Source organism: Ictalurus punctatus, chromosome 18, assembly GCF_001660625.3.
Source record: "Ictalurus punctatus breed USDA103 chromosome 18, Coco_2.0, whole genome shotgun sequence".
Classification (NCBI taxonomy): domain Eukaryota; kingdom Metazoa; phylum Chordata; class Actinopteri; order Siluriformes; family Ictaluridae; genus Ictalurus; species Ictalurus punctatus.
Genome location: NC_030433.2, coordinates 4,832,386 through 4,955,000, shown reverse-complemented (window position 1 = coordinate 4,955,000; position 122,615 = coordinate 4,832,386). Strand labels below are relative to the sequence as shown.

Below are 122,615 nucleotides of genomic sequence, written 5' to 3'. Positions count from 1 at the left end.
TTACACCTTGCAATGTTTAGTCGACGATTTGTTTCTTCTAAGCAATCCAATTTGGTTGGAAAGTTATGAGGATTTCATTTCTATTAGTGAGATTTTATTTTATTTTTAAAAATGTACTCCATCTGTAATTAGACTTGATTTACAAGGCGTTTTTACTAGCACCTCCTATGTGCTTTTTTGTGGTCACTTTTAGTTGACTCATATTAGAGAAGGGCATAATGGGGTAGTTTCAAGAGCAGCCTTATTTCTGCATGAGAGCACATTCACATCCTCCTCACAGCGTTCTTCGACCCACTAAACTCTCCCACTCCACAGGAAGAAAAAGGCCATTATCACACAAACTGTGCATGGAATTATTCGCTGCTGGGTTGCAGGATATGAAATCCAGCACAACCAGAACATGAAACCTATAATAGGGTCTTTGACCCAGTAATACGGACTAACGTCCCTGGTCAATGACGAGGATAGAGAGAAAGAATTGAAACACTCATTTCCCACAATACTGTCAGCCAAGAACTGGAATCTGTTGAGTCAAAGGCTGGACAGCTGAGATGGTTTTCCAATCATCAAGTGTCCAGTTTCAGTGTGTCCATTGTAGTCCAGATTCCTGTTCTTTGCCAACACTAGTTCAAGAGTGCTGCTGTAAACCATCAGCCTCAATGTTTGCCGTGTTGTCAGGTCTGAGATGCTTTTCTACTCACCATGGTTGTAAAGTGTAGGTAGTTGAGTTACCATAGCCTTCCTGTCAACCCATACCAATCTATCCACACTTTTCCCCATTCTGATGTTTTTTGATGTGAACATTAACTGAAACTCTTGACCTGTCTCTGCATGATTTTATGCATTGCACTACCGCCGCACGATTGGATAATTGGATAACTGCACGAATAAGCATATGTACTGGTGAGTGTATGTGTATATTACTTAATATTAGTGCACTGTACATATTTACAAAATGAAATACTACCTGTAAAGCCAGTAAATCATTCTCTTTGCCCATTTTGGTCAAGTTATTGTATCTCAAAGCCACAAAGGTATTGTGTCCCGTCTCTAAAATACGGTCCCAATAGCATTGTATATTGTAGCTGAAAAATAATGCTACGGTGCAAGAGAGAATAACTTTGTGAAGGTGAACGATTAGTATTTTATGATAAAATATGTCACTCATGGAGCTCAGTCTGAACAGCAATCAGAATAAAACGGCAGTCCGTCCTTGCACTGCTCCTTCGGCTGATCAGAATATCAGTGTATCGGCTAATCAGTGTATCTTTGTACTGAACACCAAAAATTATTGAATAATTTAAGCTAGAACAGACTACGGTGGCATTACATACAATTACTTCAAGAAGACAGTTGTGTGGTTCAGAATGGCGATTGTGAATGAAGTGTTGTGTTTGCAAAGGAGATCAGAGTCATTACAGTAAACAATAAACCAGTAGGTATCTACTGGACTAGAACTGGTCTATTTTGCACTTACAAAAAGTCTGTCAGCTTTATATTTACCTCTCATGGCAAAGTGTTCTTATTCTTCCTAGGAGGACATCATTGTTATGATGCTTATTATGAGGAGATGTTGGCTTAGCATTTTCAGGAAGGAGTCTCCAGTGTCAACACTTTGTAACAATCAAAGGTAAAGCTCTAACTTAAACTTTTCCAACACGCGAAAGTGTTCTAGACAGAGGTCTTTGGTTTCTGGGTATGATGAGAAAGAAAAAAGAGAGGCTAGTTAAAGAATGACTGTTTATTTCAGAGATGTTCCACAACGTTAAATTAACCATAAACAGATTATATTATATATATAGAAATATAAATGTTAGCATTGACAAATTGGTGAGGTATAAGAGGAATAAAACACTTCGGGGCATGCTGAGCCAGGAAAATAATCCACTCCGGGGTGGTAACAGCTTTCCGCATGACACCATCTGGTCAGTGATTATTTTTCTATAACAGCACACCTTATCGTGTTTTATTCCTTATGTATTTAATGCTTAAACAGTCCTGGCAATCTTTAAAATGAAGAAATATCAGTAAGATAGCTAGCATTCAATATCCGTCCTCATGCATTCAGAAACTTTCGTCTCATCGGTCATTCCTGGCAATTAGCTTGTCGCTGATTTGTCCGTGTCTGAATCCTTTGCTTTCTTCAGCTCCGCTCTGCCCTTTTCAGTCTGATAATAGTCCGACTCGATCCACCCGGGTGTTTTGGACAGCGTCACGTAGATGTTCCCGTCCACCTCAGTCACCTTGTGTACTCGTTGCTTTATGCCTTTGGACAACCAGCAAGGCGGCTTGTCTTTGTCTTTTGGATTTGAGGCGTTGTAAATCCCCTCGCCCTCTGCCAGGCTGATCTTGTACTTGTGCTTTGGACACACAATGCAAAGCTTGTTGTCAATTTCCTGCGTTAAAAAAAAATAAAAAATAAAAATTGAGGAATTTCCATTTGAGAAAACCAACCATCCTGATTTGATTAGAGTCTGGCATTTGAAGATAACCGATGCTGATGAAAACTCACCTCAATATCTCCATTTAACAAAGATCCACCTGCATCTGTTAACAACAGAGATTTATTAATACATAAACTTTTTTAATACATACTCATATGTATTTTTGACGTCTAGAACTAACCTCATGTTGTCTACCTCCTTGAGAGAGTTCCAACATCTCAACATATCGTATCACATAATACAAACAGATGCCTTTATGTACATAAAAGTGCAAAATCCTGCCAGAACAACTTTGAACAACTTCCTTCCTGAAATCTGACTCTGAGCTCCACCGATAATCAGTGTGGCAAACATAAATAACTGACCACCCAAATGGCTGGACGAAATATTTCCTGACATTAGAAGTGAGCTGAAATACTGTAACCACATAGCAATCTAGAATTATAAGTATATTGCTATATTACTTTTACCATAGCGCTCTTGAATTCTTGATTCTGATTGGTCAGAAAGTGTTGATTAATTTTCTATACCAGCAGCTCTCCAAAGCAATCTACAGGACTATATTAATGCTTTATTTTTTTCTATAGTAACTCATTCACAGGAACTTGTATGGGGACACACCAAATAGTCTAAGGCTAATAATAAACATATTTTCAAAACACGTGTTGTTTTTTTAATATTCAATCATTGATATAGTGATTTCATAGGGTGCGTTAAACTTGTCTCGACCCAGGGTATCCAGGGATGCCAGGGACACACAGTTCAAAAATTATGACCGTAAATGTCCTTCCAAATTAGGCCCAGATTTGACCAGTCGGTGGGGCTAGAGCATGGACAGCACTTGGCCAAAATTTGGTCAGAATGTTTCTTAGACCCTCCCCAATCAGGGGGAATGAGATTTTGTTGGCCGAAATGCTGAATGGTTAAACGCACGTTTCCTTGGCTTCAATCTTGGGAATTTATTATTATACATTTTTTCAAAATTAAAATGTAAATTTTAAAACAAGGGCTAAATAACACTACGGTCATGGAATCACCCAAGGGTATTGTCATTTTTTTTTTGTACACAAATGTACTATGATATGATACTATGATAACTTCCTACTATGATATACAGAATTTCATAATATTAGCTTGTATTGTGGGAATCTTTCTTACCCACTCACCCCTAATTGACATTCTAATTTCATCAGATTCTTGCAGAAACACAGAATCCTTCAGGGAGCAACAAGGTTGCTGAAGCATAAGCAAACATGTACACAGTACAGCATGCTCTAAAGCATACAACCTTGGTCCAACTGAATTCCAAGAATAAGTGAGTAAATAAATAAATAAATAAAAAACATGATGCACATCAACAAGTGGAAAAATACAAATGCAAGAAGTTTCAGAACAAGAAGTACTCACGATAACAGTGCGCATCCATAGCATAGAAAACTCCCTGGTGATGAATGACGACTATGACCCGGTCCCCCACGGTGATGCTGGTGCGTTTGGCTTCGATGAGCTCCTTCTTGTTCGCCACTAAGAACGGTACAGTTTCCTCTTCGGACATGGTGGCAGAGCGTCTGTTGGGAATATCTCACATATTAGGAATGCTTGTTTTATAACCTTATATGCAGATATATATTGCTTTAAATACTCTTTAAACAAGCAATTTTACTAGATTTCATGGTTGCCTAATTTCTGGAACGCCCATATAATTGTTTCTATGAGGTTTATCCAGTTTTGGCTGGCAGCTAAAATAGTAAGCAACGAATGGGTTCAAGAATAACATGGCTGACACATCAGTTAGAGGTTAATTGCATTTAATTTGAATTCTAGTTACTGAAAAGGCGAGAGGTATTTTCTTTTGCAGTGGAATTAATCTCATTGGCTACTGCTACTAGGTGCAATAATCTGCAGAACACTGAATTTTAGTATACTACTTTCTCCTTTCCACAGAAATGCTTATTTGAGCTGCCAGCTCTGTCCCTTTTAAGCAGTGAAACTGATCAAAAGATTATAATATAACATAATTTTTTTTTAAAAGTATGGTATGTCAACCCTAGTTGTGTTATTGGTAACATAACAGCTACAGTATGTACCACAGTAAACTCAGTAGTACTGTGTGTATAACGTCTGAGTATAATGACTATAGTGCGTTATAACATACCATAGTAAACCATTAATACACTAAATAATGTGTTATAACATACCATAGTGCACCAGTAATACACCACAGAGTATTTTTATAAGACGTTCTCTCTTAAAAGTAGCTTATTTATAGTGTTAAGATGGAAATGGGATCAATATACAGAGTACAATATCACTATATTGTATTGAAGGGTAATCGTTTCATAAGTATTTTTGAGTTTCAAAGCAGGGGTGGAGAAATACTGAAAAATTATACTTTAGTAGAAGTAGAGATAATGTACAGCCAAAAATGTACTCAAGTGAAACTAGAGTATTAAAATAGTAAAAAAATAAAAAAATAAAAAGCAGAAAATGAATTGGCATTTTTCATTTTCTTTTTCTTCTTCTCCACTGATGAATTTAAATTAAAAATGCATGGGAACTCATTCTATTGATGCACAGCATCCAGTCATTGGCTAGATCAGAGACGAAGAAATATTTGAGATTTCGAGTATTTTGGAGGTCTAAACAAAACGTAAGGAGTGAAAAAGTAAGTATTTTTCTTGGAAATGTAAGTACGAGTACAAGTATATTCCTCAATTATATACCACCCCTGTATATATTCCACGCCCCAGTAGCTTGACAAACTATCAAAACTACAATCATTCATAGTATTATGCAGATTTCTTTTAATTCAATAATTAATAATAATAATATTTTAGTTGTTTTTACCTGTAATTGGTTCACAGCCTGCTGGATTAGTGGATGATGAATGTAAGTGGACCCTCGGCTGGTCTAATGCAGCTGTTATCAGAGCAGCCCGGTGAAGAGCAGTTAGCCCTATCAACCCTACAGATCACCCTCTCCGCCTGTCTGACATTATCTTGCTTCAACACAGAGGGTTTTCCTCCACGTACGCACATCCAGGGAAAATAAAATAAATGTCATAACCTTGTTATCTCTTGAATTAGCATAAAATAGACTATAGCAATCAATGTTTCTCATCATACACATTTTTTTGATCAATTATCCATGTATCCCTTGTTGTCCTGAACGTTAATTTCACTGTACTCACTGGCACTATGAGGTTTTTATACTCCACTAGTAGTGGCTTTGAGTAACTTATCTCTCCTCAGCCAATCAGAACTCAGTGTAATCAGATACTTGCTTAAGTAGTACATTATAGAGTTTATTATAATTTATCAAGTTGAAATTATAGTGTGACACTATATGTCAGAATTGCACTCTTACGAAATACGACTCATGTTTGGAATTACAGAATTACAAATGCCATCCCATGCCGAACCCCCCCCCCCCCCCAGAAAAAACCCAACAACAATAAAAATTCTATTGTTTCCATTACAAATACCATTACAAACATCAGCTCTTAACCATTAAAACCATTACCATTATTGTGCCTTCATGATATCCATTAGAACCTATAGAAGGCAACAAATTACCAGTAGAGACCCACAGGGACCATTACAGTTTCCATTAAAATTATTATTATTAGCATTATTATTTAGACTTAATGTTGGTTTTAATTACAAGTGATTTCATTACAACACTTACACTCACAATATCTAAAATTATTTATATGAAATTGATTAATCACATCTGCCACTACTACAGAAAGCTTCAACACATTCCCTCACAAGATCTGACACTCAAGTGCGCATATTCGAGCGAAGGAAATAACGCACTCGTGCGCATCAATACATCACAGCATCTGCGCAGTTGATGTTTTCTAACACGGAAGTACATTTCCTAAATGTGCGGTTAGTCCATGAATTAAGCAAACCGTGTTTCATCTACAGTACAGCGAAGCTACTTTAACGTAAGTACACTATTGTATTTGTAAAAACAATCCTATCTGACTACACCAAAACTCTTACAAAAAGGAATTAGCAAAACAGACTAGCTCATGCTAGTCTGCTAGCCGAGTGTTTATTGTTAAATGCATCAATAAGCAGGTTGTAAGCAGGTTGAAATCGTGTAAAACCTTTCCTCGTTGTATATTTAGGTCTCCAGGTGTTTTTGATGTACCAGATCACTCAGCAGCCTAGAAGCAGCTTTATTTGACAGTCGACAGTTTGCCTGACTTGTCATTAAGGAATGACTTTTGAGTGGCTCTCTGGGATTTACCTCTTCAAATGTGCATTTTTAGGAGCAAATTCAACTGTATTTTTTTTTATAGTGTTGCAAAAGTAACATCTAAGTGACAATGTGGTTTCATAAAGCAGCTTTACAGAAATCTGAATGTAGATTTAAATCCCTAATGAGCAAGCCAGAAACAGCTCCAACTCAATAGGGATCTCATCCTCTTCTGGGTGACAATGGATAGTTAGATTACAAATTATTACTCTTCTACATCTGTATACTGTAAAATGAAATAATAATAATAATAATAATAATAATAATAATAATGTGTTTGTGTGATTAGATTATGATTAGAGCAGCAGTATGCAGGTGAGAATATCCACTGAAGAAAGGTTAAATAGTGGTTTATGAAGACCCTTTCCATTGATGGACAGCTTAGGCAACCCTATACTGCATAGCCTTGAGTTCTTTCAGGACACGATTTTTTCTCGTAACTTGTTTTTAACGTCTTCCAAATTTACAAATGCTCTTAAAACCTCTATAGTTGAATTTGAAACCCTGCGCATTACAAAACAAAACAGATCCATTTCACCTGCTATAATGTGGGCTAAACTAAACGAGAGTATTTGGTGCCATTTAAAGTGTGATCACTTGTGATTTTTAAGTCAGAATAATATTTTTTTGTAATACAACCCCAATCTCCCCCCCCCCCCCCCCCCCCCCCCCAAAAAAAAGGGTTATGCTGTGTAAAATGTAATGCAGTGATTTGAAAATCTCATAAACCCATGTGTTATTCACAATAGAACATAGTTAACATATAAAGTGTTAAGTGTAAACTGAGGAAATGTATTGAATTTGATGGCCGCATCTCACATCTCAAAAACGTTGGGACGGGGTAACAAAAGGCTGGAAAAGAAAGTGTTAGTTACGAGAAATAGCTGGAGGTTAATTGGTGACAGGTCAGTAACATGATTGGGTATAAAAAAAGAGTATCTTAGAGAGTCTTTCAGAAGTAAAGATGGGCAGAGGTTCAGCCATCTGCGAAAAACTTGTGGCCATCAAACATTTCCTCATGTTAAACATTTGAGATGTTTTCTGTGTTCTATTGTGAATAACACATGGGTTTATGAGATTTGCAGGTCATTGCATTGTTATTTACAGTTTACACAGCGTCCCATCTTTTTTTGGAATTGGGGTTATATTTTGCACATTTTTTTTGTTTCGGAATCTGTCAATAAAATATAAATCCTGGAGAAATACTCAGGGTTTTTTTTTGTGGCATCCTGAGCTCTGTAAACAAAGATGAAACAAATGTGGCCAACCAATATCCGAGCAATCAGAACTGCTGTTTACTTACCTGTCAATCACGGTTCCCCTTTTTGCACTAGTGTTTATGGATTTGTGCCTTTGTTTTGGGGGTATTACTTTGGAGGAAAGATCAAACACAAGGGCAGTACGTACATAGATTTGTTTTATTACAAATGAACAACTTCCGCTCACTTCGGCCGACCTTTAACTGTTGATCGTGTGCGTACGTGTCCCCTTTGATAAAGCTCTACCCATTTTGAATTCTTTTCCTAAGATCATGACGCTCCGAGCTTGTGGCTTTATAATATTTCGCCGCCTGGCACATCCTCCTTCCCCAGACAACATCCAGTATCTTCTCCTGCAAACCTCATATGGACAACACCACTGGACTCCACCCAAAGGTGTGCCTATCGTGCTATCTAGTATGATTTCTGCTTCGTTCCAGGTCTTACAGTTTCTCTATGTCCTTTAGGTCATGTTGACCCTGGAGAGGATGACCTGACCACCGCATGGAGAGAGACTCAGGAGGAGGCGGGTTTGGGTCAAGAGCATCTGCGTGTGGTTGATGGCTTTTTGCAGAGATTGCATTATCAAGTGCGGGGTAAGGAAAAGGAGGTCCTCTATTGGCTGGCAGAGCTTCGTGACCCTGGCATAAAGGTCAAACTGTCGGATGAGCACCAAGACTACCGCTGGGTCAAGTTGGACGAGGCGTGCAGGCTTGCGAAGTACACGGATCTACAAGACACTCTTAAAAACGTGCAGCGGTTTTTGGAGAAGGCAGAAAAGAAACCGTGATGCTGACTCCACATCTCAGAAACTGTATATATTGAATACATAGTCAAGACTTATGTGAGGAATTTATGTGCTATAATGCCTAAGAGTGTCTTAATAATGGGGTTCTTATGTAGTTTTTATCAAAGCTCCAAATCAAATAAAAGTAATTCACTTCAGCAGAGATTTTGTGCTTTGTCCCATCAGGCAAAAATGAAGGTTTCATCTTATACCATAGTGCTACTGCATGCTCAAGTCTGATTGGTCAGAAAGTGTTGAATCCTTTTCTCTAACAGCTCATCATGAACAGGCCGTTTACAAGGTAACGACTTGCGCATGGACACTCCACGTAAACAAATTCTTTTACAAATGTGTGTAATAATCGTTCATATAGACGAGTGAGGAGATTGTTTATTTAGCATTTTTGGAAGGAGTTTCCTGATGTGCCTTTACGGTCTCCAGCATGAAAGTCTACATGTCCATTTTACCAAAAAAAAAAAAACCAACCCAGAAATGCTGGTGAGGGAACAGTTGATTTGAGCTGTTATAACATAACTTGTTTTGTGGGTGTCCCACAACATTAAACATAACGACAAACGGCTAAAACGTACATGTTCGTGTTTAAAATATTGTAAACGATGGCAGATTGCTGTTACTGGAGAATAATCAACTTTGGGGTTGTAATGTTTTTGTGTTTATGTTGGCAACGCAAACAAATCCTTCCCTCTGGGGAAAAAAGTATCATACAGGTTTAAATCCCTTTTACTTTATACGTGAAGAATTTATTAAAATCTTTACTGATGCTCAAATAATTGCCTTTAGACTTCTATGATGTGAGTTCCAAGTAAACAGGCTTCAAATTATTTTCTCAATACAGGAAAATGCAATCCCACTTATGTTATGTTCGATGTAATAGATGCTGTGAACAGGGTTTCCGTCGAAGAACGCTCTATTCCTCTAAATATAAGTACAAGCATCAGACAAATATTCCCAAATGTAGAATATAAATATCTAAGGAATGGCAATTAGAAAATAATCCATTTTAATGCATTGTTACTGTTACCAGCCCAAATGGTATTATTTTTCTACATCCCAAAGTGTTATTCCTCTTATACCACAGCAACCTGCCAAGGCTTAGATTAGTTTTATGTATTAACAAACTACATGTTGTACATTTTATAGACAAGTATCTTATTAACTTGAAGAAATAAATGATAACAGGAACTAATTTATTTCATGGCTATTCCACAACATTAAACCTAACCATAAACTGACGAGATGTATGACGTGTCGTTCTTTAATTAATACAAAATGTGTCAAGATGTGGTATAAGAGGAATAATGCACTTTAATAGGACTCGGGGGTGGTAGTAGTAGCACCACTCATTTGATTCATTGATTATTATCCTATAACAGCAAACCCCAGTTTGTGTTTCATTCCTTATGTACTAACGCTTCAGTTGTTGTTTTTTTTGACATTGCAATGCACACCTGTAGTAATAATAAAAGGTTTTTTTTTTTTTTTTCTTTCTTAAGTGAATAACTGTTTAATGTGGTTCGGTTTGTTACAACACTACAATAAGAGAAACAAAAGGAATTTAAAGCAAACCATGATGAAATCATTTAGCATCCTTAATAAGGCATGGTAAAAGATTGCGAGTTTGTGTCTGCGTTGTGTGACGAGAGATCCTTAACAGTGGTGAACATTTCCAAAACACACCCATGACACACAAATAATAATAGACGATCCATGGCTGAGCAAAGTCACGAGAGTGTTTCCAAGGTATAAGGAGTCATTTAGATGATTCATAGGAATTTAAATCATCCTCTTTAAAATTGCATTTTTTTTTTTTATGTACGGTCTGTACGCAGTGTCTCCAGTTGTCCCACTGTGAACGCAAACGTTTTTCAAGCCGCTTTATTCCAAGAACAATTAAGAGGCTGAAAGGTTGTCCATTAGCCCCAGCTCATTTTCAGAGTGCTGAGTATTGTCCCACCAGATTTGCATGTCTCCTCTTTAGAGTTCCTACGAACCGGAACATCGTCAGCGTCCTTGGCTAATTTGCTGGGATACAGCGAGGGTGTGCCGAAGACCCCGTGCGCATTAAAGTTCACATCCCAGCTTTAGTAAGGGCACAGTTTGTGCCTAAATTCAAAAAGACACATTATATAAAACACATTAAAACAAACACACATGCATGCTCATGGCGGGGAGAAAAAAAAAAGAAAGAAAGAAAAAAAAAAAAAGCTCTGACAAAGCAAAAATTTTAGGTCTGGACTGAACAGGGCTCTTCAAGACATCAGGATGAGCCAAGTGTCCTTGGCAGTCTGTAATCTCCAACCCCAGACCTGAACAGCTGGTAAAATCAAGTTCATAGTCAAAACTATTGGAACAAAGTCAGCTCGGATACAAAATCAAACGCAATAGAAAATAAAACAGCAATGGTTAGGTGCAACCAATCCACGGTGCAACTAAATGCATATACTTTGATTTTGTGCACAGTTAAATCATCACCAGCAACAATCATGTCTATTTCCTCTCTCTCTCTCTTTCTCTCTCTTTTTTTTTTAAAAAAAAAGGGCCAAAAGTTGGATGCGTTCACTTAACAGCATCTTCATCATAACAGAAGTCTGCCTACCAAGTTTCTAACTAAACTAACTAACTAACTGATCCATCTTTAGCTGAGATACTGAGGTCCATGCTGATGCTGCGATAATTTTGAGTTTATACTGCAGTAGCACCTTAAAACTAACTTCATCACCACCTTTGACACTTGAATTGAATGGCTCAAAAGACTCGAAAGAAGGTGTGACTCGCATGCAACGAAACCCTTTCTTACCATTTCCTCCTTCCGTCGCAAATACTTACCTGGAAAACTATATGAAAGCAGAGTAAATCAGTCATTATACACAGACAGTTTGAGTGGCACTCGAGCGTTCGGGGTTTGTTGGAATATGAAAACAGAGGAGGAAGTAAGAGTCACCTGCTACTGCTAAAGGATAATTCAGGAACATAATGGGGGGGGGGGGGGGGGGGGGGGGTGTTTGGGGAGAGGAAACAAAACAGACATTGGAGAGGATGCTAGGGAATTTCAATGGAGACCCAAGAAATGACTGGACTGGAAGGAGCGAGTATCCAAAAGCCCTGAGGTTTCGAGGCAGGCTGAGGAAGATGGATGCTGGGAAAGTGTGACTGGTCTGTGGTTATTAATGTGACTTATTTTTAAAGAAAGAATTCATCAAAATGAAATTTTTACCCAAAATGTGGTTGATCAGACAGGACCGTTTGGCGTCTGATGTTCAGCTAACAAGGAAACTCTCGATCCACGATCTAATCTGTGAATGCATATACAAATCTTTAGAAAGTTGCTTTAAATAAAATCATTAAGATACGTCCTCTCACCTTCAAATAAATTAAGATTTTTTAAAAAGCAGGTAATCAATAATAATAATAATAATAATAATAATAATAATAATAATAAACAGTTTAGTGGAACTATATTCGGTAAACCTGGTCAAGTACAATTCTGCTTTCACATTTTGGGAGGTGGTGCCTAAGAGGTAGAATGGTACAAAACCAAAGTACTAAGAAAAAGAAAAATTATGTTTTCCCCCCAATACGGACATTCGGCCACACTCAAATTTTGTTCATGTTTACAGATTAAAGAAAGTCATACTGTGTCCTAATCCACAATTACAAGTCTGTGTGCCATTACTTCTGGTACACGTTACGTACATTAGCCTAACAGCTCCGATACCAAAGCTAAAGAAGAACACCAAACGAACACCAAACTGATCAAGTACATTTGCGGTAAACGGAGAATTAGATTTTTATTACTGAACTACTCCTTTATTCTGTAAATCGGTAAACCCAGAGGACTACCTTTAAAACAATTTTCTTTAAACAGAGTAATGAAAGTGGTGTTAAGAGTGCTGTTCTTGCTCGAAAGGCTCTGCCAGGGCTCATTATTGGGGCTCTAAAACCCCAGTGCAGGGTTACACCTCACGCAGCAGGTGTGCAGAAGGGAGAAATGATGCTTCAGGCAAACTGTAAAAGATCAGCAGCTTGAACAGACACAGAGAGGGGTGGGGTGGAAAAGGGGGAAGGGTCAACATCACGGCATCAAGACTCCTCGTTCCCAGAGTCCTCTTCGTCGCCGTAGCAGTCTGCGCTCATGTCCCCAGCCGGCCCGCAGGCCTCTGCTTCGTCGTCGTCATCGTCCTCTTCCTCGATGTCGTCATCGTACAGGTCGTCGTAAAGCAAGTCAGAGCTGCTGTCGTGGGAAGGCACTTTGGTCTGGATGCAATATTCGGCCAGTGTAGTGGGCACCTTCACGCCGTCCCGATCAGCGTCTGCCTTCGTTGCCAGCACCTGCTTCCTACACACAAAGACACTTTCAGCCCCTTCTCTGATTATAACTACACCCAATTATAATCACGTGAGGCTTAGGGCTGTGATTGGACAAGGATTGCATTTCAGTGTGGCATGACCGTGCGCACTGATGAAACTGAAATACAACGCAACACAGAATTACATCCACTTCTCATTTAATCCCCTGCTGATTGTTTATTCCTCTCCACTCAATGTACTGAAGGTTTTGCTTTTTCAGCGTGTAATGTCATTAATCTTTATCGATTGTGAACCTATGTAAGCCTGTGCAGTCTGTCTGTTCGCATGTATATTTTATCAGCTTTGTACCTTATGATCTCAGCATACTCCTTGTCCTTTCCCTTGCTGTCTCTCCATTTGCGGAACATGACCGAAGCATCCACGTTAGCTGGGGAAAACGTGTTGGGCTCATTCAGCAGCGAGATCACGCTCAGCAATATAGTTCTAAAAAAAAAAAAAAAAAAAAAAAAAAAAAAGACAGAAAGATAACAATAGCAAGGCTGTTAGATACTTTGAAGTTATACTGAAACTTTTTTTTTTTATTATTTTTTTAAATGCACTAGTTTCAATGGAGAACGGTTCTACCTGACATTCTGTGTAGGGTTCCACCTCTCCGAGGGTAACTCTCCACTCTGAGGGTCATCCACGGGAGGATGCAAGATGGAAATACACACATCGCCATTCTCGGTGGAAAAAAAAAAGATCATTGTTATGTATGCAGTAGTTTCTTCTACGGCGTTTGAATATAAATTGAAACAAATGACGTACGATAGATAGGGCAGTAGTGGCTCAGCGGTTAAAGGCTCTGGGTTACTAATCAGAAGGTCAGGAGGTCAAGTCCCAGCACTGCCAAGCTACCACTGTTGGGCCCTTGAGCAAGGCCCTTAACCCTCAATTGCTCAGTTGTATAAATGAGATAAATGTAAGTCAGACTGGATAAGGGCGTCTGCCAGATGCCATAAATATAAATGTAAATAAATTGTGTTGCTTACCTCGTATATGTTTGGGTGCCACATCTTGGTTAGGAAGCGGAAGGTTGGTGGCGAGTACGGGTAGTCGATGGGGAACTTTATATGGGCCTAGAGAAAGCGAAGAAGCGGGATTATTTTTAATGTTAATAAACAAAAATGTGAAGTGCACAAAACGTACGGAAAGCTCTAAACAGAGCTCGGGACAGGGTTCAATGTTTATGCATACAGAATTCGAATTAAAACCAGTTATGGCTGCACTCGTTAGTGTTCGTCTCATGTGGGTGTCAAGATTTTCCTCTATGTGCACTTCTGTTCGTTTGGGAGCTGACTCTGCATCAGACAAGACGAAGAGGCCGGCAGTCTTTCAGCCCGATTTTTTTCAATACAAGTGGGTGTATGGTGTTTTCATGAAACAGGAACAGAACTATGTAAAGAATAAAACAGAACAGGGCATGCTCTTATAGGAAAATAATCAACGATGGGGTGGTGTGATGCAGGCAGAAAGAAAAAAGCAGAGACTCTGTAAACATCCTAAAGTTGCTTATTCTCGTAATAAGAACATCCCAAAGTGTTTTATTACTCTTATACCACAGCAATTTGCCAACAATGACTTTTTAAAATTTATTAATCAATGACACACTATAACTTTATAAAAAATTTAAAAAATAAAAACAAGAAAAACCGCTTTCGGTGTAACACATCGTTACATGGTGTTACATAGTTACATGTAATGTTGTGGAACATTCACAAAACAGATCTGTTCATGCTATCAATTAAATTAATTATAGCAGCTCTTAATTGTTCCCTCACCAGTCTCTCTGATTTCTTCTTCTTCAAGATAATATGCCAAAATAATTTTAAAAAAACAACAAAACAAAACAACATCTCAAGTTAACAAGAAACCATGAAGTCCTGAAGACTCTTTCCAATAGTGGAAAACTTACTGACCGTTGTGAAACACTGAGACTGGAGACTCCTTCCGTACATGTTAAACAAAGAGAATTCTTTTTACAGAAAACTTCACTATATGAACAATGTATTAACGTTTTGTCTTAGATTATGTAGCGCATGTGTCGTACAACTCCCTGTGAATGAGCTGCTACTATAGAAAAGGTAACGTACAGTATTAGAACATGTGCGTTAATATAAACTTAATATGACGCAGCCAGAACTACTGATCTTTCCTCTTTTATACCAGAATACAGAGTTTTCGTTTCTGATAAAAAGCTGAACACCGTGTATTTAGTCTGCTCTGGGAGGACCACAAGTCTGTTTCTGCACAGATACCGTTATCACTGTCCCTTTCCAAGCATTCACTAGCGCTTACGTCACCTAACCTTGCTTCCGTTCCCACACTCGAACATTGCTGAGAGCTTTCAGAGCATTACGGCGCTACTCGTGGCGCACGATACAACAATGACAGATACTATCGGATGAGGAGGATGTTGCTAAGCTTTGACAAAGAACGCAGCAGTGCAATGCTGATTATTTACTCCAGCTCTAATTCCAGCATTCATTTCACTTCTGCTCATTACAATACAGATCCCTTAAAGGCACATTACTTGTATTTCTCTTGATTATGTTTTATATAGTACTGTAAACCCGTTTTAATGACTGGACGCCTCACGAGTCTCTCTTTCAGCACACGGAGTCATAATTGGACGGCAGTCAAAGCGAATATTTTGGATGGCAAAATATACATTAAGCATAAAATTTGAAATCAAATTGAACGATTCAATATTAGGACGTATTAAACTATTATTGAGCCCTTTATACCGGTGAACAGTAAATCACTAAAGACCATGACATCATCATTCTGCAATGACTTCGTCCTTACAGCCTACAAATCATGTAAGGAATAAAACACAAGGTGATATAGGAAAGACCCACACCATGAAGGCAAGAGATCATTCAGGCTGCTTCTTAATTAAGCCTAGTGCCATTACCACCCCAGGGCTGATTATTTCCCTATAAATGCACATCTCCAAATGTTTTATTCCTCTTAAACTACTCTTACGTACGGAATATGGATACGTCCATGAAACAAGTTAGCTCTGTTCTCACTTTTGTTACAGCAGCTATAAACGGTCACAATCAACAGTCACAATTCTGCGGTGTAAGCTAAAATAAAACGTTCATCAGTTTTTTAAGTTTGTTTTTGATTTTTTTTTTTTGGGGGGGGTGTCCCAGCTGAGTGCTGACAGGGGAAACTTGAGCGAGACTAACTATGTCCTTCTCTATTCCAGCTCACCCACTGAGACCCCACTTATCTGCCAAAGCTATAAATAGCTGAATAAGGATCACATCACCTGGAACAGAGGAAGAAGAATGAATGATAAATGGGAGGGGAAAAGAGGATAAATGGGGTGGGGACTTAAGATAGATCACAAACATGACAGAACAGAAATATCACTCCCATTACAGTCAAGATCCTGACTCAATACAGGCGTGTGCACTATGACAGATGTGGCCCAGGTGAGTAGTAATGAGAAACTCGTGGCTGAGTGAATCACTTTTACACAAGAAACGTCAAACTCAGTGCGCTGATATGGCTGGGGGAAAGATGTGATGTTCATGCACCCCCTTGTGTTAATATAAAGTCCAGCAATCAGCTGATCTAAGCGTTAGATCTCTAGAGGCATGTGTCCACTTGCACGTTACCTCACGCCACCACACAAGCTCTCTCTGCTTACAGCTAGCGGTCATTTCTTTGCGCTTCAGCTGTATCCCAGTGTCACGCCCCTCACGTGCACCACTGCATAAACAATAAAGCCATAACAGCACTGAATAACGTCATTAAATTCATTCCTTAACATTCAGTACGTTTTTATCCTGTTCAGATTCACGGCAAATCCACAGTCTATCCCGGGAACGTGTAGGAATACACCCTGGATGGGACACCAGGATGAAGAAAACACACAAAAACTGATACATCTTATTCATAATAGTAGTCTGAAATAAGCTACTATTAATATTTTGCTTATATTGTGATTCCCTTAGGTAACTGGACACTAGTTATATTATAGTTCGACAGTTCTGAATTAGGGAAGAATCTCTGAGAGTGTAACACACTATCAAGGATTACAGCCATTAAACTTTAATGTCACTGGGATATGATCTACGGATAAAGATTGCTTCAAAGAAATGAAGAAACATTCTGACAGTAAGTAAAAAATGATTTCTAGGTTTTCTACCTAAGTGGTGTTCCTTTGTGACACAAGGACAAACGTGAAAGACTGAAAAGCGAGACCTTCGTTACATCACTTTATCTCGTCAGTTGAAAACAATCGACAGGGTTTTTTTTCTTTTCTTTAATTTATGAATTAAACGCTGCCTTCAGATCAGAACTGAACAGCCAGGCTGAAAACTGTAAATTTTCAGAATGTGTTACTATCTATACGAACAAATGTTCTAGATAGTATAAAATCTCCATATTAATGACGTACAATTGTGTTGCCTACATGAAATGTACATTGGTCAACCTAAGCAAAGTGAATACAGGCGTTTGCTTAATGCAGACCAGTCTATGACCTTTACTTTAATTTGGTTGTGGGGAGCTTATGATAAATGGTAAATGCAAGGCAGCGGCTGCCCTCACCTGTATAAACTGAACTCTCTATTCTCTAGCATGCAGCAGGGCGATATTGTATTGGACATGTAAATGCCATGGTGCATGATGTTCATCTTGGGGTTGCTTGTGTTTAAATAAATAAATAAATAGAAATAAATCACACAGCAAGCTGCATATCACTGTGTATATGACTCTTATTGTTATGGACAATTTTGGGAAACTGGACCAAATTCCTTGCCGTCACGGAACATATCACTTTTAATAGCATGCTCATTGTGTATAGTTATACAACAGTGCCGTTAAATGCTCGATTCTGATTGGTGTAATTTTTTATAAGAGTACATTTGACAGAAGTGCCAGTCAGAGTCGAACAGGAAGTCAGAGCGAGACATATCGAGTGGCTCCTCCCCCTTTTTAGAAAGCCAATAGCATTTAGCTTACCTCACAGCCTGGGCCATGCCATACTTGACCAAAAAATGTCAATTAAAAAATGGTTGATTTTGCTGCGGTTTTTGTTCTTCAAAATTTGCGATGCAATTTGTGGATCGTTTTTGTGTTTTTTCTGCACTAAATTGTTTTTCACTTTTTTTGAGGTGCTGTTTGTCGGTAAACAAGACCATTTAGCTGTACTTATATTCGACGCCCGTGAATTGAAGAGGGCTTTGGCTGAATGCGCATCATGATGACGTCACATAACGGCCCGAATCTGCAGAAAATCTGCGATTATTTTGAAAAATTGCAAGCTCCTCCGAAGATTGCCGAGTTTCCTTGATTTCGCTAAATCCTGGAGGGACTGCAAAGTTACCTTTATAAAACACTGATTCGCATTATCACTGTGGTAAAGTTTTTTCAGGCTTCTGTGATTTTTTTTTTTCGGGTCTGGAATGTACAGCTCTTTCTTTTTTCCTAAAAGGCAACTCATGAGGCAGGTGCAGCTTTTCAGTGAGGATATCTGGGAAAAGTGAAGCCTGGCTAGTATTCTGCAATTAGCATTCAGTAGTAAGAAGATAGTTCAAAATATAGTTGAAAATGACAAACTGCTCCTTTAAGTACTATTAGTCGTAACCTTTTACTGAAATGCTATCCCTGCCTGTTAATTGCACACAGTACACCCTTTTAAATATTGGTTTGAAAGATGTGCCATTTGAACACTTGAAGAAATCCCATTTCGATCTCTCTCATCCATCTGTTTTCGTATTAGTGCACGTAGTGTACTAGTGCTCGACTGATTGATAGGTTTTGCTGATTAATCGGCGAGTATAACTGATTCATGGGACTATCTGTAAAAATCCACACCATACACACAGTACATTTTCATACCAGACAGTGCGGTTTGTTTTTGTAATAAAGTTCAGCAATATTCTACTTTGAGTTTCGTGTTTTCGTTCAAAATCAAGTTTAGAAACGATCAGCCGATCGAGCGGTTATCGGTGTCGGAAAAATTCACTACCGGTCGATGTCTATAGCGTACCTTAAAGTATCCCCCCTCGTAAAGTGTGTTCGGGGGTCCAAATATGGCCACCTCCCAGTTGTACAGGTCTGATTCTGCCACCAGCGTTATGCGAAAGCCCTCGACAGGTTCCTCTTGCAGAGACTTGAGCTCCAGCATTAGTGCCTTCTGGGAGCTGGGCATCTGCTGATGGGCCATGACAGGCGTCCTTCTCCAACAGCTGGGAGAAAGAGAAGGGGCGTGAAAAGAAGTATTGAGTATTTAAAAAACAACAACAAATGTTTTCTTCCTCATTTATGTTTGGACAAGTCATACTGTCAACACATAAAATGTAACAGCCATCAAGAGAAAACAGAATGTAGGAGCTGTAAATAATAATAATAATAATAAAGCAATGACATTTAATATAAGTGCTGTTGCAGCATTACCTTTAAACTCTACACCCCAAGCAATATAAGACGTCCTTGTAGCTCAAACTCTCAAAATCTCTTCATGTACTTAGTTCATTCTATGACGTGATTGAGACGTGGACTGCTCTGCGTATTTCACAAACCGGTTTCTGTACTGCTTTCACTGTTATTCCATCTGAAACTCTATATAAGCTATAAATAGCACCAACTGCAGAAGTTGTCTTACGGTATCAGCCTAAGTGCTGCAGATAGCAAATGTAGAAGCGAAGGAAGGAAGGAAGGAAGGAAAGAAAGAAAGAAGGGAGGGAGGGATGGAGGGAGGTGTCCTCCTCAATATTACACGCAATCTCTTCTATCTCTCCTAAAGAACGATGGCAGCTCGAGCTTTTAATGCGAAACAGATGGAATAAATCATATCACTCGCTGTCATCAGTGCACCTCTCCGATTCGCCCTCTTTTCCCCTACAGGATCGCACAGCTGAACCTCTGCTTGTTTACATTCGATTAGCTTAGCTAGCTAGCGACCCTCCGAAAACACTCCGCTCGCGCTAAAGACAAAACCACGAGACACAATAAAAACGACTAAAAACACCCGGCCATGATGTAGCGGAGAATTATACAGTTATGCGGCCGTGCTGTGGACCGCTATTACAAGCTCAAAACGATTACAATAACTCCACTCCACATTTAAAACATCGCTGTCGCCGTTCCCAAACAACAATCGCCCTGTCTATGCTTCCGGTTAGCAGGACGCGTGACGCGCTACGTCTTGACGTTTGTGCGTCATGACGCTAACATGGTAACAAGGATCGAAATGGAAAATTTTGTACTCTGATGTGAGATTTTGGAAACGGGTGTGAGTTTCTTTCTTTCTTTCTTTCTTTCTTTCTTTCTTTTTATTTGTTACTCACATCCGGAGAAGACTTTTCATTTGTTCTGGCACTGTGACCACACTAGAAGGACAGTGACAAATCGGCTTTATTTTGGAGTCTTTCCCTGGCAAAACTGAACTATGTTTGGAAAATGTATTATCCCAAACTAACAATGATTAGTTCCCAGAACATTTGTTTTTGGTTCTTGAAAGGTTATGAGAAACCTGAAAGATCTAAACCCGAAATATCTAAATCTGTAAGATCTAAGCCAAAAGACCTCAACCTAAATTATCTAAACCTGAAACTTCTCAACCTGAAAGACCTAAACTTAAAAGAGCTAAACCTGAAAGATCTAAACGTAAAGACCTAAACTTATAAGATCTAAACCTGTGACATCTCAAACTGAAAAACCTAAACCTGAAAGATCTGAACCTGAAACATCTACACCTGAGTGATCTAAACTTAAAAGATCTGAACCTGAAATGTCTAAACTTAAAAGATCTCAACTTTAAAAAATCTAAACCTGTAAGATTTAACTTAAAAGACTTCAAAGCAACTTCCCACCTTAAGAAAACATTATTGGGAATGTTCCTGGAATGTTAGTTTGTAATTACAAAAATAATACTTAAAAATAAATGTTTCTTGTCAGATCCTTGTCATATAACCCAAGAGAAAGTTATTTTAAAGTTCCTGGAACATTTCGAGAAGTTTGTTAACCAAATTAGACTGTTACGAAATGGTTCTCAAAAATCATTAGGGGGAAAAACACTTGGGGCCATGTTGTTGTAGGAATATTATCAATAATGTGGTGATGTGATGTCTTCTGAAAGAGAGAGAGAGAGAGAGTCCTGTGAAAGAGAGGAAGAAAGAGAGAGAGTCCTGTGAAAGAGAGGAAGAGAGAGAGAGTCCTGTGAAAGAGAGGAAGAAAGAGAGAGAGTCCTGTGAAAGAGAGGAAGAGAGGGAGAGAGTCCTCTGAAAGAGAGGAAGAGAGAGAGAGAGAGAGTCCTGTGAAAGAGAGGAAGAAAGAGAAAGAGTCCTGTGAAAGAGAAGAAGAGAGAGAGAGTCCTGTGAAAGAGAGGAGGAGAGAGAGAGTCCTGTGAAAGAGAGGAAGAAAGAGAGAGTCCTCTGAAAGAGAGGAAGTCCTCTGAAAACTTTCCCTCTGTCTGAAAATGTACTGACTATTGCACAGCACTGATACTGGAGACTCCTTCCATAAATGTTATGGGAAAACTTCACCTTATCAACAATGATATGTTTTTTGCTTTGTTTTTCTTTTTAAGGCATTAATTATTAGCCTTAGATTATATGGAGTGTCTGCCATACAACTCCCTATGAACGGGCTGCTGCTGAACAATTGCACAAAACTACTATCAGAGCTGCTGTTATAGAAAGTGAATCCACAATTCTTGACTAATCGGAATCTAGAAATCAAAGATTATATGTTAGAATGTGATATATAATAGTGTTTATAAATTTGGTCAAAAATGGACAACTTAAGTAGTATATGAAATCCAGTTTACTGGTAAAGCATTAGATCTATAAGTGTAAGATACTGAAAATCATATCACTGTTTTGCGGAGTGTTATATGAAAGCATTACTCCCTGCAGCAAGAAGCATGTTAAAACATGAAGGTTATACTAGGCTTTGGTAAAATGCAGTTATTATTATTATTATTTTAATGATGTTATGTGTTTACATTCCTCTTGGTCTTTATAGAGTCTCCCCTGCCGTTGGCTTATAAATGTCACAGTGCCATAAATGTCTCTCTCTTTGTTTGTTGTACTTGTACTATCATTATTTAATAAAGCTAGATATATTAAACATATTAGGCACCTGCTTGGGGACTGTCATTACGTGATGTCATGGAAGAATTTAAGACTTGCAAGTCACTAATAACCTTTTGATGCAGTTTTTCCTCTGTTCCCCTGTATGACACAAGCATTTTGCTCAGTTTAGATATTATTATAATATGAGTAATATTAATATCAAATTAAGAAAAGCAGTATTGTATAATTCATCTAATTGTAATATCAGCTAAATTGAATCTTTATAAAGGGAAAAATGGAATATTGCCAATATTCGTTTAGGGTTGTTAAGCAGGTGATTGAATTGTAATCTACACTCTTAACAATTTGCAGAATACTTGTATAATGTAACCCCCTGGCTGTGGTTGTTCTATACAGTTATAGTATAAAAAGATATATAATGCATGTTTATTATAATATATAATTGAATATACAATACTATAATGCAATAAATATAACAAAAATTCCTACATTTATTTACATTTATGTTACAATTATGTTGTGTTATTAGGTTTACACTGTCAAATATAGTATGAAGAAATAATCACCCAACATGGATGTATTAAGATGCACACACAATTACAAACGAATAAATTACATTCTGGAGAATGACGTTAAATATGCAATAGTAATGACACTCCTCATGCAGTGACGCTAAATTCATTATATATTAAATATTAGGGATGCACCGAAATGAAAGTTCTTGGCCGAAGCCGAATATAATGAAAAACTTGGCCGAAAGCCGAAGGCCGAATACGTTTTTTTCATTTATTTTGCCTTTTTTTTCACCGTTACATAAATCCAATAGTCAAAATGTGATTTTTACTACTTTGTCTTGCTTTTCAAAGAAAAAATTCAATTACAAAAACTACCATTTCAAAATATTTATTTAACACTGAACATTTTTTTCCCATTCCAACAGGCATAGGCTACCAAGAAGGCACAATATAACTTTAAATAAATAAATGAGTAAAATAAAAATATTTTGATGTGGTCGTCTTTGAGCCCCCCTTGAATAGCCTATGTTAGGCCTATAAGTGACTGCTGAAAGAATGGAACACTCTGTAGCCTACAACAAAAAAGTGCATTAAAAAGTGAATTGACAAGAGTGCAGAAAATGGTTCTATTGGGTTCTATACGGCTGATTATATTGGGGATATATACCGCTCGCGTCCCTGTACACCTCGCAGAGTATTGTTGTAAATATAGGATTTGTCTGCCTGCCCTTAAATAAATACGTCTTTACCTGCTTCCGTACTCTACTCCCTTACGTCTCGCGACGTGACAGAAACATGCTCCGGAACATAAACAAAACAACGCGGGCGCCTCATCGAAGTCGTGACATTCGCGCGTCTCACTCTGGTTGCTAGGCTATTTGGTCGCGTCATCAAACACGTCATTGTTCGGTCAAATTTATTCAGTCTTTTCACTTATTCGGCTGAATACGGAAAATGCATTCGTGCATATATATATATACTAGATCTAAGTGCTTCACACTTTTAACTTGGCTGGTATTCCTGTGAATACAAATAAATGAACTAGAGATTAATTGCATTTTAAATGCAAAATATTTGCCTAGCTCATAATTATTCTATTTGTATTTTTTCATTGAGTATTTTCATTTTTGTTATTTAATTAAATTGTAATTTAACTTAAAATGTTAAAACTATTTTTTACAGTTGTCTAGGATGTTATGCTGCTTGTTGATTTCTAGGCGCCAATGGTGCCACCTAGTGGTGAATCCATATAATAACTTATTTAAGTTTTTTTTTTATTATTAGAATTAATTAGGTGCGTTACTATTTTTTTTCTTTTTTTTTTCTTTTATTATTATTATTATTATTTTATCGTTCTCGTGAATGTCGATGGCAAGGAACACAGTGGACCAAAGATTTTACTTTTGCCTCACACCTCCAGGGTTAGGGGTTTGATTCCCGCCGCCACACTGTATGTTTGCATGTTCTCCCCGTGCTGCAGGGGTTTCCTCCGGGTACTCTGGTTTTCTCCCCTAGTCCAAAGACATGCATGGTCGGCTGATTGGCATGTCCAAAAAGTGTCCGTAGTATATGAACGGGTATGTGAATGTGTGTTGGAGTGTGCCCTGCGATGGATTGGCACCCCGTCCAGGGTATGCCCCATGCTTCCTCGGATAGGCTCCAGGTTCCCCATGACCCTGAAGGATAAGCAGTATAGAAAATGGATGGATGGACATATGTATCGAACTAGGCTGATATTCCTGTGTAGGCTACAAAAGAGACAAATAAAAGAGATTCATTGTCTTGTGAATAGACTACATTGCTGAACATATATTTAATCTAAGCATCTAATATTTGACTCAATATTAAAATTTTTTGTTAAAATGTTTTTTCTTTCGCATTGACTGACTTCTACGACGAAATGGCTCCACCTAGTGGTAAATCCGCATAATGACTTTTTTTAGTTAAAGAAAACCGCAATTTTTTTTAAAATTAATATAGTTAATTAAGTCTACCTCTTCTTTTTGTATTTTGTATTAATATTGAGAACTTCACACTGCAGGCAACAAATACACCTGGATTATGATTTTATACTGAGTCAAGCTCGTATTTAACCAATGAGCCGTATTATTGAGCCACATAATGTTCTGAATAGTCTTCCGTTAATTGGTCGAAAATCACACAGGGGGCGTTGCCTCAACCAGGAACCAGAGAAGGGGAGGTACACAAACCCAAGATGGCGTCCCGCGATGAAGCAGGAAATATATTCCGCTTTCAATAATATTCGCGACTGGAGAGGTTTGCTCGGAAATTGTATGTTTGAAGAAGGCTGAAACGGATTTATTGCCTACTGAAGACAGAGCAGGTACTAAAAACAAACTTCTAATGGTACGCTGACTGTTTGAGTCAGGGGCGGTGGCGGAGGAAGTGAAGGTGCTACTGTTTGTTAGCAAGCCTTCCATGTAGGCCCGCACTGTTAGGTGTTTTTACCTACCTGTATTCGGATAATGTCCTCAATCTGCGCGTGGCACGTTATAACGCGCTGTGATTGGCCAGTAGTTCGTGCTCGCCCTGAAAATGGTTTTGCTGTAGCCAATCCGAATGCAAGACTCGTGGTTGGTCGGAATATGGGTAGTAGAAAATAACCCACAGGCCTGGATGCTAGCTAACGAGTTTGGACTTCGTTTTCGAGTCAAAAGGTAGAAAGTCAGCTGCTGTCCGTTTTGGTCTTTGACGTGGGTTTAACTTTTAAAGTTATGTTTTGTTTACAAGCTTTGGTTGTGACGTGTTAATCTTTATTTAGACCTGACAGAATTGGAATTGTTTAGCTATACACACACATAAAGGAACAAGTGGAACCAGTTAATATGTGATGATTAGGTCTTTTATGTCATGTAAACAAGGAACACAGTGACTCACTGGGTCTTATTATCACTTTCGTTATTGGAGAATCCTCCCAGTCTCAGTATCCGAGACTTAAACCTTTGATTAACACGCAGCTTGATTGATCTACCTCAGCTGAGTGGAATTTCTAGATGTTATTTACATTTGTTATTTAAAAGTTTTTGTATCTATGGTCTTTTTCATGTATTTAAAAATAAAAGACGAATTCCATTGTGATCACAACACAAATATTTCATGGACGAGACCTAATTATTAAAATATTAGACACATTAGGCAAATGTGTATCACTGTATTTATTTTATTTCTAAGGAATTAAACCTTTTACACTGTCTGTCTTAAAAGTACAATTTTTTTTTTTTTACCGTATTACCATCTCAGACTCTCATTATCTCCATATATGTATGTATGTATGTATATATATATATAATATATATATATGTATGTATGTATGTATGTATGTATGTATGTATGTATATGTATGTTTTATTTATTTATTTATATATGTGTATATTTAAAAAATTACAAATTAAATTGTACTAAATGGATTGTCCTTGAATGTATGTATGTGTGTGTGTGTGTGTGTGTGTGTGTGTGTGTATTACTTTAACTTTCTTTGTCTTTGTAGCGATTAAAGAAAATATCGTCAAACTCAGTTTAACTTTTTATTTTTTTATTTTTTTATTTTATTTATTTTTTTTTTTGTAAGTAATATTTTGCAGATAACTTGTTAGATCAACTATATTTCGTGATCTGCATCGTGTATCGTAGAAATGCTCTCAAGTATCGTGATATGAAATTTGTCATCTCGCCCAGCCCTACTTCCGTGTATAAATTGCAGTAACTCGTTGTGTACGTATAGGAGTTGAAGCTGATCATTTGGTGTACATATTATCAAGTCTTTTTTTCTTTTCTACGTACGTTTACGCAATCTCAGCAGTTAACAAATGATACGAAGCTATTTCTGACCTAACAAGACTTTCATGAATATCATATTTATTTTTGTAAAAAGCCCTGGCTAATGATTTTCAAGTAAATTCATCTGTAACTGGTTTGGTAAATGAGGCCCATTGTGTCAGTGACTTTCTGGTCATTTGATCTGCAGTGTGTTTCTGATACACTTAATCTAAGGAAGAGAGTCTGACTCGCTGAAATGTTCTCTTTTCACGCCGATTTTTAGATACTCTAAATGGCTGCAAGGAAGTCTGGATCAGATCTCCAAAACAATGGTGAGCGCTCCTGTTATCTCTCTCACTGTGAGCTTTATGGCTGTTGAGTTCTCTTCTTCTCCAACTTTCTCCCCTTGTATCCTCATATCTAGGACCTGTCAGTTACCTTGAGGATGTTCCTTTCAAGCTCAACGAGAAGTTCCGCTGCCCAGCAAAAGTGGGTCTGCCCATTGGCTTCTGCCTGCCCGACTGTAACGCTTTGCTATCAGAGACGCAGGTTAGTTTGGATACTGTTTTTGTTGCACAATAAACGATTGGTGACAGCGAGTCAAGGTATTTCACGAAACCCGTGCAGCGTGTTCCATTACAGAGTTCATAGAGAACTCAAATGGATACGTAAATGCCAGTGTCATTTTAGATATATCAAGCTTTTTTTGAGTAACGTTGCAACACATCTGTGAGAAATGTTGATATTCCTGATTGCTTTGTTTTGCTCCTGCTGTCTATTTTAGCCTAAGTGATTAACTAGCTTGGGGGGGGGGGGGGGGGGGGGTGCAGCACATTTGCTTTGCACCTCCTGGTTTGGGGGTTCGTTTTCAGCCTCCGCCCTGCATGCGCAGAGTTTGCTTTTGGGGGTTTCCTCCGTCAGATGGCTGGCATCTCTAAATTGTCCATAGTGTGTGAACGTGTGCGATTGTGCCCTGTGATGGGTTGGCACCCCGTCCAGAGCATCCCTTGCCTTGGGCCGAGTCCCCTGGGCTCCCCGTGACCCTGTGTAGGATAAGCGTTACAGAAAATGGATTGATGGATTAACTATTTAATGCTTAACGTTAGGTCTGGTTAACAGTGTGCGTTTATGGGAACACGATCAACAATGGCTTGGTCAGAATGCTGCCTGATGAGAAGCAGTTATAGTTACCACCCTGACCATTGAAATTTTTCCAATAGAGTCACATCCCAAAGTATTTGATTCATACCACAGCGACTTATCAATGATTACATTTAAAATTTTGTACACATTTTGTCAGTTTAAAGTTGTGGGAACATGCAACAAAAGCCTCTTTTTTCCCCCTCCTTTCTTTCTTTCTTTTAAAGTTAACGAGACAAAAAATGTTACAAAGTGCTGACCTTGGAGACCCCTTCCAAAAATGTTAAATAAATGACTCCTCATTTAAAAACGAACCTTGATATTCTACTCAGTGTTTTACACTTGTTCTTCCAATAAGGGGTTTTTCCTATTAAACACGTGTATTCCGTATTTCCCTTCCCTTATGGAAAGTCTAAATCCTAAAACAGTTGGCATAACATTTCTGGAGCTGATTATATTACATTGCGTCTCTTCCAGTATGACTTCAATCTAGAGAAGCTTAGTGTGCGCTGGGGGGACGACCTGAACAAGGCACGAGCTGCTGAGGCTCGGGAAGCCGAATCCAGGCGGGCAGAAGAAAAAGACAGACAGGCCTTACAGGACGGTGATGCCGGACTGGCCGGTGGAAAGAAAGCCCGTCCCGCTGAGGAGCAGGACCTCCTCCCACCGGCTCTGAACCCGGTCCTAGCAGGTCTATGGCACAACGCTATCCTGACCCCGCTCCCGGCCCCGAGATTCGGCCCAGCGCAACCAGCAGCCAGCAGCCCTGCGCCTCAGAGCCTCAATCTGGCTGACTTCGAGCGGGAGGAGGACCCCTTCGACAAGCTGGAGCTGAAAACTCTAGATGACAAAGAGGAGCTCCGAAGTATCCTCCAGAGCCAACCGCAGGCGTCTGCATCTGTCTCGACTCCTGAAAGCACTGGTGGAGAAGACAACGCTGCACCACCTCAGCAGGCCAAAGTGGATATCTTCCATAAACCCAACGGCCTGGTAGGACTGCTGGACTTGGAGCAGGCAGGTGTTGGTGGTGTGGCAATGTCCAAGGGACAGATCGATGCCGAACGCCCCTGTAACATTCGCTCGCTGACTTTCCCCAAGCTGTCGGAGCCAGGAGATTCCGCCTCGGACCCTCGCTTTACTACATATCCAGCACCCCCACAGCGAAGCTTACCCAACGGTACTCCACTCTCCATGCTGAGATCCACACCACATACCAGTTCTACACTGCCTGTAGAGTTACCGGGCCATGCACCAAATGGCACACCAAAGCAGGTACTGGATAAGAATTGTAATTTCTTCTCTGTATCACTGGTGTAGTCTGACTACAAACTTCAAACTAGAAAATGACATGGTGTGACAGATGATGTTTCGTTTTCTATGTGCGTGCGTATGGAAAAAGAGCTAAAAGCAACATTCAAATCTAAGTTTTCTCAAGCCTCCTCGGACCAATCCTGCGGCACGTGTGGTACAACATCTTTTCAGTTCCCCATTCACAACTTTAGTTCCTACCTGCAGTCTGTTCCCGTTTACTGTTTGGCACACATCTTCATCTTATCCTGTCATGTACATCAACGTTACATATGTATAGGGACGTTGCTAGAATAATAAAGCTTGGAAGGAAGTAGTAGTGATTGTTGGTGCACCTGGCGATTGTACGTGGCTAGGAGAGTCGGCTTGCTTAACTAATCCGGCAACGAAGTTGATATGAAGCCAAGTATTTACCTTGCAAGTCAAACAACTAGGGCTGCAACAACTAATCGATAATTACAATAATCGACAACGAATTTCATTCACGACGGAGAAAAATGCATTTCTGTGAATAAAACACATCTGAGAAACAGCTGGGGTCACAGAGCGAGCTACTGCAGGAAAAGCGCAAGATCCGGTGTGTTTGTTTTATATTAAGCGCTTCAAACAAACTCGCAAGTGTATTAACGTGGCTTGTCGAGTCAGATGCTGTGACAGATGTGTGTGCGGTTTAATGTGTTCCAGACTTGTTTTCTTCAGCGTAGAAATGACATTTTTACATTTATATCCTTATCTGTAAATGTTAGAAATTCACGCCTATATTTCCATTTTACATAAATGCTCGTCCTGACTGCGAGTGAGTCTCCATTCAACTTCACTGAACGAGTGCGAGTCCACGCATCAATAACTCTGACTAAAATATTCATTTTGATCAAATATGTTGTTTGATGCTATATTTAGTGATATTTAGAAACAAAGTTACTGTGTATTTATGAGAGCGGTTATAACATGTAATTGTATATAAATGTAAGAAGTGTCACATTTCCAGAATAAAATAACATGTTACTGTGTTCAAATGAGTGAATGTGTGTTACTGCAGAACATTCTGCCTCTTACTGTACCAGTTAACACTTCGTTTGTGCTTTTGTTTTTCTTTTTTAGCGTTTTTAATATAGTGATTTAACTTCTGCTTTAAAGCTTGTGGACAATCAGTTGTTTTTTTTTTTTTTGTTTTGTTTTCGAAATATAATGTTAATATTTTTAAAAATCCTTTGCGTAATATATAGCATAGCCCACATAGATGAAGGACTATATCGGGCAGGATGTGAAATAACGTTTTTGTTTGGTTTCTTTTTAAAATACAGAAAATAAAAATTGGCTTTTTAATCCAATTAATCGAAGAAATAATCGACGGATTAATCTATTATCAAAATAATCGTTAGGTGCAGCCCTACAAACAACCTGTTTTAACACCAATTAGTGTATTACTTAATTAGCGTTTAACTAGTTATCTTTAGAAACTGTAAGTAGCTGTTGCAACTACAAAGTCAATTTGTTTGTGTCTCTGTCCTCTCAGTCGAACCCTGTCCCTGCAGCCGGTCCTCCTTCATACCCAGCACCTGTGGGAGAAATCCTGCTCAGTCTCTCTCCCAGTGAGCGCCAGTGTGTGGAGACTGTAGTAGGCATGGGCTACTCTTACGAAGGCGTCCTCAAAGCCATGCGGAGACAAGGGCAGAACGTCGAACAGGTTGGCTTACGTTCTAGTAAACGCAGGAACCGATTCATAAACCGAGATCCTGTTCCTGCGCTAGCATAATAACAGTCAGTCAAACGAAACCTTTTTGTCCTGCTGTAGCGACTGATTTCTAAAGGATTTGTCATCTGTCCTCAGGTGCTGGAGTACCTTTTTGTCCACGGTCAACTGTGTGAGCGAGGTTTTGACGCCACAGCGGTGGAAGAGTGTTTGGAAATGTACCAGTGCTCGGAGGAGAAGGTTTGTCATTTGTCGCACTGGGACACAAAGGATTTAATGCAAACAAAATGAACGTGGTCATTTCAGAGTGAGTCCTAGATATCTAAATTGTTTGCTCATACTTGTATAAGGAAAAAATGGCTTTGATACTATGCGATGGATTCCTAGTGAACGTCGTCTCACTGATGAACAGACGACACAAAATGACAGCAGTCTGGATTATTTCACGGTTAATGATGCAAATCCGAGCAGACTGAAAACTGTGCTCTGTGCGAAAAATGTCTAGATGATACTTCAGGACATGGTGCTATAAGAGAATAATAAGCTTCAGGGTGGCTACAGTTACTCCACTTTGCATCTGGTCACATCACCTCGTTGATTTATTTCCATATAACAGTATTTCCCCAAAGTGTTTTATTCTTTGTTTTTAAAAAAAAAAAAAAAAAAAAAGGGTACTTTTCAGTGTTCATAGACTTGTCACTGGGTGGTACGCTCAATGGTATGTCTTTTGTAACTTTCCGTACCTGGTGAAATGGATGTAATGTAGCTCTTTAAAGGTATATACTTGGACCTGAGAGACATTTGAGAGTTTTGAAAGTGTTCTCGCATTATTAATGATTAGTGTTGTGTGTGTGTTTTTTTTTTTTTTATTTTTTTTTTTTTTTATTTTTTTAATTTTTTTTTTTTTCTCTTTCAGGCGCTGCAGTTTCTGCAGTTGATGTCTCGGTTCGGTGAGATGGGGTTTGAGAGAGACACCATTAAAGAGGTCCTTTTAGTGCACAATAATGACCAGGACAAAGCTCTGGAGGACTTAATGGCTCGTGCGACTGCAAGCTGAACCAGAGCGGCGTCTCCTCCTTGATCCGCCCCTCCTTTACTCCTCAACACTACATCCACTGTGAGAGAGAGAGAGAGAGAAGGAAAGAGAGGGGGGATGGGGGGGTCAAGCATGTGAGTGTGAGCAGCAGAGGTAGGGATGTAGTGAGGGTGTTTGAGACCGGACAAGTGAACATAATATCCCTTAAAAAAAAACTATAAAATAAAAACCTGCCCTTCAAGGTAGGGTTTGATCGGACCATTCATCCGACCTCAGCTATGATCCTATTAAGTGATGTTTGTGTGATTGCGGGCAAGAGGACCCTGAGTCGTCCTCCTTTCTCCATCGCCATAGAAACAGGCAGACGTGGGGCGATGCCTAGGATGCGGGCCTGAGAGGAGCGCACCAGGAGCGAGATCGGACTCTTGCTACAGCGCTGCTACGTCTTTCATAAGTGATGAGAACTTAATACTCGTTCATACACATGCCATGTCTGAACAGAGACCTTGAAGTGCCCTTTCTGTTCTTGCTGCCGCCTGGCTTTCGTTTGTTTTTCTTCCACCTGTCTCTGCTGTACATCCTTTTAACGATATGTTCATCCGTCGAGCTGTTTTAACAAACAGCCGTCTTGTTCGAGATCTGGTTTATTTGCCATCTGCATTATATAGGAACCGCATTAACAGAACTAACGAGCGCAGCGCTTTGCGAGAAACAGGACGACAAATACGAGAAAGGAAATCCGCAGCCGAAGAGCTTTTACACTGGAATGGAAAGAGAAACTGGTGTGTTCCTGGGAATGCAATATTTATGTGTGTCTATGCTTCTGCGTACAAATGCCATGCAAGGCTGAAAAGGCACAAAGAATCACAGATTATTAATATAAATGTATTTAAATATGTTCAAGATACACTGACACCTTCAATCTGTAATAAAGACTTGGAAATTCTTTACCAGTAGCTTGTGGATGTGACATGTACACTGAAATGCTCAATCATAACAATTCACTTTTTTTTTTTTTTTTGATTGCTATATTTGCTTGAAAGGGAAAAATCCACCCTGATCGACTTTAGCGTTCAGTGACGTCCAAGATTTGTTTTGGAATGAAATTCTGACGTTTTTTTCCCCTTTGAACTACTTTCATCAACATGGTGGTCTATCTACACTTTGGTTAATGGTTTCTTGTATTCCCCACAATGCCACTTGACTACCTGCTGATAGTGGTGCCTGTTTTATGTAGCTCTCGCTTCATCTCTACAGCGCTGTGAAAGTGTTCGCACCCATCCTGATTTCTTCTGTTTTTGTGTATATCTCATACTAAATTGTTCCAGAAATTAAAACAAAATCTAAGATAAAACAAAGGCAACTTGAGTAAACATGAAATACAGTTTTTTAAATGATATTTATTTACTGAAGCAAAATAGTTATCCAATACCATCTGGGCCTGTGTGAAAATGTATTTGCCCACGTTGTTACTAATTCCCCAAATATACTGTATGAAACTGCATTCATAATGGGGTTCAGCTGGACTAGCTGTAACCAGGCCTGATCACAGCAAACCGTCTTCAATCAAATCAACACTTAAATAGAAGTTTCTCAACAGCATGAGGTTGGTTAAAAGGTCTTGCACGGTAAGATACTGTGCCAAAGTTGAAAGAGATTCCAGAAATGATGAGGAAGAAGGTGATTTAAATACATCAGTCTGGGAAGGGTTACAAAGCTATTTCAAAGGCTCTGGGACTCCAAAGAAACACAGTGAGAGCCATTATCTCCAAATGGAAAAGAAACTGCACAGTAGTGAACCTTCAAAGAAGTGGCCGACCTTCCAAAATTCCTACAAGAGCACAGCGACCACTTATCCAGCGCATCGTAAAAGAGCAAGGACAACATTGAAGGAACTACAGGTCTCTCTTACATCAATAAACGGCACTGTTCATGACTCCACTATGAGAAAGACACTAGGCAAAAATGGCATCTATGGAAGAGTGGTGTGGTGAAAACCACTGCTAACCCAGAAGAACATTAATGCTCGTCTGAATTTAGCCAAAACACACCATGATGATTTGCAAACTTTTGGGAGAGTATTCTGTGGATTGATGAGTCTAGAGTGGAACTGTTTGGAAGACGGATCCCGTTACATCTGGTGTAAAAGAACATCATACCTACAGTGAAGCATGGTGGAAGTGTGATGGTGTGGGACTGTTTTGCTGCTATAGATTTTAAGTGTAAGCAGGCAATTAGTTTTTTACATGGGTGATAGGTGTTGGATAACTTTTTTTTTCTTCAATAAAGTAAAACCTGTATTGTGTGTTTACTCAGGTCACCTTTGTTTTATGTTGTATTTCGTTTGAAGATCTAAAACTATTTAGTATGAGATGTACACAAAAACAGAAGAAATCAGGAAAAATAGGTTTTCACAGCACTGTAATTAAAGAGAGTGATGCGGCGCTTTAGTCTGTCTAGCTTTCTCACCTCCTTGTCTGTAGACTCTGCACAAACTTCCAGAGCTTCAACATACATGCCAATACCACTGTGAAACTCTTAACTAGCTGACCAAAGTCTCTGACATAACTGCGTCATATAGCCGCATTGCATTCTGGGACTTTGATTCCAGACGTTTGCTGTCTCCTTTACTTCTACGCTGGGTTTCTCGTTAATACGACGTAAAAACAAGCAAGAAAATAAGGTATTGGGCCTTTGTTTTAGGGAACTAATACTGAAACCTGACCTTTATCACTTATGGTTGAGATTGTTGAAATAAGTACCGTAGATTATGTTAAAATACACTCTAGTATTCCTTTAATGCACTCAGGATTTTTGTTTTCTCATAATCATTACACCCAGTGTTTTATCAGTTAGTATTTTTTAAAAGAGTATTGCTCAGCAGGTTCAACAGCTTCAATGCCTAGAAGTAAGATTTATTGATTGAAAAGCTACAGATGGCTTAGTGGAGGCTGATGTATAATAAAAATGTGATTTGTCATGCAGCTGGAACTGCTATCAGAGTTGCTTTCAGAAAATTAGATTGGAAAAATACTTATTCCCCCCCACTTAACCAGTTTTGGTGAGTCTGCGCCTACTGTAGCCTCAGCTTCCCGTTCTTGGCTTATACAAGACTTCTGCTAAGGTCTTCTGCTGTTGTAGCCAATCCACCACAAGCTTCGATGTATTATGTGTTCTGAGATGCTTTTCAGCTCATTGTGGTTGTAAAGAGTAGTTATTTGAGTTACTGTAGCCTTCCTGTCAGCTTGAAAAATCCTGGCCAACAATGGATGTTTTTTTGTTTTTCGTACCATTCTGTGTAAACTCTAGCAACTGTTGTGTGTGAAAATCGGAGATGATTTTCTGAAATACTCAAACCAGCCCAACTGGTAACCACAACAATGCCACGGTTAAAGTCACAGAGATCACATTTCCCCCCATTCTGATGTTTGATTGTTTGAAGTGAACATTAACTGAAGCTCTTGACCCTCATTTTATGCATTGGATAACTAACAGATAACTGCATATATGAGCAGGTGTATGGGTGTTCCTATTAAAGTGGACTCTGTGCGTGTGTGTATATAAATGCACACACATTATTTAGAAAAAAACTTTGTGGACACCTGATAATCCCTCCCATATGTGCCCTCAGAACATCCCATTCCTTTCCTTTTCCTTTAGTTATAATTTAAATTAATACATATATCACATTGGTAAACACCGGAAATGCACAGGTTCGCCTTCTACACATGGTGTTTCTTTTCCACTCGTATTCAAAGAAACGAACCGCCTTCAACTCTACGATTGGTTAGTATTTGGTCCTTATCAACAAACTGTCCAATCAGCTGCTGTTAGCCAATAGGCGGGGTTTATCTGAATACGGGTGGGGAAGACTTTCGACCTTTCGACGTTTGACCTGAGCAACGTACCGTGCTGCGGTTGGTGATGACGTTTGAATAGAAAAAAAAGAAAAAAAAATATATATATATAGAACGGAATATGATGACGTTGCAACGAAGGGCGGAGTCAGTAGCAAACATTTCAGCCATAGCAACTGGGCTAGCTGATAAGGCCTTAAAGGATATTAACATCCACATCACTTAATTAAACCCCCGCCGTCAGCGCCGTTATATGCCCCACTTCTCAGCGTCGCTCGTACTGCCCTCCATGTGGGTGAGGGACCTGTGTGTGTCGGATTATGGCGAGAAAAACAGTTAGCAGGAAAAGGAAGGCAGGGGAGCTCAAGGAACAACAGGTAGGTTCTGTATCGGCTAAATCGGGCTACTGGACGCAACTAGCGCTGTTTAGCTAGCTAGCTAGCATGAGCGCTCTTTTTTTTAACTGATTATTTAGAATCATAACCTGGTTTAACGTTAACTGACAGCTCTTTAAAGAGGTTTATTAGCGTTAAAAATAAAAAATAAAATAAAAAACACCACAGCTAATATTGACTGATTTAGCCAGACCACAATAATAACCATACCATAATGTACTATTGCTAACAGTGACCGGCTAGTAGGCTAACTAGCGCTATAGTGTTATTCTCGTAATTAATTGAATGTTCAAAATATAAATTAAAAAATAAATACATTTAAACGTAACCGACCTCCGGGTAAAGCCGACACCTCGAGTACATCCAACGTTAATTTAACAGTTATGTAACTAGGCTAACACCTCTGACCCTGATTAGCAAGGTTCACGTGTTAGCATACATGAGAGGCTAGTTAATAAATAATAAAACTGTTGTGTTATCTGTAGTTAGCTAGCTAGAGCTATAAAAAAAAAAAAAGAAAGAAAGCTGAGCGAGGAGTAGTAATATCTGCTTTAGGTTTTCGTATAATTGGTAGAGGCTAGCTGTGTGGAGTGTTGTTTACAACCTGCTAGTTTGGTATAAATTCAGTAGATATATGTTTATAAGTGTCTGTGTGTGTATGTGTGTCAGTCAGTGATCTTTACTTTATTCCCAAAAAACAACAACAAAAAACTATGAGCAGAAAATTTGAGGCATTTAAAAAAAAAAAAAAAAAAAAAGCAACTATTTGTATGTTTAATCAAGTCTCTGTTAAAGGGAAAAGTCCATACATTAAATATGTTTCAGTTGGAATATTTGTAAACTACTCTTCTTTCTTTCTTTCTTTATTTCCTCTCACTGTTTTCCATTGACATTCGATTGATGACACTGTGTATACATTTTAAAACAAAAAGAAAGCATCTAAGCATTGATAGGATGCAAAGGTTTCTGTAAGGAGAGGCTTGTTTTACGTTTAAGGAAGGAGTCTCCAGTGTCGATGCTTTTGTCAGTAAGTTTCCTTCAGGACTGAGGACTTGGTGCTTTGCATTACGACGAGCTGTTAGGGGTGTAGTGAATCGATTCACTATACCGCCTTAGCGTTTTGAGTCGCTGGGAAACGTGAACGAAATACGGATGAAGAAAACCGTTGACCGAAAAGGCTACTTTAAAAAAAAAAAAATTCAGAATCGTGAAACTGTGAAAACATGGTGTGTTTGGGTAAAATTAAAAGTAATGAAGTAAAAATCGATATGAACAGTGGTGTAATATCGTACACAAAAGTTATTACAGGTTCAACATGTCGTTTTAAAATAAATTTAATAAAAAATGTATAAATTTTGTCCAATTGTTTTGATTAATAACAAACAAAGGGTTGGAAATTGAAACATATTCCGTGTCTCAATTCGCCAACTTATACTATGCACCAAAAGTACATGCACTTTTTGTGAAGGAAAAAGTACGTACTTTTGAGTGCGTAGCAAGAGTATGCAAGTACTGACACGTCATGTAACGGAAGAGAAAGTTGTCGCCTAGTTACGCACGCCGTCACCGTAAACAAACTCCTCGTTGCTTCATTCGTTATTTATATAGATATATTATTTATATATTTCTATAGTTTGTATAGATTTTAATTTACCATTCCCTTGATTCGTGTTTTTTTTTTCCCCCATATTTCATTTACACCTTTCTAAAACGCACCATGTTTGCAGGTTGAATTTGGCGAAGCAAACAGTCACAAAACTCCTCGCACAAGGAGTTGTGGGCAATATTAGCGGATCTGTATCTCCTGGAAGTAGTAGACCATCCGGGTACCTTTTGGGATTTCAGCATGCTACGATTTGGGACACACTAATTCTAATCTTGAAAGTTGTTTGGGAAGAGTAGTAGGCAAATTGGGACGCAGCAATAATGAGCTCTGTGGCAGAAACCGAGCTCCAAAGTTGGCTAAAATGGCCGTTGTCCAGTGGTCGCTCTTGTGGGCAGCTTAAGTCTCAGCACCATGTATATGGTGGTGTTTGAAAGCTACTGAACAGTTCTTTTTAACCATTATAACGTGATCATAAAGTATCATGTATAATGTTTGTTGGTTGTTGCAATCACAAGTAGAGCTATAACAAATCGATTATGAAAATCATTGTCAACGATTCTCATTATTGATTAGCTGGTCTGCACACTCATTGCGTTACTTCTCTTCCGAAAACACACATTGGAGAGTACAGACCAAAGTTTTGTCCTGAATGACGTACTATACACTTACACTATGCGCTCTGCCGTCTAGTGTACGAGTTTTACGAAGGGTAGTATTGTCTCAAATGGAACACGAGCGTTTTTTTAATTTTTTTTTTAACTAACCGCAAGCATAAGTCATTTCCCAGACGATGTTTTGTGTACAAGTGTAATAATAATTATTAACAGCTGCTATATTAATTTGTATTTACGGCCTACCATATAGCGGAAGATTTTATATTAATACACTAATTACGTAATCATAATCAACCGCCTTCTATGGTGTTCTGTTAGTTTGGCGCGGGTTTGTTTGAGCGCTGCAAAATCCAGTCAGGCGAGTTCTGCGATTTCGCTTCGGGTTCTGCCGCTGCGATGAATCTTGTTGGGAAACCGAATGTTACATCGGCAATCTCGGAACCTTTTGGATTCGTGCCTAAAGAGAGAGGGAGAGAGGTGAACCAATAAATTTGGTTGAAGCCATATCATGTCAGCTTTGTGTTATACTGGAAAACACTAGCCTACAAAACTCGGGAGCCAACTCCAGGTGTGTCACCAAGCCGCGTTTATTTTATTTTATTTAATATTTATATTACCGTCCCACTGATATTTCTTTCAAAGTGTTCTAGGCTTGTGGTATACTACACTTAAAAGTATTAAAGTATTCGTCAGAGAAACGTGTGACTGCGTTTCATTTCTCCTCCTCTCCCCATGCGGGGCTATCACAATACCGTATACCACAGCGCCCTCAGGCTCAGTTTTATTTATTTATTTATCTATCTATCTATTTATTTATTTATTCAAGCCTATAAAATTATTCATGTTATATTATATAGTGGTATAAATTATTCTTTATGTCTTCTGGGAAACTATCTTGTGTAGCTTCTGAAGGCAGTACTAAACCGGAAAAGATATTCAAACAAAATAGCAATTTACAATCCGATTATCCTGTTCAAAAGTTTACACCCCTCTGGCTCTTAATGTACCGTGCTGCCTTCTTGAGAATCAGCGAATGTTTGCATCTTCTGTAATAGTTGTGTACGAGTCCTTCAGTTGTCAGTGTGAAAAGATGGATCTGAACATCGTTTGTAGGAGAGGATTTAAATACGCAGAAGATGCTGGAAAAGTAAAGAATGTGCAGGACCTGGAGGATTTTTCTGGATAACAGTGGGCAGTTTAACTACTCAGGACAAACAAGAGACTCATGAACAACTTTCACAAAACATAAAAACAGTCGTTGATCATCCAGGTAACAGGATACGGTATTAAGAATCAAGCGTGTGTACTGTGTTTTTTTTTTTTTTTTTTTTTTTTTTTTTTTTTTTTTTTTTTTTTTTTATAAACTGGTTCATTTGGTAAATTCAGTTATTATTGGGTCTTGTGGACTATATGTAAACATCGATTATGTGAAATAGCTTATTTAGCACAGGACTCAATAAAGAACACGACGCAATTTTAATGATGCGTCTTATTTTTTTCAATTATTAACATTTTTGCAAGTTCTGTAAGGCGTATGTAAATTTATGAGCACAACTGTATAAAGTGTGAGGCTCAGATGTAGTTCATTATAACGGCCAGTTCTATCGTGCAGGGTCGCACATTTTATTATTGAAATCAGGACGTTTTTCTCTTTGCATCTGCGCTAAGAATAGGTCTCATTTAAGAGGTGATTCAGGTACAGTTTTGTACTAAAATAACTTTGTGCCAGAAGCTTTCAAATGTCATTCTTTTCTTCTAGGTTCAGTCAGGTCAGTGCGTGGGTGTATTTGTTTACGGGCCTAAAAACTAGCAGCCGACCGCCGCTAGTTATACAGCCACTTCCGTTTGCGTCTGTACAGAGATGTAGCCCTTTGCCTAGATACTCGATGTCCTACCAGTCTGAATTCTGTTTTGTTCGTCTCGTTTGAAGGGCATCATTATCATCATTACAGGGTTTCTTCTGAACCACTGTCTGTCACATTGTGACTGTCACTCTTTCTTTTTTAATCTTTCCAATCCAGAATACTTGTTTGTGATTGTTGCGACCATAAATGTTTAATTTTATCGCGACTATTTTCAAAATTCGTGACGCAACTTGCAGAGTTTTTGTATGCTTTTTTTGCGGAAAACTACTTGGACTGGTGAAATCGCACGAAATAGTTTTGCACGGTCTTTGTTGATAAATGTGACCTTTTATCTGTACTCATGTTCGACGCACGCGAATCGAAGAGGGCTTTCCCTGAACGCGTGTCATTTCGAAAAATTGCAAGTTAACTTCTGTGATCGCAAAAATCCTGGAGGGACCGATTTTACAGACACTCTACGGGCCACATAATATCCTGAGGTCGGAACATCGTGTGTAACTTTGCGGCGTATATTGAACTTCTATTTTTATATATTTCGCTTTTCCCATGTGATCCCCTATTGAGTGTACTAGTATGTGATAAATGAATCAAGTCTCAAGCTTTACTCATTCTTATAGAATGTTTGAGACGGTATATTCAAGTAACAAAATAATGTTTTAACACTACTAGGTCTATGTTTTCTCAAATGTTAACCATATCTTATTTTAGGAGGTTGTTTCCCCTAATTTTGGTTCTGTAATCAGTTGTTTACTTGCTGTACTGCGGTAATATGCCTGCACTGTCTTGTTAAAAATGTTGTTAAGACCATCTGTTTCTGTTACAAGATCATTTAGTGTCCCTTTATGTCAAATTGCTGTTAAAAAAAAAAAAAGATTGAGTGGATTAAATGAAGATGCGATACGAATGAAGCTTGTTATACTCTTGAGAAATAATGAGGAAACAGCTGCTAACCGTGCCTTTTATCTTCTTTAGCTTGATTGGTGCCAGTCTGTGTATAAGCGTGCCCGTGTGTCCTCTTCATCACGTCATGCCCAGCAGTGGTGGCAGGGCCGTCAGTCAATGGTGTCCGCCATCCGCGGACGGGAATTTCGTCCACAGAAGCAGCACGAGTGGAGGTTCCAGCGCAGCTTGCGTGGCTTCGCTGCAGGGCGCATCCCAGGAATCCTCCGAGAGCGCGAGTTCTCCCTGGGCTGCCTCAACAAGGTGTTTGCCTCTCAGTGGCTCAGTCAGCGTCAGGTGGTGTGCGGGACCAAGTGCAACACGGTGAGATCTGAGTGTTTCTGTTTGCAGCACCGTGCTAAACTGGGAATGTTCTCCGCTGCTTGATAAACAGTGTGCAGCTACATTTACGTTACGTTTATAGCATTTGGCAGACGCCCTTATCCAGAGCGCCTTACAGAAGTGCTTCGAAGTCTTTAGCAATAAATTCGTCCTGATACTAGTTCACTAGGTCATGGAAATACCATCACCAGTCTAAAAACTCTGTTGGGGAGGTAATATAGTAATAAAAGCGTACAGCCAACACAGTTTATTATTACTATTTATTTTTTAAATAAAACAATAGTTTTACAATTGAGGTCAAAAGTTTACATACACCTGATTTTGCAGAATCTGCTAAATATTATTATTATTACTATTAATAATAATAATAATAATAATAATAATAATAAAAAGGCATCATAAAATGTGCATTTTGTCTTTTATTTGCCCTGAGTTATCTGTAAACTTTGCCTTCTTGAGCATCAGTGAATGTTTGCACCTTTTTGTAATAGTTGTGTACGAGTCCCTCAGTTGTCCTCGGCGTGAAAAGATGGATCTCGACATCATATAGCCGCTGTTGGAAAGGGGTTAAATACGCAGAAGATGCTAGAAAAGCAAATAATGTGCAGGACCAGTGGGCAGTTTAACTGCTCAGGACAAACACGGGACTCGTGACCAACTCTCACAAAACATAAACACAGTCGTTTATCATCCAGGTAACAACACACAGGATTAAAAATCGAGTGTATGCACTGGTTTTTTGAACTGGCTCATTTGTGTGAGTTCAGTTATTATTGGGTCTTGTGGACTATATGTAAACATCTGTGTGTAAACATATGTTGTGTGAAATGGTAAATCTGTTGTGTGAAATGAAACTGATTATTTAGGGCAGTACTAAATAAAAAAACAAACCAAAATGTAATATTTATGATCTCTCTTATTTTTTGTTTTATTAATGAACATTTTGCAGATTCTGCATGGCGTATGTAAGCTTATGACCTCAACGGTAAAATTTTAGGGTGCTGCTTATTTCTGTTTTTCTGCCTCGTATTTTTATGTTTTTTAGTCTTCCTGTCTTCACTTCCTAGCTCCTCCCCTTTTGTCACAGTATTTGATGTATTTTGCTGAAATTTGTCACTAATAGTTTTGTTGTTTTTTTTTTTTTTTTTAAGATTTTTTTTTCATTTCTTTATTTTAACCAAATATTGCAAGTTTAAGCAATTTTTTTTACATCGTCCTCTGTATTGTTTTATTGTCCTTCTGTTTGTTCAGCTGTTTGTGGTAGACGTGCTCACAGGCCAGATTACCCGGATCCCGATGCTAAAGGACAGAGAGGGACAGGGCTCCCTAGGCATGGGTGTGATAGGCAACCCGGGCTTTCAAAACCCAGGATTAGCTAGTGGACTGGATGCCCAGCAGGGCTGTGGCATCCACGCCATCGAGCTCAACCCTTCACGTACCCTACTGGCTACCGGAGGAGATAACCCGAACAGCCTGGCTGTCTATCGACTGCCCACACTGGACCCCGTCTGCGTCGGCGACGTGAGTCTGCTTTCAGTGGACATCTTAGTTTTACTTTGCACGTCTATTAGTCTTTATTGACAAATGGGGAAGTGTGTGTGAGTGTGGGGGGGGGTGTTAGAATTTAATGTTTTGCATTTTGTATAAGCTTAATTAGAATGAGAAATATTACTGCTTTCTTATTATTTTATTTTCATTTTTTTTCAGGATGGTCACAATGACTGGATCTTTTCCATTGCCTGGATCAGTGACACAATGGCTGTATCAGGTAACAGGCTTGCATTTAACGTCTGTCTGCTCGGCAGATTTAATCCTTCATACAACAAATCTGTGTACCGGTCAAAAGACATACCAGCAGCTGACCATTTGCTGACCATGGACTTTGTTTTGAGTAGAAACAAAAATGCTGCCTGTAGGACTGTTTGTGCTGACATGAACTAAACAGCTCACACATCATGAATGCTCATGGTTCTTATATGATCGTGACAGCTAGTCTGCTGTAACCAATTTATTTTTAGTTAAGAAGGCTTCACTAAATCACTAAAGCTCTGAGCAGCCTCCTTTTATTAAGCTGCTCAGTGATGCAAATGTATACAGCGACGACAGACAAAGACACTGAAGATCTGTGCCCCGTTCTTTATATGCCGTTTAGCAAATCCAAGTTAAAAATACCATGCACCAGATTTACTCCATCTTTTTCCCCAACAGTTAAAGTCGTGTGCAAATGTTTTGCCTAAGCCAAACCGAACAGATTTTCAGACAAGTTTTGGAAAGGCTGATTTTCGTTATATTTGCATATAGTTAATGCATATTTCCATATATTTGCATATATCCGTAAAAGTGCTGAGACAGCTGGGAGCACCCAATAATCGATGAAGGTCAAAAGGCAGAAGTGGACATTATTTTGACTTGCTGCTATGCTAAAAAAAAAAAAAACATCTTTGACAATATATAATATTAATAATAAATAGCGAGTGCTGAATCTTACGTCAGCTGAGGGTTTTTGTTTACGGCTCTACGCAGACAGGCCCAGCCCTCCTCCGTTTTTACAGCGGGATTTCTTTTGCTGTAAGCGAATGATTCATTTGATTTTGTCTTAATTTATTTAGCTTTATGTCTGCTCACTTTCTTAATTCACATATCCTTTAATTAATGCCAATAATAATAAAAAGGTCACCGGGTTTAACATGATGTTCTTGACCTAGGTTCCTGACCTCATAAACTAGCATGAGGAGGAGTTTTTGATAGAAACTCTAAAGCTCTTCTATAAGTAGCTCCGGATAAGGGCGTCTGCTAAATACTTTAAACGTAATAAAAACCAAGCGAATTAAACTCGCCAGTATATCACTTATCATGTGCAGCATTTTTGCTGTCGGCAGTACTGAATTTTAAAACCCAACGAGATACCTGGACGAAAGCTCGGCGTAAATACTGGTGAGATAGTGCGGTTCTCTTTTACGGAACAAGACTATCTATCCAGTTTCCGAATATGGCGTCGGACCTTTTCCTTAGCCTGCAAAGCAATTTAATGAGGAGGCACACTCATCTCTGCCGGTGTGCCGTCATTTAGCACGGCTAAAGCGAGTGACGTACTTCCGTTTGGGAGGAGAAAAGCACCGATGTATGGGGTTTCAACAACCAGATGCATTTAGACTTGTCCAGTTTCGTCTGGAAGGCGTCCCAGACCACCTCCTGATGTGGTTCGAGCGATCAGATTTAAATCATTAAAATCAAATCATTAAACACACTTTAAATGTCCCTTTTGACTTTTTAGGAATTAGAACATTTTTAAATGCTGGGACTTGTGATTAAGGTATACATGCAAAAGAGAAACGTATTTCGGTCTCAAAGTGTTTTTTTTTTTTTTTATTTTTTTTTTTTTGTGTGTGTGTGTGTGTGTGTTTTGTGTTAGGTTCTCGGGATGGCTCCATGGGTCTGTGGGAGGTCTCTGAAGAGGTGCTAAGTCTGGCAGAGAAACAGCAGGTTGAGGAAGGGGTCCCCAGCTATGCCCACATCTCCCACCGTGCCCTTAAAGACATCCCTAAGGAGTACACCCATCCGTACAACTGTAAAGTGCGAGCCCTAGCCTTCAATAACAGCCATAAGGTCAGTCTCCGTCGTCACCGCTCAAGGTACTTGATTTATAAATTATGTAAACAATGTTTTTAGCTTTGTTTTGTTTTTACACATACCTTGCTTGTGTTCTGTCAGGAGCTGGGTGCTGTTTCTCTAGACGGATATTTTCATTTATGGAAGGCCGAGGACAACCTGTGTAAGGTAGAGTATTCTTCCTTCTGCAGCATAGCCCTCTCTCCTGTGCTTATTCCTGCAAGTATTCTTATTTACATTTCTCATTCTTATTACACTGTTCTTGGTTTTCAGGAGCTCTCGACGAAGCTTCCGTACTGCAAAGAGAACGTGTGCCTGGCGTACGGTCTGGACTGGTCCGTATACGCGGTCGGCTCCCAGGCGCACGTGTCCTTCCTCGATCCTCGGCAGTCTTCCCAAAACATCAAGTCTGTGAGCTCCAGAGAACGTGGCAGTGGTATGTTCCACCATCATACACCTTTATTCGCTCTCTCTCATCAGAGTTTTTATGTAGTCGTTGAATCTTGTATATACGTGATGTGCGAACAGGAATTCGCTCCGTCAGCTTCTACGAGCACATAGTGACCGTAGGCACAGGCCAAGGCTCCCTGCTCTTCTACGACATCAGGGCTCAGCGGTTCCTCGATGGTCCATCCAATTCACCCGGCGGGTACCGGAAGACCCCAGCAGACGGCATCCTCAAGCTAACCACGGGGAGAGGCTGGCTGGTACAGTGCTGCTTTGTTATCTTCTACTTTTATATAACATGTATGCATGTACGTATGTAATGTGTACATAGTCACATTCTTTCTTTCATAGATTCACAAAATGATCTTGTCCTCTCTGTCTCTCTCCCTGTTTCTTTCTCCGTCTTTCTCTCTGTCTTTTTTTTTAAAAAACATTTCTGTCTACCTGTCTCTCTTTCTCTTCTCACTGACTACATTTACACGCACATCAAATTCCGTTTGAGGGCTATATTTGGGTTGCGATATTCCGAATACTGCTCACAGGCATCGGGTTATCGCTGTATACACGGTTGTCGTAGGTACGCTGAGCTACACCTGGGCTTTTTCCTTTCCCGCCGTTATTTCCCTGGGAGATTCAAGATGCTGCCGTCGCTACCCAGAATTCCTTATGGACTGAGCATGCGCATGTGTATCTCCTTTCTGAATAAAGTGTTTACGTTTCTGATTAAAACAGGCATATTCCATGGGTGGGAACCGTCAGAACTTGGGGAATCAAGGATACGGGCAGTCAGATTGCGGCCTTCGTGACTCAACGCTAATTAGAATATTGCCAAATTCCAATTAATATCAGACTATTGATGTACGTGTAAACGTAGTCGCTGTCTGTAAGTGTGCTTGTTTCTCTTTCTGTCCGTCAATCTGATTCTGTCCGTCTCTTTCTTTGGCCCTGTTCACACCTGGCGTTAACACGCACGCTGGGTGATCGGATCACAAGTGGACAGACGGGACGCACAGTCGTTGAAATTACGAGCGAGTCTCCAGCGGCCACTTGCGATCGGATTTCATGCATCGGTTCCACTGGAGAAAGGCTGTTCCACACGATTATTACAGCAGCCTTCCACTACATTCATTTTCAGGCAGAAACGTCCCATGAATCATATCTCGCGTAGCTTTTTATAGACGTTTCATGCTTGTAAACGAATGAGAGACGAGACGACGAACGAACTGCGTGTCATAGCATCGTCTTAATCCTTTAGCCTAGCAGCAGAGAGCTCTACCGTCGAGTGTGATTGCCAAGCAGTCTCGCTGATTAATTATGTATTTTTCATCCAGGGCAACAATATTATCATTTAGTTGGTCCTCTGTTGCTGTCCAGGAAGCATCGAGATGCATCTGTGTTCACGCTAGAAATGTTATGTGGCCATATGCGTCCCTAGACCAGCTCTGTATGGGGTTTGAGATTAGATTGGATCACCATGCATCTTCCAGACACATTTGACCCCATTCACACCTGTACTTAACACTGACCACTTACGATCCAATCACCCAGGACTCGTGTTAATGCCAGGGCCTCTGACTGTGTATCTCTCTCTGTCTTTCTGTTTCTGTCTCTCTCCCTGTCTGTTTGAATATAATAAAATCTGATTAAGGTATTCTCTGGGAACGGGCTTTGAATCCTCCAGGATGTTTTGAATAAGACTCTCATAAGCAACACTTTATTGTCTTTGTGTCCTAGAACCATGACGAAACATGGAGAAGCTATTTCTCCGATATCAGCTCCTTTCCCAACGCCGTCTACACACATTGCTACGACGACTCTGGAACCAAGCTGTTTGTGGCCGGTGGACCTCTCTGCTCGGGGCTGCATGGAAATTACGCCGGGCTCTGGAGCTAGCTTTCTCAGCTCTGTCGCTGTTAAGCTTCACTATACATACCGATCATCACCGCAGCTCTCTGTCTGTCTGTCTTCATTCATCTGTCTGTTTCTTCTTTCATTGGACTCAGGAGCGTCAACGTGCTTCTCATCACTTTTTTTATTTTTTATTTTAAATGTTTGTGTATTAGTAAAATTTGTCTGCCTCTTCTGTTTCTCATTCATGTGCTGTCTTTCTTGGCTCCTCATTTCTTTTAAGTGTGTGATGAAGCAGAGTTTCGAGCAGCAGCGAGGCCTGTGCCTCAGACCTAGTCCTCGGTCGGAGACTCGCCTCAGGACTCTGACAAAGCGTAAAGATACAAAACTATTTAACAGCCTTTCCAGGATCTTGGCTGCTCGATCAGTTTGTACCGTTTTTTTTGTTTTGCAGCGTTTCATGTACCGCGTCTCGAAGATTGGAGGTGCGGAGAAAGTCTGTTATTTTGGTGTGGACTATTTGATGAGCCCGTAATCTGCCAAGCTCTTGCTTGCAGTGGACTGAAGTACATGGAAGAAGAGCAAAAAAAAAAGAAAAAAAAAAAGACTGTCTGGTAGCAGAACTTAACTTTTAGTTTTGTTGTGTCATATTATGCCATGATGATCACAGAGAGACTGATGATTGCAAACAGACAAAACCCAGAGATGATGTCTGAATGAAACACGGACAACATCATCAACGGATATTTTTTTGTTTGTTTGTTTCCTCTGATAGTGGGTGGAGTATGAGATATTTTTTTTTTTTTTTTTTTTTTTAATTTGGATTGTCTTTTTGCTTTGTGAGTAAGACTAACCTAACGCACACGTCACATCGGCAACACTGTTGTGTTTTTCTTTCAGCAGCTATAATTTATTTCCTGCCCTCGTACGTCGCTAGCGCTCGTGCTGCTGAAATACAGTCGTTTTCGTCAGCAGTGTTGCTTCTGAGCTCCAGTCAGGGGAAGACGATTCAGCTCCTCTTCCTCTCTTTTTGAGCAGAGGCAGAGCAGTAGTCCGTTACATCGTTGCCTTTCCTGAGTCTTTCTGTGAAAGACTTTTGCGAGTCGACTTTTCTTTTTAAACACGAAACCTTCATGGATCATTGCTAAGGAAGAAAAAAAAAAACTAGAACAAATAGAGCAGATTGTGGTTAAGACCCTATATTAAATGAATAACCATCACTTTTAAAATGTATTTTATATATAAATGTGTACACATATTTGAAAATCTTATAGAGAGAGAATACATTTTATGTAAATGTTTGAAAGTGTCGGTCTGTCTCTGTGTGTGTGTGTGTGTGTGTGTGTGTGTGTGTGTGTGTGTGTGTGTATGTGTGTGGACTAACCGTCATAATTTTGGTGGTGCCCTCTTTTTTTATACACACTACCTGAGTGTTTTTACAATTGTCTGGGTTGGGGGGGGGTATGTGAAACAAGGCAAAACGATTCCAGGAACTGTTTAAAGAGAAAATAATGAATAAAAGTCTATTGATGTATTTTTCTTCCATATTTGATTTTGCATTGTGTCTTATTTCTGTACACAGAGCAGCTGCTGTGGTGGTGTTTTTTATTTGTATTTATTTATTTATTTATTTATTTATATATTTATTTATTTATTAAAGCATTAGAGCAGGATAGCACAGATAGGAGAATATTGAAGGTTGGGGGCGCCGTGCACTCCATGGTTGTGTCGTGAACGCGCACAGCGCATTTCAGCAATGCGCGTGCACGCCACTACCGTTATGCAGCTGCAGTGCTTTTAATAAGACTTCTATTGTCAGTGTTTATTTTACAGATAAATAACGTCATTTTGTAAAGAGATTTATTCCGCGGAATTTGTAAGGAAATATATATCGTACGTCTACATTTACAGACCTAAAACAGCTGACACGCGTTGAAATACACCAGTTTGCTTCTGTTATCAGTTTACAACGGAGAAGTTGTTATTATTAAACGGTCATTTTAAGCCATACACTGTATGCGTTTGCTATAAGGAGCATACACAGTGCGTCTTGCGGTCTGTACTGTTGTGTGCACTCTGTTATTGTAGTTTGCTTGAAAGTCGTGTGCGCGCTCCCGGCGCTGTTGTTCTGCGGCGGCCGCGCGCCCGGTGTGTCACGTGACGGTGTCTGCTTGCTGCTGGGCTGAGGGAAGCGTGTTAGCAGGTAGTAATATATTTATATACATTTATATGTAAAAAATATAATTCTAATATATAAAAAATAAAACAAATCTCAAGTACATTTAAAAAAAACAACTCAGGCATGTGGGTATATGCCAGCAATGATACGTTGATTGGGTTCTTTCTTGTATTGTTCACTGTGTATTAATGGATTAATGAGAAATATTTGTGTGTGTTAGCATGTTCCCGGTACAGTGCTAGCATCGTCTCCTGTGTGTGTGTGGGGCCATTTTCTGAATAATACCGCTGACGGGCCTGTTACAGTCTCGCTCTGGATTTTGCTCTTCGCTTAATTATCGAGCAGTTTAATTTAATATCAACACCACATTTATGGCAAAAGGACGTGAGTTTACGACCTAGCTTACTGGCTTAACATAACTTCGTTAGCTAGCTTAGCTAGCTAAACCCCAACAATTGAGCCGAACCGAACAGGAAATTAGACTTAGCTAGCTAGCTAGCTAGCAGCAGCGAGTTAGCCAGCCCGGACACAAAGGACTCTTGAATTCCAGTTAGCTTTAGCTTCCTAGCTAGCTGCAAAGCTTTGCTAAGATTGTTGACATTTCAGAATTGCAGATGCAATATATTTATATACTGCAGTTTTTAAAAAAAATCATATATGTTAATATATGCTATAAAACAAAGCATTGCCAATGTGTCAACTCTGTGAGTCGACTCAGGATTGAATCGGTAATAATGAGTTATCCTGCTGAGTCGGTTCTTAGTAATGTTAGATGGAATAATAAACGCCATCCGTTGTTTGAAGCGAGCCTTGCTTTCCCTTTCGCTTGCTTGTTTGTTATATGTTACATAATACAAGCTCTGCTTTATATAAATATTACTTATTTACGTGGGGTTTAAAAAAAACTGCGGTATAAATAAATAAGAAAGAAGTGTTGAGTAATAAATCTGTGCTGGCCAAATCAAACCTACTGAGGAGACTTTTCTCCTTACTTCTGGCAGAAAAGAGAGGATTTTATAGTCATGTATCTAACAGATTTATCCAAAGGGAATAGTTAGAGATATGAGGCTAAATAAACTTCCATTTATTCAAGCTGAGGCTGTTATTCAGGCTTTAGGATGTGTATCTGTAGTAAAACTTTTTGTTAGGGTCGATACACAGTAAAAAAAAAAATTCTTTTTATATTCAATACACCGATATCATCCAAGCTTTTATTACCAAGTTAGGTGAAACGCCAAGGATGGTGTTGTGAATGTTGAATGTATGTTGAAAATTCTGTCTCATGTGTTCATGACACAAAGTGAGGAGACCTGCGTTTGTTTTGGGAAAAGCCGGTCAGATCCGATTTGATATCAGTCCAAGTTTTCACCTCTGTATCGGACCGGCACTCTGAGACTAAATGTAATTATAAGTGGTTAAAAAGCACGTCGTGTCATTCGTTAATAAATTAAAAAATGGTTCTCGCTTGTAATTGACTTTTGGTATGAGAGGAAAATAAGACTGCAGGATGTGCTGTTATTGTGACATCCTAAAGTCCCCCTTCCCTACTCACTGATAATTTATTTTCACTACAGTACCTAACAGCACACATTGAGGTGTTTTATTCCTTATTTATCACACTGGGTTTGAAATCTGATGTGTGCTTTGTGACTAAGAGTTAAACGCACGCTTCACAGTGAAGTCACTTCCTGTAAAGCCTCCATATGACAGCCTTTAATGTTAGAGACAGTGGAAACATAACAGCAACTTTCTCAGGCTCCAGAAGGACACCACAAGAAACACCATTTGTTAAAAATAATGGCTGTTAAAACGTCAGACTGTTCTGTAAATAATACTTCAATTCAGAGGTTCCTAAATGACCCCAAGCTTTGACCGCTGTATTTAAAAAATAAATAAATAATTCTAGATTTATAACTTGGGACTACTGTAATATTTGAATATTTTATGCCATCAGTAACGGGGGCATGGTGGTTTGGAGGTTAGTACATTTGCCTCACACCTTTTCGCGGTTGGGAGTTTGAATCCCATCTCTGCGCTGTGTGCGTGGAGTTTGCATGTTCTCCCTGTGCTTCGGGGGTTTCCTCCGGGTGCTCCTTTTTCCTCCCCAAAGACATCCGTTGTAGGCTGATTGGCATTTCCAAAGTGTGTAAGGTTGTCCAGCACCTTGTCCAGGGTGTCCCCCGCATTGTTTAACAGGGGGATAGGCTCCACGGTCCCGTGTGGCTCAGGTGGTAGAGCCGGTTGTCCACTAATTGTAGGGTTGGCGGTTCGATTCCCGGCCTACGTGACACCACATGCCGAAGTGTCCTTGGGCAAGACACTGAACCCCAAGCTGCTCCTGATGGCAGCTCTGCTACCATTGGTGTGTATGTGAATGGGTGAATGTAAGATTAAAAAAAAAAATAAGTGCAGACCATTACCCTGTGTAGGATAAGCAGTACGGAAAATGGATGGATGGGTTATGTCAGTAACGTGTATGCGGAACATAAGCGACTAAAATACAGGAATATTTCTTGCTTTCAGAATTGTACGTGCAGCTTATTGCAGCCGTAACAGAGACGTTATGCACACTAACACTGTTACTGCAGCCACCAGGAAGCTGGCTGTGCATTACCACATTGCAGTGCAGTCCAGATGTGTGTGGTGTATTTGTTCAGTTAACTCCAGAGTCATGCTTTCAGCGTTCGGTATTCCCGGGGAAACAAGAGTTATTGTTCATACACATTCACAGAGCCAATTTTGACACTGTATTAAGAAAAGAACGGACAAACCTGCTTACGTACCTTTTTATATTACAGTGCGGTCATGTTCTCGATTCTCATTGATCAGAAGGTCTGTCACAGGTTTATATTAATGTGTTCATTCGTAAACGATAAGTCACAGGAACTTGTATGGTGGTCACGCTACATAACCACCTCCTCCTCCTCCTCCTTCTTCTTCATTAAATGCAACTATTAACAGGTAAAACATTCATTGTGGTGTTCTTCAATGAATACAAAACGTAGTTATTGTAACACTGCTGTGGTGTAAGAGGAGTAAAACACGTTGGAACATGGCTTTTATTATAAAACAATCAACTTCGTCCCGTCTATGTCACTAACAAATAACTAAAAATTCTCCTTTTTAATAACGTGACATAGTCCCGTTTCTGAAAGGACGAACAGAACAGAAGTGAATGTTGTTTTCCCCTGCCCTTGGGTGAGTTCGTGGGTCAATAGGTTTTCTGTTTTGTTCTCTGTGCAGGAATACTTATGGTAATCATGGTACTCGCAAATACAATATAGATGTCATGGATAGAGATTATATATGTATGTATGTATATATATATATATATATATATATATATATATATATATATATATATATATATATATATATATATACATACACACATATATATATATATATATATATATATATATATATATATATATATATGTATGTATATGTGTATGTGTGTGTATATATATATATATATATATATATATGTGTGTGTATGTATGTATGTGTGTGTGTGTGTGTGTGTGTGTGTATATATATGCAAAATATATATATAATATATATAAAACCCAGCAGTGGAGCATTACTGTAACTCTCACTCCAGATGTGCACATGCACTCAGGGACTGGCTGTATGGTATGTTATTATAGTGTGTGTGTGCTATTAGGACTACTTTTAAATGATAAATAAATGGACATAGTTCTATTCTATATCTCTCTTGGCCATGTTTGAAGATCATGTAGTATTGTAAGTACACCCAGTTTCTTTTTGTGTTTTTGTTTTCCAGATTTTTCTATTTTGTACATACATTCTTTTGTATATACTGTATATGATGACCTCGCTGGGCGGCGACCGAGCCCGGAGCACTCGGGAGAAAGTGCTGCCCACATCCACACAGACCACACAGCCACAGAAACAGCTTCAGGTACACACGATGGACTCGTGTTGCTACATGAACCCCATGCTGTTTGATTTGTGTTCGCTTTCAGTGTTTCAACACTCGTATCGGGTTAGGTTTAATCGTTTACAGTAAGAATTAAATCCGTATGAAATGTTAACCCCAGAAGTCTAGATTTATTCGGGAACTTGGGTTTTCTCTGCAATTTCTTATCGTTCTTATTCCTGTCGTGTTGTTCTTTTCCCCCCTTCCATCCAGGCTACAGCCGAACAGATCCGACTCGCCCAGATGATTTACGATAAGAACGATGCAGATTTTGAAGATAAAGTCAATCAGGTGAGACACGGGGGTTCATCTTTAAACCTTCATTCGTCACGTCAATACCGGAAAGCTGTGTATAGCTTTATAGACGTGTGCAGTTAGTAGTTTAAATACTATCAATGTATACGTGTGTGTGTTTGTAGCTCATGGAGGTGACAGGAAAGAACCAGGATGAGTGCATGGTCGCTCTTCATGACTGCAATGAGGACGTCAACAGAGCCATCAACTTCCTGTTGGAGGGGACCTCTGACACGGTAAAAACACACTTATTAGTTTTAAGTTTTATTAGTTTTTATTTTAGAGGATCAAGTGACCAGCACACCCATATGTGGCTCTTTCCCAACCTGTTATCACAACGTCAGAAGCACACAGTCGTATAGAATGTCTTTGTTTGCTGTAGCTTTACACTTTCTTTTCACTGGAACTAAGAGGCCCAAACCTGTTCCAGCATGACAATGCTCCAGGTGCACAAAGCGAGCTCCATGAAGGCATGGTTTGTAGACAAGGTCGGTGTTTGAGAACTCATGTGTCCTGCACAGAACCCTGACCTCAACCCCACTGATCACCTTTGGGATGAACCAGAACGCTGATTGAACCCCAGGCCTCCTCGCCTGACATCAGTGCCTGATCTCACTAATGCTCTTGTGGAATGTGTGAATGAACACAAATCCTCACAGCCACGCTAAATTTAGTCCACAGAAAAGAGGGGACTAAATTTGGAACGGGATGTTCAGAAAGCACAGGTGTTATTATCGGGTGTCTACAAACATTTGGCCACGTGGTGTATATAGATATTAAAGAATAAAGAAAACTGTCATTGGTAATTAGAAATACCCATAACTTCCAGGTCTCAGAATTAAGATCAAATTGTCTTTATAACTGGTTATTACTGGATTGATGTTTCTGAGACTAACATTATATGACTAACAGACTCCGAAATGTGAGAGGCCCATGCTTATATAGGTGACCGTTTGATTTCTGGGGAAATCTCTAAAATAGAAAGTGGGTCGTTTCAGAGAGCTGATCTGTGGGTAATCCTGGGTCGTAACAGGCTTGCGCCTGCTCCATGGTCTTAAAACCCGAACTGCTTATTTACAGATCCTGTTCTCATTTGTCGGTAGCGACTCCCTCCAAACCGGTTTCTAGCGAGTGAGACAACACCCAAATATCTGCTAGGGTGCTTTCACACACGCAGCATTTATCCCGTTTGAATCGAGCCACAGTATGTTATCCTCTTTTAGGCAGGTGAGAACACAGCAGTCGCACTTAGACCAAAACAAGCAGTTTGAGGGCATCTGAGCAGGGCGGTCTCGGCCTGTGTCCAATACAAGAGAACTCGGAGAGCACGGTCCGATTGCAGCGAGAAAGTGATTAGACTCTGAATCAACCTCACTGCAGGAAGTGAACCAAATACGCAGAGTATTGTCCTTGCAGCATTTATTTGTAGACGCCGACTTCTAAACTAAGACGCTAGACACAAACCGAGTCGAAGGACTCTGCGGAAATGAGAAGTATTTTGGATATTTAGACCAACGAACAAAGAGAGAAAACAAACACTGCTTTAATCTAGTCATTTATGTAACCGTCTAATCATTTATTTTGTGCCGAGTCCGTGTTCTTTGTGAATTTTGTGATTTTCTCTGCACGCTTGTCAAAGGTTTATTTGTTTAGTAACGCGCAAACGAACCTGCACTATGACTTTAGTGTCATAGGTGTGAACTGACTGATTCATTCTCATGACTCAATGATTATTCTCGCTGCTTTATCACAGACTTTTACCTGTTTCGTTTTGCAGTTTGAACCTCGTTCTTTACGTTGTAGCATCAAATCGAATTCAACGTTATCTGGTGTAACTTTGACGTCGAAAGTCGCATACGCGATTCCACGACACTTTCTTTAATCGTCCTACGTATATTTTTCTTTTCTGTCAAATCTTTTAAAAGTCGTCTCCCCTGCTCCTCTAGACCTCTTGGGAGACGGTGGGCAAGAAGAAAAGCCTGGGAAAGGACGGCATTTCCTCAGAGAGCAAGGAGAACAAGGAGAATCGAGAGAAGAAAGGCGAGAAAGAGAGCACCAAGGCTCGCGGAGGAGCGAACCGGAGAGGAAAGGTGGCCAGTCGTAATCGTCCGGGTAAGACAAGCCGAGGGTTCTTGGACATTTCGTAGATGTTGCCGTTATTGTATTGTATGCTTTGGGAACAGACTTACCCCAAAGTACTGTAACAGCCAGCACCAATCGAGCCGACGAACGAGTAACAGGTTTCCGTGTTTGTTTATTCGATTAAATGTTGGCCAGAGATTTAAGAGTGGTTTATTTTGTCGAGGGCGCTAATATATTAAACTGTACAAAGAGTCATTGCGAAATCGTTCATATCTATTTTGCATGTGTACTGTTTATATATACAGTTTACATATGAAGACACTGTGTTTTTTTTTCTTTCTCCGCACGTGTAAATTTGCGGTCGTCAGCGAGGGTTGAGGAGAACGGAGTGGATTCCGCACCGGTGGAGAAAGGAGCTGACCGCGGCCGCAGGGGGAAAGGACGAGGTACACAAATGCAAAATTGCACACATAGTCACTTTGTAGTGTCTCAGGAGGTTTGTTAATATTTACTTGTGTGTGTGTAGTGTCTGGAGGCAGGGGGAGAGGCCGGGCCCCAGGGGCCAGCAGGTTCACAGCACAGGGAATGGGGTCAGTATGGTAATATGCGCACACATCAACTGGCCTTTCACAGCTTTGCTTTGGTTTACTCTCTATTAAAGATTTTCTTTTTATATAAAAAAAATTTTTTTTAACCTTCAATCTGCAGGACCTTTAACCCAGCGGACTACACTATGGACAGTGGCACGACCAACTCACATGCTGACGTATGGGAATCGGGGACCAACGACGCCACAGATGGTACAGGTAAGAAACCCGAGCATTTAAACACACCCGATTTTACTTTAGCGCCAGGATGTAGCAAATAGGCTTTTCCCTGATTTCACCCTTGTCCGCTTTCTTCATCATGGCTCTACAGTGGCGTGGCGCAACACTCTGGAAGACTGGGCAGCTGAAGACTGGACCGAGGACGTGAGCGTAAGTCGCGCCCGTCTTTCTGAATATCTACTTATATTTTGCTATGAAAAGATTTTAATATTAAGAGGCTTTGACAACTGATTAGGTTTTGTCCTTTTCAGCTCTCAGAGACCAAAGTGTTCACCTCCTCATGTGCAGCACCTCCAGCTGAGAATCATCATATCACCCCTGGCCAAAGGTGACAAATTACAGCATGACCTATTGTTACAACCAGCACCGCTGTGATTCGATCGCTCCTGTAAGGACAGCGGCAGCTGAACTGTGTGTGTGTGTGTGTGTGTGTGTGTGTGTGTGTGTCTGTGTGTGTGTCTGTGTTGTCTTGCGCAGTCTGGACCTGGCGTCTCTGCTGCAGAAGCCTGCCGGCAGGGAGGAGTCGGAGAATCCGAAGCCTGCCTCGTCTCAAGGGCTTGGCCACAGCCTCGTCTTCACCAACTCCCACCACCAGCCCACGCGCAACGGAGGCAGCGCTGCCACGGGCAGTACCAGCTACGCACATGCCACCCTGGTGAGGCACTGGAAACAAGAAAGAGGCAAAGTGGCACAGACAAGAATTTGAATTCAAATAAAATCTATAACTTCACTTAAGGGGAGTTATAGAATTCCTTTTTATATAGTGCAAACTCGATTCTGTTACACAGTGGTGCAGTAACGAGGATGTGTTTGAGATACACTGCCGGTCAAAAGTTTGTGGACACGACTAAAACGTTTCTCATGCTCTTAAAAACCTTTTGATCTGAAGGTGTATGATTAAATGTTTGAAATCGGTGTTGTAGATAAAAATATCATTGTTCCTACATATTCATTTCTTTCATTAGAAAACTAACATTTTATTTACAAATAACTATTTTTTTTTTTGACTCTGAGCGAAATATTCAGAAAAGCAGCTTATAAGTGTCTAGCGTATATGGGAACTCCTTTAATACTGTTTAGAAAGCATCTCAGGGAAATTCCTCAAGAAATCGAGTGAGAAAATGCCAAGAATACATTTCTGGAAATTCTAGGCAAAAAGTGTGTCTACTTTGAAGATGCTAAAATACTAAATTATTTTGATTTATTTTCGATTTTTTTCATCACAACATAATTCCCATAGTTCCATTTGTGTTACTTCAGAGTTTTGATGACTTTATTATTATTCTAAAATGTGGAAAATAAATAATGAGTGAGTGTGTCTAAACTTTCGACCGGTAGTGTACGTCAGAATGTCCTTATGACTGCATCTTACAATCCTAGAGTTATAATACTAGTGAGTTCTGAGTTTTGTTTCTGTCTCCAGTCCTCAGTTCTGGGTTCTGGATTTGGGGAGCTGGGTGGCCCTAAGCTGGGACAGACCGCAGGACAACAGATACTGGAGCAACTGAAGGGACCAGGCCTAGGGCAGCTTACCTCCCAGCCTCCTAGCTCGGGGGATGACCGTGACCCTGTAGGTGGACTGGGGGGTACAGGGATGCCTGTTCCCTCTTCATCTTGGGATATCAAACCTCCGGGAACACAGAGCTCTGCCTCACTGCCCTCCCAATTCAGTCGTAAGTTTCATTCCACATCCATCATTTTCACACCAGTCTATTATTTCCGCCTCCCGTTCATGTTCAGCTCTCGACCGTTTGGACTTTATTCTCGCGCCGTGTGTGCCTTCTAGGGGAGTTTAAGATGCAACCAGAGCCTTCGTCGGTGCTAAGCCAGCTGAGCCAGCGGCAGCAGAGCTCTCTGAGCAACACGGGATCTCTACCGCTGGCGAGGCAGCCCAGTCCTCTGGCACAGAACGGCCCGTCGGCCATCCAGGCTCCACCGGAGGCATTCTCCAAAGCGCCGGAGCCTTCTCAAACCCACGCGGCCCCTCCGCAGACCACAGACTCGCAGGTCAGCGGCACGCAGCACCGGCAGATTAAGACACAGAAACGAAGGATAGCTCCCACGTCCAAGGTGAGTGTGTTTTCTTCTTTTTGTCACAGGCTGTGCAGAGAAAATTATCTCAGAATGATTTGGTATGGTTTAAGTTAAACAAGTGCAGTTTATCGCTCCAGGAAGTGCTCCGCATCAGTGTTCCGTGCCCTATCTCTGAATCGAATTTATGAAGAACTTAAAAAAATAGGAAATAACAGCACACTGATACGGTTTGCAGCTGTAATCATATAGTTATGACATAAAAGAAAATATCGTCTGCGTGTATAGATTCCGTCCACTGCGGTGGAGATGCCTGGCTCGGCAGACGTGTCTGGGCTCAACGTGCAATTCGGCGCTCTAGACTTTGGCTCAGAGTCAGCGTTGCCAGAGTTTGGCCAGCCTGAGAGTTGCAACAGTGAAGCTACGCGAGAAGCCACTGTGCCTGTTCCGCAGACCCAAAGCAGCCTCTACTCCAAACCAGTCAGGTCAGTTAGGAGAAGTGAATTTACTTTTTTTTTTTTTTTAACACATTATCCTATATTTGAAAAGCATACTGTATTTCAGGTATAGCAGTGGTTCTTAAGCTTTTGGAGCTTGGGAACCTTTTCAGACCCCCTTACGATTGATTATTTGGTGAACATAGGCAAATGTGTTTCGTTATACCAATTTATCGGAGTCATCAAATCTCCATGAACAGAAACCAGCTAGTTCTGTTGTTAGTTTTATTATTATTTTTTTTTTTTTAACTCTCTCCGAGTATGCTTCATGGACCCCTGGAGGTCCGTAGACATCAAGCAGGGTCTTTAAAACCTACTGTATATCCTGATCTGTTAATGAAGCCTTGTTAATTTAATCTATACTACTGGTCAAAAGTTTAGACACACTAATTCTTTATTTATTTATTTATTTACCCCCCCACACACATTTTATAATAATAATAAAGTTATCAACACTCTGGAATAACACACATGGAACTATGGGAATTATTTTGTAATAAAAAAAAAAAAATCCAAAATAATTGTGTTTTAGCATCTTCAAAGTAGACACGGAGATATACACACCGTGACAGTATTGCTTGTTCATTCCAGCAGTGAATCTCTGGCCAGTACTGTCCCATTGTTGCTGCCTCCTCTGGCCTCCTCTGACAGCATCTACCCACCTCCCTCGGTGCTACCCAGTCTCGCTCCCTCCACCCTTACTACCCCCAGTGCCAACTCAGTATCCACCTCTACCTCCTCATCTTCCTCCTCTTCTTCCTCGTCATCGGTGGCGTCCTCAGCTGGGAACAGCTTTGACTGTGGAGTGGCTCCTCACTCAAGACTGACCTTCTCCCAGAGCAAGGAGTCCTCTGGACCTGTGACGGTTAGTGAGAAAGTCTGCTTTCCTTTAGCTGCACGGTAGATAACCCACCAGATACCTTTCATCGTTACCGATGACTTTTTGGATTCTTTTAGATAAAAGTTGACAGTGTATTTGATTTCTCCTTGAACAGAATGGTTTTAATGGTGTCAGGACCTCTGCTGCTCTAGACTGTAAGCAGATTTTCTTTTCTCTGTATTTTTTGCTTTGGATGCGATTTATTATTATTATTTTTTAAAATAAACATTTTCTACTTCTCTTCTGCTTGTAGCTACATCGAGTTCCTCCACTCCGAAGCCAGAGTCTCCGTCTTTAGGCGGTAGCACCAGTGTTGCTCTGCCTTCTGCCCCGTTGTCTCTTTTGCCCCCTTCAGTTACGCCCCACAGCTCGACTCTATCCAGCCTGGCACCTGAACTGCCCTCTGCAACCCTCTCCTCTCTCAGCAGGTGAACTTGTTTATCTGTTCTTCTCAGGGACAAAATGGAAGCACACTGAAGAGTGACACATTATCTGTCTCTTTGTCCCCCTTCGGTTTTTCCCTAGTAGCCATGTGAGCAGTGGCCATTCCTCAGTATCAGCGCTCGGCACCAGCTCTTCACTAACGGTGTGTGATGACAGTGAAACGCACACACACACGGCCTATTGTCAAAGCCTTCAAAATACTTGCGTAACAATTATTGTTGTTACATCATAACTCCACATCAAGCCCATTATTGCAAAACATTTAAAAAAAAAAAATGCCTATAAAAACAAAATCTTAAGAGTCTTGCTAAGAAAAGAAAAGATGGTAATACAGGTTAAATCCTGCAGCAACACCTTCCGCAACATTCTCTGTGATATAAGAAACACCACGAGGAGTGCTGTAATAGGAAACTAATCAACTTCTGCTATGTTGCTGATTATTTGGCTGACTATTAACACCACTCGCGTTCCTGTTTTATTTCTCACCTATTGAATTAATAACAGTGATCAAATTAATTCCTTAATGTTACGACCACGCGTTGCCTTTTTTTTTTTTTTTTTCCTCTTTCTTCCACGACACCACTGTTCATGTCTTTCGGTCTCGTTTGTACCTGCAGTACACCAACGTGGACAGCGTGAATTCTCTGGCCGCGTCGTCAGCGGCGTTCTCCTCCGTGTCCGTCTCAGCGCTTTCCGGTAACAACGGCGTGAGCAGTGCAGTAAGCAGCAGCCTGCACTCGGCAGTACTTGGGCTCAGCGGGAACGGAACCACCGCACCCTCGGCCATCAGGACCGCACCCCTGCTTTCTTCTTCTACTGGTCTGACTTCACGCCATGCATTATGCGTTATTTAGAGCTTTAGTTGGAAGATAGAGGCAACTGTGCTAGCTGCATAAGTCGTCATTCTGAGAGTTTTTTTTTCTCCTCCCTGTATTGGATCCATCCGTCTTTGCTAATATGGTTTTTTCTTCTGTTGCATTACAGGAAAAGCCCCCCCTAACTTGTCTCAGGGGGTTCCTCCGCTGCTACCCAACCAGTATATCATGGGGCCTGGAGGCCTGCTGCCTGCATACCCGGTAACCGTTATAGGATTTTTAAAAAAATTTACAAAAAAAAAAAAAAAAGATAAGCTTTCACTTTAATCTCTGGCTTGTTTTTGTATTAATCTGTTGACACTGTAATGATTTTAGGGTGTGTCTCACTATCATTGGAGTTCTGCAACTCTGGGGGAATATAAATGTAGAAAGGTGATTATTTTTTAGAAAAGTGAGTGTGAAGGTAACGTTGTAACGCAATGAGCTCCGTTTGCGTCCTCCAGCAAATCTACGGCTACGAAGACCTCCACATGCTGCAGTCCAGGCTACCAATGGTGAGTCCGTACCCATCTTGTTGAGCATTTCGGTGAGAGTGAAACCTGATTATTGACAAGAATAGTAGCTTCCCTCTGGAAAACAGAGGCTTACAGAACTTTTCCACTGGATGTCGTGTAGCAAATCGCCCACGATCCTCCACGTTGTTACCGTTTCCACCTCCAAGCAAACCGTGCTGAACTTAGTTGCCCAGGTACCACGTAAGCCGGGGTGGAGCTAAAAATAGGGAAGACGCACGGATTAATTGGAATTCCTTTCAGCAAAAAAAAAAAATTTCAGTAGTTATTTATGTAGTGTGTGTGCAATGTAATGTTTCAGATTCATTTTTATTCACTCACAGTAATGGTGTTTTTATTTTTATATATATATATATATATATATATATATATATATATATATATATATATATATATATACATATATACACTACCAGTCAAAAGTTTAGACACTCATTCTTTATTATTATTTCCCCCTGACATTTTAGAATAATAATAAAGTCATCAAAACTCTGGAATAACACAAAGGGAACTATGGGAATTATGTCATGATAATGAAAAATAAATCAAACTAATTAAAAATTTAACATCTTCAAAGTAGACCCCCTTTTTGCCTAGAATTTCCAGAAATGTATTCTTGGCATTTTCTCGAATGATTTCTTGAGGAATTCCCCTGAGATGCTTTTTAAACAGTATTAAAGGAGTTCCCACCTACGCTGGACTCTTATCGGCTGCTTTTCGGAATATTTCACTCAGTCATCCGTTAAAAAAAAAAAATTCTTTTGTAAATAAAATGTTAGTTTTCTAATGAAAGAAATTGAATATGTCGACACAATTATATTTTTGTCTACAACACCGATTTCAAACATTTAATCATACCCCTTCAGATCAAAAGGTTTTTAAAGATCATGAGATACATTTCAGTCAAGTGTTCACAAACTTTTGACTGATAGTGTACATGGCTTGGTGTTACTTTTCTTCCCCTTTTTCTAGTATTAGGACAAGTCCCAAATGCCCTCCCGTTCACTTTGTTGCACACTACACGGAGTACAAATGAATAGAGCTGCACCTTGTGCCCTCACAAATAGTGTAGAAAGACACCTGAGATTCAGCCCCAGTGTTTGCACTCACACTCCTCTAGTATTTTGTACAGATAATGATTAAAGTATCGGCGCACACTGCTGTGTTTCAGGAACGCACCAATTAAGGTTCTGGATGGATCCGTGTTCAGATTTGTTGCTGAGCCGGCTGTTCAGTGGAGCGGTGCTATTATTATTGTTTCTTTCTGGCAGTGTTTATAAAGTAATAATGGTCAAATGCTTGAACACCTAGTTTTGCACATTTATATTATTTACAAAGGTGCATTCACATTTATAAGAGCGAATACTCTAGATTAAAGCTTCCCGTGCTTATAAAAGCAACGTGGATTGGAAGTGTGGCGTCTGGTTGGAAACAAAGTTTGAGCATAAGCGTCTAGATCAAAATGGCTTAGGTATGTGTCCAAACTTGTGACTGGTATTGTGTGTCATATCAAGGTGATGGTTTTTTTTCTTTTTTTTTTCTTTCCCTTTTAACTTTTTTTGTGATTTGTGTGTCTGGTTTTAATCGTCCTACTGTAATCATGTTCCACACCGTGCAGGATTACTATGGAATCACATTCCCAGGGCCCACTGCAACCCTGTCTGGCAGAGATGGGAACCTAGCCAATAATCCTTACTCAGGTATAATAATATTATTAATTATAATAGTAATAATCCTTAGCCCGGTGTCCTCCGTCTCAGTGCCAGTGTGCTTTTTATTAAGAGTTTTTAGTTTCATATGAGCTATTTTTACAAGCCTTGGCTATACAGATGTTACACTGGTTTAGAAAACGAGTGTTTCGCAAGCTTACATAAGCGCACTCATTCCCATAAAGGTGAAGTGACTAAGTTTGGCAGGGGCGACTCCACCTCACCCGCGCCCCCTACTACCCTGTCAGCAGCTCACGCTCCCCAGGCAGCTCAGCCCCCGCAGGCGCAGAGCCAAGGTCAGAGCCAGCCTCAGCCGCAGGGCCACCACAGCACCCAGCAGGCCTTCCTCAACCCAGCTCTGCCCCCCGGTTACAGCTACACGGGCTTGCCTTACTACCCAGGCGTGCCCGGCATGCCCAGCGCCTTCCAGTATGGCCCCACCATGTTCGTACCTCCTGCTTCCGCTAAGCAGCACGGCATGGGCCTGAGCAACCCATCCACACCGTTCCAGCAGCCCGGTGGTTACAGCCAGCACACCTTTAGCTCAGGTGAGTCGTGTGTGTATATATACGAACACCCACAATCAGAATCAGTAATATTTCGTGTGCATTGAAATAAACGTGTCTTGTGTATTTATTATAATTCATGTTTAAGGGTATGATGACCTGACACAAGGCCCAGCGGGAGCAGAATATAGTAAAGGGTACAGCAACAGCTCTCAGACACAGGCCAAATCTGCTGCTTCTGGCCCAGGAAAAGGTGCTAAAAATCACACACATGAGCTTGACCCAACATCTCCATGATTAAATGGAATTAATATTCTATATATTATACTCCATAGGTGTCTCGGTGACATCCAGTAACTCGGGAGTGCCCGACATCAGCGGAACTGTTTACAACAAGACTCAGGTAGTGGCCCCCACCTGTTACGTGTTTTGGTTTGATATCCTGGATGAGTTTGAAGGATGTGAAGGTGTTTACCTCGGAGAACTTGTTCTTTTGTTGTCTCTGGTTGCAGTCCTTTGATAAACAGGGTTTCCACGCCGGCACACCACCTCCGTTCAACCTGCCCTCGGCTCTAGGGGGTACGGGACCTCTGAACCCCGGAGGTGCCCCTGGTTACGCTCCAGGTCCGTTCCTGCACATCCTGCCTGCTCACCAGCAGCCTCACTCTCAGCTGCTGCACCACCACCTCACCCAGGACGGACAGGTCGGTCAAAAAACGCACACAAACTGCCCGGGTCGGACAATTATCGGATTCCTAACGCGCACGTCATGCTGACGCGCACTGAAACCACCGCTTTAGGTAGAGATGAAGCGAAGGCTAAATCCCACTGGCACCACTATCAGCAGCTAGTCAGACAGCATCGTGGGTAACGTAGGAAGCCGTTAACCCAAGTGACAACGGACTAATGATGTCTGTGAAAGGAATTGAAACCCAAATCTCATCACAAAATAAATCTCAGGCACCATTTTAAGATCTCATGACAGATTCACCTGCTTTAAACTTCTTTAAAGCCGAGACCTTCAAATTGACTTTCTATGTAACTTTTGTTTACATAGACAATGCTAATTTCTGATGGGATTTTCAGTGTTTGGGAAAGTCGTGTCCCGTACATGACCTTGCAGTTTCTCAGATGGAATAGCACAGCTTTTTGTAAGAACACTAACACTAGAGCATAAACATCACTTTACTGTGTAAGCTGCAGCTCTAATGGAATTAATGGAAAGTATAAGACAAAAGAAATATTGTGTGGAGAATGTTTAGATGCGTGATAATTAAGTGCCGCGTGTGTGCGTGTGTGCAGGGTGGGCCGAATCAGAGGAACCAGAGCAGCAGCATGCAGCAGAAGACCCAGGTCAACAAATCCAGCTACGGCAGCTCTCCCTACTGGGGCAATTAAATAGTATGAGAGCCACATACATACATACACACACACTACCATCTCCCATCCCCTAGTTCTCATCTACCCCCTTTTCAAAGTTTTGGCTGTTGTATGTAAAATATATTTATGTATGTATTTATACAGTATATATGTATTGGTAGAATATGAAATGTGGTTTACGGCTTTTTTTTTTTGCTTTGAAGGACCGTTTTCTGTTCATTTCAAAAGATTATGATACGAGGATGAGAACTTGAGTACTAAAATGGAAGGTGCATATTACTTGAACACGACCCAACTTCATGACAATGTGGGAGATTTTTTTTTTTATACATACATGAACTTAACAATGGTGTACATTATTGCTAAGCATCATTTGACGGTGAAGCCTTTTTTTTAAGACATTTTTTTTTTTTGTATCGTACCCATGCACCTCATTGACCTGTGAATTTTTTTTTAATTTGAATCAAGGGGGCTTTTAAGTTCAAGGCTGAACTTTTTCACATCCCCTTCACTTGTGAATCCCTCCTTTCTCCTGTTATTTGGCTTAAACACGGTTTTAAACCCAAGCATCATTTTAACATTGATTTTACCCTTGTTGTCAAAATAAAATATCTGACCACGTCTTATTTTTCCGTCTCACGTGAGTTACTAAGCCGGACGTGATTTTTGGGGGTGTTGCAGTAGATTTGATTAAAAGTGGATTCTTGAAAATCTCTTTACACACTAATTATTAAGTTGATGCCAATGGTGTACACAGAGATACTACCACCACCATTAAGTCTAGTCCTTCATACTAATTTGTATGGCAGAAGTACCTTTAAAATATACACCACCGGTCAAAAGTTTAGAAACACTTTTTTTTTTTTTTTACTATGTATTTTAGCATCCTCAAAGTAGACCCCCTTTTTGCCTAGAATTTCCAGAAATTCTTGGCATTTTCTCAACAAATTTCTTGAACTTCTCTGAGATGCCTTTTAAACAGTATTAAAAGGAGTTCCCACCTACCATGGACACTTCCATCCATTCATCCATTATACCGCTGATCCTTTTCAGGGACATGGGGAACCTGGAGCCTATCTCAGGGCGCATCGGGCACAATCACATACACCCACCCCTTCATACACTATGGACACTTTAGACACACCAATCCGCCTACCATGCAGGTCTTTGGACTGGGGGAGCAAACCCACACAGCACCACAATGGGAATCGAACCCCAAACCCTGTAGATGTGAGGTGCTAACCACTAAGCCACTGTGTGCACCATGGACATTTATGGAGTATTTTGCTCATCTGTTTAAAAATAAATATTTTTTGTAAATAAAATGTTAGTTTTATAATGAAATTAATATATTGGCACAATTATATTTTTGTCTCCAACACCAAATTCAAACATTTAATCATACACCTTCAGATCAAAAGATTAAGATAATGAGAAATATTTCAGTCAAGTGTCTCCAAACTTTTGACCGGTAGTGCATCTCAGACAGGAAGAAAACTATTTCAGACGCTTGACTGTTACATTGACCCTGTTTGGATCAATTTCAAAATCTAATTATCTAATATGAAATATAAAATAAAAATCTAATATGGGGTTAAAGTGACAATTCTATATAAATACCACATTCAACCACTCGTTCTTGAGATATCATACTAATGAGATGACCTGAAAACAGCAGCATAAAAATGTTTGTTAAGCACAAACGGGTCATTTGAATTAATCCCCTGTGCAATTTCAACCACAAGACTGTCACAATGTGAGAATTACAATAAATAGAATTCTTGGTTGAATTCAACATTCTCCATGATCATAGGATGAATTGTCACAAATGATAGTCCTGTGATTAAATGGGTTTTTTTTTTTTTTACTGCATTGTGCTTGCATAGACATTTCTCAATACAAAAATGTAACTTTGCATCATAGCAGTGCCAAGAGACTGGAACAAATTTCTTTACCCACAACAGCGCTAAACTGGCTGCAGTTCTCCTCACAGCCAAAGTATTATTTTATGTAAAAAAAATAAAATAAAATAAAATTAATAATTTAACCTGTGAGAGCAAAAGCTTGGTGTAAAGTCAGCATCAAGAGCTCCTGCATGAATGGCTACAGTTCAGGTACGGAAAGTGATACAGCGTTTATTTTCAGCTAAAAAAAAAAAAAAAGTACAATGAAGACATTAAATACTGGTGGTTCAAACAGCTGCAGTGGTCTTTATAGTCCAATCAATTGCAAGCCAAGACAGTTTTATATATTCGGCAGATAGTTTCCATTATGGATCATTTAATCAGACCCCTTGTTCTGTTAGACAAAATATTTACATTAAGCGTGGACACTTATAACGGCTGAGAGGTGCACTACCGATAAAATGGGCAGACTGTTCTAATTTGAGCCCGAGGCACAGTGCTCACTCACAGATGCTCAAAGACTTTAAGGAAAATGATTTAAAAAAAAAAAAAAAAAAAAAAAAAAACTGAAAGATTTCGCAGTACATTCTGAACAGGATTTCTTGTCCAAAAAAAAACAAAAAAAACTGTACAGTATTAAAAAATATAATCATTATTTAAGGGTGGCTCATTATTCATCTGCCTTCTTTTTCTTCTTCTTCTTTTTCTTGTCAGTCTGTTCGGGTTCCTCAATTTCCTCGTTCACCTCTGGCTCCAGTTCGACAGCTTTGTACTCTCTTTTCTTTTTCTTTTTCTGAGGAGCTACCTCTTCCTGACCGTTTGTCACCACCTCTTCCTCTTCCTGCACCTCCACATTTACCTTTTTCTTCTTCTTCTTCTCTCCATTTTCCTTCACATGGACAAACCATAAACATTAGAAACAAACCAACAAGTTCATTTCTTCCTTTATTTAAATAAATAAATAAATAAATAAATAAAAAAAGAAAGACAGTCTGTCCTGCTCACTTCAGTGACCAAACCCACTGGGAGGGGCCTTTCAATGGTTCGGAGCAGCTTTTCTTTGGCATGGCCTTTGCAGAGACAGTGCTGGGTTAAGATCCTGCCTCTAGTCTACTCATGCAGTTTGGAGTGCACAGTACAAAACAGCTCACTTACTTGTGTCTCAGCATCCCTGTTCAATTTGACCTTCTTGGTTTCAACCGCTACCTCGTCTCCCTCGGCTATGGACAGAGCTTCCAGTTTTCTCTTCTCACGCTTCTTTTTCTTCTTCTCCGCCTTCTCAATTTTGCGCTTCATCTCTGCTGCCATTTCACCAGCCTGCAGCAAAAACAAAACAAAACAAACTTATAAACAAAAACCAACCACAAGTTCAGGCTTTCGAAATGTTCAGAAGTGCTGTGTCAGGCTCATTAAATCAGTTTTTTTTGCCTCCATGTCAGAGTCAGGGTAAAAAAAAGTCGTCATCATTCACAGCAGCGTACCAAAAAAGAAACTCCAACTACGAACTAACCTGTACAACCGCCTCTTTCATGACATCCACGTTCTTCCTCGGCGTCTCACCGGTCTCGTAAAACGCTAGCCGTTCTTCTACCTGGTCTCTCAGTTTATCTCCGTACACACTAGTAGGAACGTCTGGAACGACGGATTTAAGAGTTAGCAATGGACTGACTCAAGTACGCACCTTTTTATCCGACTTGCTCAAATAAAATTTGCTCAGTTTGACATTTCAACATCCACTCCTAGCAGGGTGGAATACTGTTGACGAAAAATAAATGACATCATAGCAAATCCAGGTTACAACCAGTGATGGGCATGAGAAGTTAATATCACAAGTAAGTGATTAATTGCAACCAGCTCACCAAGTCAAATAGTATTACTGTAAAAACCACAATCACTAAGTATCACTGCCCTGAGAAAGAGTCTCACCAGCGAAGCAGTCGATCCGAGAGGCGATGGTGCACTTATTAGCGAGGTAACGGGAGATGCGCCCCTTGTTCTTGGCAGCAGCGCGGCCGATGAAGGTGGAGTGGAAAATCAGACCGTACTTTGGGGTGTTTCCTCTCGTCTTCAGCGCCCTGGATTTAGGGAACAAGTTACAGCACTGAAACACTGTGCTAAACGAAATACCACTCGAGACGAACACTCTTGGCTAAACGGGCACTAATTCTACTGTGACTACCTCTCCGAGCCCTGGGCAGCTGCTCAGACTAGGGGGGGGGTTAGCATAAGAGCGGGATCACTTTTGGTGTGTTCAGGCACACTCAAATCAACCGCTGTAGCTTTGCCCCTGCCCTGCCATCACAGCAGCTGCCTGAAACCCCAGCAGGGACGGGGAGCCCCAATACCTGAACAGGGCCTTCTCTGCTCCGAGGATCTGCACTGTAGAGGCCGGGTACTTGGCCAGGTTAGTCAGGCTCCCGGCGTGGGAGATGAGACGAGCGCCAACCTGAGAGCAAAGATCATAAGCAAGTGCATTAATTATAGATCGAGAGGAGGATTCTATTGTACACAATTTTTTACTATACGTATTGGGTGCCTGATGTGTGCTAGAGTTAAGAGGCTGAGCTAACAAGACAAAAAGACTGAAAAAAAATCCACCAAGGAAAGTATGATATTTCGGTGGGTTTAATAACAGTCATCCAAACTTTATTAGTTACTACGCTTTCACAAAGTATGTGACGGGAACATCTGAGACTTATTCGTTAGCTACGTTAGGATTCTTTACAAAGCAAATCTAAACGTTTTGACAGTAAAAATATTTACAAATTTTTTTAAGTGACCATTGTTTGTATTAACGCACCACTTCACCGATGAGGGTTGCCAGATTGGGGGCCACTTGAGACATTTTGGAGCGCAGGTACTCCTGCAGCCCCAGTCTGTAAGCTGTGAGGGACACAACTCTGCTGGAGAAACTCTCGATGTTGATCAGGTCGATGGGGGAGATGTCCATTCCTGGAACAAAGAAACAAAGTGCTAATACATGCACTCCACATTTCTCAGCTTTTCCTAAAGCTGCTCAGATGTTCAGTGAAATGATAAGCTGGCATCACATGGATTCAGTGGATTGACAGATTATAAAAACATCATGACTTCCAAGTCGGATGAAATTCCTAAATAACAATAATAGACGTATTTGTCTCACCCATAGATGAGCGGGATGCATCCAGGATCGCCTGGGCTTTAGCACTGTCCATTGTGATCTCCTCAAGAGGCTCCAGGCTCTCCTCACTCAGCTCTTTCCTGTTCCCGATAAACTTGGTCAGCTTGCAGTATGTGGCGTTGTCACTTACGATCTTGATCAACTCAGGAAAGTGGTAGCCGTACCACTCGCTGAACACAAAACAAGAGGGGGGGGTTCATGTTGTAATCAAAGCTGACCCAAATCACAGGCAGAGAATTAGTATGAAATCCAAACCAAGCTGGTTGTCTCCGCCCTCAGGTGGTGATCTGCCTCTCGGACAGACTGAATTGTGCCCAGGAACGGCGTTTGGTCTCCCTCCTCTTTCTATACAGCCAGCGCTATATGGGATGCTGTCTGTGGTAAGCGTCAGGAGGCTGCCAATCACACAACACCGCAAATGCGCACACAGGTTCCATAATGTCAATAAACGTGTTTACGTGCAAAAAAATACCCCTGATAACTAAACCGAACCAATGTTGGCAGTCAGGGCATTTACAAGCAACTAATTAAGCTGAAAATTGAAAAATCAGGGTCGGATTACACGTAAACATGTCTGTTTGGGCCACGGAGGGATAGCAAACCACAGTTTAAAAACGCGTTACATAAATATCAGGCAGCCGTTTAGGGAGAGTTTAAATCAGTTAGTATCCGGGCTCACACACCATGCAGAGACAACCAGCTGAGCCCTGGATTAGTTCATAAGCGCAACACCCCCATCCAAACTAGCCTGCATACCGAACACGCATGGAGAACGTGTTGATGTCCTTGTCCAGCTGATCGAGCAAGGCAATGGACTGGATGATCATGTTGTCGGCTCTATTCACGTTGAACTTGACCTTAGCCCGGGAGTAACTGTGACCCAGACCGAGCTGTGCTTTGGATGCAGCCTGAGCTGTGAGGCCCTTGACTAGAGAGTGAAAGTGCAAGCGCACACCTGAGGACAGAAAATACACCAAGACATCAGCACCAAACAAAAACGGTGACCAAGTCACGCTTTCGTAGCATACAGCCAACAGTTCAGTTTTTCAGTATGACACATCAGATGTCAGTGGATGTAGATACATCATTAGAGGCGGCACTGCCAAACCACTATCAGATTCACATTCATTCAACAAACCTCGGAGGATCTCCGCCACCACCCCTCCGGTCTGGACGGACACGCCGAGCTCCTCCTGCAGTGCTGCGCCGATCTTGCCGTCGGCTGCCCCCAACAGCGCAGCCTTCTTCTTGCCTCCTAAAGGCAAGTTAGTCTCCAAAAACAGCTTAAGGTCAGCATGGACGACTCCTACAAATAAAAATAAAAAACAGGCACCAAGTTATCCAAGCTCTTCTGGCCAAGGTGCTTTCAGTATACATCATATTTTGTACAGGTGTTCAGTTTCATGAAATGCTGTCAGCACAGTGACTCAGTGGATTGACAGATTATTGATGCATCACAACACCTGAGATTCGGAAGTCTCAAACCAATACGAACATACCTTCTGAAATGGCGTTTATGTTTTCCAGGGCAGCCTGAGCAGACTTAAACGGGAAGAAAGCTGCCAGTTTCACCACGCTGTTGAATTTACCGATGTTCAGGATGCTTTCCTCCACCTGAGCAGAGCACAGCTTGGCGTTAAAAAGGGTGCACAAGTGGAAGGCAACCGAACGAGTTGAAAAAACGGCTTTTCAGGGTTTAGGATGTACTTTCAAATCATTGTGATTACATCATTTCTGCGTAAAACCAGGAGTCCTTTTGAGATCAGACTAAGAAAAGAAGCGAATATTACAATTCTTGAGGATCAGGGTGACAAACATTTCCAGACTCAGAAATCTCTATATTCCCAACGGCTACCGGTCCAGTACCAAAAATTCGGCCACCTTTTCATGCTTCAATCTTGGCCCAAACTTGCACAACACACCATCAAATTCAGATTTTCTATTTCTGATACATCTGTACACACCTCACTTGAGGTGTGTTGGGCATGAAGTCAGTGTTTTGACACATAACATCAACAAATTAGCCACCAAAAAAATCCAATCTGACTTTTGTCCAGAGAACCAGGGTGATGCTAACTTCCAGGTCAGCTGACCAAAAAAATAAAAATCCTCTTATGCCATATTCTGGACATAACTGTGGCTTATATAATCAGATATATAAAATTTCTCTGAAATGCTCCTGAGCAAAAACACGATGGATCAAGAAACAAAGACGTATATATAAATATGTTTTTGTTTTGGGCATATTACAAAAAGAAGCTTTTAATGCTCTAACAGAAAAGGTGGTGGAGTAGGTGAAGCATGGTGGTGGATGCTTATAGCAGACCTGAGGCAGCAGCATGCCGATCTCCTCCACCTCCTTCACGGCGAACAGCGCATATCCAGCAGCATGCTCAAACAGCACGTGTAGCAGCACCTGCACAGAGGACAAATGACCAACATCTTAAAACTTTAGCATTATTCTGACTTTAAAAATGTGGGGGAAAACCCACACCAACAACTTCTACAGGAAGCTCCACGTGGTATCACCGCCAATCTGAGTCCTGATTGCAAACCTATGTTCTTTCTCAACGTACGTGGAATAAATTCGTGGATCAAAGCGCACCATAAGCGATCTAAAGTGATTCATTAAAATAAAAATATGGGGAAAAAACCTGTCCTTCAGCACTTCAGTTAAAGTGGCCAGCTAAAGCTGAAGTCAGACCACGTGTTTCTCCGATCAGACCACGTGCTTCTCCTGCAGCACTAAAAATGAATGCGTGGCTAACCCCCTATATATATATTTTTATTTCCAAACCCGACAGAAAACACAAAATAGACAATATAATGTTTAGCAGAAATCAAATAATAAAAAAAAAAGTATTTAAACAGAAGATATCACGGTTTCCAGGTGATAAAAAAAAGAGTCAGTCAAGCCGAGGCCTCACTAACGCTCCAGGCCTGCACTGCAAAAACTATTTTCCTACCCAAAACATAAACCAAGGCATTACTACGAATCAAGTACAGGGTAATAAAATATTTTTCATTATCGTTAATTTAGGTTAGAAAGAAAGACTGCGCTACATTACAAGTGAACAGGCCCAAACTAGATTCAGCTAACTAGCCCACTATGCTAACTAACGGTACGGTTCAACTCAAAACACCTTATTTCTCACCTAATGTGAACTAAACGTTCTCACTAATGAATTTAAACATTACACCCATCCTTTTTATGCAATAAAACGTCTATTTATTTATATATATATATTTTTTTTACACATTAACAAGACTTCTCACCATATTGAGGTTCTTTTGGTGCGCCACGCGCTCCTCTCTCACTCTACTACTCGGCCAAGAAAGAAGCTCTCCACCACGCTCGTGCACGCTGACCACGTGAACACCTTGACTAACTCTCGCGATATGAGAATAAACCCGGTGACGTCAGAAGGCGCGCTCGCGCTCAGACTGATGCACCTCCTGGTTTGGGAGGACTTAAGCTGTTATTCATCTTCTTTTATAAAATATGATATAACATTTTCATTGAAAGATATATTTTAATTTATATTTTATTTTAAATGTATATTCTTTTCACAAAAACAAATTTCTCAAGATTTCTCAAGCCTTGATTTGATGTCTTTCTGGCTAAAATCCCTTAATGTCATTGATAACAATAAGAATAAAAAGTTTCTGAAGAATTATGATCGTATTTTTCTTACTGATTGAGGTGCTATTTTTGTTTGTTTGTTTGTTTTTTATTATTGTATTTCAGTGCAGTGCTGTCCGAGACAAGCCATAAGAAGAAATATTTGCATATAAGTTCATGACCCTAAATGAGGAAAAGTTAAAAAAAATAAAAAAAATAAAAATAAGACAAAAAGAGAGATTAACCAGTATTTCAGACATCTCAAATGTGGAAATGGGTCAAATTGACCCATAACATAACAGGATGGTTAAACAATATAATTCCCTATTTTTACCTTTATGAATAGCATTACTTCACACAATACATAAACTGCATTCAAAAACCATTCACACAATCCTTCATTCAGTGTAATCAGAGTGGGCTTTAATCGACACAATCTTAACTACAAATACAGAAAAGAATTACTAAATAAGTCAGATAGCATCCCTTAACACAAGTAGGTAGTAGGTAATGTTGAATATATGATTATTGCAAATCAGAAAATACAACACATCAAAAGTTTCTATAAATGACAACAAACATAAATATGTACAGTGTTCTAATTGTTGAAATTCATTTGAGGAAATATAATTAATAAACAGCATACATTTCATTCCTATCCAACAAATAAAATATTACACCAGTGGTTCCAAAAGTAGGGGTCATTTGATTTACAAATGGGGAGAAACTCACAAGCTCTTCTTTTGTTTCAATCGTTTATTTTACAGCTTAATGTTAGAAATATCAAAGATTGGTTTTGGTTGCTAATATTGTGAAATGTTACTAGAAGGCACATTCAGACAAGCTGCGTTAAATGATTAGGGTACGTGTTATTGTAGTATTTTTTCACTATTCTGAAATGTGCAGTAGTGACGTTTAGCAATATAATTTCTCTACCCGTCTACCACTACTCAACAAACTACTTCTGTGTCTCAACTCACATACTTAAGTACTATTCTAGAATATTATTTAGTGTTTTTTTTCTATTACAGTTAATGTTTGAATGTAAAAAAAAACTCTCATGTAACCTTAAGGTCTGAAAGGTCTGTTTTATGTAGTAGTCTTCTGCACTGTCTAGATCAGTGTTTTTCAAAGTGGGGACCGCCAGGGGGCGCCCAGGGGGCCTCAACAATTTGGTGTGAAAAATAAATTTTCACTCTCAGACAACCACACACACACACAATCAATTCCTAATGTAATGTAATGTAAAGATGTAAGATATAATTATTAATAAAAAAAAGGGGGGGGGGATTTATTCAGAAGTCTGTATTTTTAATGTGTTTTAAAGACATCTTGCAAAAGGGGGGCCTCGGTCAAATGTTAATGCCATTTGGGGGGCCTTGCCCTGGGAAAGTTTGGGAACCCCTGCTCTAAATTAGTAAATACTTTTGAATGTAATGTCAGAGTTTACAGTTTGAGATGCAGCATGTGACAACAATCATGAAAAATGCAAGTTTAAAGAGAAGTGGAGCTCGTCAGTGTGTTTAACCATTAAAATTTTTACTGTTGCTTGCATTACACCTTAGAAAATTATGCTCGTTCACAACTTAGTGTAATAACAGTGATTTGCTATTTTTATAGTCAAAGCCAGGAGGCATTTCAAGGATTTTGCAAGCTGTAAATATTTTTGTTATGGTAAAATTCAGTTTGTTTATTTAACAAATCCTTAATTCACTTAGCTTATTTGTAATGTAGCATTTTAAATAACAGTATTTATGTTTCAACAGAGATGAATGTAGACTTTGTTCTTCATGGACCTGTCATGATAGCGCAAAAGGGGCACTGAACTACACTTCCCATCAGTCCCAGCACATGTTATGTTTTCTATCACTTGCACCTGTGTCTTGTTTCACCCTGATTAGCACCAATTTGTAAGGTCCTGTGCTTCAGCATCTGATTGTCAAATTTTTGTTGTTATCCTGTTCGTGTGCCATCGTATGTGCCATAGTCTTGCTTCTTCTTTTTTCAGGTACCTTTCTGTACATTACTTAGAAATGTCCTTCAGACTTGTCCTCCACAATCTCCTTGGCTGGACCAAGCTTATTTCTCACGTTCAAAGTGACGTTCCTTGAAAGTCCCAGTCTGCGCACTTCTTCTTCAAGCTGACAAAAATGTGAACTATTTATATAAATCCTGCAAATACTTTTTTTTCTTTCATATAAATATGTCACATCTCATCAAATGTCCTTCATCATGTTAGATATCAAATTAATTATGATCAATTCAACATTTAAAATATAACACATGAAAAGTTTCTATACATTACATAATAATTAAATAACATAATATTTATTGTTATAGTTTCTCTATATAGGTGATAGTTTGTATAATTACATACCAATTTAATAATTAAAAAGAATTATTAATATTAAAATATAATTATTGATAATAAACCAATAATCAATTTAATAACTAATAATATTTAATGTTTAGGAACATCGAATAATCATCTGTCTGTTTCAGACATTATATCTGGAAAGTTTACTCACTTTCATCAACACCAGTCGTTTAATCTCAGAATACGAGGGATTTGCATTAGCTTTGACTTTCACTTGCAGTCCCATCACAGCACCTGTTATAAAGATTTTGCATTATAATCAGTAAAGCAAACTCATTCACATTCACATGTATGCTTTACATATGCAATTATACATGCAAAAAGACACACAGTGTTGTGTAAATTAAAACCTAAATTAACCATGTCTATTTTTGGAAACTTATATATTTAGAAAGTCTTCTTATTGAAATTAATAGTTAACTGTTAAATGTAACATATGACCGGATCCTGGATATGTCTATTAAGGTTTAAGAACAATTATACATACTGTTTTAACTCACCTGGAATGAATGCTGCTATAGAAAAAGGAAGACAGATTTAGAATATTATAAAATAGCTGGAACTCATGGAACACCTGGAAACATTAGTACTGTCAACTCACATTAGTATTTTTCTCTAGATTTAGTAGCCAAAATATTATTCTTTGTACTACCCAGAAAGGAGAAGAGATAAACTCACCAGTGTAGCAGATGAAAGGGAAACTGACAAAACAGTTTTCATTTGTCCAGTCACCAGAAAGATGTACAGCTGTGCAGCGTTGATTTCGGTGTTGTGTAATTGAACGCTCCGTCTCGCCAAAATATTCAATTATCATTCGTTTCCGATATGTAAAAGTCGAGTTTCTCTGATCTGACCATAATCGGTTCCTATACAGACCTATCCATACCTCGTGGCCGTTCATGATGCTCAGTATCTGCTGAAGTTCAGTCTCATTCCTCACACTAGCCAGGTCTGTGTGATTTGCTCTGCAGAGGCTCTGAGCTTCTTCCCAAGTCATTGCGTTATAAATCCACACATATGTATTATTTGTACCTAAGATTGAGAGCATTGTAAAAATCAGTTTCCTATAGGCAATAACTGTATCATCATTAATATTTATGAGTCCAGATCAACTAGAGTAGCAGGTAGTACTGCTGCATGAATGTTCACACATACTGAAAGAACATACCATTCTTACCATTATAGCAAACAAAAGCCTTTCTGTCAGTACAAGGCATGTCAAACCATTCCCCTGTTGGATTCATGGAAACACACAGTTCTTGTCCATAGTAGTTATCAGGTTGCTGGACCCACCCTCTGAAGTCTCTCTCTCCCTCCTGGTAGAAAGCATCATCATCCAGAGACCATCTCCAGCTGTCCAGATCATCATACAGTCCAATCCAGGCTAAACCTGAGTAGCTGCCATTTACTGTGTTAAGGAGTGTGTTCATTTCCTCCATGTTATCAAAGGTGGCCAGGTCAGTGTAATTCTCTCGGCAGTATCTCTGTGCTTCATTCCAGGTCATATTCTCATTAATAAAGTGATACTGATGGAGGGAACATGAGGATCCTGTGCAGGATTTTGATGATTTTGATGACATTGCTTAAGAAGGGCAACAAAAATACTGGTTATAATATTTGTTCATTTTATTTTTATTTGAATATATTATAGGCAGTGGGCATTCATTAGATAGAAGTAACATTAAGGAATGTATATTAGTGCTCTGGACAAACACTGTACAGGTAAAAAAATGTTCACGAATATACTCACTGGTGTAACAGAGGAATGGAAAAGCTCGACCGCAGTTTTCATCTGTCCATTTCCCAGAATCATTAAATGACACGGCAGTACAGGATTCATTCTGTGCATAATTATCTGGTTGTCCAGGTTTCCAGTTGCTGAATGAAGAGTTGCTTTTATCTGACCAAGACCTGGTTCTGTACAGGCCAATCCATACCGGAATATAATGAGAATTATATTTATAATAATAATCATTATTATTATAATTATTAAAAAACAATGATCCGATTTTCTGGTTCTCTGTGTCGTTCCTCACACTGGCCAGGTCTGTGTAATGCTCTCTGCAGTAGCTCTGAGCTTCAGTCCAGTTCAGTCTCTGAGAAACCATGACATATCTTTCACTGGCATTTACCCTACCTAAAAGAGATGGATGTATCAAGAAAACTGTACTTGTTAAGGGAAAGTGTACTATATGTATTTGTTTCTAAAGGTATTTTGTTTTAAAATATTTTCATTTAGAATACACATAAGTGCTGTGCTCACCATCAAAGCAAAGGAAGGTACGTGTCGAAGAACAAGAGGCCTCATACCATACTCCAGAATAACCTACACACAAACTGTCTCCATTCCAGTTCCTTGGTTTCTGTATGTACCAGTTTCTAAAGCTTCTCTCTCCTTCCTTATAAAAAGAATCATCATCCAGAGACCATTTCCAGCTGTTCAAATCATCATACAGTCCAATCCAGGTTTGGCCACTGTTCCATATGTTTATTACGTTAGTAAGGGCCCATTCCTCTATAGTGTTATTAATAATGGCTAAATCATCATAATTCTCTCTGCAGTATCTCTGTGCTTCAGCCCAGGTCTTCTTCTCATTAATGAAGTGATATTGACGAGGGAGACAGACGCTGAGGCTGAAAAACCCTATTAAAAACACAATAACATTATTGCATGTTGAATGTAGCTTGAAATATAATACCAAGGAAGCCCTAAAATTATTTAACAATTTAAAAAATTAAAATTTAAAATGAACAATTTTTTAAAAAAGAGTACTAATGTCTGTGTGTGCAATCAGAAAAATTGCAGATGTGTAGTTATTTGTAAGATTCGCAGGTCATTTTTAAAGAACTCCTGTGTGAATGACATACTAAATAGCAAGAGAAAGCAACATTAAAAAAAAAAAAGCTTTTGCTTGTGCTAAGTTTTGACATTAGCCATGGGTGAACCACTTGAATCATCCAACAAATGTGCATTATTAGTGTGAACTAATATTAATAATCATTACAATTGCACTATGCCCTGCCTCGTTGTCTCGTAGTTTTTTGTTGTATGTAATTGGTTTTGTAAAAGGAAGTAAAAGCTTTTGGATTTTTTTTTTCAGAGCTTGCTCTTCATGAGCTAGTAAAAATATCACAGTGTTTGGTAGCAGGAGGATTAGTTATAATCAGACCTTTGATTAGGTTTTACGAGGGTAAGGTTTATGTCCATGTAAATTATTTGTGTGTAAAGTCCACCAATCAGTTTGTCTAGAGCAGGGGTGGGCAATCTTATCCAGAAAGGGCCGGTGTGGGTGCAGGTTTTCATTCCAACCAAGCAGGAGGCACACCTGATTCCACCTGTTTGATCAGTTGATCTTGGCTTTCACTAGATTCAGGTGTGGCTTCTGCTTGGTTAGAATGAAAACCTGCACCCACACCGGCCCTTTCCGGATAAGATTGCCCAACCCTGGTCTAGAGTGTCTGCCATGTGCGTCTGTTCAGTACAGAGGGATCCAAAAGTCTTTAGAGACCACTAAAGTAAATGCTTCTATTTTACCAGCTGTACAAATTTAATAAAAAAAAAAATCATTATAAATTATATTATCAGTAATAAAATTAAAAATTGTATAGAATATTTACATGAATTCTGAAAATTTCTTAGTATTTGGAATGTCTCCCTTTTGCTTTAATGACAGTTGAAACAGTTCAAGCTGTTTTGAATCCAAAAGTTTATGTAAAATCCGATGAGTCATGTTTGATCAAAACCATGGGTGTGTCATCTGAACACGTTCTTCACCGGAATGGAAAAATTTCAAGGGATATTTGGCCTTTTGTACAAAAGAGTTACAAATGTCACAAATGTGCTTACATTTAAACAGTAGCCAATACATCACACTAAATCTTGAACACGGAATATTAAAGATTTTGAACATTTCCTTTTATGTTTACATTTTTTTCTTTAAAATGTTCAGTTTATTAATGAGAAAAAGCAACACAATCTCAAAGTGCTCTCAGACTTTTAGACCCTGCTCTAATTTCTAAGTCGCTTCGGATAAAAGCGTCTGCTAAATGAATAAATGTAAAATGTAAATGTACTCTATGTAAAGGGGAAAAACTGTATGGAATGTGGGATGCACTGGGAAGGAAGTGTTTGGGGATGCACTAGAAGAATAATAGCTGATGCACTTGAATGTTTTCCTCCACATTTTGTAATTTTACGATCTCTCTCCCTCTCTCTAGAAATGAGCTTTAACACGGAAATATTAAGTCATAATTCAGTAAACTTTCTAATTATCTTGATGTACTTTGATATAATTTTGAGAACTTTTAATTAAAATACTTTTTTTTTTTTTTTACTTCTCTTCAAATGGCAAAAACATATTTATGCAAATTTAATACCAGCCATTTGGTTCTATCAATTTGCACACACATTTTTCTCACGACATTTTTAGTAGTAAATCATAATGTGGGTGCTAAATGAATCTATATAAATTGTCACCACCCTGCATGTTACACTTTTAAGTAAAAATGCCCCAAAGAATAAAATCGATCAAGGCAAACATGTAAAATGCACATACTCCATATTGTTAGTAAATACTCTTGCAAGTTTTGTTATTAAAGTTATGAAGTTCGAAAGTTTTTTTTTTTTTTTTTACAAGTTATTATTTTTGACAAGTTATTATTATTAATAATATTATTAAATTCAAGGTTTGCTTCAAATGAGTAATCTTTATAAATATCTATCTTATATATATCATGCGATACAGAAAAAATGTACAACTCACCAAAGAGCAGCAAAAGATGAAACATGGCTCCTGGAATATTAGAATATTTTTCTAAGAATATTAGAAGAAAAAAAAATGATTAAAATTATGCATTACATGAATTATGCAACTGAGTCTGCTAAAATCATGAAACTACTCAAATCATATTCATTTTGGTGATGGCACAGAAATGTAAGTCTTATATTCAAAAACTTCACCTCGTAGATCTCGTCTCCTGTTTGCACTTTTCTGCCAACAAATCTTATCCTGCCAAGAATTAATAAGAATTCTGAACAATAGAATTAACAGCATCTGGGAGGAGCTTGGTAAAATGCAGTAAGACCGGTTATTGAATTCAACATCAAGGGAAATCACAGTTAAGGCGGCAGTTCATATAAAACTGTCCAAGACATATTGAGGTAGAAAATATCTGACATCAGATAGTATATCTATATAGTTGCACTATCAGTCTATTGGCACATATTTGCATCTACTATATTTGTCCAAACCATTGTGTACCTCCTTGAGTGGACAGCAGATAACATAATACCAGTCTATTTTACAGGATCATTATTTTATCTCAGCACGGTACTTGTGCATGATAATTAAACACATAAGAGATGACTTTAACCAACTGCCACATCTTAACAAGGTTGAAGTCTGATTTAGTGATTCTTTAGAATACTATAGGAAATGAAGAATGTACTGCTTAATGTCTAAGTACAGTGGATATACAAAGTGTACACAGCACTGAAAAAAAAAAAAAAGAAACCAAGATAAGTCATGTCATGTCATGATATAGCAACCGACAACATTCATGTGAATGAAGAGAAACATTTTAGGGTGTACACAAGTGTCCACACCCCTTAACTAATACTTTGTTAAAACACATTTTGCTTGTAATACAGCACTCAGTTTTTATGAGTAAGAGTCTACCAACATCTTGATTTGGCGATTTTATTCCACTCTTCCTTTGCAAAAATGCTCCAGATTTGTTACATTTCAAGGGGGTCTCCTGTGCATAGCCCTCTTCAAGCCATTCCACAGGTCTTTGATAGAATTTAAATCTGAGGTCTGACTGGGCCATTCCAAAACCTTGATCTTCTTCTTCTGAAGACATTCCTTTGCTGACTTGGATTTGTGTTTTGGGTTGTTATTGTACTGGAAGGTGAGATTTTTCTTCATTTTCAGCTGTCTAAAAAGCTTGCAGTCTTGTGCAAATAGATTTGAAGTACAGTATTTGGAGCTTTCCATGATTCCCTCTAGCTTGACTAGAATCCCCGTCTCAGCTGAAGAGAAGCAGGTTCATAAGATGATGCTGCCATCACCATGCTTCACCACCTTTTAGAATTCACCTTCAAAAAATCATTTGTCTCATCGGACCACAATGCATTTAGCCACATGCTTTGGGGTGATTTAAGTGCTGTTGTTTTTTTTTCCATGAGAAAAGGCTTTGGTCACCCTACCCCAATACCCAGACATGTGAAGAATACAGAAAAATGTTGTCACATCCAGGAAGTGACCAGCACTTGCCAGATATTCCTGCAACCCCTTTAATATTGCCATAGGTGTCTTCGCAAATTTTCATCTTGTGCGTTTCATCTATCCTGTTCTTGGTAATGTCACTCTGGTGCCTTCACAGCATTCCATGGTACATCTAATGTTTTAGAAATTTTTTAGACCCCTCTCCTGATCGATACCTTTCAACACTGAGATCCTGTACCGTATATGTTTTGCAAGCTCTTTGAGGACCATAGCTTCAGCAGTTGGACAAGCCCAAGAAGATGTCGAGAAAATCCTACCGGAACATCTGATCTCTATTTGTATTTAATCAGAATCACTTCATTGATGACAGGTGTATGATAATTACTTTTGAACATGAGCTTTGAATGCTTGATAAATTCTGAGCACATACCACATTATAAAAGGGTTTGCACACTTGTGCAACCAGATTATTATACGTGTTTAAAAAAAAAATCCTTTTCTTTAAAAAAATCTCTATTTGTTTTACACTTGAATTATGTCGGTTGTTACATCACATTAAAGGTGGGAAAACACCTGACATGATGTATGTTGGTTTAGGTTTCCCCCCACAGACACCTGTTATTTTAACAGAGGTGCATAGGCTTTTTAGTTCGTACGATACTGTGTTATCAGTAGTTTCACCTACATAAAGTTTTCTCTTCGTCCGTGCCTCACTGACAAGAATGAATACACCCAAGTGCATCAGCTACTTATTTGTTCTGCCTAAACAGTATTTTCATGTCAAGGCAAGTATCCTGATTTTTTTTTTATTGTAATAGATTAATTATTATAACCTCTCCCAGTGACTTCATCGAACTGCAGTAGGACTGGTTAGACTTAGTGTGGAGGATTACCCCTAATATCTATGACACTGTTTACTTATTAAAACTATTTTCCAGTGAAACACTGTATTCTTTTTTGCATACTTCTCTCTACTCATCATGTGAAATATTTTGGACTGATTTGGTTAGAGACACGTGAACCTGGCATTTTTTATTTGTAGTAATAATCACGTTTATGACATGTAACCGTTATGACAAATGTCCGTTTCCCCTGCATGATTCATCTGTACCACACAGCAATTATTATAGGCAGGGACAGGGTGTGATGTGCGAGGTGCTGCACTTCAGTCTCATCTCATTTCATTGTGCAGGAGTAAAACATGAATAGCAATGAGTAACAAAAGGTGAAGCGATCACTTTTACTGTCGTGACTGCTGATCCGTTATAATCAAAAAACGTTGTCGTTATCATAACTGTTGCCTAATACTGCAACTTCCTTAATGTTATTATCTCAGACAGTGAAAGGAGAAGGAAGAGAAAGTATTAAATGTGTAAAATAGATAGTTTTTTTTGTTGTTGCCATGTAATGTGGAAAAAAAAACCCAATTGAGCATTCTTTGTATATTTTATTTGTTTGATGCCCCTAATACCTTTTCTTTTTCCTTTTTGTTATTCTTCTTATTTCTCTAACAGCCTGCTGTTGTGTTCAAAAAGACAGTTATTTTATATGCTTTTGTAGGCTAACAGTGACCTTCTCACTGACTTTTTCAAGGTTCAGATTAAAATGCATTTCCTTCTATTACCTATCAATTTTTTAAAATTTAATTTGTTTCTTCTCCACCCAGGGGTGGACTGCATTCAAAACACCTTGGTTGTGTAATCCAGTGCTACCTCTGATGCCACTCCCAGCATATTCCTGACGTTATGAGTGTGCTACTGCTACTGACAGCATGATAAATACTGACAGTGGAAGAGAATTGGAGGAAGTCATTCCTTTCTAAGAAAGACGAAAGGTGAAATTTGGGGATTTGATCTTTTGGTTTCCTTTTCATTTTTTGTTATAAGGATGGGGAAAAAAACCTCACTTATGTACAAAGATTACATAAATCCTTAAACATACTTTAAATGTCTTAACAAACTTCCTTTTAAACTTCTTCCTTTAAACACCACTGGCTTTGTATTAATGCACACTTTCTAGTAATGATCAATTCTATAGTAATAAATCATTCACAGAGACCTGTATGGCTGACTCTCCGCATAATGTAAACCTAGTAATAAGTAAATGAAACATATGTTGTTTGACCAAGAAACACATATAATCTTTGATATGTATATCTGTTTTCATTAGGAGGTGTTTATATAACATTTATGAAAGGAGACTCTAGTGTGAGTGGTTTGTAACAGCAGTGTTTTCCACTTACTGACTTACACCAATACACCAAAGCACCAAGAAGAAGAAATATACCAAAGCACTGTTTTTCCCCCAACCGAGGATATAAACGCACAACTTGAAAGGAATGGCTAAGCCAAGACTTTTAAATTTGAAGAAAAATTTAATACAGCTTCAACGTCCCTAGGTGTCAACATTTTCCCTATTCAAATGGAAAAAAGAACAAAACTTCAATTTAAAAGTGTGCTTATATTAAATATTGATTTTAAGAGCAGGTAAGCATTAATAGAACTACACTGAGAACCTTAGCAGTTCACACTGTTTCTCATTCACCCACTCACACACCAATGGTAGCAGAGCTGCCATGCAAGGTGCCAAATTATCATTGGGAGTAACTTGGGGTTCAGTGTTCAAAGAAACTTCGGCATGAGGACTCATGTGCGCAAGGAATCAAACCGCCAACCCTACGATTAGTGGACAACCTGCTTTACCACTCGAGCCACAGCCACACGTTTGTTTGTGGTTAATAGGATGCATTTGCAACATTTATCAAGTTCATGGATAATTATTCATGCAGTTATTAATAATTTTGAGACTAATTTCATGCCATATTTGAACAGCATTATATAACTTAACACACAAGATAAATTCAAAAACCTTTTACACGTTTCTTCATTCAGTGCTTGTTTATTAAAATGGTCTTTAATCAATATTTCATCAACACAACCAAAACTCCATGAAAACAATTAATAAATGAATGTTAAATAATATCCCTTACCACAAATAACTAACTGTTGATATGATTATTGCAAATCAGAAAATATAGCATCAAATGTTCTGTAAATCCCTCTATAAAGCACAAATAAGGACAGTGTTTACATTCATTTTGAGAAATATATTTTACTCCTAATATTAATTTATTTCCTACACCATATCAATTATTTGTTTGCAGACACCTAAGAACATAATTCTGCTTTACAAATCAGTATAATTACAAACATTATTAATATTATGGTCAAAGCCAGGAGGCATTTCAAAGCTTTTGAGAACCGTCACAAAAATTTTCAAAAAAACGTCACAAAATGATGTTTGGAAACATGTTTGGAACAGTTATGTTCTGAATCTGAATGTAGTGTTTTTCCTTCATGGCCCGAGCTGACAGACGTGTCTTTCGTTCACTGTGAAGTTGCTTGAAAGTACCAGTCTGCTCTGTTCTTGTTGAAGCTGAAAAAAAAGTTAAATATTTATATCAATCAAATTCATCACGCTAGACAACAAATTTCTTTTTCGACATAAATTGCTACACATTATATACAAAATAAACATAATGTAATTAAATAATAAAAAAATTAAAATATAATAATAATTCTATTTAATAACATTTAACGTTTAGGAGCATTGAATAAAAATTCTTGCTTCGGAGCAAGTAAGACATTATATCAGGAAAGTTTACTCACTTCCATCAGCACCAGTTCACAGATTTTCATTAGCAGTGATTTTCGTTTGCAGCCTCATCACAGCACCTGTGATAAAAGTATAAATTACAACCATTAAAATAATTAGAAAATTGTAGAAAATCATTTTCTTACTTAAAAAATGTATTATTATTGACTTACTAGCTAACTAAGAATTCTAATGTAAAACATCAAAACTATATTATATATAAATTCAAATAATCACATAAGCAGGTTTTTTTTTTGTTGCTTACTTTGAGTGAATGCCATCAGAGCACAAGGAAAGCACAGTTAAAATGAGAAAACATCTAGTGATTTTTCTTCTGCCAACTTTCATACGCATGTTTAGACATACAGCTACCACTAGAGTGTACTCATGTATTAGAGTTATATTGTATTTTTTTTCATTCCTTCATTGTTTATTCTTTTACGAATTACTCAGAAAGGAGATAAACTCACCAGTGTAGCAGATGAAAGGGAAACTGGCGAAACAGTTTTCATCTGTCCATTGGCCGGAACGATCCACAGCGGTGCAGTGTTGATCTCCACGTTGTCCAGGTGAATTCACACCGTTATCAGGTTCTTCTGTTGGTTCTGGACTCTCCGGTCTCCAGTATGTAAAGGTTGAGCTGCTCTGATCTGACCACAATCGGTTTCTATACAGACCTATCCATACATCATAGCCGTCCGTGATGCTCAGTATTTGCTGAAGTTCTGTCTCATTTCTCACACTGGCCAAGTCGGTGTAATTCACTCTGCAAAAGCTCTGAGCTTCTTCCCAAGTCTTTTGATCATAAATCCACAAATACGTATTGTTCATACCTGAGGCTGGGAGCATTATAAAAGTCACAATTACTTACAGACAATTGTTGTCTTATAATTAGCTTTTAGTATGATTATTATCCATTATTGTCCATATCAGCTACATTTGCAAATGAGAATAACAGCAAAAATGTTTCCACATATTGACAGAGCTTACCATTATAGCAAACAAATGACTTTCTTTCAGTACAAGGCTTGTCAAACCATTCCCCTATGTTGTTCATGGTAACACACATCTCTTTTCCATTGTAGTTATCAGGTTGATGGACCGACCCTCTGAAGTCTTTCTCTCCCTCCTGGTAGAAAGCATCATCATCCAGAGACCATCTCCAGCTGTCCAGATCATCATACAGTCCAATCCAGGCTAAACCTGAGTAGCTGCCATTTACTGTGTTAAGGAGTGTGTTCATTTCTTCCATGTTATCAATGGTAGCCAGGTCAGTGTAATTCTCTCGGCAGTATCTCTGTGCTTCAGTCCAGGTCTTATTCTCGTTAATAAAGTGATACTGACGAGAAGATGATGATGATGACATTGCTAAAGAAGAAAAACAAAAGTGTTACTTATAATGTTTATAATATAGGCGGTTTGCATTCATTTAGGTTTATGCAATACTAATGAAAGTGAATTGTATTTATGTGAAAAGAATTCTACTCACTGCTGTAACAGAGGAATGGAAAAGATTCACCACAGTTTTCATCTGTCCATTTCCCATAATAATACTGATAATAAACATCACTATTGAATGACACTACAGTACAAGATTCCTCCTGTCCATAATTATCTGGTTGTCCAAGTTTCCAGTTGCTGAAAGAGGAGTTGCTTTTATCTGACCAAGACATGGTTCTGTACAGGCCGATCCAAAAAGGGTAGGAACCATCATAATAATAATAATAATAATAATAATAATAATAATAATTATAGTTATGTAATAATGATCTTATCATCTGGTTCTCAGTCTCGTTCCTCACACTGGTCAGGTCTGTGTAATGCTCTCTGCAGTATCTCTGAGCTTCAGTCCAGGTCATCTTCTCATAAACAAGGACATGTCTTTCACTGGCATTCACACTACCTAAAGCAGGCATTGTCAATATGTAATATTTTATATAGAATGCTGTACATTGAGAGAAATAGTGTAATTGTTTGAAGCTGATTTAATTCAGATCATACATAACTGCTTTACTCACCATCAAAGCAAATGAATGGAAGTGTCGAAGAGCAAGAGGCCTCCCCCCATATTGCATCATAACCCGATAAGTATATACACAAACTGCTTTCATTCCAGTACCAGCTTGGTTTGTTTATATACCAGTTTCTAAAGCTTCTCTCTCCATCCTTGTAGAAAGAATCATCATCCAGAGACCATTTCCAGCTGTTCAGATCATCATACAGTCCAATCCAGGCTAAACCTGAGTAGCTGCCATTTACTGTGTTAAGGAGTGTGTTCATTTCCTCCATGTTATTAATGGTGGCCAGGTCAGTGTAATTCTCTCGGCAGTATCTCTGTGCTTCAGTCCAGGTCTTATTCTCATTGACAAAGTGATACTGATGGAGGGAACATGAGGATCCTGTGCAGGATTCTTAAAATGACAAAATACCATATTATAAATTTCTGCACATCAATAAGGATGTACAGTGGTGCTTGAAAGTTTGTGAACCCTTTAGAAATTTCTGTATATCTGCCTAAATATGACCTAAAACATTATCAGATTTTTACACAAATCCTAAAAGTATATAAGAGAACCCAATTAAACAAATGTGACAAAATATTATACTTGGTCATTTATTTATAGAGGGAAATGTTCCAGTATTACATATCTGTGGCAAAAGTATATAGAAAATTCACAAATTTTCAAGCACCACTGTGTCACGATCTTGCCGGCAGATGGTGCTGCGGCGAAGACATGCACAGTCAGCTGGAGAGTGCGTGCACGTGCGCATGGACGCGAAGACTTTGTTTACAACGCGCATGTGCACTTATTTTGGTTTCTGTTCTGTCCCCACCCTGTTCAGTTATTGGCGGAGGTGCGAGGGTGTGCTTTGAAATGTTAACAGCTGTCAGCAATTAAGGTAATCGGGACTGGTTATTTAAACCCCTCGCGTTGCTACGCACAACAGGCGGTATTAGAGACTAATAGAGGAAAGATGGAGTGTGTAACGGTGCCAGGCGGCAATGTGTTCACGCTCTGTCTAGTTTCCTGTTCCTAGTTTCATGCTCTAGTACAGTGGTTTTCAAAGTGGGGGCTGCGAACCCCTTGGGGGCCACCAGGGGGTGCCTGGAGGGTCTCAACTATTTGGTCGGAGCCACCTTGCTCATCCCTCCCACTAGTATGTTTTCTCTTTCTCACTCTGACAACCACACACACAATCAATTCCTAATGTAATGTAAAGATGTAAGATGTAATTATTAATACAAAAAGGGGGATATATTCAGAAGTCTGTATTTTTAATGTGTTTTAAAGACCTTTTGCAAAAGGGGGGCCTTGGTCAAATGTTAATGCCATTTGGGGGGCCTTGCCTTGGAAAAGTTTGGGAACCCCTGCTCTAGTAAACGACTGTTTCATGCCAGAATTAAACGAGTAGAGTTTACATGTTTGGGTTCATGTTTTTTGTTTCAACTGTAAGTTTATGTCTAGACCTCATTTCCTGCTTCCTCGTCCATTGACTTGAGTGTAAATAAAGACTTTACTCCTCTGCTTACTTCCTGTCCAAGTTGTGTTTTGTAACACACTGTAGATAAAAATGTAAAAAAACAACAAACATGATAGATGGATAGATAAAATAAGAATAAATAAAAAAAGAATACAGTCTAAGAGTGTGATGTGGTAGTGCTGCTGTGGGTTAGAAACATTTGTAGATATAAGCAGCAGATTTGAGTGGAAGTAAAGTGCAAACTTTAAAAACATTTGCATATTAACATTTTGTATGAAAATATGTGAATAAACAAAAAACTCTAAGTGAACATAAAGTCCACAATACATTATTTTGGATATGCTTATTAAAATCTGAAAACTATAACGTCTATATATGTTAGTATCAAAGAAATCGCAAAAATAATAATAATAATTTCCTCATGTTTTAATTCCTGTCGTTTTTTTTTTTGAGATATCAAATTCATGCTATATTTTAAAACATTTATTCTAATTAAAATCCTCTAACGTCAAAAAAGGTGCACAATTGTGAATTCCTAAGAATGTCCACAAATAAATTTGAACTTTCATGTGGAAAGCTATGAATTAATGAATGTTTGGACATTCCACACAAGATTGTTCATATGAATTTTTTTTTTGTTTGATCCTTTTTTTTTTTTTTTTTACTGCTAAATAAAATGCTATCATACAAAAATATTTTTTTTTAGTTTGTTAGACTGGATAAAACTTTGTTTTGCAATAATCAATGAGTAAAGGACAATTAGAAGAACTCACTGTTATAGCAGATGAAAGGGAATGTGGCGAAGCAGTTCTCATCTGTCCAGTAGCCTGAGTCACTGAATGATACAGCAGTGCAGTGCTGATTACCGTATTCCCACTGAGTATATAAACCATTATCTGGCTGTTCAGTGGTGGCTGGTCTCCAGTTTTCATATGTGGATTCCTGTTTGTCTGACCAGAGTCTGGTTCTGTATAGACCAATCCAAGAAGCAGAGTCACCTGTGACATTCAGGATTCTTTGATTATCTGTTTGCTTCCTCACACTGGCCAGGTCTGTGTAATGTTCTCTGCAGTAATGCTGAGCTTTTGTCCAAGACTTGTGCTGGTTTATCCATGTGTAATTATCTGTTCCATTCTTTCCTGAAAAGATAAATGTGCTCAATAAAACCTTAACCAAAAAGCACACAGTTTGTCCTCATATATGAATTAAATATTCTCACCATCATAACAAACAAAAGTGAAAGATGCTCTACAGTCTCCATCAGACCATGTTCCATCAGAATTCATATAAACACACAGTTCTTGTCCATTGTAGTTATCAGGTTGCTGGTCCCACCCTCTGAAGTCTCTCTCTCCCTCCTGGTAGAAAGCATCATCATCCAGAGACCATCTCCAGCTGTTCAGATCATCATTCAGTCCAATCCAGGCTAAACCTGAGTAGCTGCCAGTTACTGTGTTAAGGAGTGTGTTCATTTCCTCCATGTTATCAATGGTAGCCAGGTCAGTGTAATTCTCTCTGCAGTATCTCTGTGCTTCAGTCCAGGTCTTATTCTCGTTAACAAAGTGATAATGATGAGAGGATAATGATGACATCGCTAGATTAGGATAACAAAAATTTTGGTTACTTTGTTCATTATTTTAGAAAGGTATTTTAGAAATGGTTTGTGTTCATTAAGATACTACTGAGAATTGTCACTATAGATAGACACTGTATTTTTATACACTTATTTTATAATAAGCTTTTTTAAAAATCCCAGAACAGAAATCTACTCACTGCTGTAACAGAGGAATGGAAAAGCTTGACCGCAGTTTTCATCTGTCCATTTCCCAGAATCATTAAATGACACGGCAGTACAGGATTCATTCTGTAAATAATTATCTGGTTGTCTATGTTTCCAGTTGCTGAAAGAGGAGTTGCTTTTATCTGACCAAGACCTGGTTCTGTACAGGCCGAGCCAAAAACCATCGTAATACAAATTATCAGATATTAATGATCTAATCTTCTGGTTCTCAGTCTCGTTCCTCACACTGGTCAGGTCTGTGTAATGCTCTCTACAGTATCTCTGAGCTTCAGTCCAGTTCATGTACTGGGTAACCAGGACATAACTTTCACGGGCAATAACTCTGCCTAAAAGAGAAAGGAAATATGAGAAAACTGTACTTTTAGAGAAAATGTGTACTAAATGTAAAGCTATTTAATTTCAAGCTATTTTCATTAAACTGCTGTGCTCACCATCAAAGCAAATAAACAGACGTGTTGTGGAACAAGAGTCCTCCGACCATGTTCCATCCTGCTGTGATAAGTATACACACAAACTGTTTCCATACCGGTTCATTGGTTTCTGTATATACCAGTTTCTAAAGCTTCTCTCTCCTTCCTTGTAGAAAGAATCATCATCCAGAGACCATTTCCAGCTGCTCAGATCATCATACAGTCCAATCCAGGTTCGCCTGCTGTTCCAGATGTCTACTAAGTTAGTAAGGGCCAGTTCTTCTACAGTGTTATTAATACTGGCTAAATCATCATAATTCTCTCTGCAGTATCTCTGTGCTTCAGCCCAGGTCTTATTCTCATTAATGAAGTGATACTGACGAGGGAGACAGACACCGAGGCTGAAAAACCCTATTAAAAACACAATAACATTATTGCATGTTGAATGTAGCTTGAGGTCACTGAGGCCCTGATGTACTAATATCAAAAATAACGTAAGCTAATTTGCATGTGCAATCAGAAAAATTGCATGTGTGTACTCTGTGGGAGTCTTGCTTGCAATTTAAGATGAATTTATTGAATGACATCACACACAAATAGGAATAATAATGCCTGTCATCATTGCTTTTCAGTCATTTTCAGTCGTTTCATACTGGCTGATGCTATTAGGTGAAATACCTGAGGTCAGCCATCATGCTCTGTCGAAACAGTTATGTATTTTGATCATTTACCGATTCGTCAAATGAATTCAACCGAAAACAAGGCTGTATCCACATACTGAACATTGGGGAGGGTGAGAGGGGGTATGTGAGGCTAAACCATTTGGTGTACAGTGGGGTTCCAAACAGTGGAGCAGACCAAATATGAATTACAAAACTACCACTCTGTATATACTGCTAACTTTTTTCCTGTTCCTATCAACTTACCCTTTTTTTTTTGCTGTCGAATATATATATATATATATATATATATATATATATATATATATATATATATATATATATATATATATACATAATGTCTCTGTAAAATGACATGACTGTGTCAGCTAGCCAGGCAAAATTACTTACACAAAATTATTCACTCAACCTCAAGTTCCAAACCTGTATGCTGTTTTCAGTGTAACACAGAAGGAGAATTTTGAAGAATATTTGCACAGCTATAGGAATGCAGCGAAATTTCTGCCACGAAAACTTTCGGCCGAAAAATGGTATTTTTGGTTTTTGGATATTTACAAACAAAAGTAAACGTGTTTTTATGAGAGCAGTAACTGTAATGGGTTTACAACATGTAATTGTATAGAAATGTAAGAAGTGTCACATTTAAAGAATAAAGTAACAGGCTACTGTGTTCAGAAGAGTGAATGTGTGTGTTACTGCAGAACATTCAGCCTCTTACTGTACCAGTTAACACTTAGTTTGTGCTTTTGTTTTCTTTTTGAGCATTTTTAATGTAGTGATTCAACTTCTGCTTTAAAGCTTGTGGACAATCAGTTGTTTTTTTGCTTTCAGAATATATGCTCTATGCTCTGCTCATATCATGTTCACGTAAACTGGAACTCACATTTGCACAGCTTGTTTTCCTGCTCAGCATCAGTGTTTCAGTTTCAACCCCTTTACTGGTTAAAAAAATATCCATTTTTCCTCACACTGACTGTGTGAGCGAGTGTTTGGCGGAATTGAGAGCCTTCAACCAATAAGACACGAGTATTTCCATGTATTTTCCTGTAAACCCTGTCTGACTGGTCTCGCTTCCGTTCACTGAAGATATCAAATTATAGGCGGTCTTCTTTTACTGACGTACAGTTACATAGTGACAAACCGTTCCAAGTGAAAAAAAACTTTGGGGCAAAACGTGATTTATTTTAAAAATACATTTTACTTACTATTGTTTTCTTAACAATAAATTTGTAACGCAAGTAACATAATTTTACTGACATCAGTAACTGTAATCAAATTGCATACATTTAAAACTATTAATGTGAATTTTTATTATACCAAGACAGCTAGCAATAATGAAAGCTGTTTACGGTCACATTCTTACGAATCCTCCTACCTGTTTATTTTATATCAGTAGGACAATCTTCACTTCATTGACAGTGAAGTGGGCATTTGTTTAAGAGTGATTGAGCACCGTGTTCATATTAAAGTTTGTATGGAAGCCTTTGGCAGGCACAGGCTGCTGTTGCAATAGGTTTTGAGGATGAGGTGAAGGAATGCTGTACAACAAGTTGGCAGCCTATCCCTTTCTGAGAACTTCAGAAATAATTTTCTGCACCTACACTGTCCCCAACCTTCATCGTGAAAAGAAAATAGACTACACACCAGTGTAATCACTGGTAATTGGTGTGCTGTTACATTGGTCAAAATGTGCCAGCAAACAATTATCTTTGACCCCGCCTCAAGTTTGTAATGTAATCCTGTTATATGAAATATTTCTTACTGTCCAGTTTTTCATGTTGTAGGTTAATGAACTCTCTTCTATAACACCACACAAATAGAAGTCTGAACTATTCTGGTTTCTTAGTTCAAAAATGGACAAATAAAGATCAACTTGAAGTTTTCTTGGGGTTACTGTCTTAACCAAAGTATAACAGAAGCTTCAGTATAACAGAAATTTCTGCCACTTGATTTTGTTTCAACAACGCTAAATAATAAACTCTAAAAAGAATTCTGAATGAAAGCATATGGGAAGGCCTTAGAAATATGTAGTAAGACTTGTTATTGAATGCAGCAGCATTAATATCACAATGAAGGTGTTAATTAAAATAACTGAAATGGAAATCTATAAACATTATGTAAGGCACAGACAAAAACTATTATACTGATAACAGTTTTTTGAGTGAACCTATACTTTACTCAGTAAGACTGTATGAGATGCTACGTTATTGCAGAGACTGGTCAAGCTGGAAGGATTTTCATCCTCCATATACAGTTGTGGTCATAAGTTTACATATTCTTTGCTTTTCCAGCATCTTCTGTATATTTGATCCCTTTCCAGCAGTGACTATATGATTTTGAAATCCGTCGTTTCACACTGAGGACGACTGAGTGACTCGTACACAACTATTACAAAAGGTGCAAACATTCACTGAAGCTCAAGAAGGCAACAGGATGCATTAAGAGCTAAGGGGGTGTAAACTATTGAACAGGATGATCAGTGTAAATTGTTATTGTTTTGACTTCTGGGAAACATGTAAATAGCTTATGTAGCTTCTAAAGGGCAGTGCTAAATGAAAAAAATAATATCTTTAAACAAAATAATAATTTAGTACTTTCTGTACAAATGAGGACTGTGAGACCAGATGTGCACCATTTGGGTCGGGCCACAGTAGGCCAGATGTCAGACACAAACCACCTGAAATTATATAATGCCAGGATTAGTTTGGAAATCTCATTATCATATAAGTGGTGAGAAGATTAGGAAGTGTTCATTCACTTGTTCACCCTGAGCAAAAGGATTTCACCAAATGGAGATAAAAAGTGAAGAAAAAGCATTTGATAGGCTAGACTGGACCTTTGTCTTCACTACATTTAACCACTTGGGTTTTGGATCATACTTCCGTAGCAGATTCAAAATGTAAAACTCACCCACACCCTCAGTAGACGGACATATCTAAACTTAAATAGAGTGCAGCCATAAGAAAATGCAGATGCATAAAACAAATATACTTCATGCAGACAATGTTTTATGATATCTAACAAGTCGTTCAATATCCAGGCAATAAATCCAGAAGGTATAATCAGGTCTTACAGTACAGCATTTGATTTGAGATTTTGTGTTGAAAATGACAGTGGTGGCTTAGTGGTTAAGGCTTTGAGTTAATGATTGGAAGGTCAAGGGTTCAAGCCCCAGTACTGCCAAGCTGGCACTGTTGGGCCCTTGAGCAAGGTCCTTAAGCCTCTCTGCCATATCATGGCTGACCCTAACATGCTGGGGAATGTGAAGAAAAGTATTTCACTTTGCCCCAGTGTATATGTGACCAATAAAGAGTCATTATTATATTGTACCCATCAGAGCACTGGGATATGCTGCTTCATCTTGAACCCAGGTTTTATATCATATGAACAGAACAGACAGAATTTGAAATAGATTTTTTACAGTTCTTACTTCCAGTTCTCCATGTAGTCTGAGATTCAGGATTTTCCCTTTATTTTAATCAGATCTGAAGTAACTAGTAACTTGCTACTTGAGTAGTCTTCTCATTGGATACTTTATTACTCTTACTCAAGTAATAAGCTGAATAGTGGGTTACACCAACTAGTGTGCAGGTGTAAAATGCATTCTCAGTCAGCGCCACCTGTTGTGCAGGCGTGAAGTAGCCGAAGGTGATCGGTACTCAAGACCTAGCTCTATCACACCACTCTAATAGTTAGTCAATCAGAACCATAAGCAAAAAAGATAATGAGCTACCCACAATTGCATGTATTATTAAATTGGTACTAAAATTTTTTAATGTTGACATTATTTCTATTGCTAATTTGCACAGGTTCAAAATGTGCATCACTTGCCATGTGAATCTTTCACACATCATACACATTAATAAATACGGCCATGAATGTTCGATAGTCTTGTTTTCATCACTAGAACAATATAGCCTTTATAGCTGTTATTCTCCAGATTTGTTCATACAAGTTGAGGTACAGCTACAGGCATGGGCGTAACCTGGCCTGGGCATTTGGGGCTGTAGCCCTGAAATTTTTTTTTTAGCCCAGAATAATTCTCCACTTGGAGTGGTTTGTCACCACATAACTGAATGTCAGTAAAAGAAGACTGCCTGTAATTTTATATCTATAGTGAATGGAGGCAAGACAATCAAACATGGTTTACAGGAAAATACGCGGAAACACTCGTGTCTTATCGGCTGGCAGTCTCTCGATTCTGCCAAATGCTAGCTCACACAGTCAGAGTGAGGGAAAATGGATATACACCAATATTAAAAAAAAAAAAAACAGTAAATGGGTTGAAACTGAAACAGTAACATCCTCTGACCCTGGGCAGGAAACATCTATATGAGTTCGTGAACATGATATGAACAGAGCATAGGGAAAGATAATATACTTTACATGGCTCTGTAGCAGCTAAACCCATAGAATGATAGCTTAGTTGTGCCTCCCTTTGGCTAGCGACACCAAACTAGTCTTGTGTTAGATAGCCAAAAAGTTTTATATTTTATCGGTCTGGTAGAAATACAGTAAATTTTTTCGACAACGAAGAAAGGCAGACACAAGCAAACATGGCTTTCAAGGGAAGAAAGAGTGTGCTGTCATTTTTTGTAAGACTGGTGAGGTTGAGACAGAGGCACACTTTCTCCTTCACTGTAATACCGTTCCTAACTTTACGAAATTCTTCTGGTGCAGAAGTACATAAACAACAGGAGTTACAAGGACACAGACTACGCACAGGCAACACAAAGTAACAATACTATATTTGAGTGCCAATATTGATATCCAAACAGATGTGTTTTGAGATTTTTTCTGAGTCCACTCTACATGTAAAAATATCACATTTGGCATGGGGAGAATTAGACATAATTATTAAATAAAATATAAATTAAAATTAAATAATTAATAGTAATATTAGTACAAGAGTAAAGTTTATCTCTTAAATTATTATTATTATTATTATTATTATTATTATTATTATTATTATTATTATTATTATTAAATTGAGCTGATTTGGAGTAATATAGAAAATATATAATCTTATAATACAGACAGTCTTCATATATAAGCATAGAAAATATATAAAAATATATATTTTCTTTTATATGAACGTCCAACTTACCAAAGAGTAGCAACAGTTGAAGCATGGCTCCTAGAAGAATATTAGAAAAGAAAGTATGACTAATCATGCAAAAAATCATACATTACATCCATCCATCCACCCATCCATCTTCTACTGCTTACTCCTTTTCAGGGTCGCGGGGGAACCTGGAGCCTATCCCAGGGAGCATCGGGCACAAGGCAGGGTACACCCTGGACAGGGTGCCAGTCCATCGCAGATCATGCATTACATGAATTATGAAACTGAGTCTTTACAGCCAGATTGCTAAAATCATTCATTCTGGTGATGGAACAGTAATGTAAGTCTTTATTCTAATACTACCTCATGGATCTTTGCTCTCGTCTCCTGTTCGTAGGTTTCTGCCAATTCTTTTTGTTCCAGCTAGATTAAATAAGAATTCTGAGTACTCGTATTGACGGCACGTGGGAAGGGCTTTAGTAAGATGCAGTAAGGCTGGTTAGTGAACATCACAATGTAGGTGTCAATTAAGCCAAATTAAGGTTGAAAATATCTGGCACATGATAGTATACTGTATCTGACAGTCTCAGGACTGTGCTTGTGCATTCTTATCTAACTCATAAGCATCACATCTGCTTTAGTGATTCTAAAAGATTATAGGAGAGGATGCAAATATTTATAAATCCCTAAGTGCAAATATAGTATAGTATGTTATCTCTAGTGTTTACTCACATAAAGGTTTGTGTTATGTCTATGCATCATTGGCAGAAATTAATACCCCCAGTTACATTAATCACTAAATTGTTCTGCCTAACCAGTATGTTAATGTCAAGGGAGGAATCCTGTAAAACCAGATTAATTATAGCAGCCTCTCCCTGTACATTCCTCTAAATGTGGTAGGACTGGGACACTAAAGGCTTAGCAAATTAAAAGCCTATTAACCCAGAATGCATGATTTTATGCTTAACGTCACTGGGATTAAATATTGGCATTTGAATGGGTTTCAGTGGGATTTCATTTCTGAGTGTAACTATTTTGTGTACCTAGTTTAAAATAGATCTCTGAAAGCAAATGAGAGTGAAATATTCAAATTCCAATAAAAATACACACCTTTTGCAAAATTTATGCTGTTTGCATTAACACAGAAAAAATGATAAAAAAAAAAATATTAAAAAGACAAAAATGTACTAAAAATATGCACAAGGGTTAAGTGTTATTTACTTTAATTTACTTTCATACAAAATTTTTTTGAGGTGTTCTGCCACCAATGATTCTATGTTCTAAGTTGTTTAACACATGTAGATGTAAATTTCTGGAAATGAATGCAGAAATTTTGAGCTATCATCTCAGAGCAATCTCAGAGCTATCTCTGAGCTATCGTCTCAGAGACTGGACTGATACACACACACACACACACACACACACACACACACACACACACACATACACACACATACACTGAACTGAACACCATCCCAATCTCATTGAAATATTTACACATTCCTGCATTGACACTGTCGCATTTTTTGCTGCTACTATATTATAAAAAAAATTAGTATCTAATTTATTGTCACAATATACACTTTATATACACTTTACCTGGCTGCTACCACAAAACTGATATGTCCGTGTTTGGTATAAGCTAATCGGCTGAATACTCAATCATAGCATGTTATGTTTACATTTATATAATTTTCAAATTATATTGTTACTCCTTGGCACCATCTTCTGCACAACCTGTTATACCAGTCACTTCCACACTAAAATTGTGTACTGTTCGGAGCTACACTGTCACTTACTGTGCCTATTGTCCTGTTTTAGTAGTTACTGTACTGTCCTGCATTGTTAACACACTTCTGCACGTGCACTTTATGTAGAATGTTTGTAGATCTTATTTAGTTCTGTGTCGTCTCATGTGGTTAGTATGTTGTTTTATGTAGCACCATGGTCCTAGAGGAACATTATATGGTTGCAATGACAATAAAACCACTTGAACTTGAAGTTGAACTTGAATATAAATCTTTAGCTCACAATCTGAAATGTCATAGCGTTTTTTCATAGTGTATAGCAAAAAAAGAATTGGCCTTGCAGTTCCAATAAACTATATGAAGAAGAAAAAAATCTTTTACTGGTAAATACATGTTGTTGATTCGATTAAATTTCGATTAGTTATCAATATTTCATTTAAAATGTTTGTTTTTCAGACATGGAATCCATGTTTTAATATGAATGCTGGTAACTGAAACCCTCCTACTTAGCTATATTACTGAAATACACACTTACTTTAACAATAGGGCCCACACAATTATCTTTCATTACTTTTTACTTTGAGTACCAAACATTGTAACATAAAATCATAAATATGTGCATACGATGCACAGAAGATAAGCACAAACTGCGCACTGCACATTATTGTAAATAAATAAATAAATAAATAAATAAATAAATAAATGAAATTTTGTAAATGTGAAGCAGAGAAATTCATTAACAACTTGAAACACGTTTAAGAAATAAATACGTTTTCAAAATTCAAAAGATGAAAGATGGCGACATCTTCAGGACGAGAGGCGAACTACAGATAATATTCACATCCTCTCAAGAAAAGTGCATTTAGAATTGATTCGGGGTTTCTCTATAAACCAGTTTCTAAAGCTTCTCTCTCCTTCCTTGTAAAAAGAATCATTATCCAGACACCATTTCTAGCTGTTCAAATCATCATACAGTCCAATCCAGGTTCGGTTGTTGTTCCAGATGTCTACTATGTTAGTAAGGGCCAGTTCCTCTTCAGTGTTATTAATACTGGCTAAATCATTATAATTCTCTCTGCAGTATCTCTGTGCTTCAGCCCAGGTCTTATTCCCATTAATGAAGTGATACTAACGAGGGAGACAGACACCGAGGCTGAAAAACCCTATTAAAAACACAATAACATTATTGCATGTTGAATGTAGCTTGAAATATATTACCACTGAGGCCCTGATTTACGAATATCACAAATAAAGAGTGCTTATTTAAATCAAATCAAGTTGCTTGTATGTAGTCAGTGGGTCTTTTGCAGGTGATTTTAAAAAATCATCCTCAAAAGTGGCGAAACAAAAAAGGTCTGCTTGTGCTAATTGTTCAATGATAGCCATTGATGAGCTGTGTTGGGAAAGTTACTGTGCAGTTGTAAATTGTCAAGCTACAAGCTGTTCATGATTTATTGTAGCTAAGAGATAGCTGAAATACTCTTTGTAGTAGCTAACTATAGTTACTTCAGCTAACTATAGTTTGCTACTACGTGGTCTGTCAGCTTTAAGAGAACATAGTACATATAATTTACATAAAAATATAACATTTCTCGTATTAAATTAACATGACTACAGCTTGTGAGGTCAAATAGTGCAGTGGTAAATGTCGCAGTCTGCTTTTATTTCTGAGTTCTGTGAGAGAGCAGGGTTTGGTCTTATTCAGGGCTTTGAAATTACATGACCAAATCGTGTTGGATGTACAAAATCAAAAAAAAAAAAAAAAAAAGATACTGACGCTACTGTCACAGTGAGGAAATTCAGCTGTGATATGATTTTACTGTACAGCTCATTTAATTCACCAAGTAAAAATGAACATGCTTTGTACAGGGTATGTTATAACAAAAACAGTTTGTTTTTCTATTTGTAATCCACTCTTCGTGAGAGGCAGTTAGCATTATTTAAATGTAAAACAACAATCCTCAAAAAAGCAGCAGTTACAGAGAGGGCTCTCTACAAAGCTATCTGTTCAGTTTGTTTTGGGAAGTAACTAGGTAGCTAGTTAGTGTCACTGGGCACACTCCATATCCATATATCACTGAATTAAATGGTGTTTGATGCAATATGAATAATAAAGGTTGTAATCATTGCTTAGTATTTCATACTGGTTGATGCTACCTATATACCTCAATACCTGAGGTCAGCTGTCATGCTCTGTCATAACAGATATCTATTTTTTTCGTGTGTGTGTGTGTTCAAGATATAGATATTGATTATAAAGTTGACATTTATTTAACACTGACTGAGCACCATACTCATATGGAAGTTTTAATGGAAGCCGTCAACAGGGACAGACTGCTGTTGCAACAGTCTGTGAAGCTCAGGCAAAGAAATGTTGTACAAAATGTTAGCAGCATCTGCGAGAATTTCAGAGATTATTTTCTCATCCAAGCAGTGTACACTTTTCCCACACTTCAACTTAAAATAGAATGCAGACTGTATAATGAAAACAAAGCCACTGTGAACTAAAACCTGTTGTAAACCTGTTATATTACATTTTCTTGGCATATAGGCAAACATATAGATAGTCTGAGAAAGAGAGAGAGAGAGAGAGAGAGAGAGAGAGAGAGAGAGAGAGAAGAAAACTAGACTGTTATCGGGCACTAAACTGAAAGTATGAGCTTGCTGAATACCTTGTCAGTGTCAGAGATACAAAACAGAGACAGATCCTTTCAAAACACAGACTCAGTGATCACGGCCTTGCCACAGAGAAAAGCAGACACAAGCAAACATGGCTTACAAAGGAAGAAAGAGTCTGTCACTGTAAGACTGGTGAGGTTGAGACAGAGGCACACGTTCTCTTTCACTGTAATACCGTTCCTAACACAAGAGAAAAATACTTTGAAAAATTCTCTAAGCTCTTACCACAGTTTTCCAACCTATCAGAAACAAACCAAATGCAGGTGCTTCTGGTGGCGGAGTTACACACCTGCTGCAGCAAAATTCATCTCTGAGCTGGACATGCTCAGAAACCAACTACTGCTCTGATAACATTTCACTGGACAATCATACACACTCAACATACTGCTTATTTTCTTATTTCTAATTTACCTTATTGTATTTATTTCATTTTCTAGCATTAATGTACATAATTATTGTAACGTTTTGTCCTACACGGTTACCTTACATTTGGTCAATTTATTTTTCATTTTCATTTTTTTCTTTACTTATTTTTGTAATTATTTCTGTTTTTTATTCTATTTTTGTTATTATTCCTATTATCATTTTAATTTTATTTTATTCTATTATTATGATTGTGTTTTTTATTCTCCTTTCTTATCTATATTGATGCTTTGGCAATATTGTATGTAAACGATCATGCCAGTGAAGTACTTTTAATTGCACTGAATTGAGAGAGAGAGAGAGAGAGAGAGAGAGAGAGAGAGAGAGAGAGAGAGAGAGAGAGAACTTAAAAAAAGTCTTCTGGTGCAGAAGTACAATAAACAGCAGAAATGACAAGGACACAGACTACGCACAGGCAACACAAAGTAACAATACTATATTTGAGTGCCAATATTGATATCCAAAGAGAATGTTGAGTTTTTGGAGTTTTTTCTGAGTACACTCTATATGTGAACACATCACATTTGGGATGGGGAGAATTGGACAAAATCATTAAAATAATTCATTCAAAATTGATTTATATGGCATTATATTCCATATACCTTGCTAGTAAATCAGCTTGCAGGTTTTTTTTTTTTTTTAAATGAAGGCTATAAAGTACACAAATAAAGTTGATCTTTTAAAGTATAATTGATGATGATGGTGATTATTATTATTATTATTATTATTATTATTATTATTATTATTATTATTATTACTATTAAGTTCAATTGATCTGATTTGGAGTCTTTTTTATATAAAATATATAAGCTTATATTAAAGACATTCTTCATATATAAGCATAGAAAATATATAAAAACATACTTTCTTTTATATAAAATAACACAAAACATAAACTTACCAAAGAGTAGCAACAGTTGAAGCATGACTCCTAGAAGAATATTAGAAAAGAAAGTATGATTAATAAAAACATACAAGGAAATCATGCATTACATGAATTATCATTCATTATGGTGATTGAACAGTAATGTAAGTCTTTATTCTAATACTACCTCATGGATCTTTGCTCTCGTCTCCTGTTCGTAGGTTTCTGCCAATTCTTTTTGTTCCAGCTAGATTAAATAAGAATTCTGAGTACTGGTGTTGACAGCATGTGGGAAGGGCTTTAGTAAGATGCAGTAAGACTGGTTACTGAACATCAAAATGAAGGTCTCTTTAACCTTTGTTCGTTGTAGGGCGGTCTCTTCAGCACCGCAGTAAGATGATGTGAACTCAGAGCGATGGCTACCACACAGTACAACAGGGGGAACGAAGCTCAAAGTGGAGCCTAATGGGGAGTGACGTCCTCGGTGGAGTAGGAAGGCGGAGCGGTGTCTGAAGCGGAGCCTGGGATAGTGACGTCTGATGCAGAGTAGAGAAGAAAAGCAGAGCTCTAGGCCGCACCAGGAGGCGGAGCAATGTCTTTAATGTAAGTCTTTTATTCATATACCACCTCATGGATCTTTGTTCTCATCTCCTGTTTGTAGGTTTCTGCCAAATATTTTTGTTCCAGCTAGATTAAATAAGAATTCTGAGCACTGGTGTTGACAGCATGTGGGAAGGGCTTTAGAAAGATGCAGTAAGACTGGTTACTGAACATCAAAATGAAGCTGTCAATTAACTTTAATCCCTCCAAGCCAAATTAAGGTTAAAAAATATCTGTCACATGATAGTATACTGTATCTAACAGTCTCAGGACAGTGCTTATGCATTATTACCTAACTCATATGAGACATCTTTAACCAACTTCTCCTTAATAATTGTCACATGTGGTTTAGTGTTTCTAAAAGATTATAGGAGAGGATGAAAATATTGATCAATCCCTAAGTACAAGTACAGTATAGTATGTATATACTAATTATAATATATTAATTACAGCAGCCTCTTCCTGTACTTTCCTCTAAATGTGGTAGGACTGGGACATTAATGTTGCTCTCATGTGGTACTGTTTGTCACAGTATTATGACTATTCTCGAAATATTGTGACCTTTTTTCTTGTAATATTATAACTTTAAAGTTTTTTTCTGAAAAAATGAATGCAGTGCTACTGTGAAACCATTATATTTGTAGACTAGGTTATTAGGTTATTATCGCATGTAAATTTCCAACTATAACTCTTATACTTGACATCTGACATCTGTTGTCCCTCACTGCTCTATCTTAATTTTATTTATTTTTATAGGGACAGTATAAAAAACATGATTCCAGTCAAAAACTTTAAAATATGTGTGGCATATAGAGATAGCATAAGCTAATTTGCATCTTGAGTCCCTAGAAAGCCTTTTCTAAAAAAAAAAAATAAAAAAAAAAATACTACTTTACATAAAATAAAGCTTTTAGCTAATGTGGCACATCATTTATACATCCATACAAAAACATACCCCCAGAAATCTTGTACCTATTTTAAGGATACTTCCATCCCTGGCAACATGAATATATAATTAAAACAAACGTTTCTCAAATTTAAATATGCATACAGCTCTGGTTTAAACTCATACTGCTTTAAACTCATTTGGCACCATGCTCCAGAGTTGGGACCCCTTTACAGAAAAGTCTCTTTGCTCCAACAGATCAGTTTATTTATCATTTGAACTCGGGTCATGTATTTTTCCATGTTGCTAGATTGAGGCTAGTTGCTGAACATGGCGTCCTTGCCTGTAGAGTTTGCAACAACTGAAAGAAGCTGTGGTACAAGCATGGAAAAGAAGAAGAATGCAACAGTTTGGTGATGTCAGTACATCACTTGCTTGATGCAGTAATTACAAGCAAGGGATACGCACCCAAATATTAACCCTTGTGCGTCAATAAAAAAAAGTTGCACATAGGTCCATAGAGGAAAAAAATGTCCACGTCAAAAAACGGTCATAGAAATATTATATATGAATATTTTTTTCACACTTTGACTTAAATTTTTTTTTTACCAGCATCAGTTCTGATCATAACTACCATACTTAATTCATTTTCAAAATTTTAACCCTTCAAATGACAGTTTCTTTACATAATGCAAAAATCTTCAAAGTACAGTAACCTTCTTTGACTCAACTCTGATATTCATACAAACACACCCACACGATTATAGCTGCATCATTTATTCAGTTGGTCTGCAGTGCTCTATAATACAGCAGAATCAGAAAAAAGGAAAAGCATGGATTTTCCCCATAGGCTAAACCTGAGAAAATAGTACACATTTCAGAATATATATTTTTTTAATTCAATGTTTTGAAACCTTGTAAATTAATTAAATGCATATTAACACAGAATGCATGATTTTATGCTTAAACATCACAGGGATTAAATATGTTTCAATGGGGACATTTTTGAGTGTAATTATTTTGTGTATCTAGTTTAAAATAGATTTATGAAAGCAAATGATGGTGAAATATTCAAATTCCAATTAAAATACTCACCTTTTGATAAATTTATGCTGTTTGCATTAACACAGACAAAATGATTAAAAAAAAGGATAAACTTGTCGATAAGGACGCACAAGGGTTAAGTGTCCATCCATCCATCCATCTTCAACCGCTTATCCGTAATCGGGTCGCGGGGTAGAAGCTCCAGCAGGGGACCCCAAACTTCCCTTTCCTGAGCCCCATTAACCAGCGCTGACTGGGGGATCCCGAGGTGTTCCCAGGCCAGTGTGGAGATATCGTCTCTCCACCTAGTCCTGGGTCTTCCCCGAGGTCTCCTCCTAGCTGGACGTGCCTGGAAGACCTCTCTAGGGAAGCGCCCAGGGGGCATCCTTACCAGGTGCCCAAACTACCTCAACTGTCTCCTTTCAACGCAAAGGAGCAGCGGCTGTACTCTTCTCTACACTTCTCACCCTATCTCTAAGGGAGAGGACAGCCACCCTCCTGAGAAAACCCAACTCGGCCGCTTGTACCCCCGATCTAGTTCTTTCGGTCACTACCCAACCTCCATGACCATAGGTGAGGGTAGGAACGAAAATTGCCAGGTAGATCATGAGTTTTGCCTTCCTGCTCAGCTATCTTTTTATCACAATGGTACGGTAAAGCGATTGCAATACCGCTCCTGCTGCTCCGATTCTCCGGCCAATCTCCCGCTCCAATGTCCCCTCACTCGTGAGCAAGACCCTGAGGTACTTGAATTCCTTCACTTGGGTTATGTTCTCATTCCATACCCGGAGTAGGCTGAGAACCATGGCCTCAGATATTGAGGTGCTAATCCTCATCCCAGCCACTTCGCACTCGGCTGCGAACCGATCCAGTGAGTGCTGGAGGTCACGGACCGATGATACCATCAGGACCACATCATCTGCAAAAAGCAGCAAAGAGATCCTCAGGTCACCAAACCGCAACCCCTCCTTGCCATGACTACACCTCGATATCCTGTCCATGAATATCACAAACAGGACTGGTGACAAAGCGCAGCCCTGGTGGAGACCAACCCCCACCTGGAACAAGTCTGACTTTTTGCTGAGCATCCAAATGCAGTTTTGCTTAGGGCGTACAGCGATTGGATAGCCCTAAGAAGAGAACCCCTCACCCCATACTCCCTCAGCACCTCCCACAGTAGACCCCTGGGGACCCGGTCATACTCCTTCTCCAGATCCACAAAACACATGTAGACCGGATGGGCATACTCCCAGGCCCACTCCAAGACCCTTGCGAGAGTAAAGAGCTAGTCTGTTGTTCCACGACCAGGACGGAATAAGCATTGTTCCTCTTCAATCCGAGGTTCGACTATTGGCTGAACCCTCCATTCCAGCACTTTGGAGTAGACTTTACCAGGGAGGCTGAGAAGTGTGATACCCCTATAATTGGCACACATTCTCTGGTCCCCCTTTTTCAACAGGGGAACTACCACCCCGGTGTGCCACTCCTTGGGCACTGTCCCCGACTTCCACGGAATGATAAAGAGGCATGTCGGGTTAAGTGTCATTTACTTTAATTTACTTTAAGACTAAAAATTGAGGTGTTCTGCCACCAATGATTCTAAGTTGTTTAACACATCTAAATTTCTGGAAATTAATACAGAAATTCTGATCTATCACAATTACAAATGGACTAACTTTTTTCATAGTGTATAGCAAAAACAAAAGAAATGGCCTTGCAGGTCCAATACTTTCAGAGTGAACTGTATGAAGAAAAAAATTAATCTTTTACTGGTAAATACATGTTTATTTGATGTTTAATTTGTTATATTGGATAAATCTTTTTTGAATAATAATTTTGAAGAATGATTAGATGAACTCACTGTTATCGCAGATAAAAGAGAATGTGGCTAAGCAATTCTCATCTGTCCAGTGGCCTGAATCTCTGAATGATACAGTGCAGTTCTGATTACTACATTCTAGGGGTGGGTATTGCGACCAATTTGGTGATTTGATTAGATTCTTATTTATATGGTTTCTATTCTATTCGATTTCGATTCAATATTGATTAGTTATCAACATTTCTTTTAAAATGTTAATTTTGCAGACATGGAATCCATGTTTTAATATAAATGCTAGTAACTGAAACCCTTACTTAGCTATATTACTGAAATACACTCTTACTTTATCAATAGGGCCCACACAATTATGTATAATTACTTTTTAAATTGAGTACCAAACATTGTAACAAGAAATCGTAAATATGTGCATACAGTGCACACAAGGTAAGCACAAACTGCGCACTGCTGTAAAAATAATAATAAATATTGTACATGTGAAACAGAGAAATTCATTAACAACTTGAAACTTCAAACTCCAAAATTCAAAACATGAAAGATGGCGACATCTTCAGGACGAGAGGCGAGCTACAGATAATATTCACGTCCTCTCAAGTAAAGCACGCGCATTTAGAACCGATTCGGGAATTAATATGAAATAAGAACCTTTTTTACTTTTACAATCCTTGTACAGAACTTTTACAAGTCGCATTATACATAATAAAATACATAAATAAATAACAACATTAAAAAAGAATCAAAAGAACATTAAAAAAAAACGAATAACTAAATAAATAAATAGGCTAATTTAGTCAACACATAACAATGAACAGTTCACACACAACACCACACTGCCTTGAAAAAAGTCAGTGACTTTTTTGGTTAACGCTGGTTTGTATATTGCCCTCCCCTCTGGTTTAATATAATCTTTAAAAGCCAGTACATTTCGCCATGAGATGTCCACCCTCCCATTCAGTTTTTTCATATTTAAAACTTCCACACAAGCCTTATACAATGTAGAATGTTTCAATGTTCATTTCACCTCAGAAGGGGGTGCCCACAACCATCTAGGACTGGAGCGATGCCCAGCTAGGGAAAGGGTTCTTCCTCTGAAGGACCAGTCTCGCTTGTTTTGTAGTCCATCAGCTGAGCACGCTCCTCTGAGGTTAGGGTGGACATCCAGTGATATAGGAGCTTATTTACAACACATAGGGATCGCAGTCCCAGGCGCGCTGCTAAGTACTCTGCCTGTGATAGGTCTGTCCCTGTGATGTTCACCAGCTGTCGGAGTGTCACAGTCACCGGGGAGACCAGAACCCTGGATAGTGAAGGAGTGGTCACACCAGAGATGTCCAAACGCCCACCATAAACCAGGGGTTCCTCCAGCAGCCAGTGTGACATTCTGCACCCCTTGCTTTATGTTTTTAAAAAGGTTACATATTTTAAAAAGCCCATGATAAAGAACTGGTAATCCAGCAACGTCTAGTGTTCTTGTGTCCATTAAAAACAAAGTTCTGTCCAAACCCAGTCCTCCTACCGTGTGTAACAGGCGACAGGCTGCTGCTCTCCATACTAAACTCCTGGGTCCGGTAAGGAGTCTCTGGATGAACTGGAGTCAAAAGGTTGCGGTTCTGCTGGCTACGTGGACCAGCCCCTGCCCCCCTCTTCCTTGGGCAGATGAAGGACACTTTGAGGGATTCAATGTAGTTTGTCCCAGAAGAAGTCCACTAGCAGTGGGTCAAATTTTCAGTTTGTACTGCTGCACTTCAGCCTCATTTCATTATGAATAACAATGAAACATTCACAGAGACTTGTATGGTGGACTCTCCACATAATGTAAACCTAATCACTGTATACAATCACATCCTTACTGTCATATACAATTAAAACTTGAGCCCACTGGTGCTTCATGACATAAAGGTGCGAGCTTAAACTTACTGAGAAGGCATCTGGTCTGCCTTGAGAGAAAAGACATGCTGCAAAACATTCTTGATGAAGCAGAAATGCACCGTAATGCACCATGTATATTTTTTCTAGAATACAAAAACACAACTTGAACTTGCAACAACTTGCTTCAAGATGGGCCAGGACTGTTAAACATTATGAATAAAAGTTTAATACAGCTGCAAGGTCCTAAGGTAGCAGCAATTAACCATTAAAAATGGTTTTTATTATAAAGTTTTTAAAAAATATAAAATATTTGCCTTTAACTGGACTACACTGTTATATGGGTCAGCAGTAAGATGTAAGTTTAAGTGGACCATCACTACAGACCCTTTAACATCACTGATACCCTGAGGTCAGTCTCAAACTGCAATGGTACCCCTGCATCACAGTGCCGCTTCTAAATTCTTAATTTAAAAGAAAAAAAAAACATTCAACAACTTAAATCCCTAATTTACGCCTTTGAACAGCATTACTTAACTTAACACATAAGATCAATCAAACACATTTCACACGTCCCTTCATTCAGTGCTTGTTTATTGATATGGTCTTTAATCAACATTTAATCAACACAACCAAAACTACATGAATCCCAGTACTGAAAACAATTAAAAAGAAAGATAGTATCCCTTAACACACACAACCAACTGCTGATACGATTATTGCAGAAAATATAACATATCAAACTTTTCTATGAATCCCACCACACACAAAGAAGTACAGAGTTTTATTTGTTGACATTCATTTAAAAATATTACTTATAAGCAGTATAAATTCCCAAAACACCAAATAAAATATTACACCTAAGAAAATCATGTTCATTCATAATTCAGCATAATTACAGTCATTATTACTGTTATGGTCAGAGCGAGGATATCTCAAGGCTTTTGAAGGCTTTTCAAGTCGGTAAGAATCTTTTACTGAATCTTTAATTTTCTTATTTGTTATTTAGATGTTTATTTGCATTTTAAATGGCTGTATATATGGAGTAATGTAAGGGGTGGAGTGTCTCTACAGCATTAACAGAATGAATGATTGTTGAATGAATGAATACATTAAAGATAAACCATCCCGAAACGAGTTATATTCTGGACATGAATGTGGTCTTTCTCCTTCATGGACTGATCTTACGGATTTTTATCGCATTCACAGAGAAGTTGCTTGAAAGTCCCAGTCTGTTCGATTCTTGTTGAAGCTGAAAAAAGTGTGAAATGTAAGAAATCCTGCAAGTACTACACAACTAATGATTAATCCTAAGACATTTCTATGGACATTACTACACATTATCTACAAAAGAAAGATAATATAACGTCTTAAACAATGTTAATAATAGCATTTATTGTTGAGTCATATTGAATGTGCATCTGTGTGTTTCAGATAAAGTTTATATAAAGCACAGTTACTCACTTCCATCAACACAATTCTTTCAATCTCAGAGTATAACAGACTTTCCTCAGCTTTGACTTTCATCTGCAATCCTGTCACAACACCTGAAAAAAAGCTTTCCATTACAATCAATAAAGTAAATACAATCACATGTACGCTATACATACACAACTTTATACAGACTAATATATACAGTGAACCTCCAATATTAAAAACAAATTAAATGAACACTTTTGAAAGTACTTACATTTGGATCATTGAAGTATCAGTTTAAATAGATTTCTTAAATGTATTAACTTTGTAGTTAACTATAAAATCTACAACGATATTGTACGTCTTACACAAATTTAAGAATAGTCACATATATTATGTTTTCCTCACCTGGAGTGAATGCTGTCAGAGCAAAAGGGAAACAGAGGTAAGATTAGAAAACACCTGGAACATCTGGAATCATAGGTATTCTTAACTTTCATTAGCATGTTTCTTTTAGCTGCCACTAGGTTGAATTCTTGCACTTGTTTTATATTGTATTAATACTATACTGTAGATTACAGCTGATTATTCTTCGTTTTACTCAGAAAGGAGATAAACTCACCAGTGTAGCAGATGAAAGGGAAACTGGTGAAACAGTTTTCATCTGTCCATCGGCCGGAATGATCCACAGCTGTGCAGTGTTGATTTCTATGTTGTCCAGGTGAATTAACACCGTTATCAGGCTCTGCTGTGAGTGCTGGAATCGCTGGTCTCCAATATGTAAAAGTTGAGCTGCTCTGATCTGACCATAATCGGTTCCTATACAGACCAATCCATACCTCACTATATCCATAGCTGATCTTGTTCAGTATTTGCTGAAGTTCAGTCTCATTCCTCACACTGGCCAGGTCTTTGTGATTTGCTCTACAGAAACTTTGAGCTTCTTCCCAAGTCATCCAATTATAAATCCACACATATGTGTTGGTTGTGTCTAAGGTTGAGAGGATTGCAAAAGTCATAATTTCCTACAGACAATAGCTGTAACATGGTTAAAACACGAGTACTTTTCAGCTATCGTAGCATATTAGAATCACTGCATGAATAATGAAAGTTACCACTTACTGACTTAGTGTATCAGTCTTACCGTTATAGCAAACAAATGACTTTCTGTCAGTACAAGGGCTGTCAAACCATTCCCCGGTTGAAATCATGGAAACACACAGCTCTTGTCCATAGTAGTTATCAGGTTGCTGGTCCCACCCTCTGAAGTCTCTCTCTCCATCCTGGTAGAAAGCATCATCATCCAGAGACCATCTCCAGCTGTCCAGATCATCATATAGTCCAATCCAGGCTAAACCTGAGTAGCTGCCATTTACTGTGTTAAGGAGCGTGTTCATTTCCTCCATGTTATCAATGGTAGCCAGGTCAGTGTAATTCTCACGGCAGTATCTCTGTGCTTCAGTCCAGGTCATATTCTCATTAATAAAGTGATACTGATGAGACGATGATGTCATTACTAGAGAAGGGTCAGAAAATATACATTTTTATTTTCATTTTAATATTAAATTAAAGGTAGTGCATTAATTAGGTATACAGACCCATACAAAAGTATTGCAACAGCAAGGCCAAGTCTTTGTTTTTACAATGCACTGAAGACTTTTGGGATTGAGATTAATTGATTGATTTCTCTCTCTTCTCTGCTTCAAAATGGTTGCTTTTCTCCCATGTACATCACTCTGGTCTTCATACTGGTTTATCATTTTTAACAACATATATACTCTTCACAGACAAAATCCAGGGCTCGAATCAAGAGTAAACATTCAGAGCTATTAATTGTTTAAACAATTACTCTTAACAGGGCACACCTTGGCAACACGTAGCACCTGTCAGTCACATGTTCCAGAATTTTTGATCACTTGAAAAATGGGTGGGTTCAAACAAAAGGTGCCTAGTTGTTTAACCAAATCCAAAAGTATTCAGTGTAAAGCAAAAACAAAAGAATTTGCCTTGCCATTCCAATACTTTCGGAGGGGAAAATAAGTGATATTAAGGAACGTAGTGTATATTAGTGTTATGCATAGACACTGTATTGATGTAGAAATGTGCTGTCAGTTTTTTTTTTTTAAATAAGAAAACAGAAATCTACTCACTACCAAATGTCTTGCTTAAATGCTTGTATTAACATTTTACAAATAAATCTGTTCATATCCAGATTGATAAATGAGGCCCATTATGTGTAAGTAACAGTAATGACAGTATTTTAGCACTAATAACACTATCAGCACTATCGCTACAATCAACAGACACTGTACAGTTCATATTTAAACATACTGTTTCAGTTTTATTTATGACAAAACAGAAATCTACTCACTGCTGTAACAGAGGAATGGAAAAGCTCGACCGCAGTTTTCATCTGTCCAATTCCCATAATACAGGTAAGTGTTATTATAATTATAATAGTAATAATAATTATCACTATTAAATGAGACGGCAGTACAGGATTCATTCTGTGCATAATTATCTGGTTGTCCAGGTTTCCAGTTGCTGAATGAAGAGTTGCTTTTATCTGACCAAGACCTGGTTCTGTACAGACCAATCCATAGAGGAGCGTAATAATAATAATAATAATAATAATAATAATGATAATAATAATAATAATAATTATTATTATACATTTTTTTTGATAATATTGATCTGATCCTCTGGTTCTCAGTCTCGTTCCTCACACTGAGCAGGTCTGTGTGATGCTCTCTGCAGTATCTCTGAGCTTCAGTCCAGTTCATGTACTGATTAACCAGGACATATCTTTCACTGGCATTTACCCTACCTAAAACAGACAGTTTTAAATATTTAACATTTTATTGTGAAAACTGTACTTTTAGAGATATTGTGTACTATATTTATTTGGTGCTAAAGGTATTTTTTTTTAAGCTTTTTTTTTTTTTTTTTTTTAAATATGATATCCATAAATGCTTTACTCACCATCAAAGCAAATGAATGGATATGTCGAAGAACAAGGGGCCACCTGCCATACCCAATTATAATTTGACATGTGTACACACATGCTGTTTCCACCCCAGTTCCTTGGTTTGTTTATATACCAGTTTCTAAAGTTTCTCTCTCCATCCTTGTTGAAAGAATTTTCATCCAGAGACCATTTCCAGCTGTTCAGATCATCATACAGTCCAAGCCAGGCTAAACCAGAGTAGGTGCCAGTTACTGTGTTAAGGACTGTGTTCATTTCCGCCATGTTATTAATGGTGGCCAGGTCAGTGTAATTCTCTCGGCAGTATCTCTGTGCTTCAGTCCAGGTCTTATTCTCATTAACAAAGTGATAATGATGGAGGGAACATGAGGATCCTGTGCAGAATTCTTTGAAGGACAGAATACCATAATTACATTTTTTGTACATGAATAAGGATGTGTGAATGAACTATATGATGTAGGATGTATGAATCAAATATGTGAATAAACTGTAATGTAAGTAGCCGTAATGGCTCATTATTCTGGATATGCTTTTAAGACCAAGCATCCAAGTTTGAGCAATTCTGTGCAAGTTTAGGAAGTGTCTAAGTAATTACAAAATTAATTTCTTTCTGTTTTCATTCCTGTAATCTTCAAGAAATACAAAGTAAATTCATGAAGTTTTATTGTCAATTGTGAATTCTTATGAATTTAAATCAATTTGAACATTCCTGTGGAAAGGTATGGATTAATTCAAATTGAGCCCAGGTGTGGAAATAAACTGTCACTAAGTTTCTTATAGGTTTATTCAAATGCAATGAAATCCTCAGTTGTTTGATCCTTTTTACCATTAAAGAAATTTGTAAAATGTAATTAAATAAATAAAATACAAAAACTTATAAATATTTGTTTGTATGACATTTAATTGGGTAGACTGGATAAATCTCTTCATGTTTTGCAATAATCAATGAGTAAAGGACAATTAGATGAACTCACTGTTATAGCAGATGAAAGGGAATGTGGCGAAGCAGTTCTCATCTCTCCAGTAGCCTGAGTCACTGAATGATACAGCAGTGCAGTGCTGATTACCGTATTCCCATGGAGTATATACACCATTGTCTGGCTGTGCAGGTATAGACGGGGTGTCTCTTCTCCAGTTTTCATATGTGGATTCCTGTTTATCTGACCAGAGTCTGGTTCTGTAAAGACCAATCCAAGCATCATTGCCACCGGTGAGGTTGAGGATTCTTTGATTATCTGTTTGGTTTCTCACACTGGCCAGGTCTGTGTAATGCTCTATGCAGTAATCCTGAGCTCGTCTCCAGGGCATGTAAGAAAAAATCCACCTATAATCGTCCGTTCCATTTTTTCCTGAAAAGATTAATGTGTCCCATAACACATAGACAGAATCAAACTTTATGATAATAATAATAATAACAACAACAACAACAGCAATAATAATAATAATAATAATAATAATAATAATAATAATAATATGACTAATAATGAAAAGATACATTTGATCAATAAAACCTAAAGTGAAAATCATACTGTTTATTCTCATATGCTTATTATATGTTCTCACCATCATAGCAAACAAAAGGTAAATATCTGTCACAGTCTCCATCAGACCATGTTCCATCAGATCTAATATAAACACACAGTTCTCGCGCGTTGTTGTTATCAGGTTGCTGGTCCCACCCTCTGAAGTCTCTCTCTCCCTCCTGGTAAAATGCATCATCATCCAGAGACCATCTCCAGCTGTCCAGATCATCATACAGTCCAATCCAGGCTAAACCTGAGTAGCTGCCATTTACTGTGTTAAGGAGTGTGTTCATTTCCTCCATGTTATTAATGGTGGCCAGGTCAGTGTAATTCTCACGGCAGTATCTCTGTGCTTCAGTCCAGGTCATATTCTCATTAATAAAGTGATACTGACGAGAGGATGATGATAATGTTGCTAAAGAAGATTAACAACGTTAGTTATAATGCTCAAAATGTGGTTTGCATTGAAAAAGTGTAAACAATATTAATGAAAGTATATTGGTACTATAGATTGACATTGTACAGTTCATAATTAAAAGTGATTTAACAGGTTTTTTAAAATCACAAAACAGAAATCTACTCACTGCTGTAACAGAGGAACGGAAAAGCTTGACTGCAGTTTTCATCTGTCCATTTCCCATAATATTGATAAGGGTAATAATAATTATAATCACTATTAAATGAGACGGCAGTACAGGATTCATTCTGTGCATAATTATCTGGTTGTCCAGGTTTCCAGTTGCTGAATGAAGAGTTGCTTTTATCTGACCAAGACCTGGTTCTGTACAGGCCAATCCAAAAGGAATCATAGTAATTATTCATATTAGGTAATAATGATCTTATCATCTGGTTCTCAGTCTCGTTCCTCACACTGGTCAGGTCTGCGTAATTCTTTCTGCAGTAGCTCTGAGCGTCAGTCCAGTTCAGGTTCTGATTAACCAGGACATATCTTTCACTGGCATTCACACTACCTATAACACAGTTTCAATATGTACAACTTTAAAAACTGTTTAAAAAACTATTTAACAAAAAGAGTAAAACTGTACTTTTAGAGAAATAGTTTACTATGTTCATTTGTTTCTAAAGATATTTTTGAATTATTTCTTATGAAATTATAAAATATACATAAGTGCTGTGCTCACCATCAAAGCAAATGAATGGAAGTGTATAAGAACAAGAGGCCTCATACCATACTCCAGAATAACCCGATAAATATACACACAAACTGTTTCCATTCCAGTTCCTTGGTTTCTGTATATACCAGTTTCTAAAGTTTCTCTCTCCTTCCTTGAAGAACGAATCATCATCCAGAGACCATTTCCAGCTGTTCAAATCATCATACAGTCCAATCCAGGTTCGGTTGTTGTTCCAGATGTCTGTTATGTTAGTAAGGGCCAGTTCCTCTTCAGTGTTATTAATACTGGCTAAATCATCATAATTCTCTCTGCAGTATCTCTGTGCTTCAGCCCAGGTCTTATTCTCATTAATGAAGTGATACTGACGAGGGAGACAGACACCGAGGCTGAAAAACCCTATTAAAAACACAAAAACATTATTGCATGTTGAATGTAGCTTGAAATATATTATCACTGAGGCCCTGATTTACTAATATCACAAATAAAGAGTGCTCATTTCAATCAGAATTGCTTGTGTGTAGTCAGTGGGTGTTTTTCAGGTGATTAAAAAAAAAATGATATTGAAAGTGGGGAAAACAAAAAAGGTCTGCTTGTGCTAATTGTTCATGATAGCCATTGATGAGCCGTGTTGGGAAAGTTACTGTGCAGGTGTAACTTGTCAAGCTACAAGCTCCTCATGATTTATTGTAGCTAAGAGATAGCTGAAATACTGTTTGTAGTAGCTAACTATAGTTACTACAGCTAAGTATAGATAGCTACTATGTGGTCCATCTGATTTAAGAGAACATAGTACATATAATTTACTTAAAAATATTACATTTCTCGTATTAAATTAACATGACTACAGCTTGTGAGGTAGAATAGTGCAGTGGTAAATGTCGCAGTCTGCTTTTATTTCTGAGTTCCGTGAGAGAGCAGGGTTTGGTCTTATTCAGGGCTTTGAAATTACATGAACAAATTGTGTTGCATGTACAAAAACAAACTGTGTTACTTTAACTCAATTCAAGAATTAAGTAAAGTCAGTGAGGTTTTGTCTTCGTTGTACAGTACAAGCTACTAAGAAGCAGCTAAAGATACTGATGCTACTGTCACAGTGAGGAAAATCAGCTGTGATGTGATTTTACTGTACAGCTAATTTAATACATCAAGTAAAAGTGAACATGCTTTGTACAGGGTATGCCATAACAAAGACAGTTTGTTTTTCTATTTGTAATCCACTCTTCGTGAGAGGCAGTTAGCATTATTTAAATGTAAAACAACAATCCTCAAAAAAGCAGCAGTTACAGAGAGGGCTCTCTCCAAAGCTATCTGTTCAGTTTGTTTTGGGAAGTAACCAGGTAGCTAGTTACTGTCACTGGGCACACTCCATATCCATATATCACTGAATTAAATGGTGTTTGATGCAATATGAATAATAAAGGTTGTAATCATTGCTTAGTATTTCATACTGGTTGATGCTACCTATATACCTCAATACCTGAGGTCAGCTGTCATGCTCTGTCATAACAGATATCTATTTTTATTCACGTGTGTGTGTGTGTGTGTGTTTGTGTGTGTGTGTGTGTGTGTGTGTGTGTGTGTGTGTGTGTGTGTGTTTGTGTGTGTGTTCAAGATATAGATATTGATAATCAAGTTGACATTTGTTTAACACTGATTGAGCACCATGCTCATATGGAAGTTTGAATGGAAGCCGTCAGCAGGGACAGACTGCTGTTGCAACAGTGTATGAAGCTCAGGCAAAGAAATGCTGTACAAACTGTTAGCAGCATCTGCGAGAATTTCAGAGATTATTTTCTCATCCAAGCAGTGGACACTTTTCTCACACTTCAACTTAAAAAAGAATGCAGACTATGTAATAAAAACAAAGCCATTGTGAACTAAAACCTGTTGTAAACCTGTTATATTACATATTCCTGGCATAGAAGCAGAGAGATATATAGTTTGAGAGAGAGATAGAGAGAGAGAGAGAGAGAGAAGAAAACTAGAATGTTATCGGGCACTAAACTGAAAGTATGAGCTGGCTGAATATCTCATCAGCATCAGAGATACAAAACAGAGACAGATCCTTGCAAAATACGGACTCAATGATCACGGCCTAGCCATAGAGAAAAGCAGACACAAGCAAACATGGCTTCCAAAGGAAGAAAGAGTGTGCTGTCACTGTAAGACTGGTGAGGTTGAGACAGAGGCACACTTTCTCTTTGACTGTAATACCGTTCCTAACACAAGAGAAAAATACTTTGAAAAATTCTCTAAGCTCTTACCACAGTTTTCCAACCTATCAGAAACAAACCAAATGCAGGTGCCTCTGGCGGCGGAGTTACACACCTGCTGCAGTCATTTTATTTTTCATTTTCAATTTTTTCGTTTTGTAAAATTTTTTAATTTTTTTTTTACTTATTTTTGAAATTATTTCTATTTTTTTATTCTATTTTTTATTATTATACCTATTATCATTTTAATTTAATTTTATTATTATAATTGTCTTTTTTTTATTCTCCTTTCTTATCTATATTGATGCTTTGGCAATATTGCATGTAAACGATCATGCCAGTGAAGTACTTTTAATTGCACTGAATTGAGAGAGAGAGAGAGAGAGAGAGAGAGAGAGAGAGAGAGAGAGAGAGAGAGAGAGAGAGAGAGAGAGAACTTAAAAAAGTCTTCTGGTGCAGAAGTACAATAAACAGCAGAAATGACAAGGACACAGACTACGCACAGGCAACACAAAGTAACAATACTATATTTGAGTTCCAATATTGATATCCAAAGAGAATGTTGAGTTTTTGAATTTTTTTCTGAGTCCACTCTACATGTAAAAATATCATAGGGAGAATTAGATATAATCATTAAAATAATTAATTCAAAATTGATTTATATGGCATTATATTCCATATACCTTGCTAGTAAATCAGCTTGCAAGTTTTTTTTTTTTATGAAGGCTATAAAGTACACGAATAAAGTTTATCTTTTGGAGTATAATTATAATTATGATTGTGATTATAATGATGATGATGGTGATGATGATGATGATTAAATTAAATTGATCTGATTTGGAGACTTCTTATATAAAATATATAATCTTATATTAAAGACAGTCTTCATATATAAGCATAGAAAATATATAAAAATATATATTTACTTTTATATAAAATAACACAAAACATAAACTTACCAAAGAGTAGCAACAGTTGAAGCATGGCTCCTGGAAGAATATTAGAAAAGAAAGTATGATTAATAAAAACATACAAGTCTTTACAGACAGATTGTTAAAATCATTCATTCTGGTGATTGAACAGTAATGTAAGTCTTTATTCTAATACTACCTCATGGATCTTTGCTCTCGTCTCCTGTTTGTAGGTTTCTGCCAATTCTTTTTGTTCCAGCTAGATTAAATAAGAATCCTAAGTACTAGCATTGACAGCATGTGGGAAGGGCTTTAGTAAGGTGAAGTAAGACTGGTTACTGAACACCACAATGAAGGTGTCAATCAACTTTAAACGCTCCAAGACAAGTTAAGGTTGAAAAGATCTGGCACATGATAGTATACTGTATCTGACAGTCTCAGGACAGTGCTTGTGCATTATTACCTAACTCATAAGAGACGTCTTTAACCAGCTTCTCCTTAATAAACTTCACATTTGGTTTAGTGATTCTAAAAGATTATAGGAGAGGATGAAAATATTGGTCAAGCCCTAAATACAAGTACAGTATAGTATGTTATTTGTAGTGTTTACCCACATAAAGGTTTGACTTATATCTATGCATCATTGACAGGAATGAATACCCCCAGTTACATGAATCACTAAGTTGTTCAGTCTAACCAGCATGATAATGTCAAGGCAGGAATCCTGGAAAACCAGATTAATTACAGCAGCCTCTCCCTGTCCATTCCTCTAAATGTGGTAGGACTGGGACATTAATGTTGCTCTAATGTGGTCCTGTTTGTCACAGTATTATGACTATTCTCAAAATACTGTGATCTTTTTTCTTGTAATATTATAACTTTAATGTTTTTTTAAATTAATAAATTAATACAGTGAGACTGTGAAACCATTATATTTGTAGACTAGGTTATTAGGTTATCATTGCATGTAAATTGCCAGCTGTAACTCCTATACTTGACATCTGAACATACAGTCTGTTGTCCCTCACTGCTCTCTATTAATTTTAATTATTTATAAGTTTATTTGAATAGGGACAGTATAGGGACTATATATATATATTTTTACCAGCATCAGCTCTGATCATAACTACCATACATAAGTATGCTGTTTGCATTAACACACAAATAAATAAAATAAAATAAAAGAAAAGGATAAAATTGTCAATAGGATGCACAAGGGTTAAGTATCATTTGCTTTAATTTACTTTAAGACTAAAGATTGAGGTGTTCTGCCACAATGATTCTAAGTTGTTTAACACATCTAAATTTCTGGACATTAATAGAGAAATTCTGATTGTTAGAGTTCCATATATGAGAATATCTCAGCAATCTCCAAATCTCAGACTATGTCTTCCAGACCTCCACCAGCCCTATCAGCCTGTTCTACCATTACTTCTATTAACTTTTAGTTCGGTGCTGCTATGAGCTAGAAAGTGTGGTTTACCGCAGAGTTCAGGCCTGGAGAGTCCGAATGAACACACACACTGACACATGTGAATGTTCACAGAGACTTCTGGTTTATTCATTCAAAACAGAAGTATTTATACACATTGATAAGAAGCAGTGCGTGGACGGTTTCTAAAGGTCCAGGTGTCAGACAGATTTAAACAAAACACACAGCACATAGTCATATTACAAAATAAGTCCTGTGTCATGTTGACACGGAAATTTATAATAATGTAATCAAGGATAGCAGTTGATCAGCTTATTTAAAGAGGTAATTAAATATATACATTCATCATAGGTATTTGATAGCACAGAGACACACAAACAGAAACTATGACCCAGTATTCCCCGTATCCAAGGTGTCTTAATACAGTTCATAATATAAGAGTACATGATATAAGAGAATTTCCTTTCACTGATCTATCACAATTTTTTTTCAGAGTTTATGGCAAAAACAAAAGAATTGGCCTTGCAGGTCCAATACTTTCAGAGTAAACTACACGAAGAAAAAAACTAATCTTTTACTGGTAAATACATGTTTATTTGATGTTTAATTTGTTATATCGGATAAATCTTTTCGTAATAACCAATGAGCCAAGAATGATTAGATGAACTGACTGTTATAGCAGATAAAAGGGAATGTGGCTAAGCAATTCTCATCTGTCCAGTGGCCTGAATCTCTGAAAGATACAGTGCAGTGCTGATTACTACATTCTAGGGATGGTATTGCGACCAATTTGGTGATTCGATTCTTATTTATATGGTTTCTGTTCGATTCGATTCAATATCGTTTAGTCATCAATATTTCTTTCAAAATGTTCATTTTGCAGACATGGAATCCATGTTTTAATATAAATGCTGATAACTGAAACCCTCCTACTTAGCTATATTACTGAAATAGACACTTTAACAATAGGGCCCACACAATTATGTTTAATTACTTTTTAAATTGAGTACCAAACATTGTAACAAGAAATCATAAATATGTGCATACAATGCACACAAGGTAAGCAGAAAATGCACACTACTGTAAATAAATAAATAAATATCGTAAATGTGAAACAGAAAAATTCATTAACAACTTGAAACTTCAAACTCAAAATTCAAGCATTTAGAATCGATTCGGGAATTAATTTGAAATAAGAAATAAGAAGCCATAATAAAATAAAAATAACAAATAGGAAGCCATAATAAGGAATGCGTTTTCATTCTTTAATTAATTAGGCTAATTATAATTTTACTTGATTTTTTTTCCCAATGGCATCCTCAGGCGAG

At 38.4% G+C, this 122,615-nt stretch overlaps 10 protein-coding genes, 1 long non-coding RNA gene and 1 other non-coding gene across 22 annotated transcripts; 5 read left to right on the top strand and 7 right to left on the bottom strand.

Moving 5' to 3' along the window:
• Positions 1-1,726: 1,726 nt before the first annotated feature.
• rfesd (Rieske (Fe-S) domain containing) lies at positions 1,727-5,800 on the bottom strand. 2 transcript variants are annotated; one of them, XM_017492795.3, is made up of 4 exons: positions 5,292-5,800; positions 3,852-4,012; positions 2,513-2,547; positions 1,727-2,360 (listed from the first exon to the last, which is right to left on the bottom strand). In XM_017492795.3, exons 2-4 carry the CDS (start codon positions 3,997-3,999, stop codon positions 2,100-2,102), a joined length of 444 nt encoding a protein of 147 aa, XP_017348284.1. In that variant the 5' UTR covers positions 4,000-4,012; positions 5,292-5,800; the 3' UTR covers positions 1,727-2,099. The 2 variants fall into 2 exon arrangements, with proteins under 2 accessions (XP_017348284.1, XP_017348283.1); XM_017492794.3 differs by having other exon boundaries at positions 1,727-2,396; positions 5,292-5,645.
• A 451-nt stretch (positions 5,801-6,251) lies between these two features.
• nudt2 (nudix (nucleoside diphosphate linked moiety X)-type motif 2) lies at positions 6,252-10,012 on the top strand. Its single transcript, XM_017492796.3, has 3 exons — positions 6,252-6,396; positions 8,242-8,368; positions 8,440-10,012. Exons 2-3 carry the CDS (start codon positions 8,245-8,247, stop codon positions 8,760-8,762), a joined length of 447 nt encoding a protein of 148 aa, XP_017348285.1. The 5' UTR covers positions 6,252-6,396; positions 8,242-8,244; the 3' UTR covers positions 8,763-10,012.
• A 185-nt stretch (positions 10,013-10,197) lies between these two features.
• ube2r2 (ubiquitin-conjugating enzyme E2R 2) lies at positions 10,198-23,568 on the bottom strand. Of its 2 annotated transcripts, none has more exons than XM_017492793.3 (6): positions 23,454-23,568; positions 19,141-19,339; positions 14,120-14,206; positions 13,713-13,810; positions 13,437-13,571; positions 10,198-13,116 (listed from the first exon to the last, which is right to left on the bottom strand). In XM_017492793.3, exons 2-6 carry the CDS (start codon positions 19,315-19,317, stop codon positions 12,861-12,863), a joined length of 753 nt encoding a protein of 250 aa, XP_017348282.1. In that variant the 5' UTR covers positions 19,318-19,339; positions 23,454-23,568; the 3' UTR covers positions 10,198-12,860. The 2 variants fall into 2 exon arrangements, with proteins under 2 accessions (XP_017348282.1, XP_017348281.1); XM_017492792.3 differs by lacking the exon at positions 23,454-23,568 and adding an exon at positions 19,548-20,291.
• A 1,316-nt stretch (positions 23,569-24,884) lies between these two features.
• ubap1 (ubiquitin associated protein 1) lies at positions 24,885-32,608 on the top strand. Its single transcript, XM_017492133.3, has 7 exons — positions 24,885-25,048; positions 26,765-26,813; positions 26,906-27,030; positions 28,099-28,893; positions 30,446-30,616; positions 30,761-30,862; positions 31,539-32,608. The coding sequence occupies exons 2-7, from the start codon at positions 26,774-26,776 to the stop codon at positions 31,677-31,679; spliced, it is 1,374 nt and encodes a 457-aa protein (XP_017347622.1). The 5' UTR covers positions 24,885-25,048; positions 26,765-26,773; the 3' UTR covers positions 31,680-32,608.
• Positions 32,609-35,562: 2,954 nt separating this feature from the next.
• On the top strand, positions 35,563-48,727 carry dcaf12 (DDB1 and CUL4 associated factor 12). Its single transcript, XM_017492132.3, has 9 exons — positions 35,563-35,892; positions 40,968-41,258; positions 42,528-42,797; positions 42,984-43,044; positions 44,689-44,882; positions 44,988-45,053; positions 45,159-45,321; positions 45,414-45,592; positions 47,067-48,727. The coding sequence occupies exons 1-9, from the start codon at positions 35,836-35,838 to the stop codon at positions 47,223-47,225; spliced, it is 1,440 nt and encodes a 479-aa protein (XP_017347621.2). The 5' UTR covers positions 35,563-35,835; the 3' UTR covers positions 47,226-48,727.
• A 560-nt stretch (positions 48,728-49,287) lies between these two features.
• ubap2a (ubiquitin associated protein 2a) lies at positions 49,288-65,965 on the top strand. 7 transcript variants are annotated; one of them, XM_017492125.2, is made up of 27 exons: positions 49,288-49,383; positions 53,147-53,284; positions 53,516-53,593; positions 53,722-53,832; positions 55,543-55,708; positions 56,047-56,124; positions 56,205-56,268; positions 56,387-56,484; positions 56,597-56,655; positions 56,757-56,833; positions 56,983-57,160; positions 57,929-58,178; positions 58,292-58,575; positions 58,825-59,021; positions 59,628-59,898; positions 60,029-60,068; positions 60,167-60,341; positions 60,442-60,499; positions 60,975-61,176; positions 61,342-61,433; positions 61,676-61,726; positions 63,363-63,444; positions 63,639-64,001; positions 64,108-64,212; positions 64,295-64,362; positions 64,472-64,663; positions 65,262-65,965. In XM_017492125.2, exons 2-27 carry the CDS (start codon positions 53,189-53,191, stop codon positions 65,355-65,357), a joined length of 3,531 nt encoding a protein of 1,176 aa, XP_017347614.1. In that variant the 5' UTR covers positions 49,288-49,383; positions 53,147-53,188; the 3' UTR covers positions 65,358-65,965. The 7 variants fall into 7 exon arrangements, with proteins under 7 accessions (XP_017347614.1, XP_017347613.1, XP_053543973.1 ...); XM_017492124.2 differs by having other exon boundaries at positions 59,625-59,898; positions 60,439-60,499; XM_053687998.1 differs by having other exon boundaries at positions 56,205-56,277.
• A 1,489-nt stretch (positions 65,966-67,454) lies between these two features.
• On the bottom strand, positions 67,455-73,817 carry nop56 (NOP56 ribonucleoprotein homolog). 2 transcript variants are annotated; one of them, XM_017492131.3, is made up of 12 exons: positions 73,680-73,816; positions 72,730-72,819; positions 71,903-72,017; positions 71,542-71,709; positions 71,160-71,358; positions 70,386-70,573; positions 70,044-70,195; positions 69,589-69,689; positions 69,170-69,318; positions 68,754-68,875; positions 68,399-68,560; positions 67,455-68,132 (listed from the first exon to the last, which is right to left on the bottom strand). In XM_017492131.3, exons 1-12 carry the CDS (start codon positions 73,680-73,682, stop codon positions 67,914-67,916), a joined length of 1,668 nt encoding a protein of 555 aa, XP_017347620.1. In that variant the 5' UTR covers positions 73,683-73,816; the 3' UTR covers positions 67,455-67,913. The 2 variants fall into 2 exon arrangements, with proteins under 2 accessions (XP_017347620.1, XP_053543974.1); XM_053687999.1 differs by having other exon boundaries at positions 68,104-68,313; positions 73,680-73,817.
• On the bottom strand, positions 68,641-68,715 carry LOC124629190 (small nucleolar RNA SNORD57). The gene has a single exon (XR_006984100.1). It is a non-coding gene; the product is annotated as a small nucleolar RNA SNORD57 (small nucleolar RNA).
• A 609-nt stretch (positions 73,818-74,426) lies between the features above and the next one.
• On the bottom strand, positions 74,427-81,415 carry LOC128628807 (macrophage mannose receptor 1). The gene is made up of 9 exons (XM_053688031.1): positions 81,363-81,415; positions 81,166-81,216; positions 78,666-79,046; positions 78,153-78,539; positions 77,580-77,984; positions 77,081-77,434; positions 76,903-76,917; positions 76,554-76,636; positions 74,427-76,166 (listed from the first exon to the last, which is right to left on the bottom strand). The coding sequence occupies exons 2-9, from the start codon at positions 81,188-81,190 to the stop codon at positions 76,053-76,055; spliced, it is 1,764 nt and encodes a 587-aa protein (XP_053544006.1). The 5' UTR covers positions 81,191-81,216; positions 81,363-81,415; the 3' UTR covers positions 74,427-76,052.
• A 659-nt stretch (positions 81,416-82,074) lies between these two features.
• On the top strand, positions 82,075-86,824 carry LOC108278661 (uncharacterized). The gene is made up of 3 exons (XR_001815374.3): positions 82,075-82,312; positions 84,296-84,463; positions 86,737-86,824. It is a non-coding gene; the product is annotated as an uncharacterized LOC108278661 (long non-coding RNA).
• On the bottom strand, positions 85,492-103,892 carry LOC108278654 (macrophage mannose receptor 1). 2 transcript variants are annotated; one of them, XM_053688029.1, is made up of 13 exons: positions 103,625-103,892; positions 103,474-103,503; positions 97,765-97,794; positions 91,999-92,388; positions 91,540-91,893; positions 90,986-91,360; positions 90,540-90,905; positions 88,302-88,694; positions 87,773-88,186; positions 87,274-87,651; positions 86,754-87,122; positions 86,298-86,363; positions 85,492-86,064 (listed from the first exon to the last, which is right to left on the bottom strand). In XM_053688029.1, exons 2-12 carry the CDS (start codon positions 103,496-103,498, stop codon positions 86,314-86,316), a joined length of 3,144 nt encoding a protein of 1,047 aa, XP_053544004.1. In that variant the 5' UTR covers positions 103,499-103,503; positions 103,625-103,892; the 3' UTR covers positions 85,492-86,064; positions 86,298-86,313. The 2 variants fall into 2 exon arrangements, with proteins under 2 accessions (XP_053544004.1, XP_053544005.1); XM_053688030.1 differs by lacking the exons at positions 103,474-103,503; positions 103,625-103,892 and adding an exon at positions 98,086-98,183.
• A 6,355-nt stretch (positions 103,893-110,247) lies between these two features.
• On the bottom strand, positions 110,248-120,148 carry LOC128628668 (macrophage mannose receptor 1). The gene is made up of 13 exons (XM_053688028.1): positions 120,055-120,148; positions 119,904-119,933; positions 116,738-117,127; positions 116,180-116,566; positions 115,636-116,010; positions 115,047-115,421; positions 114,069-114,458; positions 113,458-113,913; positions 112,231-112,602; positions 111,709-112,077; positions 111,495-111,506; positions 111,135-111,217; positions 110,248-110,922 (listed from the first exon to the last, which is right to left on the bottom strand). The coding sequence occupies exons 2-13, from the start codon at positions 119,926-119,928 to the stop codon at positions 110,842-110,844; spliced, it is 3,315 nt and encodes a 1,104-aa protein (XP_053544003.1). The 5' UTR covers positions 119,929-119,933; positions 120,055-120,148; the 3' UTR covers positions 110,248-110,841.
• Between the last annotated feature and the right edge of the window lie 2,467 nt (positions 120,149-122,615).

Coding starts and splice junctions, on each gene's coding strand:
- LOC128628668 (XM_053688028.1), bottom strand. CDS start 119,928: ATGCTTCAACTGTTGCTACTCTTTG. Junction 116,567..116,737: donor TCCATTCATTTGCTTTGATG/GTGAGCACAGCA, acceptor ACTGTGTTATAG/GTAGTGTGAATGCCAGTGAA. Junction 116,011..116,179: donor TCCGTTCCTCTGTTACAGCA/GTGAGTAGATTT, acceptor AATCTTCTTTAG/CAACATTATCATCATCCTCT.
- rfesd (XM_017492794.3), bottom strand. CDS start 3,999: ATGTCCGAAGAGGAAACTGTACCGTTCTTAGTGGCGAACAAGAAGGAG. Junction 2,548..3,851: donor TATGGATGCGCACTGTTATC/GTGAGTACTTCT, acceptor TGTTGTTAACAG/ATGCAGGTGGATCTTTGTTA. Junction 2,397..2,512: donor TGTTAAATGGAGATATTGAG/GTGAGTTTTCAT, acceptor TTTTTAACGCAG/GAAATTGACAACAAGCTTTG.
- LOC128628807 (XM_053688031.1), bottom strand. CDS start 81,190: ATGTTTCATCTTTTGCTGCTCTTTG. Junction 79,047..81,165: donor TCATCTTTTGCTGCTCTTTG/GTGAGTTGTACA, acceptor TGTTTTTAATAG/GGTTTTTCAGCCTCAGCGTC. Junction 77,985..78,152: donor TCCATTCCTCTGTTACACCA/GTGAGTATATTC, acceptor GCCCTTCTTAAG/CAATGTCATCAAAATCATCA.
- dcaf12 (XM_017492132.3), top strand. CDS start 35,836: ATGGCGAGAAAAACAGTTAGCAGGAAAAGGAAGGCAGGGGAGCTCAAG. Junction 43,045..44,688: donor TGACACAATGGCTGTATCAG/GTAACAGGCTTG, acceptor GTTTTGTGTTAG/GTTCTCGGGATGGCTCCATG. Junction 45,593..47,066: donor CCACGGGGAGAGGCTGGCTG/GTACAGTGCTGC, acceptor TTTGTGTCCTAG/AACCATGACGAAACATGGAG.
- nudt2 (XM_017492796.3), top strand. CDS start 8,245: ATGACGCTCCGAGCTTGTGGCTTTATAATATTTCGCCGCCTGGCACAT. Junction 8,369..8,439: donor CCACTGGACTCCACCCAAAG/GTGTGCCTATCG, acceptor TATGTCCTTTAG/GTCATGTTGACCCTGGAGAG.
- nop56 (XM_017492131.3), bottom strand. Junction 71,710..71,902: donor CATAAACGCCATTTCAGAAG/GTATGTTCGTAT, acceptor TTTTATTTGTAG/GAGTCGTCCATGCTGACCTT. Junction 69,319..69,588: donor GCAGAGAAGGCCCTGTTCAG/GTATTGGGGCTC, acceptor CCCTAAATCCAG/GGCGCTGAAGACGAGAGGAA.
- ubap1 (XM_017492133.3), top strand. CDS start 26,774: ATGGCTGCAAGGAAGTCTGGATCAGATCTCCAAAACAATG. Junction 27,031..28,098: donor CTTTGCTATCAGAGACGCAG/GTTAGTTTGGAT, acceptor CGTCTCTTCCAG/TATGACTTCAATCTAGAGAA. Junction 30,617..30,760: donor AAGGGCAGAACGTCGAACAG/GTTGGCTTACGT, acceptor ATCTGTCCTCAG/GTGCTGGAGTACCTTTTTGT.
- LOC108278654 (XM_053688029.1), bottom strand. CDS start 103,498: ATGCTTCAACTGTTGCTACTCTTTG. Junction 88,695..90,539: donor CCCTTTCATCTGCTATAACA/GTGAGTTCTTCT, acceptor TGTCATTTTAAG/AATCCTGCACAGGATCCTCA. Junction 87,652..87,772: donor TCCATTCCTCTGTTACAGCA/GTGAGTAGAATT, acceptor TTTCTTCTTTAG/CAATGTCATCATCATCATCT.
- ubap2a (XM_017492121.2), top strand. CDS start 53,189: ATGATGACCTCGCTGGGCGGCGACCGAGCCCGGAGCACTCGGGAGAAA. Junction 56,278..56,386: donor CAGGGAATGGGGTCAGTATG/GTAATATGCGCA, acceptor TTCAATCTGCAG/GACCTTTAACCCAGCGGACT. Junction 57,161..57,928: donor GCTACGCACATGCCACCCTG/GTGAGGCACTGG, acceptor TTCTGTCTCCAG/TCCTCAGTTCTGGGTTCTGG.
- ube2r2 (XM_017492793.3), bottom strand. CDS start 19,317: ATGGCCCATCAGCAGATGCCCAGCTCCCAGAAGGCACTAATGCTGGAG. Junction 13,572..13,712: donor AACCCTACACAGAATGTCAG/GTAGAACCGTTC, acceptor TTTTTTTTTTAG/AACTATATTGCTGAGCGTGA. Junction 13,117..13,436: donor GAGTATGCTGAGATCATAAG/GTACAAAGCTGA, acceptor CTTTGTGTGTAG/GAAGCAGGTGCTGGCAACGA.